The 142,434-nt window shown below is 46.1% G+C and overlaps 3 protein-coding genes and 1 long non-coding RNA gene across 12 annotated transcripts; 2 read left to right on the top strand and 2 right to left on the bottom strand.

Moving 5' to 3' along the window:
• Positions 1-20,134: 20,134 nt before the first annotated feature.
• Positions 20,135-27,026, bottom strand: LOC102962737 (natural cytotoxicity triggering receptor 2). The gene is made up of 5 exons (XM_042987597.1): positions 26,972-27,026; positions 26,484-26,825; positions 21,074-21,203; positions 20,854-20,966; positions 20,135-20,265 (listed from the first exon to the last, which is right to left on the bottom strand). The coding sequence occupies exons 1-5, from the start codon at positions 27,024-27,026 to the stop codon at positions 20,135-20,137; spliced, it is 771 nt and encodes a 256-aa protein (XP_042843531.1).
• Positions 27,027-83,116: 56,090 nt separating this feature from the next.
• LOC102950289 (trem-like transcript 2 protein) lies at positions 83,117-128,378 on the top strand. Of its 5 annotated transcripts, none has more exons than XR_006217632.1 (9): positions 83,117-83,224; positions 86,499-86,852; positions 88,452-88,662; positions 98,292-98,407; positions 110,004-110,105; positions 119,233-119,553; positions 123,465-123,848; positions 124,861-124,967; positions 125,272-125,361. XR_006217632.1 is itself a non-coding variant. In XM_042986317.1 (9 exons), exons 1-9 carry the CDS (start codon positions 83,176-83,178, stop codon positions 125,364-125,366), a joined length of 1,773 nt encoding a protein of 590 aa, XP_042842251.1. In that variant the 5' UTR covers positions 83,117-83,175; the 3' UTR covers positions 125,367-128,378. The 5 variants fall into 5 exon arrangements, 4 of the variants coding, with proteins under 4 accessions (XP_042842251.1, XP_042842252.1, XP_007085272.1 ...); XM_042986317.1 differs by having other exon boundaries at positions 123,465-123,882; positions 125,272-128,378; XM_042986318.1 differs by lacking the exon at positions 124,861-124,967 and having other exon boundaries at positions 123,465-123,882; positions 125,272-128,378.
• On the bottom strand, positions 109,165-119,226 carry LOC102950591. 3 transcript variants are annotated; one of them, XR_006217634.1, is made up of 4 exons: positions 118,216-119,226; positions 117,691-117,802; positions 114,835-114,984; positions 109,165-109,961 (listed from the first exon to the last, which is right to left on the bottom strand). It is a non-coding gene; the product is annotated as an uncharacterized LOC102950591 (long non-coding RNA). The 3 variants fall into 3 exon arrangements; XR_006217633.1 differs by lacking the exon at positions 118,216-119,226 and having other exon boundaries at positions 117,691-117,932; XR_006217635.1 differs by lacking the exons at positions 117,691-117,802; positions 118,216-119,226 and adding an exon at positions 116,401-116,645.
• Positions 128,379-128,465: 87 nt separating the features above from the next.
• On the top strand, positions 128,466-139,210 carry LOC102950785 (trem-like transcript 4 protein). Of its 3 annotated transcripts, none has more exons than XM_007085211.3 (6): positions 128,490-129,205; positions 129,399-129,731; positions 131,322-131,397; positions 132,698-132,816; positions 134,773-134,879; positions 136,010-139,210. In XM_007085211.3, exons 1-6 carry the CDS (start codon positions 129,145-129,147, stop codon positions 136,256-136,258), a joined length of 945 nt encoding a protein of 314 aa, XP_007085273.2. In that variant the 5' UTR covers positions 128,490-129,144; the 3' UTR covers positions 136,259-139,210. The 3 variants fall into 3 exon arrangements, with proteins under 3 accessions (XP_042842254.1, XP_007085273.2, XP_007085274.2); XM_007085212.3 differs by having other exon boundaries at positions 128,493-129,205; positions 134,773-134,870; XM_042986320.1 differs by lacking the exons at positions 131,322-131,397; positions 132,698-132,816 and having other exon boundaries at positions 128,466-129,205.
• The last annotated feature ends 3,224 nt before the right edge of the window (positions 139,211-142,434 follow it).

Below are 142,434 nucleotides of genomic sequence, written 5' to 3'. Positions count from 1 at the left end.
GCTGATTTATTTTTGAGAGAGAGAGAGAGAGAGAGAGAGAGAGAGAGAGAGAATGAACAGGGGAGAAGAAGACAGAGAGAGAGGAAGACAGAGAATCCAAAGTGGGCTCTGCACTGACAGCAGAAAGCCTGATGCGGGGCTCAAACTCGTGAACCATGAGATCATGACCTGAGCTGAAGTTGGAAGGTTAACCGACTGAGCCACCCAGGCGCCCCAAACCTATGGTCCATTTTGACTGAGTTTTTGTAGGTGTGAGGTTAAATCAAATTTCTTGTTTGATTTTTGTTTATAGATAGCCAATTGTTCCAGCATCATTTATTGAATTCTTCCTTCATTGAATTGCCTTTGTATGTTTGTCAAAAATCATTTGGCGAGGGATGCCTCGGTGGCTCAGTTGGTTACGCATGTGACTTCAGCTTGGGTCATGATCTCACAGTTTGTGGGTTCAAGCCTGCTTTGGATTCTGTGTCTCCCTCTCTCTCTGCCCCTCTCTGGCTAGCACTCTGTCTCGAAAATAAACATTAAAAAAAATAAACATTAAAAAATCATTTGGCTATTTACAGGGGCACCTGGGTGGCTCAGTCAGTTGAGCATCTGACTCTTGATTTCAGCTCAGGTCATGATCCTAGGGTCATGGGATCAAGACCTTCATTGGGCTCCACTGAGCATAGAGCCTGCTTAATATTCTCCCTCCCTCCCTCCTCCCCCCTCTGCTCCTCTCCCCTGCTCTTTCTCAAATAAAAAAAAAATCATTTGGATATTTATGACAACATGGATGGGTCTTGAAGACATTATACTAAGTGAGATAAGTCAGGTAAATAAAGATAAGTACTGTATATCACTTATATGTGGAATCTAAAAAAAGCCAAACTCATAAAAGGATAAAATGGTGGTTATAGGGGCTGGGGGGCTGGGGGAATATGTTGTTTAAGGGTACATACCTGCAACTACGTGGAGACCTAATGTATACAGACAACAATACTGCATTATAATCATCAAACTTACGAAGAGACTAGACCTTAATTATTCCTACCATAAAAAGGAAATGATAATTTTGTGATGTGATAGAGGTGCTATCACAACCGTGGCAATCATATTGCAATATACAAATGTATCAAATCAGTATGTTGCACATCTTAAATTTACACAATGTTATATGTCAAATATATTTCAATTAATATTTCAATTAAAAAATCAGCTGGCAATCACATGTGGGTCTATTTCTGGGTTCTCTGTTCTCTTCTATTGATCCCTCCGCCAATACCCCCTCCCCAGTTTTGATTACTACAGCACTATAATTTAAGTTTTGAAACTGGATAGAATGATTCCTCCCACTCGGTTCTTCTTCAGAGTTGTTTTAGCTCTTCTAGTTCCTTTGTCCTCCCACATACGTTTTAGAAGAATCTTGTCTATCTGTCTAGGATTTTAATAGAAATTGCATTAAATCTCTATCAATTTGGGGGGAACTGACATTCTTATTATAGTAAGTCTTGCAATCCATGAAGACTCCATTTATTTAGATGTCCTTTGACTTCTTTCATTTGTAGTTCTTAGTATACAATTGCTGCACGGGTTTTGCTAGATTTGTATCAAAGTGTTTTACCTTTTGTGAGTGACTGTAAATGGGGTTGGATAGTTAATTATGATTTCCATATGTTTATTGCTAATAGATGGAAATACAATTAATTTTTGTATCCTTTGACTTGCTGAATTTGCTTATTAGTTCAAGAATTTTTTTTATTTTTGTAGATTCATTGGGACTTTTTTTTTTTTTTTACATAGATCATCATGTCATCTGCTAATAAGGACATTTTGTTTCTTCCTTTCTGATATGTATGCCTTTTATTTCCTTTTCTTATCTTATTGCATTGTCTAGAACTTTCAATACTATATGAATAGCAGTGGTAAGAATGGACATTCTTGCCTTGTTCCCGAGCTTAGGGAGAAACAGTCTTTTACCATTAAGTATGTCAGCACTAGGGTTTTTTTTTTTTTTAATAGATATTCTTTATCATCTTGAGGAAGCTCCTCTCTATTTCTACCTTTCTAAGAGTATCATAAATGGATGTTGAATTTCAAATGGTTTTGTGCCTCAACTGATATAATCATATGATTTTTTTTTCTTTATTCTGTTAATATGGTGAATTATACTGATTGATTTTCAAATATTGGATTAAATTTGCATCCCTTGAATAAACTCCACTTGGTCCTGGTATATAATTATTTTTACATATTGCTGAATCCTATTTTGTTCATATTTTTGAAAAGATTTTTTGCATCTAAAAAAGAATTTTTTGCACCTATATTTATGAGGTTTCTTTCTTTCTACTGTCTTTGGTTTTTGAGATCAAGGATAATTCTGGCTTCATTCTTCTATTTTACAGAAGAAATTGTGTAGAATTAGTATTAATTCTTTTTTAAAAGTTCAGTACAGTTCTCAAGTAGAAACATCTGAACCTGGAGATTTCTTTTTCAGGGGGGTTAAAATTACATATTCAATTGCCTTAATAAGCTATAGGTTTAATCAGAAGATCAATTTCGTATTGGGTGAGTGGTTATTTGTACTTTTTTTAGGAATTGGTTGATTTCATCTGTCTTGTCAAATTTGTGTGTAGAGTTCTTTATAGTATTCCCTTATTATTGCTTTGGTTTCTGTAGGGAATGAGGTAATATACCTGTTTTGTTCCTGATTTAGCAATTTGTGTCTTTTCTCTTCTTCTCCTGTGTTGGTCCTGCTAGAGGTTTGTCAATTTTATTGATATTTTCAGAGAATCAGCTTCTTGTTTCATTGATTTTCTCCATTATTTTTCTGTTTTCAATTCATTGATTTCTGTTGTTTTATATTTTATTATCATTATTATTTACAATGGAGAAGGGTAAGGTTTCTAGACATGATGGAAAGTGTTAACATGTCAACACAAATTATACATATATAATGTAATACATTGGTAAGCCATATATATAATTTAGTACTTTCGGAAGTCACTAAAAAAACTATGCAAAAATACAAAAAACCTCTATAGATAAATCAAAATGATATTGTAAAACGTCTTCTGGTAACCCACAGGAAACCAGGAAAAAGAAAACAGAGAAGCAAAAAAATTGGGGAACAATGAGAAAACAAAAAGTAAAATGGCCAACTTAAACCTAGCATGTCAATAATTACCTAATTGTTCATGGAAATAGTCTAACATCTATGCATCTCAGTGGTGGTGTCTTGTGATGATCTTCTGTCATTCAGTTTGAGATCTTCCTGGTGTTTGGTGTGATGAATAATTTTTGACTGAAACATGGGCATTTTGGGTGTTATAAGTCGCTGGCTTTTACTTAAATCTTATGTTTTAGCAGTCCTTCTCTGACACTGGGTGAAGGCAGGTGCCCCTTATTACTGCCAAGTGGGGACAGAAGTCTAGGTTCTCCTCTTGGCCTCTGTTTAGAAGGCACTCCCCATAGCTGTTGGGTGGGGGTGGGAGTTAGGCCTTTTCTGATCCCACCCTGCCTGGAAGGGGAAGGGGTGCCTCATCACTGCTACCCACATGGGCTCTACTGCCACTATTGGAGGGTGGCCTTGTTAAAAATGAAAAGAGATGAAATCCTGGGCGCCACTAGTCCTCTGACATCACCCCATGGGGAAGGGGAGGGCCATCTTATCACTGCAAAGTCTGGGGGTGCGTAGTCCAGTCTCCCCATGTGGTTTCCACTGATTCTGCCCCCAGGAGAGGAAGGTCCTGGCTTCCCTCTTGTCCGTTCCTGGCTCCACTGCTGGGTGGTGGGGGGTGGCTTCCTAAAGCCTGGTGATGGCAGGGGCACATCTTGGCTCCTCTCTCAGGCTTTTCTGGGCCAATGAAGTGAGGCTGTAGACTTTTCAGTGATGTTTGGTTGGAGTAGAATGGTTGGTATCTAAACTAGACTGCCTGGGGCACCTGGGTGGCTCAGTCATTTAAGCCACCAACTCTTGATTTCAGCTCAGGTCATGCTCTTGTGGTTTGTGAGATCAAGCCTCACATTGGGCTCTGCACTGATAGCACAGAGCTTGCTTGGGATTCTCTCTCTCTCCTTCTCTCTTTGCTCCTCCCCCACTCACACTTTCTCTCTCTCTCTCTCTCAAAATAAATAAATATAAAAAATAAAAATAAAAGTAGACTGCCTGTTCCTGGTCCTCTGGCCAGAGAATGCAGGCATTTTTTTCTGTGCCCGGTGGTGTTCCTGTGCCCGGTGGTGTTCCTGGGTTGCAGTTTCTTGGGTATCCAGTGTGGGATGCCTGAAGTAAGAAGGAACCCAGGGAAATGGCCATAGTGCTGTTCCTCAGGTCCTGAGGCCTCTCTTCCTCCACCTTCCAGTCATCTTGTCTTTGTTTTATATACACAACGTCCAGGAGTTTACGGGAAGAAGAGAGTGAAATACATCCACTCCATTTTCCCGGACATGGAAGTGTTTCACATTTTTCAAAATTTAATTTGGAAAAACTTCAGTGGTTCAAAAAAATAGATAAAAATGTATCTAAAAAGTGAAAAATCTCTCTCCCACACTGTCCTCCATCACTCTACCCCAAACCTTCTATCCTACCCCAAAACCCACCATGATTGGGTTATTGTTTTCCTCAAGAATTAAAAAGAATGTAAGTATATGTCCTTAATTTCCACATTTTTAAAAACACATACGCTAGCATATTATAGACAGAATTGTGAACCGAACCAAATGCAAAGTGTCTCGCAGAAAAGTCTCTATCAGTACGCAGGGAGCTTCCTCGGTCTGCAAAAATGTAGACAATGCCATTGAATGGATATATAATAGCTTGGATATTGTTGTCAATCTTCTGAAACCACACATGGCGCTGTGGTAAACAGGCATCTGTGCACGTCATTTCACATATGCGTATCTGTGGGACACGTTCCAGAAGTGGGATTTCCGAATCCCTGAAGTCTTGAGAGACACATTCCTCCTGAGATAGTTGCACAAGAGGCTGAAAAATGAAGCTTGTTAAGGCTGTGTCTATATCATGGCAAAGCTCATGGTCAATCTGAAAAACCAGTCTCTCTTCCCGGACTCAGGGCCCCACGGACCTCTTCCGATGAGAAGGTTGGGAGAAGGGCACAGTGGACAGGTTGTTGGAAAGGACAGGTTTTCCCCCTCATGTTTCTGTTTTGTTATCCCATGACCAGACGGCAGTTAGAAGACTCTAGAATGGTTAAGGTAAGCTGTTCATCATGACAGCCCCTTTCAGTGCCTCCTGGAATGGTCTCTGAAAGCCACGTTGTAGGATGGTGGGGAGCACAGACCATGGATGCAATAGGGGGGCCTCAGTTTCTCCATCTGCAGAAGGAAGAATGGGGACAAACTTCTGTTGAGAGAGGCGCTTACCCTTCTTCATCAAGAGCCACACCACTCCGGGGCACCTGGGTGGCTCAGTCAGCTAAGCATCTGACTTCGGCTCGGGTCATGATCTCACATCATGGTCCGTGAGTTTGAGCTGTGCTGACAGCTCAGAGCCTGGAGCCTGCTTCGAATTCTGTGTCTCCCTCTCTCTCTGCCCCTCCCTGGCTTGTGTGCTCTCTCTCTCTCTCTCTCTCTCTCTCTCTCTCTCTCTCTCTCTCTTTCTCAATAATAAATAAATAAATAAACATTCAAAACAAAAAAAAAACCCATATCACTCTAACAGGTGTCTGCCCTGGGGTTCATGTAAAGTTCCATTTGAAGAGAACTTTCCACTGTAAAGGAAAATGAGAGAAGGAAGAGGACAAAAAAGAAGAATAAAGATTGGAGCAGAAGGAAAGAAAGCCCAGGCTTAGATGCGCTCTATGTCCCTGTGCATGGAGCGGGCAGAGGATCCTACAGTGAGCACTCCCTCTGGCCTGAGACAAATGTCTGCATTTTGTTTTGTTTTGTTTTGTTTTGTTTAATTGTGGGTATGGCTAATGTACACAGGGTACAGTTCTGTGAGTTTGACAAATCATAGTCCTGAAACCATCGACACAACCCAGATATAGACACACTTCTCCCTGCCCCCAATTCCCTCGGTCAGTGATTTCTGTCCCAATAGTTTTACCTGTTCAAGGATGTCAGTTGTATGCAATCATGCCATATGTAGCCTTTTAAAAAAAAAAAAAAACATTGAGGCATAATTAGCCTTTTGAACCTGGCCTTTTTCCAAATGCACTTGAGATTTATCAATTTTGTTTGCATGTGCATTGGTAGTTTGTTTCTTTGTACTGCTGAGTTGTGGTCCATTGTATGGAGATACTACAGTTGGTCAGTGGAAGGGCCTTTGGGCTGTCTCCATTTGGGAGAAATTATGAATAAGGGCATTAGGAGCATTTGTGTCTGGGTTTTTGTTTGAACATAAAGTAAACCCACATGCTGGTTGTACGGTAAGTGAGAAGTCAGGGGTGGGGCGCGGAGCCAGGCTTCCGCTGGTCATGTTAAGCGCGCTGGATGTTGGAGGGGATGAAACAAATACACACTTCAAGGGTGAGGCAACCTACGAGAGCACGTCTTGTGGAAGATGAGCCTCCGGAGAGGACACTGAGACCATCCTGTCACCATGGGACATGGTCGGGACAAGATGCACTCATCCCTCCCCTGCATTCCTGGGGGCAGGGGTGGTGGTACCAATCTGCCATGACCTCTGGCTTCCTCGTTGTCCACTGGTTTCAACAGTCAGGAAAAAATTTCCATCTTATCCTACTCAAGTACACTTTACTGTGAAAATATTCAAACAACACCGAATACCCAGTAAAATGTGAAAGTCCCCCTTCATGCCCACACACACCCTACCCAGATTTGACTCCTGTTAGCATGGGATCCTTGCGCGCATTCTCTCCTGGTTTTACACACACACACACACACACACACACACACACACACACACGCACTCTCTCTCTCTCTCTTTCACACACACACACACACACACACTGTATCTATGGATACAGCTTTCTCTTTGTATCTTTTTAACTTTCATTAATGAGGTACCATGACATGTATCATTCAGTAGCTTGATTTTTTTTTTTTGATCCATGCACATCAGTACACATGGACCAGCTTCATTTCTTGTAACCTGCCACACAGTACCTGTCCTAGAGATGAAGCATCGTTTATTCTTCCTTTCCTATTCATGGCCACTTTAATTTATCTCAAAGCTTCACTGTTACGTAGAACGTTGTGACAAACAACCTTTTAAAAAAATTTTTTTAACATTTTTGAGACAGAGAGAGACAAAGCATGAACGGGGAAGGGTCAGAGAGAGGGAGACACAGAATCTCAAACAGGCTCCAGGCTCTGAGCTGTCAGCACAGAGCCCGACGTGGGGCTCGAACTCACGGACCGCGAGATCATGACCTGAGCCGAAGTCGGCCGCTTAACCAACTGAGCCACCCAGACACCCCCAAATAACCTTTTATATACCGCTCTGTGCACGCATGATTCTATTTTGCCACCTAAGCCCCAGAAATGATTAACTTGTTTGTAGGAAAGGGATGTGCATTTAATGTTTTGATAAATCTGGACAAATTGATTTCCTAAAAGGGTGCGCTAATTTATATTCCCATCATTTTTTTCACAAACTTATCACCACTGGAAATGACTAAACTTTAAAATTCTTATTAATTTAATGGGAGAAAAGTGATCCTCCCTCCATTGTTTTTAATTTTTGCCCTTTTAATTTTGTTTTAATTTGCACTTTCCCATGTATTGATAACATTGATCCTGCCACATATGAATTTTCTCTGGGTGTCAACTTTGGATTGCAGTTTCTATCCTTTTCTGTTTCTTCTAGTGAGCTGTGGCCCTTTTCTTATTGATTTTATACATTCTTTATACATTCTGGATATTAATCTTTGTGTAACATATACTATTTTCTCTATCCTGTCACTTCAAAAAATATTATTTGTGGTATCCTTTATTATACATATTGTTAAAAAATGAAATTCAACTGAGTGATTTTGAAGATATTGGCTTTATTCAGCGATTCATGAATTGGGTGGCATCCCCTTTAGCAGCTGGAAAGGAGCTTCCAGAAGCTGTACACAATGTGCAAGATGCTTTTCTAGGCAGAAGGGGGCAGAAATAGGAAGTTTCTGGTAAAGAGAGTTTCAGGCAAGGTCACCTTTCTGTGGAGGAAGGTGTGGTCTATCAAGCAATGCTCGCCAGCCAGTGCTGACCAGGTAACTCCATACTGACTGGTTCCTAGGAGGGATGGAAACTAAACTTCGGTTAGGTATTAAGCCTTGGTTTGCTGATGTGGGGCTTAGCACAAGTGACTCCATTTTGTGCCTGTTGTTTCTGTATTAACAACAAAAATTGGTCCTTCAAGAAATCTATCAGTGTTTTTGTCCCTGGCTTCTGTGGTGGGAGACCTGTTTGGAGAGGGCAGTCCTCTGGGGAAAGGGTGGGTGAGTAGCATTCCTTTCCAAAGACTGAAGCCTGTGGGGACCCATTTCCTCAGAGTAGGTGTTTACCTAGGAACACCCAGAATGACTGTGAAAATACGGACAGCTGCAGGGAGCACTGAGTTTCCCTTAAGTGTGCCTGAGCTTGCCTCTTGGAACCCAGTTAGGGTGTACATGAAGCCAGGCATGCTCTTCTGGGTTCAGTCTTGCTTTGTGCCAGTGACCAAGCGGTCACAGAGATTTGCTGAGACTCCCTGTCCTGAGAAACCTTTCTCATTCCCTCAGGCTCCAATCTCTCTCCCCAGCAGCCTGCAGTAGAAGGCCTCAGGTCAGGGGCCCTGCGGGGCTGGGGGAAAGGAGTGGCCTGCTTTGTGTCCATAATCAGAACATACCTCCTGCCTGGCCCCCTGGCTGCAGGGTTGCTTCTCCTTGCCCCAGCCCCCTCCTATCCCCCACCTTCTCTCCTTTCCTCTTCCCCAAGCCCTCATCTCCTGTCAAGGGCATGGGCAGGCCAAGTGGAGGTGGTTTAGCAGCAATAGTAGGAGCAGAGGTCTTCCCAGACAAGCTGCCCCTCTCCTTGGGCTCTTGGATGGGAGTGGAGGAGCTGGGGAGATGATGTGGTCCCTTGGAAATGGGTCTGAATCATAAGGACTCCCCAGCACCGCTGAGAAGGAAGGATTGAGGAGGACAAAGGCCTCCTTCGGGGAGGAGGGAAGCCTAGGCTGGTGGGAATAGGGGGCCAAGAGAACCTGTCCCCTAAAGTGCATGGATGGTCTCTGGGTCCTGAGGGGCATCAGCATCTCCCCCAACCCCGGTCGCTGCACAGCAGCTGCAGGAAACGTAGATGCTCTTGGCTCCCCTGTGCCCAGCTTTCCCCTCCCCGTTTAGGACAAGCAGGAGAGGTGGGTGGGCAGGGGAGGAGCTGAGAAGTCACCAGAGGAAACTGTGGTCAACTCAGCACTGTCCTACTCTTTCTCTTCTCTCTCTCTGCACATTGTGTCTCTGCAAACTCTCATTTCCTGGGTGTTGGTTTTACCCCTCTCTCCCGGAAGGATGGGCTAGAGACATGACAGGGTCAGAGGGTCATTTGGGTCCTGACTACAGTCCTAAGTCCCATTCGGTCTCATAGGAGTCACATCCAGGTCTAGGTGGTGGGCCAGTGATGTGTTTCCACTGTGGGAGGTTTTGTGGGCACCGGAGGGGGGAAGAGGGGCGGGGTGGAGGATGGGAGGTGCAGGGAGGGGCTGGGGCGAAGGTGGGGAGAGGAGAGCTGAGAGCAAAGGGGGTAGAGCGTGCTGGGCAGTGGTCCCCAGGGGGGCTGGTGGGAGGGGGTGCGGCTGGCTCAGGTGGATGGAAGCAGCCTGGGGCGCTGGGGCCACTGCCAGTACCTCAGTCCCTACTACCCCCAACCTCCCGCGGCTTGTCAAATATCACCTGAGACAACAAGTAGTTGAAAGAATCTAACGTAGTTTCCTTTAATGAACTCCAGGGCTTTGAGAATCAAGAAAATGTTGATGTTTATACATAATCTACAAAGAAAAGAGAAGAAAAAAACAAAGAAACCTGGTGTGGTATGTGCAATTCTAGGCGCAGCCCTTGCAGAGATCCGCTGACCGACGTCAAGCTCAGGGCTTCACAGAGATGTGAGCACATCACCAGGACTGTGGCTTCGATGGTGGCAGCATTTGCTGTCATCTGATGACACCCAGATGGAACCCTTGGGCTCATCGGTCATCGGGGCTGCCCAGGGGCCCCAGCGGGGCTGAGTCAGGCCCCGGAAGTGGGTGCGTTTTTCTAATCAGCGGGCCTAGGAGCATGCTTTTTTGTAATCTCTCCATGGGAAGGGGGTTTGGGGCGGGGGGAACATCTGTCTAACTTCCAGAGAGGAGACAGATGTGCCTACGGCAGACACTCGTTGGAGCTGAGTCCAAGTACTCCACTCCAATTCTTTATTTTTAACTCACTGTATTTTTTATGAGGAAGTATTTTAAAATAAATTGCAGATATCCTGACACTTCACCCTTAAATAATTCAGTATGCAGTTCCGAAGAGAAGAAAGAACTTCTTGCTACATAGCAAATTAACATGATCATAGCCAACGTAATTAAAAATAATTTCTTGCGGCGCCTGGGTGGCTCAGTCGGTTAAGCTTCCGGACTCCTGATTTCGGCTCAGGTCATGATCTCACCGTTTGTGAGTTCGAGCCCCGCATGGGGGGCTGACAGTGGGGACCCTGCTTGGGATCCTCTCTCTCCCTCTCTATCTGCCCCTCCCCTGCTCTCTCATTCTCTCTCTCTCTCTCTCTCTCTCTCTCTCAAAATAAATAAATAAATAAATAAATAAACAAACAAATAAACAAAATAAAAATAAAACACAACCCCCTCTCCCCCATTTCCTAGTAGCTTGTACTACCCAGTCTGTATTCAGATTTCTCCAGTATGTTCAGCATTTCCATTATGAACAGAAATTCAGGTCTGCCCAAGCAAGTCGGCTGACTTCACCAGAATTTCCCACATTGGGCCTGGTATGGATCCTGGTCCTCAGAGGAAGGAGCCCAGAAGGAAGGCTGAGGACTGGGCAACAGAGGTGGATTTCTGAGAAAAAAACAAAAAAAACAAAACAAAAAAACAACAACAACAACAAAAAACAACCCCAAACCTGGGAGCCCGAACAGTCCCTGGGTACCAGCATGCTACCAGACTCTTAGGGGTGAGTAGAGATGAGACAGGGGGCTCCAGCGCCTTCCTGGGACTTTGTGCTCTCTCTAGGGAGCACGTGAGGTAATGGCCACTCCAAAGACCGATGCGACTTCATAGCAAAGTTACTCATTAAGCTGTGAGTTTTTTTCCGTACCACCAAGTAATTCGCACAGTTCTTCATGGACACTGGCTGGGTGTGCCACACGTGACCTTGACTCTGACAGTATTGACCTGGAGTTAGCATCAGATCCCGCAGGTGAAGGGCTCGCCCCCACTTCAGATATCAGTCACAGGTCTTGGACTACAAACTGGGGGTTCCCATAACCCCTCTTCAGGCTCGACTAATTTGTAGAGTGGCTCACAGAACTCAGGAAACTTGTTTACTCACTAGATTACTGGTTTATTACAAAGGATTACCAGTCTGTTCCAAAGGATATTAAAGGGTACGAATCAACAGCCAGATGAAGCAATACATAGGTGAGTTTCCAATCGCAGGAGCTTCTGTCCCCGTGGCTTTTGGGCCCAGGACAGCGGCATGTGGGGGCATTCTGGTTCCCCAAGGTAAGGCTCCAGAAGCCCCCTCCTTTCTTGTTGGAGGCTCCGTTACATAAGCACAATTGATTAAATTATTGGTTGTCGGTGATTGATTCAACTTTCAGCCTCTCTCCCCTCCCGGGAAATCAGGGGATGGGATTAGAAGTTCCGACCCTCTAATCATGGTTGGTTTCCCTAGCAACCAGCCCCCTTCCTTTGGGGATTTCCAAATACCACCCTGTTAGCATAAACTCAGAGGTGGTGGCAAACGGCTTGTTATGACTAACAGGGCACCCATGTCACCCTTATGGCTCTGAAGCCATTTTGGGAACTGAAACCAAGAGACCAGATGTGACAAAAGATACTTCCATTTCAGGAGCAAATGAGGCTTTGATTACTCAGGAAATTCCAAGGATTTTGGCAGTGGTGAACAGGAACCATGAATAAAGATCACAATACACATTTATTATAAATTGCAATATCACACCCATCCTTGCTGGGATCCTTCTGCCACTCTCTGATGCCCACTAGTGTCCTGCTTCTTCCATCCCTCCCCAGCCACCTCCTGTCCAACTTTGCTCCTACACCAGTGCTCCTTCCCTCAGCCACCACTGGAATCTTCTGCAGGGGCCCCTGGACTCGAAGCTGTGTTTAAGAGCTGCTGGCTCCTTTGTGTCCCATGGTGCTCTGTCTTCGGCAGCCCTAGTTGGGCACCAGAAAGTGTCTGTATCATGCTCATCAGCTTAGCCTCCTGTGGAAGGGGCTTCAGAACTGATCTTTATCCCCTTCTTTTTCCAGAGAAAGAGACAGAAGTTCAGAGAGGGATGGTGACTTGCACCAGCTTTTGCGGGGCTGAGCCCAGAAAACTAATCAGGGTCTCGTTTCTAAGCCTTGCTCACCTGTGTCCCTCCATTCACTGGGCTTACGTGCAGCACCTGTCCCTGCTTGGAACAGTACCCACGGGGGCTCCAGGGCATCCAGGGGCCAACTAGAGAACTGAGGATAAAGAAAAGCAATGGTGGAGGGGCACCTGGGTGGCTTAGTCGGTTGAGTGTCCGACTTTGGCTCGGGTCATGATCTCACAGCTCGTGGGTTCGAGCCCTGCGTTGGGCTCTGTGCTGACAGCTCAGAGCCTGGAGCCTGTTTCGGATTCTGTGTCTCCCTCTCTCTCTGCCCCTCCCCTGCTCACGCTCTGTCTCTCTCTGTCTAAAAAATAAATAAACTTAAAAGAAGAAGAAGAAGAAGAAGAAGAAGAAGAAAAGCAACGGTGGAGAAAACAGGGCAAAGCAGAAAAGTTGGTCCCCTGGAGATCAAATGTGCGTATCCAGGACAGTTTTAGAATTGGAAGAAAACTTAGGAAACAATATATATTAACATAATTTTATAATTTGCAAGGCTTGTCCACTTGCACTGTTTATTTAAATCCTCACAGCAGTGTGGTGGTAATATGTATCTTCCTACAGGTGAGGAAATGGGTCTGGAGAAGGTCAATGACCAGCTGAAGAAGCAGGTGTCTTAACTGGCATCTGGGATCCTGAGTTCCAGCAGGGTTTCCAGTGCATTTCCCACTTGCAGCCAGAGCAGGGTGGGGGGGGCAGGAACTGCTACAGAATGGCACCAGATTCAGAGGCAGCCCCTTCTTTGTCCCGTTACACCGGGTTGGTCACCACAGCCTCCTGGCAAGGAGGAAGGCTGCCACTTCTTCTTTTTTTTTTTTTAACATTTATTTATTTTTGAGACAGAGAGAGACAGAGCATGAACGAGGGAGGGTCAGAGAGAGAGGGAGACTCAGAATCTGAAACAGGCTCCAGGCTCTGAGCTGTCAGCACAGAGCCCGATGCAGGGCTCGAACTCACGGACCGCAAGATCATGACCTGAGCCGAAGTCGGATGCTTAACAGACTGAGCCACCCAGGAGCCCCAGAAGGCTGCCACTTCTGGCCACTGTTGGCCAGAAGAGGGGTGGTAGTGAATATGCATGTGTTCTCAGCCCAGGCTGGTCAGTTTCCTCACCCTAATTCTTTCCTGTGTTCCCTTCTCTCCACCAAGAAGACTGGAGTCCATTCCCCGTAGGTTATCTGTCCCTCCAGCCGAGATCAGCTCTGAGTTGCCTCTGCTGTGTAACAGGTGGGTCCTCTTTCTACTCTACCCCACTGCCTCTGAAGCTCGGCCTTTGTTCAGTGTCCTCCGTATGCCTGATGCTTTATGAGTATATCTTCCTACTTAGAAATGTAAATAGCTTGGTAACGTGGATATTATGTTCTCCTTTTTCTACTGATACAGACCTTAAGAATGTTCTCCAAACTCGCTTAGCCAGTAGCAGAGAAGGAAAAAGGATCCTTGCGATGAAGTGGCAGAAGGTTTAGCAGCACTGCCACCTGCAGTAATGTGGCACGTAGAAAAAATACCTAATGAACTGGGTTGGTGTAGCCGAAATTTCCGGTCGAAGTGTTGAGGATGCTGCCTGGTTTCTTCTTGTGGCTTATTGGAAATGTGAGAGCAGGGACATAAACTATAGGCAGGGTTATTCAACACGAAGGAGCCGGAACCTGATGGCTTTGGAAATTCTCGGTATCTTTGGACAGTAATGAGGTTAAAATGAAATTCAGAGTGCTGTCAGGAAAATAGGGTCTAAAGATGAAACCAAAGGTGACTGTGAAATCCCTTGTTGAGATCTTAGGAAGAGAAAGGTAATGCCCTCGAAGGATCTTGACGGTATGTGCCTCACAGATTCTTTCAATGAAACTAGAGGGCTTCTAAAGAGTTAAAAGTCATTTTCCCTCAGCTTCTCAGCAAAAGCCCAAGGTATGGAAGAGACATTATCTTCACAAATGAAGACATTTGTGAGTGTGGCTTTTGTTTAATTGAGTGGATTTCAATAAGATTCACAGGAGACCCACACATTTTTAAAAGAAAATGCTATTCACAAAACACTACCAGTGTGGACTGAAAGGACCAGAGTATAAAACTAAGAAAAAAGACCCTTGTAGACCCTTGTGCCCCCCAGATTCTATTGGAAAGAAGCAGTTGAGAAAACTATGAAGCTGTACATATAGGCTGCCTTCCTGGAAGGTGAAGGATGCTTCAGAGGGCAGAAGCAAGACCCCAGGGGGTGGATCCAAGACCCATGATCAATTATTCCCAGGTACATGTAGGCCAGAGTCCAGATCATGGAATTTCCAACATCTGCCCAGCCGAGCTCCAGTTTTTCTGTGGATCAGTGCTCCCTTTGCCTCCAGTCTCCCCCTCTTTTGACCAGGGATGTCTCTTGGTGCTATCCTAGGCCCGTATCACCATTGTATGTTGGGTTTGGATCTGGCAGATAACTTGTCTCTTCAGCCCACGGGTCCTCATCCTGAAAACTGAGGAGCTGTATGCCAGGGACTGTCCTTGAGGTTCCTTTGCCATACCTGGTCCTGATTTATACGACAGTCTTCTGGACCTAACGCTGATGCCACAATTGGGTGAGATTTGCGGAGGCCTTTGTGGGAGGGGATGTGTGTATCTTTTTCATTTTTACCTTTCAACTCCTTTCACCCATGAGTGTATTTTGAATGTGGGAGAAATGTCAATAATTTGTGGCCAGAGTATATACAGTGTGGTTCTGTATCCCTTCCTTCAAGAGATGGAGTCCAATCTCTCTCCCTTTGAGTGTGGGCTGGCCCCAGTGACCAGCTTCTAACGAATAGAATGGCAGAAGTAACGATGTATGACTTCAGGGACTAGGTTATGAAAGGCACCATGACTTTCCCCTCAGTCTTTCTTGGATCGGTCACTCTGTGATCTCCCACATCATGAAGTAAGACTCACATGGTGGGAAACTGAGGCCTCATCTTGACAACCGCGTGGGTGAGCCATCCCCATTGGGTGAGCCATCTTGGAAGTGGTCCAAGATGTCAAGTGTTCCTATGACTCCAGTTCTCGCCGATGTCCTGACTGCAACTGCATGTGAGATTCTGAATCAGGAGCACCCAGTTAAGATGTTCCCAGATTTCTGACTCCCCCCAGAGCTGTCTTTGAGATCATAAACATGTCATTTGTAGTCTTATTCTACCGAGTTTTTGGGTAACTGATTACACAGCATCAAATGAGTTGGGAGGCAAACATGATTTTGTTGCTGGTTGTTGGAAACCAAGGGAACAAAGCATTTCAAGAAGGGGGTGTGGTGGGTCACATCCAGCACAGTTCATCTTTCCAATATGATGAGTTTTGAGGACTGGCCTCTGGAGTTAGCAATGTGGAAGTCACTGGACACCGTGGCAAGATGTTGCAGGGAGTGGCACAAGGGCCCGATTGGAAGGGGTTCAAGAGACAACAAGAGGAGATATATTGGGGGCTGAGAGTGTTTCCACTCCTTTTATGGTTGGGTTGTAAAGAGCAATAGAATGTGGAGGAGTAGGTAGAGATGCTATGGGGTCAAGAGAGGGTTTTTAAATATGTCATAGCCCATTTGTTTTTATTTATTAAAAAAATTTTAATGTTTATTTTTGAGAGAGAGAGAGAGAGAGAGAGAGAGAGAGAGAATGCACACAGGGGCGGGGCAGAGAGAGAGAGAGAGAGAGAGGCCCACAATCAGAAGCAGGCTCCAGGCTCTGAGCTGTCAGCACAGAGCCCCATGTGGGGCTTGAACCCACAGACCAATAGGTCATGACCTGAGCTGAAGTCGGACGCTTAACAGACTGAGCCACCCAGGCGCCCTTAAGCCCGTTTATATTCTGACTGTTGTGATATGTGAGAGGGCAAAGAACTTCTGGAGTGATTTTCTTGTGTAGACAAGAGAAGATGGGATGGATCTTATGTGGAGAGGTTGGCCTGCATTGGGAACAGGGAGAAGAGAGTGAGCCTGGGGTAAAGAAGGGGGATGATTGACAGGTGCAGCGGGACCGAATAGGCCTCATTGTTTTTAGTGAGTTTGGGTGCAAGGACACCAGCAGAGGGTGAAGAGTGGGCACTGGAGTTTGAGGGACCAGAGGACGGCATGGAATAGAGGTCTAGGGTGGAGACCATGTGGTTACAGGGAGACACTTCAGCACGATAAGTTGCTTTTCTCCGGCCACATTCAGCCTTAGGACAAGCTGCAGGATGGAGAAATGGAAAGCTGGATACAACCAGGGCTGGAGGTGTGCCAGGGGAGTTCAATGACAGCAGAGGGGGAAGAGGAACTGAGACTCTGTGCCAAAGAGTGATTGTGAGTATAGGCCATGGAATCCAAGGGAAAGGAAGGCACGAGTGAGGTAAGGGAGAGGGACGAGCTGGCAGGACTAGAGGGTCAGGGATCCCAGTGGTGTTGAACAGACACCATGATCAGGTTGGCTTGAGCTAGAGAGACAGGTGGGGGCTGGCAGGTGGGTGCTCAGAATTGAAACCAAGGAGGGGTGCTGCTATTCCTGCTGACCATCTGAATGGGAGGCTGAGGCAGAGAAGGGGATGAGATCATTGCAGGAGAGGAGATCAGGAACCAGGTGGCCAGGGATTTGGAAGGATCATCTATGAGTCCAAATGGGCCTCAGCTCACCAAGCATTGTGACAATAGCCATGGGAAGTTACAGTGAGCCAGGGGTTAAGACCGTTGAGAAGCAGGGGGCTCCCGATTATATAGAGATGCCACACTGATGGACGTAGTCTACGGTACAGTCCGGTGGCAGGAAATCAGATTGTGGAGCTGCTTTAGGGAGGATAAAAAGGTAGGAAGCGGCAGTGAGGAGTGAAAAGGACCCCCCTCCCCCGCCCCGGCCTAGTGGTGAAGGAGAGAGAAATGCCACCGTGGGCCAGAATGACAGACAGAGCAGTGTTCTCCTAGCAGACGCAGATTTCCATGAAAGTAGGAAGGTGATGTTCAGAGAGGTTGAGCTCACAAGGGCTCATGTTTCAGAGGGCAGAGCAAAAAGACGTACGAATTTGGGGAAGAGTGGGAAATGGGGCTCATCTGATGAATTCATAAGGTCTTACTGAGATGCCATCCTGGGTGATGAGGGTGGACCAGGGAGCCCCGGGCTTTTGGGACTAGGGTGAGCAGGGAAGGAAGGAATGAAGCCGCAGGTCTGGGGGTCCCAGCACTGGCTGTGATGGAGGGTGGAGAAGAGGCCAGGAGTCTTTACAGGAGCAAGTGGAGATCTGGGATCTCGCTCTTTCCTGCCCAGGGTGGTGGGAGCTGGAAGGGGTGATTGGATGGAAAATTTGAGGCCCCTCTGCTCCTGCTGAGGAGATGGGCAAGCTGTGTGAGGGAAGTGGTGATAAATGAGCAAGAATTGCATAAATCCATCCTCAAGGATGAAGGGAGAGCTCCATGGAAGTCTTAAAGCTGGGTAACATTTGGACGACTTTAATGGACCAGAGAAACGTGGGGGAGGGAGACATAAGAAGCAAGTCTTTTTTACCTTACAAACCCAGGAAGCCTTAGGAATCGGAGGCGGGGGGACCTCAGGACGCAGACTACAAGCTGGGGACTAGGGTTGAGATGCAGTCTGGCTCCTAGCTTCTCTGCCCCCCTGTGAGACAGAGTGAGTGGGTCAGCTGTCCACATCCTTTCTCCCTCCTTGCTCTCTCTCTCTCACCCGACAGAGAACCCACAGGTTAGTCTCTGACGAGGGTCTGTCACAGAGATGCCCTCCCAGGGCACCAGGCACCTTGGAGAAGGACACTGTGTTCCACCTGGGGCCCGAGTGAGTGAAAATGGAAGTTGCTTTGCCACAGCTGGTGCCTAGAACCAGGTTTATATCCCCAGGAGGACGGTTCAAAGCACCTTTTTGGAGACACTGAGCTGTCAGAAAAAAACGAAGCGGTGCTTGTCTTAGTCCGCTTAGTGGCTGAGACAAAAATGCCATGGACTGAGGGGCGTCAGCAGCTCTTATTTCCCACAGTTCTGGAGGCTGGAAAGTCTGAGGCCAAGTTGCTGGCAGATTGTGTGTCTGGTGAGACCTTCCTGGTTCCTATAGGGCTGTCCCCTCACCACGTCGTCACAGAGTAGAAGGAGCCAGGGAGCTTTGCAAGGAGCTTTGTAAGGGCAGAATCCCATTTGTGAGGGCTCCTCCCTCATCACCTTGGGAGTTGGGATTTGAACATATAAATGGAGGGGGGCACATAACAGCCCGTAACAACACCCTTGCCAAATCAACGTAGAGTCCACAAATCTCTGTAACACGCACAGGGCCTCCAAGCTTTTAAATACCGGTGCTCTGCCAAGAAGCAGCAGAGGCTTCCAGAAAGTTCTGAGGAAAGACAGCGGTCAACAAAAGGAGAAAATGAAAGATAGAAAAAGGTATTTGGGGGAAACAGAAAACAGACAAGGCTTAAAAAAATAAACCACCACAACCCTCAAAAAGTTAAAACTTTAACACTGCCTGAGAAAAAATGGCGTCGCCAAAGCAAACACGCATGTTGTAAAGGAACATTCGGAGAACAAATAGACCCTTTAGACATTTTAAGGTGTGAGAGCATAAACGGTAAACCTTTGAATAGAAGGACCGGAATGCAACCTTGAGAAACTTTCCCAGAAAGTAGGAATAAAGAAAAATAGAGGAAGGACAGGAGAGAAAAGATAAATTTAGAGGCTCCATCTGGGAAGTCCGACACCGAGATAGTAAGTGTCAGAGACACAGCAGTCCCACGAGGGGCAGTGCCTCGGGTCAGACCAGGGTGGTCTCCACTGTGGAGCCTCCCACTCAGCTTGTGCAGGACAAGGTGGGGTGACTCCTCTCCAGAGCCTGTGGCCATCTTGGTGGCTGCAAGGGCAGTAAGTGTGGAACATAGTGACGTGGTGATGGTGACCAGGGTGGCTGAACTTGGCAGAGCAGAGGCCCCCACCTCCTGTGCAGTAAAAATGCACAGAGGTGTTGTTGAGAAAGGACGGATAAAGGGGAACAATCTAGGAGGTGGAGACCAAAGGCAGGATGCCAGTTAGGTGACTGAAAGAGTGGCCTGGGTACAGGTGCCAGGTGCTGGGGATTTGCAAAGGGGGAGGAAGAGGAGGAAGAGGCAGAAGCCACAGAGAGAAGCAGAACAGAGGTCTTGGCAGAGTGTGGCTGAGCAAACAGGGATGGAGAGAGAAATGCTGGGGGTGACCTGGGATTCTGGCTGAGCTGTGGGGCCACAGACAGGAGGGGAAGAGGAGGAGGAGGAGGAGGAGGGAGAGGAGGGGGAAGGAGAGGAGGAGGGGAGGAGGAAGAGGGGGAAGGACAAGAGGAGGAGGAGGAGGAGGAGGAGGAGGAGGAGGAGGAGGAGGAAGGGAGCAGGAGGATGAGGGGGAGGGCTAGGGGAGAAGATCGTGGGGGGAAGAGTCAGAGTGGCCCGCTGTGGTGGCTCCAGTTTGGTGGACAGCCACTGCACTGTCTTCGGCTCCCATCCCTGGATGGTGCTGGACCAGATGCCAGCTGTGTGTGAGCAAGCCGTGGGCCTGGACCTTGGGAGGAGGCCAGGCTGAGAAATCCTCAACACTGGAGTGAGGGGTGTAGCCAAGGGTGTTGGATCAAGTTCTGGGGGACTTCCGCCTTTTCTTTGCAAGGAGCGAAGGGTTCAGAGGTCAGGGAGGCGCCCCTGGGGAGCCTGGGGGATACTGGCCATCCTTCTTGGGCCCTGAGGCTTGGAGTCTGGACCGAGCTGGGTGCATCAGAGACCTCCCTCTGTGTTGCGCATGTCGACTCCTTAAGGCCCTAACATGGGAGGGGTGAAGAAATACAGGAAGTGACTCAAACCCACTCTTTGAGCCTGTTGCCCTCTCCCCACAGGCTGTCCCCCCTTCAGCAAGCCTGCGCTCTGCCTGATGGGTCCCTGTCCCCACACCTTTCCCTCAGCCCCACCTACCTTTGCCTTGTGCATCCCCTTCTCCTTGGATGTGACCCTCTCTCCTGTGCATACCCTCCCTCTGTCACCGCTTGGGAAGGGGCTGTGCCCTGGGTTTGGGCAGGCATTCCTGGAAGGGCAGGCAGTGGGAGGGATTTCCTGGTTGGACAGGTCAGTGATACTGAATCAGAGGGGGAGAAGGGTAGGGGAAGGAAAGGAGGAGGAGAAGAGGGGAGGAGAAAACAGGCGGAAACATGTGGACAAAGCATCTGAGTTTTGGAAAGACAAAAGTGATCTTGTGGTGAGCAGGCAGTCAGTGAGGGTCTAATTTGGACAGCCCTGCTGGGGATCATTTTTCTTGCCTCTGTGTTCACTGGCTGATTCCCTGTCTGACCATCTGTCCAGGGACGGAAGCCCCTCCCTGCTTCATTCTCTCCCAAGCCCAACCCAAACCCACTCACCAGACAAGCAGGGCTGACAACACCACGCTCTTGGCCAGAAGGAGTCCACAGAGCACGGAGACCAGAGTGCTGGGGGTTGCAGGGTGACAGTGGAGGGTGCAGTTTTGTTGCCTGGAGAACAGAAAACAGAGGGGAGGGGAGCCGGTTGGGGTGGCAGCTCTCTGCTGTGGGCCCCTGAGCCAGGGCCGTGTGCGTGAGGGTCCCACCCTTGAACTCACTGTGAAGGGGCAGTGATGGCAGAGGAAGCCCTGGGGGCCTCTCTGGCTCTTCCAGTGGAGGACACACAGCTCTGGGTCTGTGATGACATCAGGTCACGGGAAGCCCGGGTGGCCTGCGTGGAGGCGGAAGCTGTCAGGGAAAGAAAAGGAATCTGAGTTAGCTGGAGGGACAGCACATCTGTTCTAGCTGGCAGGAAAGCTGGAATGGGGACCTGGGCTGAACTGGGAACAGAAGCTCAGAGCCTGGGAAAAAACCAATTCTGGGGTCGGGACTGGGCTATGAAGTCCCATGGCTTAAGACTAGACAGATCTGTGGTTTAGGCTCTATTCAGTGCCTGTGGAGGTGTTCTTGGCTCCAGGAAGAGCACTGGAATGGGAGTCAGGAGGCCGGGGCTTCTCTCGAAGCATGCCTACCAGTTTGGAAGGGCACTGTCTAGCTCCGAGCCTCCCCAAGTGGGGAAACAGTCACAGTGGCTCTCATCTCTGACATCCCTTCCCATTCTCATACTTCTGGTGCTATTAGGGGGAAGGGGCCCCTCCCCAGGGAACTTTCAGACTGCTTTCCCACCCCTGTCCTTCCTGGTTCTGCTGCAGAACTCTGGGTCCCTCTGCAGACCCCATTGCCTCAATGACCTGGGTAAGTACATTTTATGGGGCCCCCTCTTGATTCTGAAACTTTTGCAAGCTCCCTGTCCCCTACCTCCACTGCCCTGCCTTCCCAGTAAGACCCCAGACCTACCAGTGCTCAGAGCTTTTGATGGAGGCTGGTGGGAGGCCATCTCTGGAAAGGTGATGGGGGCTATTAAGGATGAAGAGAGAATAATGACTACTGGGGGTGGGTGAGGCCCAGAAGGGAAACGAGTGCTGTCAGCCCCAATGCTGTGACAGGAAGTGGGGACTCTCGGTGTCCTCAGCTAGGTCTATATACCCATCCACCCAGGATCCATGAAGGGAACAGCTGAGGGAAGGGCTGGGAGAGGCATGGGGGAGAGGGTACCTGATGTTGGGACATCCCATGGCCCAGGGGCTTCCCTGGAGAGAGTCCCAGGTCAATGGACATGTGGCCATGACCCTGTCCCACAAGAGCACTCTTTCTGAGGCTGCCCAGAGTGACTACTGGGAGCAACCCATGTGCCCAACCTAGAAGAGGTTCTCATGACACTCAGGGAAAATTCTAGTCCTGAGCTACAGCGTGTGATCTGTGGGTGGATGCTGGTCCACAAATTATTTATAACCTGCCTGCACAAGGTAAATATAGAAATCGGGAGTAAGGATCTTGGAATTTATCAATCTGACATTGCCTCAAGGTCCAAGCATGTGATTAGTAAACCGGTCTGGTGGAACAGGATGTCAATCAGTTTAGGTACTGGCAAACTGTCACGGAGAATCACACATGGGGCAGGCTGCATGACAGGAGCAGAGCAGGATCATGATACCTGAAGGTTCGTTGCTCGACTATAACCCAAAAGTGTATCAAGACCTGAAAAAGTTATTTTTATAAATTTTTATAATCATTGACATTTTCAATCTATCCGTTATGAATTTATTTTTAAAAATATTTACTTATTTTGGGGAGAGCACAATCAGGGGAGGGGCAGAGAGAGAGAGAGACAGAGGATCCAAAGTGGGATCCATTCTGGTGGGCTGGCGAGCCCGATGGGGGGCTCAAACCCACGACCCACGAGATCATGACCTGAGCTGAAGTCAGAAGCTCAACCGACTGAGCCACCCAGGTGCCCCTATCCATTTTTTTTTTTAAATTGGAGTTTAACATGATTAGCTAATGTAGAGTAGTGATTAGTTAATTCGAGTACTAAATTAACAGACAGCAAAACAAAGTCACTGAGCATTGTGTCAAGAAAAGCCCCATCTTTTCGGGATGTAGCAGTAATAATAAACCAAACGGTGATAGCGGAATTAATTCCAAAGATACTTTTCCTTCTGAGATCATTCCAAAGGGTTTGCACTGGTTATGTCTGAACATGCAATCCTTCACTATGGTAAAGCAGAACACTGTCCACTTCCTAATCTCAGGAGCCCGTGAATGTCACCCCACAGGGCCAGAGGGGATTTGCAGATGTGATTAAGGTTAAGGACTTGAGGTGGAGAGATATTCTGGGCGAACCTAAGCTAATGATTAGTATTTAAGAGCAGAGAATGTTTCCCAGCTGTAGTCAGAGAGCAGTGCAGCTTGAAAACGGCTTCTGGCTTTGAAGACAGAGGAAGGGGCCACAAGCCAAGGAATGTGTGGAAGCGGCTAGAAGCTGGGAAAGCTCTTAGTTATGCAGCCTGTGAGAAAACGGGACTCTGGTCTTATAGCTACAAGGAACTGAATTCTGTCCAAGACCTGAATGCGTGAGAGTAGATTCTAAGAGCCTCCAGAAAGGAATACAGCCTGCTGCTGATACCTTGATTTTAGCCCAGTGAGACCCATGCTGGACTCTTGATCTATAGAACTGTGAAGTCATAAATTCGTGTGGTTTTAAGCCACTACATTTGTGGAAATTTGTGATGACAGCAACAGGAAACTATGGCACTCATAAATAGCATGAGGTTTGTAGTTCTAATGAATGGTGAGGCACTCAAACCCATTGAGTTCATTGTTGAGGCTCAGTGAAGAGGCTAAGGAACAAGTACATCATGAAAGCAAGTGACATTTACAAAACATTAAACCACAAGTTCAAAATGAGCTATTTGTTTTTAAAAGAGTCCTGAATTATAACTTTCTTCAAAGCAGTCAGTATTTCACCTAGTAACTCTAGAGTTCTGTGGGCTTCTTGTAAAGTAACGCTTTGTGTTGCTAAGACAAAATGTCTACCTACAGGTGTCAAAACATTATCGAAAGACTGTAACAGAGGTGTCTGCTCTACCTTGTTGAGCTAGTCTGTGGCAAAGAAGGGAAATTAAATATCACTTTATTGACACATTAGCTCAACATACTCGGGAATTGGCTAATGAGGAGGAAGACCAACTCCTGGGACAAATAAAGTTAGCAAGGTGTTTTTCACGGCAACTTGAGCAAAGCACATCGCAAACATAGTTATTCTTTTTAGACTACGTGCAATTTGAACATGATGATAGGAAGGTATTCCTCTGTGTCATTTCGTTTCATTGTCAAAAACACAACTAGCCCTGAGCTGAATAGAACTATGAAGGATTTTATTATCGACCAGTGGTTTGTGGCTCCAGTTTCGCGTCCGAGTATGTTCTGATAGCTGCTATGTGACAGGAAAACACGCGGGAGTAGTCCTTCAGATGAAGGAGCCTTGCACCAGAGTGTAAGCCAGTGCACCGCCTCCTTCAAATTCTTGCTCTGAGAAAATATCAGCTGAGCTGCACGCGTGCCTACCAAAGTGGGAAAAATCGTGAATTACATAAAGATGAACGCGTTGAATTTGAAATCGTTCTCTTTATTATGTGATCATGTGGAAACCCCTCAGAGTTGTTATTGTATGCCAGGTTGCAATGATTCATTACTGAGGGTGACAGTTCTGTTGAGAACGTTTGAGCTACGAAAAGGACTCCCACTATCTTGGCAAGATAGAAACCAGGTCAGTACTAACTTTTTAAAGATGGGAATCACATGGTCAGGCTTGGTTATATCACAGGTTTGAGGCAATTCCATGCCAGGGAAGGACACAACATATTTTTCAACGGCAAATGAGATCTAAGCGCCCAAACAAAAGTTAGAGGCTTAGAAGGATAGTTTCTATAAACTTTCATGACATGTTCTTAATTCAGTAACAATTATCAGCAAAATAGGTGATCTTGTCTGCAAAAGTGCTTGTAGAGAAACCTGGATAGTTTGATGGAATGTTTTGCATTTTATTATCTGTCCAAAGAAGATACATGGTAGGAAATTCACAGAACCAGAGACCATTTTTTCATCAAAAGGTATTTCAAATGTAAACAGAACTCTATAAAATAAAAATTTGGAACTAGCCCCTGATGAAGGATCGAGGATGCATTTTGAGAATATAGCACCGCTCGCTTCCTTTTGTAAAAATTAAAAATAAAAATATTGAGCTTGTAGGAATTGATTTAGAATTCCTTCTTGGATTTCAGCTATAATGTTAACAACAACATCCATCACCCACATGCATACTTTCAATAATCAATGGGAACCGTTTTTATAACTGAACTTTTTTTCCCCTTATGTTTGTTCTGATTGTCTTTGTTGAAAAGTAATTTTATGTCTGTAAAATCAAATCAGCATTTTGGGCTTGTGCTTTGTATGTGTGTGTTTTTCTCTCATTTAATTTTTCTAGTAATTCATTTTTATTGTGTTTTACCAGAAGATAGTCATTGATGGATTGGAGATGTTTTGAAAAGGTCCTCCACCACTGTCTTAGTCTGCTTGGGCTGCCATAACAAAGTGTCACAGCCTGGGTGGTTTGGAAACAACAGAAATTTATTTCTTACCCTGGAAGCTGGGAGTCTGAGGTCAGGGTACCAGTGTGGTGGGGTTCTGGAGAGTTCCCTCTGCAGGCTATCATTTTACATGGCAGAAAGAGGAGGAGAGAGCTTGCTGGAGATCTCTTTGGTAAGGGCACTAATTCCACTCCTAGGGGCCCCACCCTCATGACCTCATCACCTCCCAGAGGCCCCACCTCCAAATACCATCACATTGTAGGTTAGGATTTCAACCCATGACTTTGTGGGTTGAACATTCAGTTCGTTGCAACCACAGATGCTTTGAGAAGCTCTGATTCAGACTCATGTTGGCCAACTTGTTTGTAAAGGGCCAGAGAGTAACCACTTTAGGCTTGTGGGCCATATGGTCTCTGTTGGAACAGCTGCTCCTGTAGCATGAAAATGGCCTTAAATCATATATAAACATATGGGCATGGCTGTATTCCAAAAAACCCTTTATTTGTGGACACTGACATTTGAATTTCCTGTAATTTTTGTGTGACACAAAATATTATTTTTCTTCGACTTTTTCCCCCCGACCATTTAAAAATCACCCTTAGCTTTCAGACCAGAGTTTGCTGACCTCTGATCTGGGCCAGGAAGAATGGACAGACCAACATGATACCAACATGGTGGGGCGGGGGGTGGTTTGTGGCCAGGGCCACACATTTACTGAGCACCTACTCTGTGCCAGGTACAGGTGCCTTCTCTAAGAATGCCAGGCAGTCTCGGGCTGCCCTGTGGCCAGGTCATATGAGCTCAGGGTCAGAATGCTCCCATGATCTGTTTGGGCACCTTTGATGAGGCTTGTAAATCATCAAGACAGTGAGTGAGGGGTGTGTGTGTGTGTGTGTGTACATGTATTCAAGTCCCTGGGACACCTGTTCCCAACAACCTTCCCAGGAGATCTGAATGGGGGGCGGGCAGCCAGGCTTCATGACTAAGAAACTAGAAGGCACCCAAAGGGAGCCAGGGGACCCCCTAGGAAGAGGCTTACCTGGAGACACCGTCAGATAGAACCTTATGGACTTAGAGACAGAGTTGCCGGAAGCATGGTAAATTCTACACCAGTAGTGTCCTGAATCTTCCTCCTTCAGCCCAGTCATGGTGACAATGAAGAGGCCGGTGCTAGGGTTGTCCCAGATTGAGAATCGAGAGGCTTGAGCCAGCCTGCGGGGACCGGAGCTGGTGACTAACCTGGTGCACTTGAACACCGATAGCTCCCTACACCAGCTCTTCCTCTCGTAGGGCCAGCCCTTGGGGGGGTACTGGCATCTCACAGAAAGCGTCTGCCCCGCCACTCGGTGAAGTGGCTGTGCCTCTGGTACAGCCCACGAGCCTGGAGGGGAGGCAGCAGGTCAGGGCCACACCAGGACCTGCTCCTCCAGCAGCCCCAGGCCCAGAGCACTTGCTCTGGAGCCCGCGGTCCTGTAGTCCCTGTACCACCCTCGCCTCTCCTCCCCAGGCTCTCGCCTTCCTCCTCACCTGGGATCAACAGTGACAGGAGCAGCAGGGGTGGGAGCGGGGCTCTCTGGACCATGTGGCCATTTCCTCTCGTGCTGGTGCCAGGGGACATGGGGGACGCTGGGGAGAGGGAACCTGGAGCTGGTCTGATTCTCCTCAGCTTTCCCAGCACCTCCAAGATAGATAAAATGAGAAAGGCCAAGGGCAGCTTGGGGAGTGGGAGACCCGGGGAGCGCCGACCTGGCCGGCAGAGGCAAGCGGAGACCAACGGTGGCAGTTGTAAATCCGGACCAGGAGGGAACAGCCCTGCGTGGCGCACAGCTCCTGGGTGTCCATAGAGACTGCTTCTCTCCTCTGTGCCCCACTGCCCCTTCCCCCTCAGGGCCTGACCTTGGGGGAGGAGCTGGGACAGCCAGGAGGAAGCTGTGGTCACGGGCTGTCCACTCTCCTCCCTCTGTGCACTGCCTCTTCTTTGCAGGACCCTGGCTTTGCCCCTCTCTTCAGGGCGAGCCACGCTGAAGGTGGGTGACCAGCTCAGGGGCACTTGGAGGTCTGTGCAAGACTCCACTAAACCCCACTGACCCTGGGGGTCGTCAGAAACTTCAAGCCCGGTCCTGCCTGGCGGGTCACTGACATGTTTCCTCCCTGGGAGGCTTTGTGGGTGCTGGAGGGGAGAGGGGAGGGGTAAGAAAGTATAGGGAGAGTCCCTGGCAAAGGAAGGGAGAGTGGAGCTGGGGGCAAAGAGAGCCCGGCTGGGTGGAGGGATGGGTCAATGGGGGATGGAACACAGGAGCCTGGACCACCAGTCTCCTATAAATCCTCGACTCCTGCCTGTGGGCACTAGAGCGCTGTTTGTGTCATTGATGTGTAGATAGATGCAGGGCTCCAGCATCTTTAGGGAACCGACTTTTAAAAAATGACGCGGGGCGCCTGGGTGGCTTAGTCAGTTAAGCGTTGGACTCTTGATTTCGGCTCAGGTCACGATCTCACGGTTCGTGAGTCTGAGCCCCTGCCTCAGGGTCTGTGCTGAGAGAGAGGGTTCTCTCTCCCTTCCTTTTTGCCCCTTCCATGCACTCTCGCTCTCTCTCTCTCTCAAAATAAATAAATAAGCTTTAAAAAATGATGCAGTTTACAAAGAGGTTTTATATAAAACATACAAACAAATGTTGGGAGAAAGAAGGGATCGAGAGAGAGAGGGAGAGAGAGAGAGAGAGAGAGAGAGAGAGAGACATCAGGACCCACAGCCCTGTGCTAACATGTAACTCCACATGCAACCACCAGGGAACTCTACTCAGAGCTCATGCCTGAAGAGGGAATTTGAACGTATTGAGGGTGTTAATTCCAAGTCCCCTGCTCCCCTGCACCCCGCCCCCCACTCCTGCCCTCCTTTCTGCCTGGGTGCAGAGCCCTGCTTCTGCAGTGAGAGGGGGCAGAGACTGAGGATAAGGATGTAGGGGCAGAAAGAGGACGGGCATGGGAGGCACCTGACTCTTTCCTAGAAACGACCAGGGAAAAGCAGGATGGGGTTGTGGCACCGAAAGGACTGCTCAAGACGATGCCCACTACCCGTTTGCACCCATCAGTGCACTTAGGGTGTTCGTGTGTGCTTTCTCCTAATTCCACAGTGGGCTTGGCAGGGAGGTGTGCTTTGTTTTCCCCCCACGTGGGGAAACTGAGGCCCAGATGGGTCAGTCGGACCTGCTCAAAGTCACGTGATGATGTAAAGATGTAACCAGACCAGCTTCCTGACTTCTGACGGGGACTTTCTGTTGAAGTCTGGCCCGGGGACAGGGCAGGAAACCAAAGCGTACACCCTTGCAGAGGCAAGCTCCTGGCGGTTCATTTCCTGGCATTCAGCCGGGCTCAGTGTTTCCTCTCTTGACCTAATTACAGACAAAATGCGGGGGTGGAGGGCACCCTTCTGAGGGGGAGGAAGGAGGCTCTGGCCCCGGCGGGCATAGATGTGTGTCAACTTGTGTGAGGGTGTGCAGCCACTGGTTCCCACACCAGTGTCCCCTTTGTCTGGTCGCTGCTGACCCCTGGGAAGGGATGCCTCCTCCTTGCAGTCCCCCAAGATCACTCTTTGCCCACATACCACTATGTCTAGGTGCCTCCAGCTTGGGGTTGGCTCTGAGCTGTTCTCTGCCAAGTCAACATGGGTCCGTGGTGCCCAGGGGAAGTTTTTGAGGAAACTTCTAAAGCTCTAAAAGTCTCAGTTTTTTCCTTTCTTGAATAGATAACAATGGATCACTGATATGATTATTCTGGGAATAAATGATTAAGCCCTTCCATTTATAGAAGTGCCTGTTACATGGTATTAATGAATGTCTGCCATCATTAGTAATCAACATTCACAATATCATGTTTCCTTGACTTTTAATTATATACATATATTTAATATATAATTCGATGCCTATATATATATAGACATCAAATAGCAGTACAGCAAACTTCTAAAAGGAAATAAAAATAAAAGTTATGTCATTTAGAGTAGAACATTCTTCTTTTAAATATATTTTTTTAATTTTATTTATTTATTTATTTATTATTATTTTTTTTACTTTTTTTTTAACGTTTATTTATTTTTGAGACAGAGACAGAGCATGAACGGGGGAGGGGCAGAGAGAGAGGGAGACACAGAATCGGAAGCAGGCTCCAGGTTCTGAGCCATCAGCCCAGAGCCCGACGCAGGGCTCGAAATCACGGACCGTGAGATCGTGACCTGAGCTGAAGTCAGACACGCAACCGACTAAGCCACCCAGGCGCCCCTTTAATTTTATTTTTTGAGAGAGACAGACAGAGAGAGCAAGCAAGGGAGGGGCAGAGAGAGAGGAAGAGAGAGAATCCCAAGCAGGCTCCACGCTGTCAGCATAGAGCCTGGTGCAGGGCTTGAACTCATAAACCGTGAGATCACGACCTGAGCTGAAAGCAAGAGTCGGATGCTTAACCGACTGAGCCAGCCAGGCCCCCCTAGAGTAGAACTTGCTGATCATGGCCCCAATGCCAGAAACGATATAGGGAAAAATGCTGGGTCATCCTATATACAAATTAATACCTGGACATTATAAAAAGATATGGCAAATAACATTTATTTTTATTTTTTTTTTAAAAAATTTTTTTTTCAATGTTTATTTATTTTTGGGACAGAGAGAGACAGAGCATGAACGGGGGAGGCGCAGAGAGAGAGGGAGACACAGAATCGGAAACAGGCTCCAGGCTCCGAGCCATCAGTCCAGAGCCTGACGCGGGGCTCGAACTCACGGACCGTGAGATCGTGACCTGGCTGAAGTCGGACGCTTAACCGACTGCGCCACCCAGGCGCCCCGGCAAATAACATTTAAAGGCAAATCACAACTCTGAGTTAAGGTTTCCTTCCTAATTGGCAGATACAGGGTTATTCGAGTTCATATAAAAAAAGTTTTTTAAATAATAAGAGAAAATGAATATTTCAATAGAAAAAAGGAGTGAGGTTATGAGCAAGTACTTCCCTACAGAAGAAATACAATGAACCACGTTAAGGAAAATCTATTCAAAGTGGACATTGTTAAGACAAGTGCCAAACTACTCTTCTCCTCAGAGTGACAGAAGTTAAGAGAAATGATGACAACCAGGGTTGGGGGAATTTTAGGGAAAAAACAATCACCTATTCTGCTGGGCAAACATACTGATGCCACCTTTCTGAAAGACAGTGTGGACAGATTAATTAAAATCCATTTTGAAAAAGAAGTCATCGTGACTCAGTTCTACATCTAGGCACAGACACCGGGCACAGTGGCTGTCGCGGTATTATTTTGTTTTGAAAATTCGTCAAAAGAATGCACATACATATCTTCCAAACTTGCAGCTCCAAAAATTGTAGGTTTATAAACTCATATTAATAACAATGCGTCAGTTTTATGCCCCAACAGTCTACACCCCAATCCTTTTCTTCCTAGAGAGAACTTTGTTTTTTAATTAATTAATTAATTAAATGTCTTATTTATTTTTGATGGAACGTGGGGGGGGAGGGGCAAAGAGGGGGACAGAGGATCCAAAGCGGGCTCCGTGCTGACAGCAGAGAGCCTGATGTGAGGCTTGAACTCACAAGCCACGAGATCATGACCTGAGCCAAAGTCAGATGCTCAACTGACTGAGCTACCCAGGTGTTCCCTTAGGGAGTCATTTTGAAGTATTTTTCGTATTTACCCTGATACTGATATTTCTCTATTAGACAGGGGTAGGTAGTATACATGAAATGTGCCCTGTGGAAGAATGAGGGATCCTCTCTTTCCCATCATGCTCCTGTCGGTCCCTTCCCTCACCTTTATTCTCCCAGTAGTCAAATAGAGTTACTGATAGAATTAATTTTTAGATTTTATACTTTCTGACCATGTACATATATTTTTCAGAGCCCAGTCATGTAGTTTATAATAATTACATTTCCTTTGTGGTACAGCTTTTTACTTTCTGTGAAGTTATTAGTTACCTTATTTTATTATTTTGTTAAATTTTTTTTTTCATGTTTATTTATTTTTGAGAGAGAGAGAGAGAGAGAGAGAGACAGAGTGCGAGCCGGGGAGAGGCAGAGAGAGAGGGGAGACACAGTATCTGAAGCAGGCTCCAGGCTCTGAGCTGTCAGCACAGAGCCCGATGTGGGGCTCGAACTCACGGATTGAGAGATCATGACCTGAACTGAAGTCAGACGCTTAACCGATGGAGCCACCCAGGTGCCCCAACAGTTAATTTTTTTAATGTTTATTTTTGAGAGAGCGAGCAAGGGAGGTGCAGAGAGAAAGGACAGAGGATCCGAAGCAGGCTCTGTGCTGACAGCAGAGAGTCCGATGTGAGGCTGGAACTCATGAGCCGTGAGATCGTGACCTGAGCTGAAGTTGGACGCTCAATGGACTGAGCCACCCAGGCACTTCTGTTGATTGTTAATTTTTTTTAAAGGACCAACAAATGGTGGTGGTTAGGGGCACCTGGGTGGCTCACTTGATTGAGTGTTCGACTTTGGCTCTGGCCATGGTCTCTCAGTTTGTGAGTTCGAGCCCTGCATTGGGCTCACTGCTGTCACTGCAGAACCCACCTCAGATCATCTGTCCCTCTCTCTCTCTGTCCCTCCACCACTCACAGGCTCTCTCTCTCAAAAATAAGTAAACATTAAAAAAAAAATAAAAAAATAAAAGGACTAATAAATGGTGGTGAGACAAATCCAGAGAAAGAGGAATTTCCCTAATTATGGCATCTTGGTGATAAAGGTGACCACAAACAATGTCACTATAAAATCATATTTTATAATTGCTTATTTTTTGTGAATACATGTGCAATTAATTTTTGTATGTAGATCTTCTGTCTAGCTAAAATAATAATCTATTATTTCTAATAATTTGATTATACATTTATGATTTGTTATGTATTTAGTTGTAACATAAATCAGAAATTTACATCAGTGCAATTAGTGTAAATTTAAAATGCATATAATGTTAAATATTTTATAAGAACATATTTATACTTAAGTATGTATACATATAAAATAGATAACATAAACTTATAGTGAAAAACAAGACTGTCCATCCAGAAAGAAAAAATTTGAACTAAAATGAAATGAATAAATAGGCTGCTGGAAAAAGATTTTTAAAAGGAAATACTTCTATGTTCCCTTAGGAGTGACAAATTGGTTGAAATCACAAATATGAAATGCATTAGAAAACACTGAATGAATGAATGAATGAATGAATGTAATTCTTTAATTGCAAAATTGAAAATGTAAAAATCCTGATTGGATGACCTTTCATTTCCTGGGGCCACGGTAACAAATCACCACAAACTGGGTTACTTAACAGAAATGGAGACCCCAAGTCCAGCATCAAGTTGTTGTTAGGGCCACTCTCTCTCTAGAAGTTCTAGGGAAGATCCTTCCTTGTTTCTTTCAGCTGCTGGTGGCTGTCTGCATTCCTGCGCCTGTGGCCCCATCATTTTGATATCTGCCTCTGTAATCACACTGATTTCTCTGTGTGAGACTCTGTCTAACCCCCTCTGCCTTTCTCCTATAAGGAGGCAAGTGACCGCATTCAGGACCCACAAGAGAATCCAGGATAAAGGCCATTTTCAAGACTCTTAATTTACTCACACCTTTGGCCATAGATAAGGGCAATACTCATAGATTTTGGCTATGAGGAAGTAAATGTATCTTTGGGACCATTTCTTCTGCCTTCCAGAAATGAGTTTTTTAAGATGAAAATATGAGTTATAATTAGGTCAAGATTTAAAATCATCAGCTGACAATTCACCATGGATGATACTTGTATGGGTGTTAAAAAATCCACCTACAAATCAGTCTACGTGCTGATTTAGGGGTAAGTCCCAAGATACTTTCAAGAGACAGACAGTGCTCATCACATCTGAGCTGTTAGAAGCAAAAAGATGAAATGCTTCCTGGCAGATAATGACAAGATAAAAACAAGTTTAAATTCTTACAAAAACTTGACCAAAAAAGAAAAAAGGCCCAAATTTATACACACACACACACACACACACACACACACACACACACATATGGCAAATTAAAAACACGAGTATATGGAAAGAATAATATATCATGACTAAATATCTTGTATTATGTGAATATAAGTGTGTCTGGCTATCAAAGTTAGATCAATGCTTGATTCTTTTTTAGTAAATCAAAGGAGAAAATGATATGAAGATATTGATCAATGGGAGAAAGGCATTTGGTAAAATTCAACATCCATTCTAGACAAATCTTTTTACTATTGTATGCATAGGAAATTGCTTTCTTAACAAATAAATGTTATTGAATTAATCAGCTAAAATCACACTAGTGAGGAGTCACGTTAAAGGTTAGAATCAAGATAAAAATGCTCAATGTCAAAAGTATTGTTTAACATGTTTCTGAAGTACCAGCAACTATAATTACATAGGAAAATAAAATGGAAAATATAAACTTAAACTAAGAGGCCAAGTCACCATTGTTGGCTGGTTGTGTAGTTATCTCCCTGAAAAACTCAAGGATGTTAGCTGAAAACCCATAAGAACACAAGGAGAGTTGTCAAAGAAAAACCAGAGCTGGGCAAGTCAAGTGGTAAAAAAACCGATTTTATTTAGGAACTGTGGCAGTAGGAGAAAAGAGACCTCAGTACAGCCTCAATTCTGAATACAGCCCGGGCTGCTGGGGATTTACAGCCAGGGAGCAGGTGGGGGTCAGTGCATGGAACATTTTTGAGAGAAAACACCAAGAGTAATGGGGGATGGGAGGTTCTGGCTAAACAGACTTGACCTGACAGGATTCTTTGCTGAGGACAGGCTGGGGTGACCAGAGATAACAGCGGTGATGGAGGGGGAGGAACTCTATCAGATGTCAAGGATATCCATGCAGGGTCTTCAACGGCAAGGTGGGCTGCATGTCCTGTACCTGGGCCCTGGAGGACACAGAATCAATGTTGAGCTTTAGAAGGAGTGTAGAACAGTGTGGAAAGAGCAGGATTCTCGCTAAAACTGCACTTTACGGGGAGCCTGGGTGGCTCAGCAGGTTAAGTGTCCGACTCTTGATCTCGGCTCAGGTCATGATCTCACAGTTCATGAGCTTGAGCCCCACGTTGGGCTCTGTGCTGACAGTGCAGAGTCTGCTTGGAATTCTCTCTCTGCCCCTCATCCCCTCCCCCCCTCAAAATAAATAAATAGACATTAAAACAAAACGGGATTTTAAAGGATGGGCCTAGGAGAAGTTTCAGGAGCTTAACGTTTGGTCAGTGAAGACTCTCTCAGTGTTTACTCGTTCATTCACACCTACATTCAACAAATATTTACTGAGAGCCTACCATTTCAGACACAGGGAATAGACTGATACAGCTTGCAGTCATGCAGCCTATATTCAGAGAAGGGTGTTTAGCAGGATGGGGAAGGCAGAAAAGAGAGAAGAAATTAACATACAAGTAAACAAATAATAATAAAGTCATAGTTAAGAGTAAGCACTATGCCAAAAATCATAATACAGTCAATACTGAATTAAACATTTAAAATAAATAATAATCTATTATAACAACAGGAACTATTTCAGACATAGAAAAATTTGATAGAATTTGCCAGTGAGAGCCTCTGGGCCTCTAGCTCCAAAAGAGGCTGAGGAATTAGTTATTTAGCAAGACAAAATGCCACAAATCTTTAAGACACACTATGAAATTTAAACTCTTTAAGCAAATAGACAACACGTCCCAACTTATTTTATAAGGCCAGAATTACGCCGATAAGAGAAAGGAATTAGAGGATGGGGAAATGGCCGACCAATATCTCTCATGATCACGCATATCCTGAGCAAAATATTAGCATACTACATTCGACAATATGTACAAAAGATAACAGACCTGGATCAGAGGGGATTTTTCCTATGCAGCGGCCTGGTGGAGTCCTGTGGCTGGGTGAGGCCAGTGACAGCTGGTGGTGACAGTGCTGGCCCCCGGAGCCCGGACCAGAGGGGACCTCACACCCTAGCAGATGGCAGTATGAGGAGGGAAAAAGAGGAAGAAAAGAGGAGAAAGCCTGACCTGGTACAAAGCTAACCACACCAAAAGACAGGCCCTTATTCTCTCTGCCCCAGACCTGTCTCAACAGTTTCACTGACAAGAAAGTTGTGTGCTTGCTCAGATCAAAGTAAGGGCAGGCTCATTTCTTTAAATGACTGCTCAGGGTGCCTCACACACATGTTTTTTTTTTCTTTTTTCTTTTTTTTTTTTACACACATGTTTTAAGACCATTCTCATGATGGGGCACCTGGGTGGCTCAGTAGGTTAAGCGTCTGACTTCAGCTCAGGTCATGATCTCACGGTTCTTGAGTTCGAGGCTTGAACTCACAGTCAGGCTCTGTGCTGACAGCTCAGACCCTGGAGCCTGCTTCCGATTCTGTGTCTCCTTCTCTCTCTGTCCCTTCTCTGCTCGTGCTCTTGTCTCTCTCAAAAATAAATAAAACCTTAAACAAAATAAAAACAAACCGTTATCATGGTCAAGATGGAAAAAAATGGAAAAATTCTATAATTAAGAAAAACCCCTCAAAGAACTTGTGTTTTCCTCTATTGTATGATATTGTAAAACTTGGATAAATATCACATTTGAATCAATGGTGCTAGAGTTTCATATCTGTCCCAAGTTTGTGTCAAACTGGAAAGTTATAAGGGCTTTCAAATACATGATATCCTTTGTCACCAAACCCACCAGACCTTTTTCAGTGTCTGGAATCCTTGCCTCCTCCTTCTACCTAAAAGATAACAAGAGCCACCCACCAGACTCCCACCATGCAGGGTCTTACCTGCAAGTCCTGTACCTGGCCCTGGAGGACACAGAATTAAAGCTGAGCTTTCGGAAGTATGGGAGGATTGATCAGCCTGACCATGTGTGTGTGTGTGTGTGTGTGTGTGTGTGTGTGTGTGTGTGTTTGGGGGGGCTGGGAGTGGTGGGAGGGGTTGGGAAACAAGAAACTCAGACCCGCTCAACTCAGACATTTGGCCCTGAGCATTCTTCTGGACTGCTAGAAACCTCTGTAGGGACCCCAGACCAGAGGGGCCCCAGGCAGGAAAACCCAGGAAAAAGCACCCAGGGAAAGGCTTTAGAAGTTTACCAGAGCTATTGACCTCATGGACTTGATGGGACAGAAGGTGCAATTTTCTTGTTTTATAGCCAGGGAAACTGAGTCCCTGTAGAGAGACAGGGCCTAAGGGTGCGGTGACGAGAGAATCACAGAGCAGGGGGCTAAGACTCTCCAGGAGTCTCCTGGCTCAAGCCTTTTTTATTTTTGCCATTTGTCTGATAACAGCAAGCACATACAATGTAGTATTTGGCATCTTGACAGGCCGTGCACCTGCAGGGTATTCCATACTGGGTCTTGAGTACGTCTGGCACCAGACAAAACATTCTTATCCCAGGCCTGGTGCCCGTATGATGTCCTTCTGGAGAGAACGAGCAGTCCGGCGGCCTTCTGTCCTGGGAATGAAAGTGCTTTCAGTTCCTTGCTGCTCTGTCCCTTCCCTTCAGGACATTCTTATGGTGCCTCCGGCTTCTTGTTCTCCAACATCTCCTTTTTGTTTGTATACAATGACTGTAGGAGGACATTGTATAACCTGAGCTGTCAGTTGGTCCGTTGACAGGCTCGTTGTCCCCGGCACCAGACTGCACATGCACGGATAAATACACTGCCTATTAATACAAACAGACTAGCAATAGAGACTAAAAATCTTAATATGCTCTACAGGGTTTAATTTTCTCAATCCATCTGATATACTTTCTAAGATCCAAGAATTGGATAACATGTCCAGATTTGTTTTGAAAGTCTCATATATCTCTGCTTGCAGATGTTGAGTGTCCCTGGACACATTAGATTGCCCGAGCAAGTGCCTCGTAACATCATTCCATGGAAATTCAGTGTTATTAAGTGGTAATGGGGTTACACATATTGATGTAATGTCCCAATCACATTTTAATGATTTTTGTGTCTGTAGGCTCACTAATTGATCCCCCAGCAATATCACAGCCTGTTGTAGGCCTGCAATCTCACTGGACAGTCTACTGTCAATATCCCGCTGTGTCTTCTAAAATCGGCGGATTTCTCATGCCATTGTTGTGCAATCGTAACTGTCTGCACAGATTGGTGCAACGAGACAGCCTCAGTAGCTGTGGCGGCAGTCACAGCACTAATGTTTATAATAGCTGCAACAAGCATTCCAGCAAGCCATCGGGATCGATGAAGAGCCGTAGAGCGTGGTCCATCAGATGCATTTCTGGAGAATGTTGCCGTGGTCGAGACATGTGAACCGGCAGCCACAGGCCAGTTTGTACTGTAAGTAAATATAAGCTGTCGGATGACATATTGAAGGGTATAGAATTGTTAAGACAGGTGTATAATGAGCAATTAATATAAGTTATAAGGGACTCAGAATCATTCCAAACTATCTGTTCTGTCAGTAGGGTGAATGGCAAACGGACACAAGCCTATATGTACTGGGTACTATGGACCATGAAGGGCAAAGTAGAAATATTGCTGGAGCTGTTGTTATAATATGTGTCCTTCCAGGGATGTAAAGGGTGGAGGGCAGCAGTTAATTTCCATATATGCTTTTGTAACGGTCCTTGTTGTAAATGAGGACTGGGCGCAGAAAATCCCCCACCGTGCCAAACGATTGAGTCATTGGCAGTGGTGCTGACAGTATGATTATGAATACACCATCGTAGATTTTGTAACGAATTTTTAAGGCGAGCTGAGCCCATAGGGCTCCAATCAATGACTGGGATCCCATCCATCCCATTCTGACAATGTATGAGTAGCACAAGACGGAAGCATTGGAGGAGTGTCATTAATTGTAAGATTGGAGCCAATGAGAGAATGGGCTGATAGCAAGAAAATATGTTTGTGGTGGGTCCCATTTTTAATAATAGATAGCCATACTTGAGGCTTACTTTTGAGGCAGTGTTTCCCATAACCAAAACATATAGGAGGACCTTCAATCCCTATAGGAAAATTATCCATAACAGTACCTTCTTCGTTTGGCCTATGTGGTCCTCTGCTGTCAAATGGCCCAGATGTCCATTCAATGTCATTTGTATATATTGGCATGGAGGAGTCATACCAATTTACACCCTGACTGAGAGGTGGATGAGGGATATAAGCCCAGTAAGCATAGTTAGCAGCACTTACCGTAGTAGTGATGGCCGCGAGTGATGACTTGCGGGCTGCGAGTCTGCATCAATATTTTTTCAGAATCATGCGTCAGCCTCTTAACTTGTCCCCAAGTAGGAGGTTGAGCAGTCCTAGTGCACCTTGGGAGAGGGCGTGGTGCATTGGGCACATCCAATTCTGGATGGACATTCTGCGAAACTCTTCGACTGGTGGGGTCATGTCGAACTGAGGTTGCTTGGATTGGCTCATGCCTGGGTTTCAAGCCATGACTGGGTAACCACTGGTAGCCTTGATTTGTAGAGACATAAGCACACCCTCTGCCCCACACAACAACCTGTCCCTTTTCTCAATGTCCCTTCTCATCTTTCCAATATACCGGCTGATGAACAAGGGTGACATTTTGCCTGTGGCAGTGTACTTCAGCAGCAGAACATGTATGGGGTCCTCGTATGTCCAAGAAATTTAAAGTATATAAGGCACGATGTAATTGTTCCTGTGGTGTAGGTCTAAGCCCTTCTTCTTCTCCCCCTTTTTGTTAACACGTTTCTAAGCACCTGATGAGTCAGTTCTATGATCCCTTGACCTTGAAAGTTATAGGGCCAACTAATCTTTGACAAAGCAGGAAAGAACATCCAATGGAAAAAAGACAGTCTCTTTAACAAATGGTGCTGGGAGAACTGGACAACAACATGCAGAAGGTTGAAACTAGACCACTTTCTCACACCATTCACAAAAATAAATTCAAAATGGATAAAGGACCTGAATGTGAGACAGGAAACCATCAAAACCCTAGAGGAGAAAGCAGGAAAAGACCTCTCTGACCTCAGCCGTAGCAATCTCTTACTTGACACATCCCCAAAGGCAAGGGAATTAAAAGCAAAAATGAATTACTGGGACCTTATGAAGATAAAAAGCTTCTGCACAGCCAAGAAAACAACCAACAAAACTAAAAGACAACCAACGGAATGGGCAAAGATATTTGCAAATGACATATCGGATAAAGGGCTAGTATCCAAAATCTATAAAGAGCTCACCAAACTCCACACCCGAAAAACAAATAACCCAGTGAAGAAATGGGCAGAAAACATGAATAGACACTTCTCTAAAGAAGACATCCGGATGGCCAACAGGCACATGAAAAGATGTTCAACGTCGCTCCTTATCAGGGAAATACAAATCAAAACCACACTCAGATATCACCTCACGCCAGTCAGAGTGGCCAAAATGAACAAATCAGGAGACTATAGATGCTGGAGAGGATGTGGAGAAACGGGAACCCTCTTGCACTGTTGGTGGGAATGCAAATTGGTGCAGCTGCTCTGGAAAGCAGTGTGGAGGTTCCTTAGAAAATTAAAAATAGACCTACCCTATGACCCAGCAGTAGCACTGCTAGGAATTTACCCAAGGGATACAGGAGTGCTGATGCATAGGGGCACTTGTACCCCAATGTTTATAGCAGCACTCTCAACAATAGCCAAATTATGGAAAGAGCCTAAATGTCCATCAACTGATGAATGGATAAAGAAATTGTGGTTTATATACACAATGGAATACTATGTGGCAATGAGAAAGAATGAAATATGGCCTTTTGTAGCAACGTGGATGGAACTGGAGAGTGTGATGCTAAGTGAAATAAGCCATACAGAGAAAGACAGATACCATGTGTTTTCACTCTTATGTGGATCCTGAGAAAGTTAACAGAAACCCATGGGGGAGGGGAAGGAAAAAAAAAAAAAGAGGTTAGAGTGGGAGAGAGCCAAAGCATAAGAGACTGTTAAAAACTGAGAACAAACTGAGGGTTGATGGGGGGTGGGAGGGAGGGGAGGGTGGGTGATGGGTATTGAGGAGGGCACCTTTTGGGATGAGCACTGGGTGTTGTATGGAAACCAATTTGACAATATATTTCATATATTGAAAAAAAAATAAAAAGAAAATCCAGGGGAAAAAAAAAGAAGGTTATAGGGATTGCCAGTAAGATGAGTAATTTGTTGGGCTGCAAAGAAGCGGGGTACCTTATGAGATATATACACAGGGCCATTATCAGTTTTAATGCGTTGTGGGATACCTAGAATTGCAAAGGTTTTAAGGAAATGAGCAATAACGTGTATAACCTTTTCTCTGGTACCTGTTGTGGCCCACATATATCTGGAGAAGGTATCCACAGTAACATGCACTTAAGAGAGCTTACCAAATGCAGGAATATGGGTAACATCAGATTGCCAAAGTTCATTTGCCTGTAGTCCACAAGGATTCAGTCTGGAGGTGTATGGAGCCACAGTGAGGGGCTCTCAAGAAGGACAGGCACTAACGATGTCTTTTGACTGAGCATGTGTTACAGCGTGTCTATGGGCAAGTCCTCGAGCATTAGTATGGTGAAGCATATGCTCCTGTTGTGTCATCTGTAAGGTGCCTTGTAATAAGTCATCCGCAATGGAATTTTCAAAGGCTAATGGGCCAGGAAGGTTAGAATGACTGCAAATATAAGTGATACATAAAGGGTGTGGCCTATGTCATATTAATTCTTGTAAATGCAAAAACAGATGATGTGATTCATTTCGTGGAACAACATGTGCAGTTTCAATATTTAGGACTGTGAGCCACACATATTGTGAATCTGTCACAACATTGAGGGAGGCAGGTACAAGATGCAACGATTCTATAACAGTTGCTAATTCAGCCTTTTGGGTAGATGTATAGGGTGTCTGCCAGGCCTTAGAGATAGGACTGTGTATAGAAGCTCTACCATGACCATTTCCATCTGTAAAATATGTGTCAGCATCTGCTAAAGGCCGGTCTCGAATTATCTTTGGCCAAATCCACGATGTAACCTTGAGAAATGACAAAATTTTGTCCCTTGGATAGTGACTGTCTAATTTCCCTACGTAATCGGATAAAGCTATTTGCCATTGTATATTAGTTTGGTAAGCCATATCAATTTGTTGATACGATAAGGGAATAACTATAGAGGAGGGATCACCACCATTAATCACACGTAATTGGGATTGGCCTCTCCAAATTATATTCCCAATTTTATCCAGCTATATGGTAAGAATTTTAGTGTCCTTATTTGGTAAAAACCGCCATTCGATGATTCCCCCATCCTGCCGTAAGACTGCAGTTGGAGAATGTGGAGCAAGAAAAATCAATAATTGAAGAGGAACATTAAGTCGAATACGAGTGAGCTGTATCTGATTTTCAATCCATTATAATTCAGCTTCTGCCTCTGTGAGGCCCCTAGGGCTGTTAAGGTTGGGATCACTGGCTAATGTTAGGAAAAGATGATAAGGTATAAGTCGAGATTCCCAAAGCAGGTCGCAACCAATTTGTATTTCCTAGTAACGTCTGGAAAGCATTTAAAGTTTTCAAAGTATCTCGGCAAATCTGTACTTTTTGGGGAATGGTGGTTGCCTTATGAATTTTTGCACCAAGATAAAGGAAGGGATCTTGGGGTTGCACCTTTTCCTCTGCTATTATTAGGCCATATTTGGGTAACAATAATCTAGCAGCCTGATAGAGATCTACCTGTGTAGGCATTTCTGCGGCAAAAAGAATATCATCCATGTAATGGATAATCAACACCTGTGGAAACCAAATGTCTAATTGTGAAAGCGGCGGATTAACAAGATCCTGACACATAGTAGGGCTATTAAGCATACCTTGTGGAAGTACTTTCCATTGATGGCGTTTCACAGGAGCCATATGATTGTATGAAGGTATAGAAAAAGCAAATTTTTCCTATCATCTGGCTGTGGTAGAACTGTGAAAAAACAATCTTCTAAATCTACTATAATTAATGACCAGTTCTGAGGAATCATAGTAGGAGATGGGAGCCCAGGTTGCAAAGATCCCATAGGTTGTATGATCTCGTTTACCTTCCTTAAGTCAGTCAACATTCTCCATTTCCCAGATTTTTTCTTTATCACAAACACAGGAGAATTCTGTGGACTGGTCGACATTTCTCTATGGCCTGCATCCAATTGTTCTTGCACTAATTGCTCTAAAGCCTCTAATTTCTCTTTCGGAAAAGGCCACTGTACCACCCACATGGGGGTGGTTGTTAACCATTTTAATGGTGAGACATAACGTAGTTCAGGAACAATGGCCTTTACTCTAAATTTGAATTCTGTACAGGATATCCCAGCCCTATATAAGGAGACTGCATTTCGGCAATAATTGGCTCCATATGCCCATTTTCTTGTTGTCCAAGCCCTTTTAATGGATTATAATTCATTTTGGACATAATATTGGTTGCAGCAGGAGAAACATAAGGTGTAGTAATATATGCTCCCCATTGACTTAAGTCAATGGTCTCTTCCCCACAGATTAGAAGCTATTTCAGTAACATAAGGCTGGATAGTAGCAGCCTGGCCTTCAGGCCCTTTACATAGAAAAATTTCAACATTGTTGGATATCAATAGCTTTTCCTATACCCGTAAAGACTGTGGATACAGGTTGAAGTTGCCAATTCTTAGGCCAAAACTCAAACATCAGCTCCTGAATCTAGCAGGCCAGTAAGTGATTTTCCATTAATTTGTAAGCTCATCTCAGGCCTTCTGTCCTTTAGAAATGTTTGCCAAGATACCTGTTTGCCGGGAGATCCAAACCCTCCCTGCTGTTCTATGGGCATGGAATTTAAAGCAATGTAAGGCAAAAACAATAGTTGAGTAATGCGATCTCCTGCCATGACACAATAAGGAACAGAAGTACAATCATTACTAAAATTTCATCCTTAAAACCAGCATCTATAATTCCGAAGTGGACATGAACTCCCTTGGACGTAAGACTACTTCATCCAATAAGAAGGCCAAGGAACCCTGAAGGAAGAGGGCCATAAATCCCAGTTTTAACCTTGTAAGTTCCCATGGAAGGTTCAAGGACCAGAGAATCTGGGGCTGGGATATCTAATGCAGCGCTCCCTCCTGTGGCCTTGGAGGAGGTCATGGATTTGCCTGATAAGTCCCGATGCTCACAGGATAACAATGTGGAATCTGATTCCCCACATTGTTTACATTTGGGCCCTGGGTGGGGGTGGGGGGGCGTTATCCTGTTTCCCGACCCAGACTGGCTGGGGACCTCCATTCTTATGGAATTTAGATCTACATTGATTTGCAAAATGATAACCTTTATTGCAGGGGCAGGGGGCTTGGGGAGGGGGCACATAACCCAGGAGGTTTAGTATTTTGTTCTGGTGGCCAAGGTGGATCACCGGAATTGTTAAGACTAGGCTGTTGACAATCCCTTTTGTAATGTCCCAATTTGCCACAGCGAAAACACTTGGACTGTTTGTAAGGTCCAGTGCCTTGAATAGCCGCTGCCAGTAGCCCCATTTTATAGACCTCTGAGCTGGTATCTTGACAGGCCTTTAAATCATCAGTTAAATCACCTCCTTGAGCCTTCACTGGGTGTAAAGCTTGTTGGCATTCCTTATTAGCATTATCAAAAGCCAGCAGCTGTTAAGAGATCAGGTAAACCCGTCTGATAACATCCTTTAGTCCAGGGATGAAATCTACATAGGGCTCCTTAGGACTCGGTTTAACTTGAACAAAAAAAGGATGTAGCTTGTCCCAGGGTAGCTATTTTCTCCCAGGCACCAAGGAAGCACAATCTAACTTGTATCACGGCTTGATCATCGTACTGAAGCTGAACCTGTATGCCAAAACCATTGTCCAGCCTGGTAAGTTGTTCCCGGGTAATGGGCACAGGAGCATTGATGGTGGCATCACGCCGGGCCTGTGTCTGTGCTTCTTCATCCCACCAAGTTCTAAATTGCAAAAATTCAGAAGCACGTAGGACAGTGCAACCTAGGACCTCCCAGTCCCGTGGAAAGAGTCGCTTTGAATTCGCTAAACCAGACACCAATCCCAACATATAAGGGGAATTAACACCGAATTGTGTGCAAGCCTGTTTTAAATCCTAGATTACCTTAAAACTTAAAGGAACCTGATCAAATTGTTGCCCTCCGTGCGGATATTGATTAGGAGGAATTTGGGTAATGTTAACGGGATAAAGTGCAGGCATACTAGCCATTAATTCAGTGTCCCCCGCAGCCTTAGCTTGTTGAGGCATCTGCATCATGGGGGAAACAGGAACTGTGATGCTCCAAGCAGAGGTATCAACAAATGGGTTTTCTGAATAAGCAGAACATTTAGTTTCCTCAAAAGGATTGACCTGCTCAGGACCGTGGGGCAGTGTGGGAGGCAGGGGTGCGGAAGCTTGAGCTGCAGCTATCTCTGGGCCATTAACCCGGGACCCCCGAAAGTTTCTGTCCCTCTGGTGGTGGGCCTAGGGGCTGGGCTCCCAGTCCTCATTATCCACAAGCTCATGATCACTTTCAGCCAGTGAGGGGTTGCGAGGACCAACGCCCCCATCTTCCTCTGATTCTGACTGCAAGGGCTGTAAAGTCAGGGAAATTAAATTACATAAAGACCATACGGGAAGAGAGAGAGGGATGGCTTCTCCTTGTTGATAAGTGCAGTGCAAAGCACAGAAAACCAAATTCCATTGTTTCTGATTCAGAGCATTTTTGCCAGAGGGCGTAAACCAATAACAATGATTCTTTACCAAATAAAACAAATCCTCAAACGCAGAACGGTTCATTCTTACCCTTGAGCTCTTTAATAAAGTCTGCAAGAGCTGAATATATGAGTCCTAACTAGGTGAGGTAGAATTCCCCATATTTACCCTGCAGAAATCCCGAAGGATGAGCTTCCCCGCTCCAAAGTTCCCTTCGGTTCCCGTGGCACTTCTTCAGCCGTGTGGCAAACGGCCACCTTCAGGTCCCTGTTCTGGAGCCAGCTGTAGAGAGACAGGGCCTGAAGGTGTGGTGAGGTAATTGCAAAGCAGGGGGCTAAGACTCTTCCAGGAGCCAAAGCCTGGGTCCCCTGGCTCAAGCCTCTTTTATTTTTTGCAAATTGTTTGATAACAGCAAGCACATACAACATAGTATTTGGCATCTTGACAGGCCGTGCACCTGCAGGGTATTCCATACTGGGTCTTGAGTACGTCTGGCACCAGACAAAACATTCTTATCCCAGGCCTGGTGCCCGTATGATGTCCTTCTGGAGAGAACGAGCAGTCCGGCGGCCTTCTGTCCTGGGAATGAAAGTGCTTTCAGTTCCTTGCTGCTCTGTCCCTTCCCTTCAGGACATTCTTATGGTGCCTCCAGCTTCTTGTTCTCGACAAGTCCCTGTGTCCCTACAGCCATGCTGGGAGGGAGGACTAGGCAGGCGGAGTTGCCTTTCCTTACCTCTCCTGGGACTATTGTGGTTCTCCCAGTTTCTTCTCACGTCCTGAATCTTGGGTTTGGAGGAAGAAGGCAGGTTCTTCCTAGATGGTCAACAGAGTGGGATTCCAGAGGTAACAGGGGCCACCCAAGGCTATTTCCTCTACCAGGGCCACCGACAGCACCATTCACTGACAGCGAACCCTAGTCCCACACTTCCTGGCCACCTCCCAGAGCCCAGTTCCCACACAGTCCTGTGGCCCAGGCTCCTCCCGGGAGAGAGAGAGCTGCACCTCTGAAGAGGTGACCTTTCCAGAATTGGGGGCCAGAGATTGATTTGGGGTCCTGTCTCTGCTGTTTTCATCCCTGGGATCCCACTGCGCTCCGGCCGGGCCAGGTCTGAAGGCCCAGATGCTGTGCACTGTCTGCGCCCTTGGGGAATCTAAGACCCCCGACTCAGACACTGGTGCGGAGCCTCCAGCTCAGAGAAATGGTGACGCCACCCTCCAAGTGCCCCCTGTCTGCTGCGAAGGGGGGATCTCCTTGTCTCACAGCAAAGAGCAGGTTAGAAGGGCTGAGGGCCACGGGGAAGGCAGTGTAAGAGGAAGGTGACCTTGGGACAGTGCAGGGAGGGGGAAAGGGAAGACTCTAGAATGTCATATGTGGTAATGGCGCTCTCCAGCCAGCAGGGGGCAGGGCAGCCCATCCGTCTCCGCCAAGCTCTCTCCTGACTTCGGTGGCGCTGCAGGATAGCCCAACTCCTAACGTGCTCCCTGTCTTGGGTTGGGGGGGGGTGGTGAGGGGAGGAGGGGGAAGTGAGGGGGGCCAGGGTAGGTGGCCCTGGCTGCAGAAGGAGCTCCGCGATGCCAATTCACCAGGGAACCTTAAGGAAATCACCAAGATTCCTCGGGACTCAATTTCCCTATGGTGAAATGGGGTAGTGACTGCTTCCCAAGGATTTTGTGGAAATTAAATTAGATCCCTGGTTCCCAGACTTGTCTACACACTGAGGTCACACGGGCAGCCTCACCAACACTGATGCCTGGGCGCATCCCCACTGGGCTAGGTTCCTTGGTCTGGTGGTGGCTTGGACCTTGAGAGTTTTTTCAGGAGCCCCCGGTGATTCTAAGGTGCAGACAAGTTTGGGAACTCCAGAGTTAAATACTCTCGTGACCAGGCTTTGGAAACTCGACGTCGCAAATCTGTTTTTGCTCTTTTTCCTCAAGTCCCTTTTCCCCTTGCTTTGATTCCATAAAACTGAAATCCCATCCCCTCTCTCCTTGTACCTGCTGGGTAACGCCTCAGAATGGAAAACGCAGATTTCCCTCACGATCTGGACTCCCACTACTCAGACATTCCCTCCTAGCACCTGTGCAAAGTTTGTCCAAAGGGCACTGATTAAAAACTCGGATCTGACAAGCCTCCTGCACCAAGGGAGACAGGGTGCTGTGAGTCCAGGAGGGAGTCGGGGGTCCGCCGCCCGGTGTCTCGACTGTTGCCCCCCTGGGATCACGGTCAGAGGTGGATGGTTCAGGTGCCTGGGGGCGCACCCAGCCCAGGTCCAACTTATATAAAATCTTAGTAGCTCTAGCTGATTGCTTCACGCTTATTTCCACCACAGCAGTCACTGTTTGACAGTGTAGAAGGGAAATGTGCTTTGTATCCAATATCATGTGGAGTCCGGTGATCTTCCTACAAACCTGCTCACCAAAGAGACCACTAAACGCGACATCATGTGGGATTTGGCATTTGGGCGTTTAATATGGTGCCATAGTTGTTGGAGCTGACCTTTAGGGTGTGTGAGAAGGGTGCGTGATAGTCGGGGGAGTTGCCTTGGGGTTGGACTGCCTGGGGACCTCTTCCTATGGCTCCTATTTGTCACGATGGATCTCAGGGGCTGTGAAGAGTCTACCTGTAGGTGTGCCTGGGTCTTTTCAACCATGCCCTGCAGGCCAAGCAGGGCCTCTCTGCTCTCCCTGGAGACCACAGTTACTTAAGGGCTGGTTCGGCCTCTAATAGTCCCTACCTGCCTTCGGCCAGTTCTTCCCTGGCTTGTGGGAGGTGGGTGGATAAAGTCAGGTGTTTCAAAGGATGGAGGGAAAGGAACAGAGATTGTAAGAAGTGGGACGGTCTCTTATTTACCTAGCTTCCCCTGTAAGTGCTAGGTGGGGTGTGGGGTGGGCAGGGGGAGCCAGCAACAGCCACAGTGTCTGGGCCATCCGGCTGAGCTGAGCGAGGCTGAAGCAGGGATCCCCCCTCCCTCAGTGGCTGGAGGTTCCCCCACGAGGCCCCCACCTTCTCACTGCCCACAGAACCCACCCTGCAGGCCTCATACTTACCCAATCAAGACCTTTCCTTTCTCAATCTTGTATTCAATATGCTGGGACATCTGGGCACGGTCAGACCTGGCTCCTGGGTCTTTCCATCCCGTAGCTACCATGCACACCCCTTCTTCCATACACCCTAGCACAGGGAGAGGGTGGTATGACCTGGGAGGCCCTACACCTGCGGCTGGTCCTGCTGCTGCTGGCCTCAGGTAAGGGACAGGGGGAGGAGGTGGCTCCAGGGGGACAGGGTGAGGGAGGGAGGGAGGGAGGGAGGAAGGAAGGGAGGTTGGTGAGGAGAGGTGTGCAGTGGACTGTGGGATGGCGGGACAGGGTGGCAGTGTGGTGTTGGGGCTGGAGGGCCATCTGGGCTCTTGCTCTGAGTGTGGCTGTGTCCCATTCCCTAGCCTCACCTGAGGACTTGTTTCCTAGTCTCCTGGGTGCAGAGCCAGAAGGATGAGACCAGGTACTCTCTGTGAAATGCCCATCCACCCCCCTGCTAGGTGAGCATCAGAACAAAACCTGGTCGAAACCCGGTTATTGCTTGAAGTTAGTCACCAGCACCAGTCCCCAGGTAATGGCCCAAAGCCCTCCACATTTCATCTGGGACAACTCTGCTGCTGGCTTTTTCCGTGTCATCGTAACAGGGATCACGAAGAAAAGTTCAGGAGCGTACTGGTGTGGAATAGACAGAGGTCCTATGAAAAGCATCACTATCCTCAAAAACATCAGCCTGGTGGTGACTTCAAGTGAGCTTTTTGCAGAGAGGGGAGGGGCCTGCCTGGGGTGTCTGGTGGGGGAAATGAAACCGTTCACCTCCTTCCCTCACTTCCTTCCCCAGATCCCACCAGCTCCCTCCTCCCTTCCATACTGACTACGGGCAGTTAAGTCCCTAGTCCCCATATTCAGGCCATTGCCTCCATCCTTGGGTGTCCTGTCTCAGCAGGTATAAGATAATTTGGGTCCCACTGGGCACAGAGCCCTTGTCCACACAATGGCTCAGACCCAACCTCAGCCACCGACCCCCAGAACTGGCCACCCTGTATAGGCACGGGTGTCTGTGTGGGGTCCTGTGGCCTAGGTCTCTCCCAGGCCAGACACGCTGGTTGCTCAGGACCTTGGTTCAGACCAGAAGTGTCTTGAGACTCTGATGGTGAAAGGGCCATATCTTTGGGACAAGTGGCTTGTGCCTTTTCCACAGGAGGGCTCCTGACTCTCCCTGCTCTTGGGGGTTTGGGGACCCAGTATTAGGCTTCTCTCTCAGCCCAGGCCTCCCCTAGCCCCTGCTTGTCTCTTTCTACTAGCTCTGGGAAGCTCCCTAGCTTGGACCCCAGTCAGCCCTGGCCTGAGGGACCCTGGGGGCTGGATCTGGCCCCTCCCCCTCTTCCTCTCAGGCTTTGGGGGCTGACCCCTCTCCCTCTGGGGACTCTAGGCTGCTGCTGCCTTCTCTGTGGTCATCAATCACACTTACTTTTCTAGTGACAACCATTTCAACCTTCATCAATGGCTCTGAGGACTGGTAGATCTGGGGTCCCACCTGAAGGGAGGGGGCTGGGAAGCTGGTGACTCGTACGGGCTCTGATTCAGGAGACCAGGGGGACCTAGACGTCTGAAAGGGGTCCCAAGGTCTCAGGTCTCACCCCAAGGGTGAAGGAATGACTCTAAACTTCCCCCATGATGGAGCAGAAATAGCTACATATCAGAATGCAACATTTTCCATTAGTGCTGATTCACAGGCAAGAAGAATGAGGCCTGTCCAGAGTTACTCAGCTACTTCAGGCCCAAAGCAGAACTAAGATCCAGGCCTTCTGTCTCCTGGTCCAGTGCTCCTTTGGGGCTTAGAGATTCTCCATGGGCACCTCTGGGTGCCGGTTATAGTTGTGGGCGCTTTCTCCCTCTGCTTTTCCTTCGGGACCAATGGCCTTCTCCCTGTTCATTGGAGACGTGGCATGCCCTGATAGCATCACCCAGAGAAATGAGAACTTTGATCATTGCTTATTTCCTGGCTAACCTCTCCCTGCACCCAAGGTTCCTGCGTTCTCAGGATTCTGTTCCAGGCAGTCCCTGTGGCTCACCCCAGTGAGCTGGGGGTGGGTCTGGCCCATAAACAGGCTCCAGCCCCATGCTGAGTTCAGGAGCTGCTCTCCCCAGCCTGGATCCTCCCCTCCTCCTTCTCCCTTCTCCCACAGCCTGCCTAACAGCACTTTTGTGGTGCTGTTGTGTGGACTCCTTGTGACTAAGATCATGGCTTTGACAGCCCTCCTCCTGTTTCTGACCTACAGAGCCCAGGTGAGTGGGGCCAGTGGGGCAGGGGGAAGCTTGTCTCCTGGCAGAGAGGTGCTGTAGGACAGAAGTAGCCAGGAGTCACACAGGTGGCATTGTTATCAATTGTAACTTACATCAATTTAAATGTTTCTTTCAAATGTTTCTTTCACCTCGTCTGTCTCTGTGAACTCATTTGGTTGTTATAAGCCACCATCTTCTCTGACATTCAAACTCATGCCCTTGGGGTCATGTCTACCCACAGCAGCTGGGTTGCCCAGTTTTGAGGCTGGTCTCAGGCATCCTCCCCTAACCACGCTGATGTACCAGACACACGCGCATGCGCGCGCACATACACACACACACACACACACACACACACACACACACACACACAGGTATTCATCACCTCCATCAGAGACAAGACCTACACACCCCGAAGTCCCTTCTAAGGGTCGTTCTAACCCTTGAGCCCTTAGCTCATGCTCTAGAACTCCCACCCCAGGACTTTGTATCATTCTGTCCTGAAGGGAAAAGCGTGGGCAGGGAGAAGAAGATGAGGGCCTGGTGACAAGGGGAGACTTCAGGAATGGACAGGGGATGGGGCCGGAAGCAGGACAGATGAAGGAGGCACGGAATAGACGGTGAGTGTGTTTCTGAACCCCCTTCCCTGCTTCTCAGGTCTCCGCCGGCATTGTGGGAGTAGCAGAAGTGGCTGCCCCTGGCCCCACCAAGACCCCAGGGCCCTTGAGCACTCCCCACTGAGCCTACAGTCCCCCCACCTCCTCCTGATCCTCCATGACCACCGAGACTTGGGGCCTCCAAGAAAAGGCCATTCCTGTGTTTCCGGAAGATACCTCCCAGCACCTGAATCTACCACTGCGGCGGCACCTCTCACCCCAGAGCTGAGGACCCCCCCCATTGCCTTCTCCAACACCATGTCCACAAAGCAAGAACCCACCACCTGTGAGACTCTTCCTGGGCATCCAGGCTGCCCTTCTCCCACCCAGTGGACCAAACCCAACTGGTAGGCACCCTCCCCCTAACTTGTACCTCTCCCTCCTCTCCTGGGTTACCTGTTTCTCTGCCAGCTCATGGTTCAGCTGGTCTCCCGGTCACCAATGCCCACTGCAGTCAGCTTCGGTTCCTGTTCTTCCCGATATGGGAAATATCCTTCGTTCATACCACATACAAATGTAATATTTGCTATTTCCAAAAATGACGCAAAATTTAAAAGTATACAACCATGAATGAAAAGTGTTTCCATCCTATATGTCAGATGAAAGGGTCAATAGCTTTCGTGCCCGAACATCTTCTTTCTCTTAAATAAGTAAGAATCAGGCAAATGTTTCCATTTTAAAAGGGCTAAGGCTACGAACACATCATTCATTACAGAATAAGGAACGAATGAATGATATGTATGAACATGTGTCCAAAATGGCTGATAATCAAAGAAATGAGAAATGAAGCAAGACCCCATGCTTTGCCTGTTAGTTCAAAGAAGATTAAAATAAATATAATCATATTCCAGGCTGGAGATGTGTAGGGAAAAGGGAAGGACATAATTGATAGCATCTTCCTGGAGGGGCAGTATGGCAATGAATTAAAAGGCAGAATGAGTAATTTATTCATCCATTCCACTGTTCATGGATATTTGGGTTCTTTCACATTTGGGGCTGTTGTGAATAAAGCTGCTATGAACAATAAAAAAAAAAAAGAGGCACCTGGTTGTGAAGAAACAGTTTTAAACACTTTTCTAAGTAATTTGACATGTGTCATGATTGCTGTTGTTTAAAAAGCAAAATAATGGTATGTCCCCTAGATGTCGGTTTTAAAAAGTATGCCAACTATACTTGAGTAAAAAAAGTAAATAAAAAAATGAAAAGGCAAATAATTGTACAAGACTTGAAAATCCAAAGCAGTCTCACACTGTACCCCTGTGTGCCCAGGTCCCATTCCTCTGAAGGAACATCTCTTATCTGTTTATTCTGATATTTACGTCTCTGCTTGTGGAAGATAAGAAACAAATCTTATACTGTTATTTGCTCATTTTCCAGGTTTTGATATTATCTACTAATTTATTTATTTTGAGAGAGAGAGAGAGAGAGAGCATGCATTGGGAGGGGCAGAGAGAGGAGAGAGAATCCCAAGCAGGCTCTGCACGGTCAGCGCAGAGCCCAACGCGGGGCTCGACCCCATGAACGGTGAGATCATGACCTGAGCTGAAGTCGGACACTTAACCGACTGCGCTATCCAGGCGCCCTTTCAGTATAATTTTTGATTATACCCCAACTTGCCTTATTTTCATTTATTTTATTTTCTGCATATTCACCATGTTTTAATTTCTAAACTCTCTACCAAAAGTGTAAAATTCATTTCGGAGTTTCAAACACATGAAGTCATCCATTGGATCATTCCCTTGAGACACCCCAGAACTGCCAGGCATCTTCCTGCTGTGCTGGTTTCCCTGTAAGCCCGATGCACAACCTTCTGTGATTTCTCCTCGCCATCTTCTTGGGCATGCCCTTGGCTTCCACTTGGTGTTGGATGTGCTCTCTCCTGAATTTCCTTTCTCTTTCTGAGTTTATCCTTTTTATTGGAACATTCCTTCCAACATCTTCCCTTACTTTTGAGAAGCCTGATGCCATTTATATTTCCAATCCACTGATGATGAGTTTTGTTTTTTTCTCTTGCTCTTAGGCTTTTAGGATTGTCCCCCCTCCCCCATTCTCCTCCAGTGCTCTGAAATTCCATGCTGATGTGTATTGATGTGGATTTTTTTTTTTTTTTTTTGCCATTTATTGTGCTGAGTGTCCAGTGGGCCTCTTCAGTCTGGAAAATCATATCCTTAATTCTGAGGTGTATTTTCTTTAATTCTTTTATAATCTTTCTTCCATTTTCTGTTTTTTTCTCTTTCTATGAAATTTCTATTACACAAACGTTAGGCTTTATGGACATATCCTCCAAGTCTCTCATTTTTTCCTTTTCCTTTTCATTGTTTTTGTTTACGATTTTATTGAGGTTGACATTTTTAATTACTATCTTACATACAGTGAAACAAACAGATCTGAAATGTATAATTTGATGAGCTTTGGCAAATGCACAGAACCCGCTCCCATATCAATATATAGAACAGATTCGCTGCCAGAGGCAACCACATTACTCTGATTTCTTCCACATAGATTATTACCTTTGTCTCTTCTAGAACTTCTTAGAAGCACAATAATAGAGTACATGATCTTTTGTGTGGCATTTGCATTCACCACAGTGTTTCTGAGTTTTGTCTCTGTTGCTACATGCATTCATTCCTTTATGTTCCTAAGTCATATTCCACCATATGAATATACCTCATTTGTTTATCCCTTTAGCTGTTGACATTTGAGTGATGTGGCTAAAATGAATCACGTTTCTGTGATCATTCTCAAATAAGTCTTTGTATGGGCATACATTGTAACAGTTTCCCAGGGCTGCCAGAATGAAATGCCACAGACCGGATGGCTTACATGACAGAAATTAATTTTCTCGCAGTTCTGGAAGCTAGGAGTCTGAGGTCAAGGTATGAACAGGACTGGTGTCTTGAGGACTCTCTCCTTGGCTTGTAGATGACAGTCTTCTCCCTGTGTCTTCACGTGGTTATTCCTCTGTACTTATCTGTGTCCTCCTCTCTTCTCATAAAGACACCAGTTTTGTTAAATTTTGGTCCACCCTAATCTACTGACCTCATCTTGGCTTAACTCTTTAAATACCCTAACTCCAAATACAGTCACACTCTGAAGTACAAGGGGTTAGAACTTAAACATATGAATCTGGAGGTATTCAGTTTAGCTCATCACATGCATTTTCTCCCCTTTGGTTAAATACCATGGAGATGGAATTGCTGGGTTGTAGAGTAAGAGTATGTTTAACTTTATGAGAAAGCTGCTAGGGAAATTTCCAAGTTATTGTACTATTTTCATACTCTCTCATCCCCCAACCAAACAATATATGAGAGTTTCTGGTTCCTTTACATCCTTGTCAACTTTTGGTATTGACAGTGTTTTTAATTTTGGCTATTCTGGTAGATGCATAGAGAAATCTCACTGTAGTTTCTCTTTGCATTTCCCTGATGAGTAATGATGATGAACATTTTTCCTGTGCTTACTAGCCACTATCATATCCTCTCTTAGGAAGTTCCTGTTCCAGCTTTTGCCCATTTTTCGTTGGATCTTTTTCTTTCTAGTATTGGGTTCTAGGAATCCTTTAGATATTCTGGATATAAATCTTTTTTCCAATCTTTGAATTGCACATATTTTTTCTTGGCCTGTGACTGACCTATTCATTTTCTTAATAGTGTCTCTGGAGGAACAAACGATTTTAATTTTGATAAAGTCCAATTTCTTTCTTTAATGTTTTCTAAGTCCTAAGAATCTTTGGCCACCCCAAATGTTATAGCAGCATTTTAAAATGTTTTTCTTCTAGAAGCTTTAGAGCTTTAGCTTTTATGTTTACATCTAAAATCAACATCTAGTTAGTTTTTGTGTGTTGACGTTCATTTATTTTCATTTGGATATCCAGTTGTTTCAGATTTTCCTCCTCCATTGAGTTGCTTTGATGCCTTTATAAAGATCAGTTAAATACACAAAATAGATCTGTGTCTGAAATCTCAATTCTTTTCCATAGATATATTTATCTTTTAGCTAATACGACACTCTTTTAATTACTATTGCTTTATAGTAAGTCTTAAAATCAGCTAGTGCAAGTCCTCCAAGTTCTTTTTCCACCACTTCTTGCTGGTTTTTCTAAGCCCTTTGCTTTTCCATAACATTTTAGAATCATCTTATCAATTTCTACAAGAAAATTCTTTATGGGGCATTATGTTGAACTTCTAGAACAATGGGCACCTTAACAGTGTTGAGTCTTCCAATCCGTGAATATAGGATGTCTCTTCATTTATTTGGTTTCTTGGGTTGGTGGTTCATATTTCTCATATTTTCTCTGTTAATTTTAACCTCTTTTTGCTTTATTCTTCCCCAAACATTTTGCCAGTGTTATCTTCCAATTATTCTATTGAATTATCTTATTGTCATTGTATGTTTAACTGCAAAAGGTACTATTTTTATTCTCAGAAGAGCCTCTTTGTCTAGTATTCTGTCCTGGTTTCATGGATGTCTTCTCTTTTCTTTCTAAAGATATGATGTATAAGGCTTTCAAATTGCTTAATTCAGGTCCCTGCATTATTTATTTTCCTCATGTTCCTTTATATATGTTAAAGTCTTTGTGCTATATATTAGAGGCTTTCTTAAGATGTATTGTTACACATATTCATTATTATTTATATTTTGATGTATATTTGTAAATTTTTAAAGATGAAAAGTTAGAGAAGAAAGACTGCAGCATAAAAGTGATAGGGAATTTGCATGTGTGGGTTGCTGAATGTTGCTGCAGAGTTTCTCAGCTTTGGCACTATTGACATTTTGGGACAGATAATTCTTTGCTCTGGAGGCTGTCCTATGCTTTGTAGATGTTTAGGAGCACCCCTGGCTTCTACCCACTAGATGCAAGTAGCACCCACCCCCTCAGTTATGACAACCAAACTTGGCTAAACATAGACAAATTTCCCATTGGAAGGCAAAATCACCCCCAGTGGGAACCACTGATCTAGATTAATCAGGCTAAACCGCTTTTCTTTTTGAAGGACACCCCACTCTCAGTATCTGTAGTACTTTTCTCATGAACTGGCCATTCCCCTTTAAAAATGAATCCCTGTAACATTCCTACGTGGGGTGGGGAGAGTGTGTGAGCCTAGCTGCCAAAATTCTTGAATCACAGTTGCTCCTTTGGTTAAGTCATCATGATATAAAATACAGATATTCGTTGACTTACGGTGGGATTATGCTCCCATAAACACATTGTAAGTAAAAAATGAATTTAATACACCTAATCTGCAGCATATCATAGCTTAGCTTAGCCTATCTTAAAAGTGCTCAGAAGACTAACATTAGCTTATACTTGGACAAAATCACCTAAGATGTTGTAAAAGAAATTTGAAGTGAAGCAAACAAACTGCATGTACTGATCAAAAGGAAAAATCAACTTAAAGAGATCTGTATCTTATGGTTAGGATAGGCTCCTTCATGCTGGAGCAAAAAAAAACAACCGCTAACTTTTAGTGGCTTCCCAATGCCAAAGATTATTTCTCTCCTGTGCAATGTCTCCTGAAGGTCTAGGCACACGATCAGGGTATTATCCTCCAAGGTTAGCTCTGCGTTCCAGGCTGCTTCAATCGTACCATCCCTCCAAGTCAACAAGTGCTTCAACAGCAGGGGAAAACTGCCAGAAAGATCAGCAATTCTGCACTCTCATCTGGAAGTGCATTTCATCTACATTTCTTTGAGTAAAACAAGCAATATCGCCTTGTCCAATTCCACGGAGGCTGAGAAACATGATCCTCCCAAGTGTCTAGAAATAAAAGTAAACTGAATACTGCTGAATACTAGTAGTGCCAACCATATTCTTCTAGGCATATCTAGCAAAAATTTTTTTCTATGATAACTAAGAAAAATCTATGAGCATTAATGTGGGGAGGAGAAGAAAGGGTTACTTCTAAAGGACTTAATAGCAATCTTGGTTTCAGAGTTTTCTGCTGCTGCACTAAATGCTAGAAGACAACAAATTATCCTTTCTTGAGAAGAGGGGAAAATATTGTGAGCCAGTAATTTTATGCCTCATTAAATTGTCCTAATTTTATAAAGACAACCCAAAGAGTTTTCATATGAAAGAACCTAGGGTAACTTTCTTTGAAAGCATAGATTGGAGACTTGCTTCTGTTTACTGAGGTAAAAAGAAAAAAATGAGATGAAAGATGAGGCAGCTGTAGTTAAAAATACGGAATAAATCAGAAGGCAGTCAGACTATAAAGACAAGCTTACATAGCTGCTGTAATTCTGTGTTAAAGATAAACACAACTTACACTGGTAATCGTTACTGGTGAATGGAAACATAATTGAGTTTTGTATTTCTATTTTATATTTGTTGACTTGATACTTTCTCTTATTATTTTGGATGATTTATTGTGTATGTTTTTGGAATTTCTACGTAGATAATCATATCACCTGCAAACAATGTTGAGTTTTAACACCTGCTTCTGATCCCTATGCCTTCTGTTTTTCTTGTCTTAAGTCATTGTCTTGGCTTTTCAGCACAAAGATGGCTGGAGGAAAGGAGAATGAGGATGCTTGTCTGGTCCCTGAATTGAAAAGAATAATCTCACATTTCAGGAAGTACTCCCACTTCCATTCCTCTGTGAATTTCAACCACAAGTTATTTTGAAATGTGGTTTTAATTTTTCAAATATCTACTTTCAGCCATATTTTTGTTACTTATTTTTAATCTAATTTCATCATGGTTGCAAAATGGGGGCAATATTCTGGGGGTGTGCTGTGCCCAGATTCCCTTGTGGGTAGAGGAGGTTATTTTACTGAGGTTCTACCAGGGTGCTAGAGGTCCAAGTGTTCAGTGTGAATTCCAGGCAATCTCAAGAAAAAAATTTGTCTTTCTCTTCATGCACTTTTGTCCCATGCAGTAAGCCATTACTATTTCTTTTTCTGTATGACAATTTGTCTTAACTGGAATTTAAATAATTGCCTATTAAAATTTTTATTTTTTTATGTTATGATATAATTCAGCCCCCCAATTCTTGGCCACGTGTCTGAATCTCCTCTCAAGACATGTCAACTATTCTACTGATTCTCCTCTAAAAAATGTCATTCCATGGGGCGCCTGGGTGGCTCAGTTCTTTGAGCGTCCAACTTCGGCTCAGTCCATGATCTCATGTCTCATGAGTTTGAGCCATGTTGGGCTCTGTGCTGACAGCTCAGAGCCTGGAGCCTGCTTTGGATTCTGTGTCTCCCTCTCTCTTTGTCCTTCCCCTGCTCATACTGTCTCTCTCTGTCTCTCAAAAAACGAACAAATGTTTAAAAAAAACTTTAAAAATGTCATTCCTGCTTCTGTGGCCCCAGTGTGGACACCCTGCCCTCAGCACCTGGTGCACAGCCATCATTCAGGGTCTCTCTCCCTCATGACCCCGGGGGCTTCTCTTTTTCTTTCCTGTGCTATATTTTTTTGTTTCCAGTACCTGTGTTTATTTCTTTGTACTGGTGGGACACAGCTGTTGACAACGGAGAAAGAAGAAATGGAAAATACATTTTGAGACCATTTAGATCTAAAAATGTCCTTTTCCACCCTGACATTAGTAGTTTGACTGACCTAATATTTTGAGTTGGAAATCATTTGTCCTCAGAATTCTGAAGGCTTTGCTCTACTACCTTCTAGTTTCCACCATTGTTAAAAAGGCTGAGGCCATCATGAGAACTCTGACCAGTGATCTATCGTTTCCACTTTGCTATACTTGTCTTTGCTCCCAGCGCCCTCCAGTGCCACAGCAAGGAGACTCAGAGCAGGTCTACTTCCATCCGTTTGTTCCGCACAGCGAGTGGCCTTTGCAATCTAGAAATTTCCTGAGTTTGATGAGGGATGGTTTCCTCCTCTGTTTTCTCTGTCTTTCTAGAACTTTCATCTATCATCTATCTATCTATGTATCCTTTTTACATTTTTTATTAAAAAACACTAGTATAGATAACATACAGCGTCATATATAGTTTCAGGTGTACAACACAGTCTAGAACTTCTTTTATTCAAATAGTAGCCTTTTGGACAAGCTGTCTTCTTTTTTCTCTGCCATTTCTCTGCCTTTCTCATTCCCTCTCCCATTCCCACTCTCCTTATCCCTTACTTCTACTTTCAGGGAGATTTCCTCAACTTACTATTCCAGTCCTTTCGTGGGTATTTTAATTCTTGCTGGCATCTTTATTTTTTAATTTCCAAGGGCTGTTCTGTGATATCACAACCTGTCAGTCTGGTAGTAAAACAAATATGTGCCCTTGTGGTTTTAATTTGCATTTCTTTGATCACTAAGGTATGTTGAACAATTTCACATTGGCTTTTTGTCCGTTTGTATTTCTTCTCCAGTGAATTCCTCACTGATGTCTTAGATCCCTCTTCCATTCATGTTTATATCTTTCTAGTTGATTTCAAAGACATTACATATTACATGTAACAATGCTTTGGATATTACATGTTCACATATAGACTTTTTTCTTAGTTTGTCCTTTTACTTTGTGTTGTAACTTTATTTTATGTTATAACTTCTTTTTAATGTTTATTTCCTGTTTAGAGATAGAGAGAGCACAAGAGGGGGAGGGGCAGAGAGAGAGAGGGAGACACAGAATCTGAAACAGGCTCCAGGCTCTGAGCTGTCAGTGCAGAACCCCATGTGGGGCTCAAACTCATGAAGTTGGAAGCTTAACCGGTTGAGCCGCCCAGGTGCCTCTATGTTATAATTTTTTAAACGTTTATTTCTTTATTTTGAGAGAGAAAATGCGAGAGCAAGCACGCATGAGTAGGGAAGGGGCGGGGAAAGAGAGAGAGAGAGAGAGAGAAAGAGAGAGAGAGAGAGAGAGGCTCCAAGATATCAGCATAGAGCCCAATGCAGGGATCAATCCCACGAACCATGAGATCATGACCTGAGCCGAAATCCAGAGTCAGACGCTTAACCGACTGAGCCATCCAGGTGCCCCTGTTATAACTTTTTCATACCATCAGATTTTCCAATCTTTCTTGTATGGTTTCTGCCATTGGGTCATGCTAAGAAAGTTCTATTACCAGATTCAGCACATGTTTCATGTAATTTTCTTCCAGAACTTTTCTAACTAGTGTCCTTCTAGGAAAGAAGAAAATAGTTAAAAACCAAGCCAATAACTGGGGCTACACTGTACTCCACCCTCTTTCTCTCATGGCCTATATCGAGTCCCTGAGGAAACCTTATTGTTTATCTGGTCACCTGCCACCACCTCTACTGGGCCATCATCATTTCTCACCTAGATTTTTGCAATAGCTTCCCAGCTGATTTCTCTGTTTCTACCCTTATTTCCCTACAGTGCATTGTCCCTACAATAGAAATAATCCTTTTAAACTGTTGATCAGCTCCAAACCATTCAATGGCTTCCCTTTTCAGAGTAAAAGACAAAATTCATAAAATGGCCCACAAGGTCCCCTGGGATCCAGCCCCTCCCTATCCCTGACCCCTCTCCAAACACTCTTCCTTTCCAGTTTGGCTCAGACTACTCACCTCTTTGCTGTTTATTGAACACACTCCCATCCCCGGGTCTTTGTACTTTTCATCCCTCTGCCTGAATGCTCTTCCTCCAGAACAGTAGATGCCTTGTTCCTTCCTTTCTTTCTTTGCTTAGATGTCTCCCTATCAGTGAAGGCCTCTCTGTCCCCTGTATGAAATAGAAGCTTCCCACTTCCAGATGGCACCCTCTGATCAGTCAGGCCATGTTTGGGGAAGTGGAAGCATCTCGAATCATTTGGGATTATGGAAATTATACGGCACAGAACTTACCCAATGGTGAGATCTGGGGAACAAGTCTGTGGGGTGAACTTGGCAGCTGGAGTTTGGCCTAACGTCACTGTGTGTCAGCAGTGCTGACAACTGAAAGAAAAGTTGGACTTGAAGGAAGGGAGAGTGAGGACAGATGGAGACCCAGAAAGACAAAGTAGGGCCGGCCATTGCCTTTCACTGCCTTCCAACCTCAGCGGCGAGGGTGGCCTGCCAGAGGAGCTGTGGCTCCAGGCCCAGGACTCTGGAGGCTGAGTCACAGGAGCTATGGACCAGGAGCTGCCCCACATTGACCAGGTGAGTGTAGCAACACCAGTGCCGGTGTAGCCCCGACACCAGCCTTCAGGGCACCATGTCTGCTGTTTCACTTCTTCCAAATCTCATGCAGGTTGCTCTTGTGACAAACCTTAACCTGGATCCACAGAGGGAACTGAGTTTTGAGAACTGCAATTCCAGCTGATCGGAGTTAATAACAGTATAAAACCAGGACACCTTCCCTTTCCCCACTTTCTCTTTTTTCTCCCTAACACTTGTCAGCACGTTATATTCCATTCCCCTCCACTGGAAAGTAAGCTCTCTGAGGACAGGGACTTTGTTCATCTTGTTTATTCTGGTATCCCCAGCCCAAGAACAGTGCTTGACCTATAGCGGTAGGTAGTAAATATTTACTATTTCCGGATCTGGAATTTATTGAATAGTATGTACCAGACTCTGTTCTAAGTCCTTTCAAATTTTTTTTTTTAATTTTTAGAAAATTTATTTGAGAGAGAGAGAGAGAGAGAGAGAGAGAACATGAGTAGAGGAGGGACAGGAAAGAGAGAGAAGGAGACACAGAATCTGAAGCAGGCTCCAGGCTCTGAGCTGTCAACACAGAGCCCAATGTGGGGCTCAAACTCACAAACCATGAGATCATGACCTGAGCCAAAGTCGGATGCCCAATCAACTGAGCCACCCAGGCACCCCTGCTCTCAGTCCTTTCAGGACATTAATTCATATAATCCTTAGAAACACCAGTGAGGGAACCATCAACTGATGTTAAACATTTTGGAGATGAAAAATCAAACACTTATAGAGGTTTTGCAGCTTAATTCAGATGGCTCATAAAAGGTGGAGTAGTAGAACTATAAACCTAAATGGTGGGGCTCTAGAGGAATAGGGCTTTGTGATTTAAGTGCCATGAGAACTAAAATTCAGCAGAAGTGTATGGGACTCTATATGACTCTTCTCCCATTTCATTCATTTATTTCTAAGACAGACATATCATACAGAAAATAACTTTCTAATCTGGGAAAAGGGGCTAGAGCACTCACAAGGGTTGAGTTTGATAATTTGCATATGATATACTGAAAACTGGATAAATACTCAGTATAAGTAGGAAAATAGTAAAAACTAATGGAACAAAATTTACTTCTGAGCTACTCAAAGTTTTACCCAACAGAGGCAGGACCCAAGCATTTGCAAAAATCTTCAAAAGAGCTACACCCACAATACTTTGAAGGAAACCACTACTCCATTTGATAAACATGTTTCTCAGGAACAGTTCTCAATAAGCAAATTGATCCTCAAGGGAGTAGGAGGTCAACTTTAAACTGCTCTGCTCTTGGGAACCTGTGATGGGGGTGGAGGGCTTTTCTGGAAGTCATGTGACCCCAAGTTTTCACTATACCTTTCTTGGGACTGGAGGCACCTGGGGAAAGCAATGCCCAAGAATATTCAAACATGGCTTGGGACACTGACAGTTCATCCTGTGAGGGTGGCCTGACCCTGTAGGACACTCACCAAACTGGAGGCCAAGCCTGGAAAATGGTGGTGGTCCTCTCAAGGGTTCATCTTCCCAGTGACCAGAGAGCATGGTGCAGATCCCAGGAGAGCTCCTGATCACTGGTAGCTCCTCTGTCAGCTTTCCCTGTCAGTCAGCCAGACTCCTAAGGGTTACCATCCTGACCCAAGACAAAAGGCATGTTCTCCCACAGCTCACATATATCCTGCTTTCATCTGGAATGTTTTCATTTCCTCAGTTTTACCAAAAAAACCCGCACACTCAACCCACTCCCCATGGGCTTCAAACAATGTTATGTTCAAGGCTCTGAGAGTAAGGATATACAAACACCCTCACACATATACCACACACCCACTCATGTATGCACACACACACACACACACACACTTTACACAGATGCACACACATACTTATGGGCTAAACACAAACACACATTCATGTGTACACATCCACATGATTTTTTCCAGGCACATATATCACTGCTATATTCTGTGCTTTTCCTATGTTATATTCTCTTCTATTCCCATTTCTGCATGTGGGGTTGAATCACACAATGGGAAAAACATTCATGGCTGACCTTTGCATGTTGACATTACAAGGCCAGAATGGATGGGGCATTCTCCAAAATCTTTACAGCTTTCTACTCCTTTGTGGATCATATATTAATTTCTTAGAACAAAAGGTGATCAAGTTGAATAGTGGTTGAGTCACTTCACAGATAAAGCCATGCCAAAGAGATAGAAACTTCTTCTAGTAGCAGTGAGGCATTATGAGAACTTATTTACATTAAATGCCCTTAAAAAAATAAGACTTCTGGTATCCAGTCTGGCATATAAGGAGGGTGAAGTTGTCATTCATCTTAACAGCAATCTTGAACAAACTAAAAAAATCAGCAATTCTTTCTAGATCTGTCAGAGAAGCGAGGTCCCAGAGTGAATGCTGTCCCCAAATCAGAGAGGCATACAGGTGGATACAAAATACAAAAAATCACAACTTACAGAGTAAAACCCCAAGGGCAGAAACCTTTGTTGGGACCAGTACTAGGGTAGGAAAATCTGAACAATCATTGATGAATTGCCGGAGGCTCAGTGTGGACAAATCTGTGAGATAAAGGTTCCAGGGGGCCACTACTAGGGAGGTCTCACAATTTAGTGAGTTTTACTTTCAGGATCTATACCAGGTTCTTGCAGGGAATATTGGAGAAAAATTCCCTTGTGCTCTAGTAGGGGGAGGGAAAAAGGAATCATTTTGAAACATACCAGAGCATTCTGTTCTTCCTTGAGATCTATTCTCAAGAGAAACCATTTTACCAGAGCCTAAACTGCTGGGATTTTATCAGAGTCCAATTACGCTGAGGGAAGGAAAATACTCAACTCCAGTGTCAGGATGCTTTAGCCTTCTCAACTGTAGCTGCCTTTAGCTATCCTGTCCCCGTTAAGGAGGGGAGCAAAAACGGAGAACCAGGTGTGAAGTTCACAGTCTAAGGGCATGAGCTCACTAAAAGACTGAGTTCTAATCAGTCTTGCCCTCCTCCTACAATTTACCACCACATTACTAAAGCCCTCTTTACCGGGATACTTTTACTCAGTACATTATATCTATCTATCAGGAAAAAATTACAAGGCATACTAAAAGGCAAAAATGCACAGCTTGAGGAGACTGAGCAAGCACCAGAACCAGACTTACATATGGCAAGAATAGTGGAATTATCAGACCAGGAATTTTAAAAACTGTGATGAATACGCTAAGGGCTGTAATGAAAAAAGCAGAAAACATACGAGAACAGTGGGAAATATAAGGAGAGAAATGGACATCCTATGAGAAAATAAAAAAGAATTGCTAGAAGTAAAAAACATTGTAACAAAAATGAAGAATATTTTCAGGGCGCCTGGGTGGCTCAGTCGGTTGAGCGTCCGACTTCAGCTCAGGTCATGATCTCGTGGTCCGTGAGTTCAAGCCCCGCATCGGGCTCTGTGCTGACAGCTCAGAGCCTGGAGCCTGTTTCAGATTCTGTGTCTCCCTCTGTCTCTGACCCTCCCCCGTTCATGCTCTCTCTCTGTCTCAAAAATAAATAAATGTTAAAAAAAAATGAAGAATATTTTCAATGGACTTCTTGGTAGACTGGACATGGTTGAGGAAAGAATATCTGAGTTTGAGGATATATCAAATAGAAACTTCCTAAACTGAAAAACAAAGAGAAAAAGGAAAGACTGAAGCAAACAAACAAAACCAGAGCCAATATCCCAGAACTGTGGGACAGCTACAAAATGTGTAATGTGTGTAAAAGAAATACCTGAAGAAGAAGAGAGAAAGAAATGAAAAATAGATTTGAAGCAAGCAGGACTACCCATACTAATTTCAGATAACGCAGGCTTCAGAGCAAGGAAAATCATTAGGGATAAAGAAGGAACTTATATTATGATAGAGGGGTCAATTCTCCAAGAAGACACAATAATCCTTACCATCTATGCACCTAACAACAGTGTCAAGTTACGTGAGGCAAAAACTGATAGAACTGCAAGGAGAAATCGATACATCCACTATTATAGTTGGAGAATTCAACACCCCTCTATCAGAAATGGACAGATCCAGTATGGACATAGTTGAACTCAACAACCCCATCTATCAACTGAATATAATTGACATCTATACACTACTTCATCCACCAACAGCAGATACACATCCTTCTCAAGCTTACACGAAACATTTACCAAGATAGACCACATTCTGGGCCATAAAACCTTACCCAATTAAAAGAATGCATAAATTATACAATGTCTATTCTCAGATCACAGTAGAATTAAACTAGAAACCAATAACAGAAAGATAACTGGAAAATCCCAAAATACATGAGCTCAAACAACATACTTCTAAGTAACACATGGGTCAAAGAAGAAATCTCAAGATAATTAAAAAACTATTTTGAACTAAATGAAAACACAACTTATCAAAAGTTGTAGGATACAGTGAAAGCAGTGCTGATAGGGAAATTTATAGCATTTTTTATTTAAAATTTTTTTTTACATTTATTTATTTATTTTTGAGAGACAGAGAGAGACAGAGCACAAGTGGGGGAGGGGCAGAGAGAGAAGGAGACACAGAATCCGAAGCAAGCTCCAGGCTCTGAGCTGTCAGCACAGAGCCTGACACGGGCTCGAACCCACAAACCGTGAGATCATGACCTGAGCTGAAGTCGGACGCTCAGCCGACTGAGCCACCCAGGCACCCTAAGAAATTTATAGCATTAATTGCATATATTAAAAAAGAAGAAAGACCTAAAATCAATAATCTAGGTTTCTACCTTAGGAAGTTAGAAAAAGAAGAGCAAAGGAGAAGCAAATTTTGTCTACGTAAGCAGATGAAAAGAAATAATAAGAACTAGAGCAGAAATGAACGAAATTGAAAAGAAATCAATAGAGAAAAGCAGCAAAACCAAAAGCTGATTCTTTGAAAAGATTAATAAAATTGACTAGCTTTTAGCCAGGCTTACTAAGAAAAAAAGAGAAAACACAAATCACTAATAGCAGATATGAATGATGGGAATCACTACAGATTTCATGGACATCAAAAAGATAATAAAAGAATGCTATGAACAATTCCATGCCTATAAATCTGATAACCTAGATGAAATGGATGAATTACTTAAAAGACCCAATCTGCCAAAACTCACACAAGAAGAAATAGACAATATGGATAAGCCTATATCTATAACAGCAATCAAATCAATAATAACCTTCTAAAACAGAAAGCACCTATTTAAACCATTTGTTTAAACCCCAAATGGGTTTAATGGTGAATTCTACCAAACTTTTAAGGATGAAATTATGCCAATTCTCTACAATCTCTTCTGGAAGACAGACTCGGAGACCCTACTTCCTACTCATTCTATGAGGTTAAAATTACTCTCATCCTCAAACCAGACAAAGAGATCACAAGAAAACTACAGACCAATATCTCTCATGAACATGAACATGAATGAAGATTTTACCTTCAATAAAATCTTACCAAATTATATTCAACAATATATGAAAATAATTCTATACCATAACCAAATAGATTTACTGCAGGAATATAAGGCTGGTTTCAACATTTTAAAATCATTTAATGTAATTTATTACATCAATAGGCTAAAGAAGAAAAATCACATTATCAGATCAATAAATGGAGAAAAAGCATTTGACAAAACTCAACACCCATTTATGAAAACTTTCAGCAAAGTAGGAATAGAAGGTAACTTCTTTAACTTGATTAAAAAAACGTTAAAAACACTGGCTTTCATCATACTTAACAGTGAGGAGTGAATATTTTTCTCACTAATATTAGAAAAGGGCAAAGATGTCCCCTCCAACTACTGCTTTTCAAATTGTACTGGAAGTCTTTGTTTATGCAATAAGAAAAGGAAGCAAAAGGTATATAGATTGAGAGGGAAGAAAAAAACTATTTCCAGATGATATGATCATCTATGTAGAATATCTGAATCAATAACAACAATGAAATTCTCCTGGTACTAGTAAGCAGTTACAACAAGGTTGCAGGTTGTAAAGTTAACATACAAAAGTCAATTGCTTTTCTATGTATCAGTGATGAGTGAGTGGAATTTTAAACTAAAAATACAATACCATTTATATTATCACCACCAAAAACGGATACTTAGATATAATATAACAAAGTTATGTACACAATCCTTATGAGAAATACTACAAAACTCCGATTTAAAAAAAATCAAAGCAGAGCTAAATAAATGGAGAAATATTCCATGTCCGTGTATATATCAAGATTCAATATTGTCAAAATATCAGTTCTTTCCAGCTGGTCTATAGATAGATTCAATGCAGTCTGAATCAAAATCCCAGCAAGTTATTCTGCGGATATTGGCAAAATGATTCTAAAATTTATATGGAGAGGGAAAAGATTCAAAATAGCCGATACATATTGGAGAAGAAGAACAAAATTGGAGAACCGTCACTACCCAACATCAAGACTTGCTATAAAAGGCTACAGTAATGAAGACAGTGTGGTATTGGTGAAAGAACAGACAAGTAGGTCAATGGAGCAGAATAGAGAGTTCAGAAGTAAATCCAGGTGAATATAGTCAACTGATTTTTAACAAAGGAGCAAAGGCAATATAATGAAGGAAAGATACTCTTTTCATCAAATGGTGCTAGACAATCACATGGAAAAGATGAATTGAGAAACAGACATTACACCTTTCACAAAAATGAACTCAAAATGGATCATACACCTACATGTAAAACATAAAATTATAAAACTCTTAGAAGATAGCCTTGGGTATTATGATGACTTTTTAGGTACAATGTTAAAGACATGATCCATGAAAGAATAATTAATAAGCTGGACTTTATTAAAATTAAAAGCTTAGGGGCACCTGTCTGGCCCAGCCAATAGAGCATGAGACTCTTGATCTTGGGGCTGTGAGTTCAAGCCTCACACTGGATATAGAGCCGACTTAAAAAAAAAGAAACCTTATGCTCTGTGAAAGACACTGTCAAGAGAATGAAAAGACAAGTCACAAACTGTAAGAAAGTATCTGCAAAAGATATATCTGATAAAGAACTATCATATAAAACATACAAATAATTCTCAAAAACCAACAATAACAAATAACTCAAAAATGAGCAAACGACCTAGGGGCGCCTGGGTGGCACAGTTGGTTAAGCGTCCGACTTTGGCTCAGGTCATGATCTTGTGGTTTGTGGGTTCAAGCCCCGTGTTGGGCTCTGTGCTGACAGCTCAGGGCCTGGAGCCTGTTTCAGATTCTGTGTCTCCCTCTCTCTCTGCCCCTCCCCCACTCGTGCTCTGTCTCCCTGTATCAAAAATAAACACTGAAAAAAAATTTTTTTTAAAAAATGAGTAAAAGACCTGATGGACATCTTCTCAAAGAATATGTACTGATGGCAAATAAACATACACAAAGATGTTGACATCATATGTCATTAAGGAAATGCAAATTAATAATATTAATAATTACTTAATATTTAATAATATTAAAATTAATAAAATTCACTACACATCTATTAGAATGGCTCAAATCCAAAACACTGCCAATACCAAATGCTGGAAGAAGGTGGAACAGGAACTCTCATTCATTGTTGGTGGGAATGCAAAATGGTACAGCCACTTTAGAAAACTGGTGGCTTCTTACAAAACTAAACATATGTTTACCATAGAATTTAGTAGTCATACTCCTTGGTATTTACCCAAAGGAGTTGAAAACGTATGTCCACACAAAAAGCTGCATATGAATGTTGATAGCAGTTTTATGTATAATTGCCAAAACTTGGAAGCAAACAAGGCATCCTTCAGTAGGTAAACGGATAAACTGTGGTACATCCAGACAATGAAATATTATTCAGCACTAAAAAGAAATGAGCTATGAAGCCATGAAAAGACACGTAGGAAAATACATATTGCTAAGTGAAAGACGCCAATGCGAAAATGCTACATACCGTGTGATTCCAACTACATAATATTCTGGAAAAGGTAAAACTATGGGGACAGCAAAAAAGATCAGAGATTGCCAGGGGTTAGGTGGGGAAAGAGGGATCACAGAGATCCTTCACAGAGATCCCACAGAAGACAGTAAAACTATTCTGTGTGATACTGTAATAGTAGATACATGTCATTACACATTTGTCCAAATCTATAGAATATAAAACCCTAAGAGTGAACCCTAATGTAATGTATGGACTTTGGGTGGTACTGATGTATCAGTGGAGGTTCATTGATTGCAACAAATGTACCACTCTGGTGGGGGATGGTCATAATGGGGGACTCTGTGGGGTGGGCAAGAGGTATATGGGAATTCTCTGTGCCTTCTGCTCAATTTTGTTGTGAACCTAAAGATTAAAGGCTATTAAAAAAATTCATGCACATGGTGACAAAAATTTCCAAACAGTTTAGAAGTGTACAATGAAAAGTAAAGATCTTTCTTGTCCTTCCCTAAAACTTCTAGATTTCCTCCTCAAAGGCAACCTCTGTTAACTGATTTTTATGTACTCTTTCAGAAAATGGCATATCTTTCTAAGAGCATATACTCCTACCTTTTTTCACATTTTTTACACTAAACACACCACGCAATATAGTCCTGCATTTTTATTTTATTTATTTATTTATTTATTTATTTATTTATTTATTTATTATTGGGCCTCGATCTTGGAGATTGCTCTTTATCTACACGTGGCAGTTAGACTCATTCTTTCTATCAGCAGCAGGGCATTTTGTTGCAATTCCATCAAGCACTTCCCTAATGATTGTGCAAGTTTTAAAAGGCTCTTACCAACAGTGATGCAACAAACTTCTTTGCAATTTTGCGGCACGTCTATAGGCAGATTTCTAGCTGGGTTGGTGGGTATGTGCATTTCTTTCGATGTTGCCAGAATTGTTCTCTTCGGGGGTTACACCAGCTTGTACTTCTAACAACCAAAGGTGCACGAGGGTGCCCCCCCCCACCCTTGCTAATGCTAAATGGTATCACCTTTCCAGTTGTTTGCTAATCTAATAGGTCCAGATCATATTGTGGCGTTGTTTTGTTTTGCATCTTTTCAGTCGTAAGGAAGGGTGATCCTCTTTCTGATGTCGACAGACTGTTTACATTGCTTTTTTTCTGTGATCTGCTTGTTCATGTCCTTTGCACATCTTTCAGTAGGCTAGTAGCCTTTTTATTATTGACTTCTTTGAACCGTAGATAGTTTCAAATAACTAGGTAGAGATATGCTTCAGGAACATTGGTCTGAGAACTGTGAGCAGCCTGAATTGAAGCAGACAGAATGTGAAGCAAGACCAGCTTCTGGAGGCTCCAGTGGTGGCCTGGGGAGAGGTGACAAGGGAGTAGATGGGAGATGGGACCAGGGAAGTGGCAGGAGGAGGCAAGAGCATTAGGTTGAGATAGAATTGACTGGCCATGGCAGTCAATGAGGGAGAGAACAGGAACTGTAGGTGACTCCAGCAGTAGCTGTGGTGACTGGCAGATTTATGGAGCCAGAGATAATAGAGGGAAACCCTGCAGGAGGGGGTCCTCCAGCCTAAGGCGGAGGTCTGAGATTCCTTGGTCTGGGGGAGGAATGCATCACAGGTGCTAGAGGCACACAAGGTCTGGGACTTTGCCTTCATGGGAGCTGTGTGGCTTATTGGTCAGGGGCTGCCCAGTAGAAATGCATGGGAGGGGAGCGAGTATGCATCCTGAATGTCCAGGCTTGGCTGGAAATGCTCATGGATCCCGTGGTCCAGACTGAACTAGAGGCAGCGCCACTGATGTTCTCCTTTCATTTCTGCATGACCTGAAGAGAAAGGAGGAGGAAAAGTTCAGAATATGGAATGAATCCATTCCCTGACCTGGTCCCCTGAGCCCCACAAACCTGCCCTTCCTCACCAAGCCTGCACCTTTCCTCGGTCCCTGTCCCTATTTCCTGATTTTTCCTTCCCATTCTGCCTCTGTCCCCTTCTTTTGGCCCAGGGATCCAGGAGCAAAGATGAGAGGAAATCTATCTTTCTATGACCAGCCCCTGCATCACCCTCCCAGTACTCTGGTCTGTGTTCTCAGGGCACTTGCCCATAGTCCAGAGATCCTCCCTAGAATGCCAGTCATGACCATGTCTAAGAGCATTCCTGACCTTTACCTCAGAGTCGGTCTGGTGGTGGGAGGTTCTGGAAAGCCCTGAGCAGCCAGCAGCCAGTGCTAAGAGTAGTAGGTGTCCCTTTGGCCTCTGATTATGACTTGCCTGGGCAACTGTCAAATATAAAGCGGACTAATTAGGAGCATGTAGAGAGGAATGCCCTGTGGATTTTAGAAGGATAGAAATGACTGATGACAGTTCAGATAGTGTCTCCAAGTCTAGGAAGACTAGCAGACAATAATTGCTATACATAATTTTCAGATGCTCTACAGTCTCAAGAGAAAGAGAGGAGAGGACCTGGTCTGATTCTCACCATGGCCAGGATGTAAATTAGGGCTAGATCATTCCTCCAGACTCTGAACCATATGTCCCAGAAGTGTGGATTCCTCAGACCAACAGCACATCATAAAATACGTCACACGCTGACGTAAGGGCAAATTTTTATTTTATAAAAAATCACTTCCATCGTCTTTGATCATCATTTTCTGTAAAGAACAGGCATTTTGAAATGGTGACTGTTGCCTTAGATCATGAACATAAGAACCACATCTGGGGATGGCAGCACACTGAGCTGGAGGAAACACGAGGCCTGAAAAGTTTGGGGAGCACAATCCCCATCCATCTCTGAGACAGCATAGCTGTCTCATTACCTGAGATGGGAATAAATCTCTAAGTTGGGTTAAACACTGTTATTTGGAGGGTTTTTTTTTTTAAGTTTATTTATGTATTTTGAGAGAGAGAGAGAGAGAGAACACATGCACAGGGGAGGGGCAGAGAGAAAGTCCCAAGCAAGCTCTGCACTGTCAGCACAGAGTCCGACACGGGGCTTAATCTCACGAACCGAACCATAAGACCGAACTCAAGACTTGGACGCTTAACCGACTGAGCCACCCAGGTGCCCCGAGTTTCTCTATTCTTATAGCTGAACCCAATCTTAACAAAAACAGCTGTCACTCTTGAGAGTTTTGTTAGGTATACAATTTTAGTTTAAGTTATTTTTCCCAACATTTTGGTGATTTTATTCCATTGCCTTCTGGCTTGCATTATTGCAGCTGAGAAGTCTGCCATTTAATGTTCTTCATAAGTGGTGGCTGCTTCGTCTCTGTTCTGGGCTCTTTAATTTCTCAGCAATATGCTAAGATGTTGGTTTCTTTTTGTTTATGTTGCCTGGTTGATGATAGCCGGTGTCTGTGGCTTACCGACTTTTCATAGCTCTAGAAAATTGTCAGCCAGTACATCTTCACATATTGCCTTTCAAGTTGTTTATGCCTAGGATATGGAGAGCTCAAAGGGGTGGGTAAGAACAATTCAGCTAAGAATTGCTTCCCCTAGTGGTGACTTCAGCTTTATACCAGGCTGTGATCTGAGGGGATTTGTTTTGTTTTTGGATCTCTACCCCAACCTCTGCAAAAAAATCTGAGTTTGGAAATTTTTAACCTAATTTTTAAAACTTTATTCCTTTTGGGGCGCCTGGGTGCCTCAGTCCGTGAAGCGTCCAACTTTGGCTCAGGTCATGACCTCACGGTTCGTGGGTTCGTCCAACTTCGGCTCAGATGGGTTCGTGGGTTCGAGCCCTGTGTTGGGCTCTGTGCTGACGGCTCGGAGCCTGGAGCCTGCTTCGGATTCTGTGTCTCCTTCTCTGTCCCTCCCCCACTCGCATTCTGTCTCAAAAAAAAATTTAAAAAAACCCTTTATTCCTTTAAAACAAGTGAGCTTGTGTTCCTTTTATTTGATAATAGTGTAGTTACTGTGGAATGAATGACATTTTTTTCCCCCACTAAAACTTACACGGCTGAGGGTTTCTGACATATTTTATAAAAAAAGTTTAAAGTTGCCATTGTCAGACTGGCTACTGTATAAATAACTAGTGTCCGTATAAATTGTTTCTTATCATCTATGTAAAATTGAGAATTGTGTAGCACAGTGCTATCATTCTACTTGGACCTTTTAGCAAAGTTTTAAAAACATAGTATTTCTATAATAATTCTTCATATAATTGAATTGTTAATAATCTAGTCATATTTTATGAACTTATTTAAAATTTTTTTTTAATGTTTATTTATTTTTGACAGAGAGAGAGACAGAGCATGAGCGGGGGAGGGGCAGAGGGAGAGGGAGACACAGAATCTGAATGCTGACAGCTCAGAGCCCGACGTGGGGCTCAAACTCACAAACCACGAGATCATGACCTGAGCTGAAGTCAGACGCTTAACCGACTGAGCCACCCAGGCGCCCCCAATTATTAATAAAGTTTGGACTAATGCAATACTGGGAAAGTGAATACTTCTATCTAAAAAATTTTTAAGCTTATTTATTTATTTTGAGGGGTGGGAAAGGGCAGAGAGAGAGGGAGAGAGAATCCCAAGCAGGCTCCACACTTCCAGCACAGAGCTCAATGTGGGACTTGAACCCACGAACTGTGAGATCATTACCTGAGCTGAAATCAAGAGTTGTATGCTCAACCAATTGAGCCACCCAGACACCCCTATCTAAATATTTTTAAGGAAACTAAAGTTCAAAATTAAAATGGATTGTGGTCAAAGAAAATAATACTAGTATATATTAGGGACTGAATCCAAATTAAAGATCTAATATATATTATATATGTAATGCACATATACAAAGACATATACGCATATGTACTTTTGACCAATGGAATAAAGAATAGAGAAGATTTTAATTTTTAAAATTATTATTATTTAATAACGTTTATTTATTTTGAAAGAGAGAGTGCACATACACATGAGTGGGGGAGGGGTAGAGAGAGAGAGGGAGAGAGAGAATCCGAAGCAGGTTCCATGCTCCATGCAGAGCCTGATGCAGGGTTTGATCTCAAGACTGTGAGATCATGACTTGAGCCGAAATCAAGAGTCAGACACTTAACCAACTGAGCCACCCAGGCACACCAAGAACTGAGAAAATTTTAGATAAAGCTTCCAAAACTTGTTCTTGTCTGTTTTTTCTCTTTCATTTATCATATGAAATTATCCCTAAAGTGATTAGATACTCTCCCTAATCCATTCCTGAAGGTAGAATAGAAGTGTTTCTTTACAGTTTACTGGTACTGTGCGAAGGTCATACTAAAAGGGAATATACTCTGGACAAATACCATTGAAGTAAATGTCCAGATATTTGGGCCAAGAATTAGGAAGAATAACTACAGTCTTTGTACCATTCCCACAAGTTCTATACTTATGTATACTTTTCAAAATATAAACATGCTGCTTCTTCCTAAAATGCAAGATGGAAAAGTAAGGAAATAAATCTATAGTGGACATTATCCACAGTAGAGAGTTGGTGGATAGAAGCTTCTACAACCACTTTAGAGGAAAAGGAAATGTGGTGAATTCTGTGCTGACTCTTAAAGCCTCATTCCAACTGAGATGTGTGGTTTTTGCTCATAATTCATTGACCAAAGCAAATCACATGCCATACTTGCTTCAAAGGGCACAGGGCACTGCAATCCCACAATGTGCCAGGAAAGAAGAGAGACCAAGAATTTGTGAAGCATCCTAATGTTACCTTATGTTTGGCACAAGTATAATTCAAACATGGGATGGCAGGACAATATGTGACGTTTTAAGATTAAGAAAATGTTTTTTAAAAGCAAGAAAAAGAGATCATGAAAGACAGAAATCTAATTAATGTGATTTTATATCAAGATTCAATAGAAAATGACAGTCAAGTTCAAGTGGATTTGGATACATCTAAAAGTGCATTTCAGGATTATATATTCTATTTTCTGTTGGGTTTGGCTTGGTCTTTGCCATTAATCTTTTTTTTTAATGTTTTATTTATTTTTGACAGAGAGAGAGAAAGAGAGAGAGAGACAGAGTGCAAGCAGGGGAAGGTCAGAGAGAGAAGGAGACACAGAATCTGAAACAGGCTCCAGGTTCTGAGCTGTCAGCACAGAGCCTGACGCGGGACTCGAACTCACAGACCACAAGATCATGTTCGATCCCATGGACCATGAGATCATGACCTGAGCCAAAATCCAGTCAGATGCTTAACCGACTGAGCCACCCAGGTGCCTCTATTCCTTTGTTTTCTTCGAAAGTTTTATAACTTTAGCTCTCACATTTACATCTTTGATTCATTTTGAGTTAAGTTTTGTATATGGTGTGAAGAAGGGGTTCAAATTTGCACTTTTGCAAACCAACTGAAAGACTACCCTTTTCCTATTGAGTTGTCTTATCACTCTTGTTGAAAATCAACTGATCACAGATGTCTGGGCTTACTGCTACACCATCAATTCTAACCTATTGATTTATGTGTACATATTTATATACTTGCTGTCAATTTCTGCAAAAAGAAAGTTAGAATTTTGACAGGGATTTCATTTAATCTGTAGATAAATTGGGGGAATATTGTCATTTAAATTATGTGAAGTCTTCCAATCTATGAATAAGGATGTCTTTCCATTTATTCTGATGAAAATTTTTTTCAACAGTTTTGAAGTTTTCAGTGTACAAGTCTTGAATTTCTTTTGTTAAATTTATTCCTAAATATTTATACTCCTAGATGCTATCATAAAGGAATTGTTTTCTTAAGTTCAATTTCAGATTGTTCATTGCTAGTGTGTAGAAATACTAGTGAATTTTGTATAATGATCTTGTATCCTGCAGCTTTGCTGAAATTGTTTACTAGTGCTTCTTTCTTTCCTTTTTTTTCTTTTTTTTGATTCCTTGGAATTTTCTATGTAGAAGATCCAGTCATTTGTGAATAGATATAGTTTTACCTCATTTTTTTCTAATATGAATGTCTTTTATTTCATTTTCTTGCTTAATTGCCCTGGCTACAATCTCTAGTACAGTATTGGATAGAATTAGCAAGAGAAGCATCCTTGTCTTATTCCTGATCTTAAGAAGAAAGCTTTAGTCTTTCACCATTAAATATGGTATCTATCAGTCATGGGTTTTTCATAGATGCCCTTTAGTAACTTGAGGAAATATCCTTATTTAAAAAAATTTTTTTAAGTTTATATATGTATTTTGAGAGAGAGAGAGAGAGAGAGAACATGCATCAGCAGAGGAGGGGCAGAGAGAGAATCTCAAGCAGACTTTGTACTGTCATTTCAGAGCCCAATGTGGAGCTCAAACTCACGAACTGTGAGATCATGACTTAGCTGAAACCAAGAGTCAGACACTTAACTGACTGAGCCACCTAGGCACCCCTAGGAAATTCCTTTTTTATTCTAATTTATTGAGGGTTTCTTATTTTATCCTGAAAAGGTGCTTGATTTTATCAAATGCTTTTTCTGCATCTGTTAAGATGACCAAGTGGGTTTTTTTCTCCTTTATTCTATTACATGGTGTATTACATTAGCTGATTTTCATATGTTAAACCAATCTTGCATTCCTGGAATACATTCTGCTTGGTCATGTTGTATAATTCTCTTTTATATGTTGTTGCATTCAATTTGGTTGTGTTTTGTTGAGGATTTTTATGTCTATATTTATAAGAGATATTGGTCTATAGTTTTCTTGTAACGTCTTTGTCTGGTTTTGGTATCAGGGTAGTACTGGCCTCATAGAATTAATTGAGAAGAGGGGTGCCTGGGTGGCTCAGTTGGTTAGGCATCCTACTTTGGCTCAGGTCATGATCTAACGGTTTTGGGTTTGAGTCCTGTGTCCGGCTATGTGCTGACAGCTCAGAGCCTGGAGCCTGCTTCAGATTCTGTGTCTCCCTCTCTCTCTGCCCATTCCCTGCTCATGCTCTGTCTCTCAAAAATAAAGAAATGTGGAAATGCATTTAAAAAAAAAAGATTAGTTGAGAAGTGTTCCCGCTTGTCTATATTTTGGAAGAGTTTGTGAAAGATTGGTGTTAACTCTTCTTTAAATCGTTGGTAGAATTCACCAGGGAAGTCATCTGGTCTTGGGATTTTCTTTATGGGAAGTTTAAAAATTATTAATCCTTTTTTTTTTTTAAAGTATTCTGGCTCTTCCTCTGAAGTGGCTTAAAGCAAGATTGCATCAGGGGCACCTGGGTGGCTCAATCAGTTAATGCCTGACTCTTGGTTTTGGCTCAGGTCATGATCTCATGGTGTGTGAGTTTGAGCCCTTCATTGGGCTTCAAGCTAACAGTGTGGAGCCTGTTTGTGATTCTCTCTCTCCCTCTCTCTTTCTGCCCCTCTCTCGCTCATTCTCTCTGTCTCTCTCTCAAAATAAATAAATAAAAACCTGAAAAAATATTAAAAAATAAATAAAGCAGGATTGCATCAGTAATAATAATACTCATGAGAAACAACTAATAGTTTTTACTTGGTCCCAGACATTGGTTCCTAATATTGTTCTCCTCTTAAAGCCTCTCAGCTTTTTGGAGGGTGGTTGACTCCATGTTTGGGAAGAAAGAACTCCAGATTGGCTTGTGCCACCTTGGTGTTGTCAAGTGAGGACGTATTTGACATCCTGTGTGGTGGTAAAAGGCACAAAAGCCAGCTTAAAGCATCCCCCCCCCACACACACACAAGTGGTCAAACTGTCACTATGTGAGCATCAAAAATGAAATAGCAGTTTATTAAGACAAATTGAGTCTCAAAAAGTTGAGTATCTTATTGTATTCAGGAAGAACTAGAATGGATTTTCTTTACAAAATAATGAGTGCTACCTAGAGGTTGATTTTTTTTCACCCAGAGTTAAAAAAATGTTCACATTTAATTGTATGTGTGTTTTCAGAGCGGGCAGAAGAGTTTTCACGTCCAAGGCTGTTCTCCGCTCAAAGTCACTGTCAGCAAGTCTCATGAAAGATTCCCATGCCATGACCCGGGGGAGGCTTGTTTGTTCATTGTGAGCAAGCTGGCTATTCAACAATCGTCTCCCAGATTAAATCTCTTGCTATTCTGGTCTGAGCTGAGATTCTGAAAGTAGACTTCTTTAGCTGCTGGTTCCCTGTTGTGCTCTGTCAGTAGAGATGCTGGAGGGAGACTGGGGGACTGAAGGAGGGGGACAGGATGTTTGCATCCTACTCCTCTGAGTGTCGCACAGCAATGCATTTCATCAGGGCAAGGGCCGTGGTTCCAGTGGCCACAATTGGTCCCAGTGTGCAGATTTTTCCACTCCCAGTAAAAGACTCATTGAGCCTTAGAGACACCAGCACCAGATCTGAGAGATCTGTGTCCTAGACCCCGTGGAGCCCTCTTTTGAGCCAGAAAAGAAAATAAGCATCATTTCATTGTTTAAAAATGTCACACATACATTCCAGCTAGGTTAGAACAGATATGCACTTAACCAATCCATATGAAGAAAGAAACTGCTACCTTACCCCATCATGACGATTGGGACATATTGACTTTGGCCACTTGGTGAAGAAAAAAAAAAAACCAGAATAATATTTGTACAGGCTTTCATGATAGTGTTGAAAATAATGTTTGACAAGGAAATAGAAAAAGGCTCACGGTACCTTAAAAATAAACCTTCCTGGTGCTCTGGCTGCCAAAGGATTAAGTGTGAAAGCAAACTTTTGACTCAGCTTCAATGAAATGAAAAGAAACCCCAGGTCACAAGTCCCAAGATGATTAAATGAGAAGCCTTAAGAGATAGCAGCCTGATGGGAAAGCTAGTTTGAGAATTAAAAATTCTCCATGTTGGGGCGCCTGGGTGGCTCAGTTGATTGAACATCTGACTTTGGCTCAGATCATGATCTCACAGTCCATGAGTTTGAGCCCAGTGTCAGGTTCTGTGCTGACAGCTCAGAGTCTGGAACCTGCTTCAGATTCTGTGTCTCCCTCTCTCTCTATCCCTCCCCTGCTCATGCTCTGTCTCTTTCTGTCTCTCAAAAATGAATAAATGTTAAAATTTTTTTTAATTGTTTAAAAAATACTTTGGGTCATCCAACCATTCAGAAAACTTGGGGATAGAGGAGTAGAGGATATTTACATTATGTGTACCTCAAATGCACAAAACGAACAGACAGGACAGGCAGAGAAAGATTTTATTCTCATTAAGTGCTCTTGGGTGCTACCTTCAGTTAGGATGGTGTAAAGTAGCAAACTGCTTCTTGTGATAGTCAGGGCTAGTTAGAAATCCTCCTCGGGCTGTTTACAGAGAGGTTCCCCCACGGAAAACAGACGAATGAGAACCAACAGGAAAGAAATAGAAAGCAAGTCCTAAAGCGTAACATATCAATAATTACCTTAAATTTATTTATTTATTTTTTTTGTTTTATTTATTTATTTTGAGAGAGACAGAGACAGCACCAGCGAGGGAGGGACAGAGAGAGGGAGAGAGAATTCCAAGCAGGCTCCACATTGTCAGAGCAGAGCCTGATGTGGGGCTCCAACTCATGAGCCGAGAGACCATGACCTGAGCTGAAACCAAGAGTCAGACGCTCAACAGACTGAGCCACCCAGGTACCCCAATTACCTTAAATTTAAACTGTCGAAATATGCCCATCAAAAGACAGAGATCGACAGAGTGGAGAGATCACAATTACCGGATACTGCTTATAAGAAACTCCCTTCAAAGTCAACAATCAAGTAAGTTGAAAGAGAAAGAATGGAAAAACTATACCATGCCAACATGAAGTTAAAAAAAATTTTTTTAACGTTTATTCATTTTTGAGAGACCCAGTGCGAGCAGGGAAGGTGCAGACAGAGAGGAAGACACAGAAGCCGAAGCAGGCTCCGGGCTCTGAGCACAGAGCCCAACGTGGGGCTCGAACCCACGAACTGTGAGATCATGACCTCAGCCAAAGTCGGATGCCCAATCTACTGAGCCACCCAGGTGCCTCAACATGAAGTTTTTAAAAAGCAGGAGAGGCTATATTTATATCTGATTAAAGCAGACTTCAGAGAAAAGAGAATATCTACAGATAGATGCTGTATAATGATAAAAGCATCAATCCACCCAGAAGATTTAATGATCTGAAATGTACGCACAGCAAATAACAAAGCCTCAAAGTACACGAAGCAAAAACTAATACCACTGAAAAAAAATTCTCTCTTAATCTCGTAGGAAATTGACTCACAAAACAAAGTATGTAAAGACACAAAAAATTAGAAAGTGTTGTGTTATTTATTTAAGTGTGGAATTTGTTGTAAGAAAAGGGATTCGTTAAATGAACTGTACTAATCTGACTCAACCCTGTAAAAAATCACGTAGGCTCCTCTCTGAGTCAGAAAATTTCAAAACCTCCATCCACTTTTCCTCCTTGTGGTCAGAAGGAGTAAAACAAACAGTGGGTCTGGCAGATTTCAATCCAAGCACAGTCTGAAGACTGGATCCTGATATTATTTATAGAACAAGAAATAGAAGGAACTTTAGTAAAACCTTAAGTACAATAATCTTTGCAGGGTGTCATAATGTGATTTCAGTGTCTCTATTACTATGCATATTTTATAAATTGCTACATTAAGCAGTTTTAGTTTAAAAAGTCAAAGTTGGGGCACCTAGGTGGCTCAGTTGGTTAAGCCTCTGACTTCGGCTCAGATCATGGTCTCACAGATTGTGAGTTTGAGCCCCATGTCGGGCTCCATGCTGACAGCTCAGAGCCTGGAGCCTGCTTCAGATTCTGTGTCTCCCTCTCTCTCTGCCCTGCCCCTGCTTGCACTCTCTCTCTCTTTCTTTCTCTGTCTCTCTCAAAAATAAATAAACATTAAAAAAAAGTCAAAGTTAACCTTGGATTTTTTTCTTAATTTGCAGACATAACCGTACCTCTTAGTTGTTTTTATACTCGAATAGCAATCAGTGTGGGCATAAAATTCTAGTCCTAATGTTCTTTATACATCATCCCACTGCCTCTTAGCATTTGTTGCTTAGAAAAGAAGTCTGAGTCCTGTTCATTTCAGTTCTTTTGAAGGAATCAAGGTGTTTTCTCCCCTCTTTGTTTAGCCGCAGGAATCTTTTTATTTGTTTTTCAAGTTTTTATTTAAATTCCAGTTAGTTCACATACAGTGTATTATTAGTTTCAGGTGTACAAGATAGGGATTCCACCCTTCGACACCACACCTGGTGCTCATCACAAGTGTATGCCTTACTCCCCATCACCCATTTAACCCACCCCCCTGCCCACCTCATGTCCAGCAGCACTCTGTTTTCTATAGTTGACAGTCTGTTTTCTGCCTCTCTCTTTCTCCCCCCGCTACGTTCATCCGTTTTGTTTCTTACATTCCATATATGAGTGAAATCATATGGCATTTGTCTTTCTCTGACTGACTTATTTTGCTTAGCATTATACTCTCTAGGTCCATCCATGGAGTTGCAAATGACAAGATTTCGTTCTTTTTGATTGCCAAGTAGTATTCCATCGCGTATGTATACACAATGCACATCTTTATCCATTCATTAGTCGATGGACATCTGGGCTCTTTCTATAGTTTGGCTATTGTCGATAGTGCTGCTAAATATTGGCGTGCATGTGCCCCCTCGAATTTGTATTTTTGTATCCTTTGGGTACAATACCCAAAGGTATTATTTGGGTAAGTACCTAGTAGATATGCAATTGCGGAGTCTTAGGGTAGTTCTATTTTTAACTTTCTGAGGAAGTTCCCTACTGTATTTCAGAGTTCCCAGAGTTCCATGTTGCAAAAAACCTTTTTATTGAAATTAAAAGTTTTCACCTGAAAGCTTCCTTGGTCTCCCTTCATGAATTTTTTCCTTGCCTTTGTTGGACTTTCAATCTCCAATTCCAGATTTCTTTTCAGATCTAGCAAGTGTTTTTTTTTTTAATTGAGGTATCATCGACATATAACATTATATTAGTTTCAAGCATACAATATAATAATTCAATATTTGTATTATTGCAAAATGATCAGCATGGTAAGTCTAGTTAACATATGTCACCATACACAGTTACAGAATCTTTTGTGTGTGATGAGAATTTTCAGATCTCTTTTCTTAGCAACTTCTGAATATGCAATATGGCATCTTGAGTGTGGTTGCTATACTGTGCTGAAGGTATTTATATACATCCTCATTTATGACTCACTGTCCCATATTATAATTCAGGAGCACCTCTTATTTGTAGACAATTTATTGGATTTCTAGGACTCTCCCTGTAACATATTTCTGAGCTCTTCAAAATGTCTATATCCATTTCACATTTGGGTGTATTTCTGAAGTGACTCTTTTCTGTTATTGATTGGATTTTCCACAACATGAAATTTGCCTTTTATTGTTTCTAGTATGACAACTGTTGAATTTTTCCTTCTTCCATCCCTGTCCTGTCCTATATCCTTGTTTCCGTTAAAAAAAAAAAAAATCTGAGTCTATTCTTGTTTAATAGCGGCCATGTCCTCTCCAATCATATCTGGGGTTTCCTACACTTATGTGAGCTCCGAGGCCACGTCTGTGACAGGGGGCTGAGGGCAAGTGCAGGGTGTGGGACAACTAGGAGGAGAGGGGGTGAGCCTCCAGTCAGAAAAAGCCAAGGGAATCAGGGTGGGGGTGAGTAAGGACAGGATATAGAAAAACATGTGCATTAGGTACACTATTGGGCACTTTTCACAGGGACCCCATTTCATCCTCATAATAGCACTAAAAGTGAGGCATTATTATCCCAAACCCACCCCTCCATGTACCTGGTGCACTTATCTACACTGAACTGGATGGAATGGAGACCCGGTCTCGAGAGAGCAAGGTGGCCCTCTAGTTCCCTGATAATAGTGACACATTACTTTTGCTTACAGCAAGTATTGTTCTCACTAAAATTTTGTGAGATTGGCTGAAAAGGTAATTGTCAATATCTCCCGAGAACAGGAAGCTGGGATTCAGAGAAGCCTGAGACTTGAGCCCTGTCTCTGGATTCCTGTGTTGTCCTTGACATTTGGAACCAAGGCAACCAGTGACGGAAACAGAGCATCAACCTCAGTACCTCCCAGTAATGGCTTCATATCCTGTTGTGCAACTTTCTGGAGCCTCTAGGTCAGAATGTCCCAGGCACCACCGTGGCTGTTGGGGTTGGTGCACATGAAGGATGAAGAAGGCTGGGCTCCGGGGGCTGCTGTGGATGGTCTTCATCTCAGGTAAGGTGAAGAACCCAGTAAGGCTTCTGCCCAGAACCTTGGGGATCCCACCACAGGAAAAGCTTCCCTTTTCTTTGGAAGCTCCAGGGGAAGTGGCCACCCAGGATAGAGTCAACCGGTAGACATGCCAGACTGGGTTTCTCTGCCCAAACTTAACAGAATCGGGAGAATATAGAGGGCCTGAGAACAGAAATAAAAGGGGTTGAATTAGGGAAACGGGCTATCTGTGTGTTTTGATGTTGTCAGAGATATGCAAAACCCTGGATGGGAAAATGATAGAGCAAACCTAAATTTGACATGATCCGAGATAATGTTTGAGTTTGAAACTTTTGTTTTTTATAGTCCCTCATGATGCTTTTGATGTTGACCATCTATTTTTTTTAAGTTTTATTTATTTTGAAAGAGAGAGAGAGAGAGACCATGAGCAGGGGAGGGGCAGAGACAGAGGGGGAGAGAGAGTCCCAAGCAGGCTCTGCACTGGCAGAGCTCATGGGGTTCAAGCCCATGAATCGCGAGATCATGACCCAAACTGAAACCAAGAGTTGGTCACTTAACTGACTGAGCCACCCAGGTGCCCCTGATGTTGACCATCTATTAACCCTAAAAGACATAATTAATTAAACAAATATTTCCCAGGGGCCACCTATGGGCTGGGAAATCTGCTATTGCTGAGGCATAGCAGAACAGAAGTGAAGAGAAGGGGCCTGGTGCCCATTTTCATGGGAGCTGTAACCACAGGTGGCTGCTGTCTACTGGTGTTGGAGGGTATTGTTGCCCTAACTTGGTGGGTTTGCCCCATCACCACACCCTCACTTCTCTTGTGGTACAGCTCATGCTTTCACTAAAGATGAAAGCATTTGGGACTTTAGTTGCCCTCCACCCCAATCCTTATGAATAAATTGGGATAAAACCAGAGAGAGGGAAAACGTCAACAGCAAGGAAAAGAAGGCTTTGCCTTGGAAAGATTATAAGGAAAGGGTGTTTTTCGGGAACCAACTACTTTGAGCAAGGTCACAGACACTCACCATGCAGAGCCTGCACACACACGGCATGCTGCATCTGCTCGGAGCTGGGGTGATAACTTAGATGGGCAGACAAGAGCTTGGTTCTCATTCCCTTGTGTCATATTCATGTTTCTCCAAAGGAGAACTGGGAGGAGATGGAGGGTTGACGCTTGTGTATTTGTGTGGGAGAAAACCAGCCCTGTATATGTCATTGTGTCCTATGGGGGTGGGTTGGGGGTGACTTAAAAACTCCATCTAGCTCCAGTATCCTAAAGAACAGAATTGCTAGGTACCTATTCAGGCATTGGCTGAGACTGCTCTCATCCCAACCAGACAGCTTCCTTGGCCAACCTATCTCCGAGGTTTGGACCTAAGTCTAGGGTCAGACTATTCAGGCTTGAATCCTGACTCTACCACTTTCTACTGTGGAACTTTGGGTGAATCACTTAATAACCTCTGGGTTATGAAATCACCTTTCTGTGCCTCAATTTTCTTACCTATGAAATAGGAATAATGACAGGTATCAACCTTATCTGTTTTGAAGCTTCAGTGATGAAGCCAGGGAGATGAAACAAGATAGTACTTTTAAACACTTAGCAATAAAAGGTATCTGTTCTTTGTTATTTGTTCTTTGTTACTAACATCAGGTATTCCTTTCTCACAGTGGTGTAAGACATGGTGCACACATAGCACTCCAGCACTGATTCCTTACTGTCTCCTCTCACAAAGGACAGGCAAATTTGTGCATAATCTCAGACTCCTGTAACTCCCACTCTCTTCGTCTGTTTGAGCTACTCTAACAAAATACCACAGATTGGGTGTCTTATAAGCAACAGGTACTTATTTCTCACAGTCTGAAGGCTGGAAGTTCAAGATCATGCTGCCTGTCTGGTTGGGTTTTGGTGACGACCTTCTTCTGGGTGGTAGACTTTGGACTTCTCACTATGTCCTCACAGGGTGGAGGGGATGAGGGAGCTCTCTGGAGCCTCTTTGATAAGGGCACTAATCCCGTTCATGGGATTAATCATGACCTAATCAGCTTCTAACACCATCACCTTGGGGGCTTGGATTTCAACATATGAATTTGGGGAGGTGGGAGACACACACATTCAGAGCATAGCATCCACCTTGTCCAGGCAGTTGGCAAATAATTTATCTATAACCTCTTACATTAATGTTACAGAGGGTGGACAGAGGAGGTGTGTATCTTCCTCAGAGCCCAGCACAGTGCCTGGCACACAGCAGGCTCTCAGCCACATATTGATGAATGAGTTAACCAGCCCCCTTGCCTGTCTCTTGGAGGAACATTTCTGACCAGAGTTCATGGGACTTTCCAGGGAGCTTGCTTTTGAGGTTTCCTTAGGAACTGCAGTCTGGTCCCAGAAGAATTGGCCTGGTTTCATTTTCAAAATCCCCAGGAGTCTCTGAGTTGAGACTTCTTAAGGTAAGGCGGAGGGCCCGCTGGAACTCTTGGCCCACGCTGGGATGAACATACAGGTGGGCTGTGATGATAGCCCAGGCGCTCCATCAAAGGGGCAGCTGTTGGCATTTTCCAATGGGCATTCTCAGAGCTATTGCCTGAGGATATGAGTGTGTGTGCGTGCGGTAGTATTAATAAAAGCAGTAGTAGTTGTAGGTAGTGGTAGCCTGACCCACAGCGTGACCCAACATTACTGTCCAGCCCATTACTTGGTGTTCTAAAGAAGAAAGGAACCCAGGCTTGAGTGGATAAACCGTAGACCCCCAGTAAAGTTACAGAACCCTGTTGTGTCCAGCCGAAAACATAGATCTGCATCTTCCTACTTCCACTCAACTTGGCCCTCCTGTTGGCAAAGCTTCCTTAGACCAGACCAGAATTGATCTCTGTCCCCTACTTAGATGCAGTTCCCCTAGTTGTTTGGAGGAATCACTCTCGGCTAGTATCATGCCTTCATGTCCACTCATCACTGTGTATGCCCTTCTCTATGATCTTCCCTTCTGTCATACCCCTGTTGTGCATGGTCTTGGCACATGTCTCATGTTCCGTCTCCAATCAGGCATTTTTTTCCTCTCAAAACCAATCATTTATGAAAGTTTGCACAACACCATGCAGTCTATCTCTTGGAGTAAAAGAAAAATTACTCACAGTAAAAAGATCTGGAGTCTAATGTGGCTCGCAGGGAAGGTTGCATGTTCTCTGTAGGCCTTGAGGATCTTATCTGAAAAATGAGTAGTTGAACCCGAAAAAAAAGGATTCCTCAAAGGGTCTAACTCTGCTTCCCTGCTTACAGAACTCCAAGCTGAAAATGAATCAACAGAAGAAAAATTTATAAAAGAGGGAGAGACCCTGAATGTAAATTGTCCCTTCTCCACCGAGAAGTACTCCTACAGCCAGAAAGCTTGGCAGAAGCTGATAGATGGAAGGAAGCCTGTGACACTGGCCTTAACAAAGAGTACTTCAGGCGATCCTAGTCAAGTCCGGGAGGGCAGGTACTTCCTAGAAGACATCCCTAGTGAGGCCATCCTGCACGTCCAAATGACCAATCTTCAAGTGGAGGATTCAGGATTGTATCGGTGTGTGATCTACTACCTTTCCAAAGAGCCGGATGTCCTGTCCCCCCTTTTCCACCTGGTGGTGATCAAGGGTAAGTGACCTGGAGAGCGGTAAGAGGATGGGGAAAGCCAGGGCAGGTGGGGGTATGGGTGGTGGTGGTGGCACCAACAGGGTCGTGGCTTAGGATTTCTAGCATCTTGGTTTCTCCCAGAAGTTCCTCGTCTCTCATCTGAGGTCTCTGAAAGGCATTTGGTCCAATAGTAAGAAGGGCCTTCTATGTATGATTCCTCTTGGGGTAGCAGAGCTTTATTTGGGCTGCTATTGTAGGAAGTGGGGTACAGTGAAAGATGAGTGGTAGACTTGGATAACTTAGTCTCATTCCGTAGGTCCCCATGTGGAAGTAATTTCTTTGGAAAGCCTCTGTGATCTGCTATTTCCTTCCCAAGGGTGCATCTGATGGCCTTCCTGTGTGCTTCCAAAGCAGTGCTTCTCAAACTTTACTGTGTGCACAAACCACCTGGGGATTTTATTTCAAAAGAGTAGTCTCTGACACCATAGGTCTAGGGAAGGACCTAGATTGAGCATTTCTTTTTTTTTTTTAATTTTTTTAAATGTTTTTATTTATTTTTGAGGCAGAGAGAGACAGAGCATGAACGGGGGAGGGTCACAGAGAGAGGGAGACACAGAATCTGAAACAGGCTCCAGGCTCTGAGCTGTCAGCACAGAGCCCGATGCGGGGCTCGAACTCATGGACTGTGAGATCATGACCTGAGCCGAAGTTGGACACTCAACCGACCGAGCCACCCACGCGCCCCTAGATTGAGCATTTCTGATCTGCTCACTGGTGATGCTGCCACTAAGGCTGCCTATGGCTCCCATTTTGGGTAGCAAAGCTCCAGAGCTCACCTTGGGTCCCCTCTCATAGGTGATGCAGTCTCACTGGATAGTAGTGGCCAGTTTACTTATCTGCCTCCCATGCTCATCTCTGAGCACCCTGAGAAAATGGCCTGTGCCTTTCTCAGCTCTGTATCCCTAGCAACTAATGTAGCATCTGGCACACAGTAGGGCCTCGGTAGATGTTAACTGGAGAAATTAAGGAAGGAGAGGAAAGGGAGGAAGGTTCTAGGTCCTAACACCTGGGGAATCCTAAGCCTAAGGAATGCAAAGTTCATATGCAATCTATTAATAAAAGATAATTTGAAAAGCAATATGCTACAGGTTCTGGTGATTGCAAGGCAGAGAATGGTATAAGGTCAAGTAATTGGGGAATTATTCTTGAAGAAGGTGGCGGCAGATGGACTGGTGAAGGCAGACAAGTGCAATTGCAATGGCAGGAGTAGCTTGACAGTTCCCTTTGTTCCCTCTCTCTCCCTCCTTACCCTGCTCCCTCCCTCCTCTCCTCTCCCTCTTTCTTTTCGTCTCTTTCTTCCTTCCTTCTTTCCTTTTTCCTGTCTCTGACCCACGCTGACCTCACACTAATTCTTTAATCTTAGCAAAAGCAAAACTTGCTTCATGAATGGCCATGTTCATTTCCCTCCTCAGTTTCATTTACCCTGCCATCTCTCCCTCCTTCCTTACATCCTTCCTTCCATCCTTCCTTCGTTCCTTCTTTCCTTCCTTCCACCCACCCACTTCCTGACAATTCATTCATCAATTTATCCATCTGTTTATCCAATGTGCCTTCTTGCAGATCCTTTAAGCACCGCTGCCTCGGATAAGAATCATACCTGGAAACTGCAGATTTCCACCTTTCCTCCTACCACCACCAGAGCCCAGGGCACTCTCGTTGACAGACCCAGGACTGTGACCAAACTCCCGCCCAAATCAACTGCTGACCTCTCCTCTCCTGGCTTTGGAGTCAACATCACAAATGTGACAGATGTCACCAGCTATGTTTTCAGGTCTCTGGGCCCCTGGTTTGATTCCGAGTCCGTGTGCTTGAGAAGATGTGGAGAGTGATGGATGGGGGACAGGGGAGGGCAGGCACAGACCTGAGTCCCCTAAGTCTGGTGAAACTTCCTCGAGGAGGAAGCAAGTGGTGCTAGAGTGGGCAGGAGGCTGTTGGAGCGGCTGCCACTCTCCCCAGTTCACCTGTTTCCTTGCACACTAGAGGAGTAAGAAGAGGGAAAGGGCATCTTTGCTCAATTCCCATGGGTCTCAGCCAACTCCATGGGCCTAATGGTGTAGTGGAGAAAGCACTCAGAGTGAGGGCCCCTGGATTCCAGTGCCAGCCAGATTGATTGGCTGTGTGACTTTGGGTGAGTCACAAACCCTCTCTGGCTTGTTTCCTTGTCTAATCAGAAGTAGGGAGGCTAGAAAATGTGGAGCTGGAAGCCAGAATCTAGCCCAACTGCTCTCAGCAGCTGCTATGTGTTAGGATTACCTGGAGTGTTTACTTTTGCTTTGATTTGTGTTTAATACCGATGCATGTGCCCTCCTGTAGGCCGATAGACCAGAATTTCTGGAGATGGGGCTGGTCTCAGTATTTTTATGAGACCTTCAGGAGATTTCTTAATATGCAGGCAAAGCTAAGAACCATTAGCTTTGTATGCATGCCCCTCTTTACAGTTTATTATTCAATGTAGATTTATCTTTGAATGTGTTTATCATTAAGTATTGAATTAACAGAGAAATATTCCTGCTGATCTAACACGTCCGAACTCCACATTCTCTTTCTAGTCTTTCTTCATGTTCATACATATTTAACATGGCAGTAATTCTAATTACAAACTTGCCATTATTTTTCCATGCTAAAACTGTTCTTTGATGTTGCTAAACTTTGTGATTGTCATCTCAACAAATGCATCTTTTTCTATCAGTGGAAAAGCCAGAACTTATGTCGTCACTTGTCTGTCTATAGACACTGAGATTGTTTTTATTTTTTTAACATTTATTTATTTATTTATTTATTTATGTATTTATTTTTGAGAGATAGAAAGAGAGCGTGAGTGAGGGAGGAGCAGAGAGTGAGAGAGACACAGAATCTGAAACAGGCTCCAGGCTCTGAGCTGTCAGCACAGAACCAGGTGTGGGACTTGAACTCACAAACTGCGAGATCATGACCTGAGCTGTAGTCGCATGCTCAACTGACTAAACCACCCAGGCACCCCATCTTTTTTTTTTTTTTTGATGTTTATTTTTAAGAGAGAGAGACACAGTGTGAGCAGGTGAGGGGCAGAGAGAAAGAGACAGAGACAGAGTCCGAAGCAGGCTCCAGGCTCTGAGTGTCAGCACAGAGCCCAACGGGGGGCTCAAACTCACGGACCGTGAGATCGTGACCTGAGCCGAAGTTGGTCGCTTAACTGACTGAGCCACCCAGGTACCTCATCATTTTTGATAGTATTGATAACTCTGAGATAAACATTTTTGCAGACATCCTTTTTCTTCTTTTAAATGATTTATTCAAAAGAAATTCCCTTCAGAGAATGTGAACGTTTATATCACTCTGTATCCATATTGCCAAATGGTCCTCCAAACCATGAGATCATGACCTGAGCTGAAGTCGCTTAATAGACTGAGGCACCCAGGCGCCCCTCCCAGGCCTTTTAGAATCATTATGCAAAAATCTGTAAAAAATCATGGTGGGATTTTGGTGAGGACTGGCTTCTGTTTACAGATGGGGAAACAGAGGCCAGAGCAGTGAGGCCCTCCAAAGAACTAGGCTCTGCTGCTGAGACTAGAAACCAGGTTTCCTTTCTGGAACTTGGCTCTCTGCTGCATCTCAGTGAGGAAGAGGAGCCCAAGCTGGCAGCCCTCCCCTCCCCTCCCCCCATCCCACCCCAAGCCTCTTCTGCACGTGCCCTATGCTCTTTACTAAATATATTTTTAGTCAGCAGTTTTAGGCAATGGGACACACTAAAGGCACAGGGCTGGTCAGTATGGGGACAGGTGCTGGGAGGACCTAAGCAGCTAAGAGAAGGGGCGTGAAGGACTTTTGTAAACACTCAGGTGTGAGGCGTGCATCAGTGGTAGCAGCTTCATTGTCTCTTTTTCCCCCAGGGTCTCTGTGACCAGCATCATCATTATCGTGTTGTGTGGAGTCTTGAGCAAGAGCCTGGTCTTCACGGTCCTGTTGGCTGTGACACAGAGGTCATTTGGACCCTAGGCCTGCGAACCCATGAGAGTAACCTCTGACCTCAATTTTGCCTGAGGAGGGGTGTGAGGAGGAAAGGAAGGAGGGACAGTGACAGGAGTTGAATCTGTGACACAGGTTTTCTCTAAGGCTCAGGTCCCACCTTCCCAGCTCGGTTAATTCACTAATAACCTTGGATGTGTGAGTTCGTCCCCTCAGAAGAGAAGATTCAATTGCAAACATGCCCATTCTACCAGCGGCTCCAGATTTGCCTTAAATAAAGACAGAGTCCAATGCTCTTCAGTGTCGCTGTCTTGTGGGGGTTGTGCGGTGTATGCAGAGGGCACTGCTGCTAATTCTGCCCTTGTTCTTGCCCTGGGCCATAACATTTAGGCCTGACCTGGAAGGAGCTCTCACTACAGAAGCATCCTGTTCTCCCTGCCCCTGGGCCTTTCTCTCCTCTAGAATCAGGTGCATGAATTTCTCTTTTCATCTGTGGCCCTTTCCCATACTTCCAGAGAGGGGGGTTGAAAACCATGGAATGAGGAGAAGACAAGACACCATGGTAAGAATTCCTTATTTGGGATAGAGAAACCAAGTCAACCAAAAGGTTGTATCCTGGGAAGGTATGGGATGAGATAAGATCCAAAGCATAGGACTTATAGAGAATCTCATTTGTCGATTGGGTGCATTGTTAGAGGAACATTTGATCTCTGGATCCTTAGAACATACCCATGAAGGCCAAAACGTAAGTGCGTAGAAACATACCTCAACGTAATAAGGCCTTACATAAACACCCCAGAGCTAACAATATACTCAACGGGGGAAAACTGAGAGCCTTCTCCCTAAGGTCAGGAACAAGAGAAGGATGTCTACTCTCACTGTTTTTATTTGACATAGTACTGGAAGTCCTAGCCACAGCAATTAGACAACAAAAAGAAATAAAAGGCATCCAAGATGGTAAGAAAGAAGTAAAACTTTCACTATATGTAGATGACGTGATACGCTCTATAAAAAGACCCTAAAGAGTCCAACAGCAAAAAACTGTAGGAACTGATAAATGAATCTAGTAAGGTCCCAGGATACAAAATCAATGCACAGAAATCCATTGTCTTCCTATACACTAATAATGAAGCAGTAGAAGGAGAAATTAAGAAAATAATCCTGTTTACAATTGCACCAAAAATAATGATACCTAGGAATAAATGTAACCAGGGGTGAAAAACCTATACTCTAAAAACTATAAAACATTGATGAAAGAATTTGAAGATGGCATAAAGAAATGGAAAGATATTCCATACTTGTGGTTTGGGAGAACAAATATTGTTAAAGTGTCCATATTACTCAAAGCAAGCTACAGATTTAATGTAACCCCTATCTAAACACCAACAGCCTTTTTCATAGAACTAGAACAAACAATCCTAAAATTGTACGGAGACACAAAAGACCCTGAACAGCCAAAGCAATCTTGAAAAAACAAAACAAAACAAAACTGGACACATCACAATTCCTGACTTCTATATTACAAAGCTGTAGTAATCAAAACAGTATGGTACTGGCACAAAAGTAGATACATAGGTTAATGGAACAAAATAGAAAGCCCAGAAATAAACCCATAATTATATGGTAAATTAATCTTTGACAAAAGAGGCAAGAATATGCAATGTGAAAAAGATAGTCTCTTCGACAAATGGTACTGGGAAAACTGGACAGCTCCATGCAAAAGAATGAAACTGGGCCACTCTCTTATACCATCCACAAAAATACAAAATTGATTAAAGACCTGAATGTGAGACCTGAAACCATAAAAACCCTAGAAGAAAACACGGGCAATAATTTCTCTGACATCAGCCGAGGGAGGGGAAATAAAAGCAAAAAATAAACTATTGAGACTATATCACAATAAAAACCTTCTTCACAACAAAGGAAACAACCAACAAAACTAAAAGGCCATCTACTGAATGTCATTATTTGCAAATGACATATCTGATAAAAGGTTAGTATCCAAAATATACAAAGAACTTACATGACTCAACACCAAAAAACCCATAAATAATCCAATGAAAAAATGGGCAGGGGCGCCTGGGTGGCTCAGTTGGTTAAGCGTCTGACTTTGGCTCACGTCATGATCTCACAGTTCATGGTTTCAAGACCCGCGTCGGGCTCTGTGCTGACAGCTCAGAGCCTGGAGCCTGGTTTGGATTCTGTGTCTCCCTCTCTCTCTTTCTGTCCCTCCCCTGCTCACTCTCTGTCTCTCAAAAATAGATAAAAACATAAAAAATTTAAGAAAAAAAATGGGCAGAAGATGTGAACAGATATTTCTCCAAAGAAGACATACAGATGGTCAACAGACACATGAAAAGATGCTCAACATCACTCATCATCAGGGAAATGCAAATCAAAACCAGAATGAGATATTACCTCACACCTGTCAGAATGGCTAAAATCAGCAGCACAAGAAACAACAGGTGTTGGTGAGGATGTAGAAAAAAGGGGAACTCTCTTGCACTGTCAGTGGGAATGCAAACTGGTGCAGCCACTGTGGAAAACAATATGGAGGTTCCTCAAAAAATTAAAAATAGAATTACCCTATGATCCAGGAATCACACTATTAGATATTTGTCCAAAGAATACAGAACACTAATTTGAATGGATACATGCACCCCTAAGTTCATTGCAGCATTATTTACAATAGCCAATCTATGGAAGCAGCCCAAGTGTCCATCCATAGATGAATGGATAAAGAAGATGTGGTGTAGATACACAATAGATATTACTCAGCCATAAAAAAGAATGAAATCTTGCCATTTGCATCAACAAGGATGGACCTAGAGAGTATAATGCTAAGCGAAATAAGCCAGTCAGAGAAAGGCAAATACCATATGATTTCACTCATATGTGGAGTTTAAGAAACAAATGAGCCAAAAAAAAAAAGAAAGAAAGAAAGAAAGAAAGAAAGAAAGAAAGAAAGAAAGAAAAGAGAAAAAGAAAAAGAAAGAGCCAAACCAAAGAATAGACTCTTAACTATAGAGACCAAACTGATGGTTACCAGAAGGGAGGTGGGTGAGGGGATGGAGGAAATAGGTGATGGGGATTAAGAGTACACTTATCTTGATGAACACTGAGTAATGTATGGAACTGTTGAATCATTATGCACCTGGAACTAATATAACACTGTATGTTATCTACATTGGAATTAAAATAGAATAAGCTAAGATAAAATAAAATAAAATGTTAAGTGAAAAAAATAGAAGTATGTGACTAGAATGAGGCCACATGAGCAGTAAGTCACTACTTACTAGCAAGAACAAAGGCTAGAGTTCCTTTGCTGAAGACCAAGGGCCTCGAAGCCATAGAGAATGGACCATGGTGGAATTCTGCCTATGTCTAAATGCCCCTTGTCCTTGTGTCACACGAGGGGCAGGGATGGTGGCCCACAAATAGGCCCCTCTCCCTTTCAGAACAGAAGAAGTAGAAAATCAGAAAATACTGATTTAAATCTGTTAGAGTTTGCAAGACATGGCTGGACCTGAACATCTATTTCATGGGTGAGCATGGGAGCTACAGGGGAGTTATAGAGCAGACAGAGGAGGAAGGCAGAGTGAGAATAAAAGTGCACACAGGGACAGACTGCAGAAGTCTACCTGGGGAAACCAAGAGGCAACGGACTACAGAGGCCACAGTTGAGGTCATAGCATGAGACAGTCTAAGGGTTGGATCACCAATTAGAATTCTGCACCCAATTCCAATGTGTGTGTGTGAGTGTTCCGGGAGGGGGTGGTTTCCCCACATCAACAGGCAATTCTGGGACACCAGCTGGGTGTCCTGGAATTCAACTCAATTCTGATACTATCGACCCAGAGATAGCATCAGATTCCACAGATTGAGGGCTCAGTCCCACAAAACTCTCCCTTCCCATCTTTAGATGCCATTGACAAGCGCAGGCTATCACTTGTGCTTCTGATCTACATGCTCTGGGAGGTTCCGGTGATCCCCTCCTTGGATTCCATCAATTTGTTAGAGCAACTCACAGAACTGAGAAACATTTTACCTACTAGATTACTGGTGTTTTATAAAAGACTATTAAAGGGTATGAATCAACGGCCAGAAAAATAAATAAGGCAAGGTCCTGAACAAAGGGGTTTCTGTCCCCATGGAATTTGGAGCCCAGCACAGTGGCACATGGAAACATTCTGGTTTCCCAGCCTGGAAGCACTCCAAACCCCCTCCTTTTTTTTTTTTTTTTTTTTTTTTTTTTTTCATGGAGGCTCCATTACACAGGAATGATTGATGAACTCATTGGTTATTTGTGAGTGATTCAAGCCCTTCTGCCTTCCCCAGAAATCAGGGGGTGGAACTGAAAGTTTCAACCCTTGTCACAAGGTTAGTTCCCCAGGAAACAGCCCCATTCCTTCCAGGATTTCCAAAAGTCATCACATTGACAAACTCAGAGGTAGCAGCAAGGGGCTTTTTACGAACAACAGGACATCCATGACACCTTTATGGCTCTGAAGTGTTTCCAGGAAGTGAGGACAAGAGACCAAATATGACAAAAGATGCTCCCACTGTTCTAATGGCTCATGAAATTTCAAGGACTTGGGGAGCTATGATCCAGACGATGTGGATGAAGTCCAAATATATATGAGAAATATATTTCGATTATCTGAATGACCAAACACGTATTTCTTATAATTCACAATGTCACACAATCTAGTGATGTTGCCATTGGTGCCCCTGCCCTTGCACTCTTGAAGTCACCCCGTCTTTGGCACCATGTTTTTCCTGGGCCCTCAGTGCTTAAACTTCTTCTGTGACAGCCATCTCCAACTGGCTCTGCATCTTGTATCACACCTTCAGGATCCAGAATCCTGGACAGGATATTGCGTCTGGCCAAACTTAGGTCAAGTCACATGCGTGGCACATAGATGTTAGGGAGAGGGGTGGGAGAAATCTCTGCCTCAACCCTCAATAGTAGAGGAAGTAGAGCTCTGTGCTCTAGTGAGAGTCGTGCACTGAAGCATGTCCCCCAGGTGGAGAAGGTATTGGGTGCTGGAGAACCAAAAGATGACAAATATCTGATCTGTCGTGGTTACTGCTAGCACTGTCATGTTTGTGGGCTTTATGCCTCTGCCTGGGCTGGGAGCTTAGGGATGCGCACAACTTGCACACCTGACAGGAACCTGATGAACGCCTCAGGGCCCGTCTGACCTCAAACGGAGATTTGCAGGCATTGTCTATTTGGACCACTTGCCTCAGAAACCCTTGGGCTGCTGGTTAAAATGCAGATTCCAGGGCTTTCCCAGACCAAGCAAATTGGAATCTCTGGGGGTTGGTGCTCAGGCATGCGTATGTTTGCCAGCCTCCTGAGTGATTTAGCCACGTGCCCATACTTGAGAACCGTGGTGTGGAGTAAGATTAAAGAAGGCAGATCATCAGAAAGGTTTGAGCTCTGTCTTGGAGGACAAGCCAAATTTGGATGCATGCTGTCATTCCAGACAGGGGGAACTGGTAGGGGGGGTGCAAGATGTAGTGGTCAGTGGCCAGGGATGGAATGTCCTGGCAACCTGAGGAAGTGAGTGGAATGGAGGGGTGGGTCCAGACTTGGCATGGACGCTATTGAGTGTTGACTAATGGGCAGTGACGTAATAGCAGCAGGAAGGAAGATGTCACAAGGGCAGTGTTTGCTCTTTTCTCTTCTTCTGCATTTTCCTGAGCTGCTCTCTCTTCACACTTCCCTTCTCAACTGCAAAGTAATAGTCAAGCCTCTCCAGGAACATGGAAGACATCCCTGAGGGGCAACATCCTCCAACAATGGGAAGAGCCCTGGGACAGCCAGTACCCAGTGGATCCTGGGATAGGATGGAGGGGACAGGGCTCTGGGGTGGCCATGGCCACTGCTGCTGCTGCTGCTCTGAGCCTCGGGTAAGGAGATGCAGGGGGAGGGATGGAGACGGCCAAAGGGGTACTGCTAAGAGGGGTTTCTCTCACTTCTTTAGGAGAGACTGAATGGGATTGGGGTGTGGGCTAGACACAGGAAAGGGAAGAGAAGGTAATGGATGCAGACTGTTGGTTAACCCTGTCCCAGCAGAAACTGGGTGATGAAACAGAATCTGGAGCTTTCTACAGTACACCGTGAAGTTAAGAAAACTACATGAAGTGAACTGAACAATCTCTTATCGCTGTGTTGATTCCTGGGAGGTGGAAATTGTAAGATACAGTCTCTCCTTAAAGGAATCAGGCACGGAGGTAGACGAGGCATTAGTAGAAGGCAAAGGTAAATAACAAAAGGGCAAAGCCACAGCATGAACACAAAAATATGGTGGAAGTCCCTCTAGCAAGGCACAGGGAGGCAATGTGGAAAAGAGGGTTCTGGAATCAGACAGAGCTGGGTTCAAATCCTATCTCTGCCACTTTCTACATTTGTGCTCTCAGGAAGTCCTCCAACCCCTCTGAACCTCAGGGTCCTCAATATTTATTTGTAAATGGTACCTAAGTGTTGTCCGAAGGGGGTTGTTCCTAAGAGTTAAACAGCAGACTGATGTACAATTCTAATGATCAGTATTTAGAGCATAGTCAGTGCTTAACAAAAGTTATGGTGGGTGATGATGGTGGTGGGGGTGGTAGTGGAAACAGGGGCAGGGTGATCAAAGGTATTGAGGGTTGAAAAGGGAAGGAGATGAGCGCAGGTGGAACTGTCCAGGTAGACTCCCTCTAGGACCAGAAGGGGTGGATGTGGGTGGAGAAGAGTGGGGGAGAGCACTCAGCTTGGGGACGGCAGGGGCTGGGATGAAGTACTGGGTGCTGGAAAGCCAGGGCCGTGTCTGGGGAAGCACAGGTAGAATAGAACATGGGTTGTAAAACGGGTCAAGTTCTCTTTCACTTTTTTTTTTTTTTACCATTTTATTATTAAAATTTTTCAGTCTACAAAATACGAAAAGAATAGCCACCGTAAACTTGTTACCTAGATCAAAACATTCAACCATAATTGATATTTTGCATTATTTGCTCCATATGTGTGTACATTGCTGAGATACATATTTATCAATATGTTAATTGTAAATATAAATGTGTTTATTAATTCATTACATATATTAACACATATTATGTATATTTATAAATATGTATGTTTATATTATATCATGATATATAACTATACAATTGCATACCATATGTATGTATATATAAAATTGCTGAACCATTTCAAAATAAGTTACAGAAATCCTAAATTATTTATTTAAATAATTTTATTTATTTAATATTTAATATTATATTATTAAATATTAATATTTAATAATATTTATAATATAAAATATTAAATATTAATATTTAAATATTTAAGTGCTTGATGGAGCTGCTAATACTTTTGATCTGCGACCTTGTATCTGTGGTGGGGTCTGTGGATGTAGGGATGGTGGAAGGAACATTTGCTCAGTGCAACACTTTGACTTCTCATTCTAGGATTCCAAGCTGTAGGCGAAGAGGAGAAACAAAAGTGACTGCTAGATGGAGAGACCTTGACCACAGCCTGCTCTTAAAGTGTCATGCTCTACTCCAGCCTGAAGGCCTGGCAGCGGGTGAGGAGCCAGCGCCCCCCGGAGACAGTGGTGTGCTCTTACACTTAGAAACAAAGACCCAGGGGCGCCCGGGTGGCTCAGTCGGTTAAGCTTTGGTCTTGGCTCAGGTCATGATCTCGCAGTTTGTGAGTTGGAGCCTTACATTGGGCTCTGTGCTAACAGCTCAGAGCCTGGAGCCTGCTTCGTCTACCTGTCTGTCTGTCTGTCTCTCTCTCTCCAAAAAAAAAATATTAAAAAAAAAAAAAAAGGAAAGAGAAGAAAAGAAAGAAACAAAGACCTAAACTGGCCCAGACCAGGGATACCTGTTGAAGGTTGTCCCACAGAACCCATATTGAAGGTCACAATGGCAGGGCTCCAGTGGCAAGACTTAGGGCTGCACTGGTGTGTGGTTGACCTCAGAACCCCCATGTCCTGTCCAAATGGATTTGGCTGATACAGTGCAAAGGTGAGAAGCAGCGAGACCCTGGACAGGAAAGGAATGGCTTTTTCGGAGGCTGGCCTCAGCCACAGGCTGAGAGGGTTGCTTTGGATGCCAGGTGGCACAGAGAGAGCAACTGGAAAAGCTCCAGAAAAGCAGTGCACCGGGTTCTTCCACGCCCACTCTGTCAGTTTGCGAAAGTCCTACCTAGCTCCTCTCTCGGCCTCAGCTTTCCCACCTGTCAAGAAAGTTGGGCTAGGTGATCTCAAAAATTCTCTTACTCTACGTCAGAGAACCTGCTAGAGGAACTAGACACCTGAGCATCGACTTTGTGCCAAGTACTTGGTTCATCCATCTCCCTTCTATGAAATAGGTGCTGCTGCCCCCATGGTACAAGGGTGGGAGGCTCCAAGAAGTCAGGTTACTTGCTGTATCTTTCAGCAGGTACTTGGTGCAGCTGGGATCCTACAGAAACCCGCTTTGACTGGATGGTTCTTGGTGAATCCTGGAAATGGGCCCAGTTTGCCAATAGAAAGCTGCCCCCTTTCTCAAGGGATTTAAAAAGTAGTGGATGAGGGATAGATTCTAGAGAGCAAAACGAAGGGCCTTTCACTGACCTTGAGTTGCTTCTTATTGGTGGGGGCACCGCCAGTTTATTGGAAAGCCCATCTCCCCACGTGGGGAGACAGAGCTGGGAAGGTGAGGCCGACAATTTTGCCTCAAGCTTCTTGAGAAACACTGCCCTTTGGAGCCGGTGGGCTGGAGGGGCCTCCACCCCACAGGACACTGCTGGCCCACGCCCTGCTAACCCCAATATGTGACTATCACGAGAGGGCTGGGCTTAAATCAGACTGCAAAGTATCTGGAAATAAAGAGTTGACCATGCAAACTGATGGGGCTGTAGGCAGGATGGAGGGAAGCTACTGAGCCCATGTCATAGAATATAGTCATTCCCCAGGACTTTAGAAACATCTAGTGACACCCAGTAATTAACCGGCTGGTTGCAAAAGGATTTATGTGGTCAGTTAAGGGGTTTCATTGACCTCTACTCAGGGACATTTTATTTCATTATTATTATTTTTTAAAGTTTATTTTTATTTATTTGTTTAGAGAGCTAGAGAGAGAGCAAGCAGGGGAGGGGCAGAGCGAGAGGGAGATAATCCCCAGCAGACTTTGCACTATCAGTGCAGAGCCTGACACAGGGCTTACACTCATGAATCATGAAATCATGACCTGAGCCAAAATCAAGAGTCGGACGCTTAACCGACTGAGCCACCCAGGCACCCCAGGGACATTTTATTAATTTGGTCTTGGTGTCTGGACGCTGGGGAAGCACTAACACCTTGCTCTTCACCCAGGGAGGTGGGGGCTGTAACAGGACGAGGGGAGGTGTGCTGGCACAATTCCCATTCTCCCTGTGCCCTGAACATCCTCAGTGACCTTGAATAAGTCTCTCACCCCTTTCTGGCTTCCTCCACAGTGATACTCAATGGCTCCATTTCTCTGGGTTCTTCTGTATTTATTGAGTTCAGAGAAACAAAGGCCTTATATTTTACACTTGGCAGAATTCACCCACCCCAGATACCAGCAGATGGCATGGGCCCACCAGGTCCGAATCCATCCTTCCGCCTGGTTCCTTTACTCAAATCTTAATAAAGACAACAAGAAAAATAATCAAGAGTGACTGAGCCCAGAATCTTGCATGAGAAGTGTATCAAGTTTAGTACAGGATAAATGTAAACATAATTACTTTCATCAAGCCACAAAAGATGCTGTGGAGGACTAATAAATAGTAGCTTCATCCAGTAATTACAGAGAACTTCAGGCTAATGTGGCGAAGGAAACCGAGTCTAGTACAGATTGCTCCTGCCTGAAGGAATTATTAGTCTCACAAGGGAAACAAAATATAATCTTCTAAAAAGGTTTCTTTCTGGGGAGGGGTTGGTGTGCCCGGAGATAGACTTTCCCTCAGTGGATTGTGGGGGGTCCTTCTTTATTCTTCTTGACTTTTTCTTCAGTTTACCAGGTGAGGGAGGGCATGGCAGTTGCCAACCACAGAAAGAAACTTAATATATTGGGGGGGGAATATTTGGAGGCGATAACATTATCCACCCAATCCCACTGTAGGAAGGGAGGCCTGAAATGGGAATTTGAGAGGACAGAAGGTGGGCCCTGGAGGGCAGGAGGGAGGTTCTTGGTCTCATGGGCAAGTTCCATGTTGGGACAGAAGCTAGGGCGGAAGGACTATTGTGGCAGATGAGCAATCACGTGACTGTGATGGTCTGGGAGGGCGTGGGTGCTGAGAGCTGAAAGACCCTGAAGGCTGAGACCAGCTGTATGTCACAGGATATATAGGAATGGAGTCAGGAAATGAGGGTCCCAGTGCTGATTTTGTCTGTTGAGTGACCTTGGGCACTCCCTGTTACCTTGTTCCTTGGGGGGTTGGAATGGATGCAATTGAACGCCCCTACCTTTGACCTGCTAGGACCTTGTGAATGTTTCCCTCCCAAACAGAGTCTAGTCCCATGGCAACGAACTTGGGAGAAGGCCACTCAGCATGTAGGAGAAGAAGGGCCCTCTCTGGCTCAGATTGAGTCGGCTGGGTTGTGCAGATAGGCTGGCAAACTCAGGATATGTTGACCCATCCTCCTCAAGCATTATCTGGGCGCCCAGTAGGAACCTAGTGTCAGTCAAGGCTCAGAAAGGCTTTTTATCTCTTCTAGAAAATGGCATTAGCCAAGAGAACCAACAAAGGCAATCTGGATCCAGGGTAAGTTGTGTCTGAATGAGGGTTGTTACATGGAGGCCAGAGTAAAGCAGTGTAAGGGCTTAGTTGGGGCCCTCAGCTCAGGCCCCACGTGTGGACACCGGAGAGCCAGGCTGGACCACACAGAGGACTTTCTCCTGCTCCAGGTGGGCCAAGGGAGTCCTGAACCCTAGCAGGAAGAATGACCTTTGCTTCTATTTCTATCCTGAAGCCCCAGTGCAAGCCTTGAATGTCATCACCTCAAGGCAGCAAAAGTCCCATCCACCAGCCCCAGAGGAGAGGAGCTGGGGGTTGGGGAGCTAAGGACATACAGGTGTATTATACCCCTGCTTACAAGGCACCACCTGGAAAAAGTGGCCCAGGTGCAGTGGAATCTGAGTAATCAAGAGCCTCTTCCTTCCTTGGAGTCAAAGGAATGGGATCAACAGAAGTTCATCCTTACCCAGACTTGCTGGGGAGTGGAGGCCAGAGGTGGGGGTCAGAAAACACTACCTGGAGGAGGAGAAACACTGAAGGCACAAAGGGAGTGGTGTTCCATGCCAGGGGCAAGTTGTGGGAACGCATGCACAGAGTGTGCTGCCTACAGAGGTAGACAGTTGGGCTGAGTGGCGAGAAGAGGGTAAGGTTAATGCAGGACCATAAATGCAAATGGTGGAGAGCTTTGAAGGCCATGTAGTTACATGCACTTTGTCCTATAAGCAATGGGGCACACAAAGGGCTTTTCCTAGGTCCCCTGAGGGGAGGAGTGAGGGTCTGGGTGCAGAGTGACCCCGCAGCTATGCAGGAAGTCTGGAGAAGGGAGGTGTTAGGGGCAGGAGACCAGGTAGATTCCTTTGGGGTGAGAGTCAGGGTTAAGATCCTGGGAAAAGTAGAGGCCTCATCTTCAAAGGGTGCAAACCCCTGTGTGGCTGCTCTCATGGCCAGGAGCAGGCAGATCCCCACCCTTTTGGACTCTGGGGGTCAAACCTAGGATTCCAGTGCTCGCCCTTTCCCAGGACCTGCTGGTGTTGGCGACTGTTCTGGCGACATGTGGATTCATCTTGTTCTCAGTCCTGTTTGCCTCTGTCCAGAAAGCCCGGGGCTCGCTCAGGCGAGTGAGGGCCAGGGACAGGCTTGGGTGGAAATGAATGAGATGAATGAATGGACACAGGCAACAGCTGCAGATGTGGGTTTAGAGGTTCCCAGGTGTTCCCCAGAACCCATCCCCTGAATTTCCTCACTTCTGTGCTCAGAAGTCTTTGGAGAGGAGGCAGGGCCCGCCCCTGGGGGTGACGTGAATGGGGTTGGGCTGGCTCCCTGGAAGGGTGGAAGGGGCAGGGTGAGGATTTTTGCTACTGGCAATCCAGCCTTTCCTTCAGAGGAGGGAGGAAGATGCAGGCTGGGGCTGACATGGACACATCATTTTCAAATACTGTTCATTTCTGTCCCTCCTCAGGCAAGGCAGCCTCCTGGAGTGTCCCCAGGACACAGCACACCCAGGGAAGCAGACTTAACCTTCCAGGAGCTGACGGGCATGCCTTCCTCCCCTAGCAAATACCACACTCCACTCTGTTCAGTGGTAAATAAGAGGCTTCCTGAACTTCTGTTGTGAGATCTCTGCCCAGCCCCTCTCTTACCCAGAGGGAGAAAAGCAGTACTAGGTGGGGGAGCGTGGAGGGCTGGGTGCAAAGAAACCCAGGGGGAGTCATCAAGACCAAGGGCATGGCAGTTGATTTCTGTGTTAAGTACAACAACTGGGACTCACAAAGTGTAATTCAGATGACACTTATATTTGTCCTCTTACTGCCGTCCAGCCTTGCTTGGCTAGAGACCTCATTGGCCCCCTGCTAAAGCCTATGGCAAGACCATCACTCTTCTGGGCATTAAAAAAAATAGACTTTATTTTTGAGAGCAGTTTTAGGTTCCCAGAAAAACTGAGTAGACGGTACAGTGTTCTGCTCTAACCCCTGCCCACCCCTCCATACGCCGCTTCCCCTGCCATGGACATCGTGTCCCTGAGTGGTAGAATCAATGAATCTACATGGACACATCAGTGCCACCCAAAGCCCATAGATCACCTTAGGGCTCACGCTTGGCGTTGTCCATGCTATGGGTTTGGACAAACGTGCACTGACATGTACCCACAGCTGGAGTACCACACAGAGTAGTTCCACTCCCTTCAAACCCCTCTGTGCTCTATTCATCCACACCCTTCTGGGCATTTCTAAACAATATAAAGTTTATTCCCAAGCTAGCTTCAGTTCAGTCAACCGACTGACTTACCCAGGCACCCGATACACATTTCATTCTATTATATAATAGAATATAATGTGTACTTTAGTGGAAAACTGCATTGTCTCTAGCACACTCTCCCTTGGGTTCTCTGTTTCTGATTCTGTGGGAGCTATTTTATAGTTATGTAAGTTGTAGGTAAGTGACAGACATGCAGATTCTGTCCTTTTCTTCCTTCCCCTGCTGTGGATGGAGGTGGGGGAGGGGCGGGAATAAACACCAAACTGGTTTGTTTCCCCTTGCAATTCAACATTGCTTTCCTCCATATAAATATATGCTTCTTGACTTCCTTTTCTAACCAGATCTAACATCTGCCTGGTTCACTCACTGAATATGAGTTTAAAAGAATCTTTAATGCATGTTTATTTTTATTTATATTTTAAAATATTTATTTATTTATTTATTTATTTATTTATTTATTTTGAGAGAGAAAGTGCATGTGTGCATATGTGCATGAGCGGGGGAGGGGCAGAGAGAGAGGGAGAGAGGGAATCTGTGATGTCAGCGCAGAGTCCCATGGGCTGAATCTCATGAAGTGTGAGGTCATGACCTGAGCTGATCCAGGTTGGACCCTTAACTGACTGAGCCACCCAGGTGCCCCAACGCATGTTTGTTTTTAACTATAGTTTTGAAAGCTATAACTCTGTTTATAAATTTCACTCAATCTTGCTTCTGACCCTGTCCTTGTTACTCTATGTAAATCTAAATCTTTGATTTTTTTTAATTTTTATTGCTATGTATGATTCCATTGTGTTGAAACACACCCATATATGTTGTCGCCTGATTACCGCACAGGTGCCTCTGATTCAGTGGCAAAGGTTGGTCTTCCCAATAGATGGTGATGGTTTATGGGATAGTCACCTGGGGTGGGCGGTGGGGGGGGAAGGCTTTTACCTTTCTCTCACACCATACACAAAATTAACTAAAATGGATCATAGACATAAAAATGAAAGGTATAAACAACAAAGCTTCTAAAAGAAAACAGAAAATAGACCTTAGAGTGGGCAAATATTTCCTAAACAGGACACAAACAATAGTAACCACGATAGAGTATGCATTCAGGAGTTGGACACTGAATGTAGGATAGTCACACATTTATTCCACGTGGAAGTTCCAGAACTTTCTCACATTTTCATCAATACTGAATCTTACTAGTTCCTGCCAGTCTGCTGAGTACAAAGTGAAAGCTCAGTGTTTTCACTTGAGTGTTTCTCTGATAACTCTGATAACTAATGAGGTCAAACATCTATCCGTGGGCTTCTTAGGCATTTGGATTTTTACTGTTTTACAACACTTTCTTCTGATCATTTTGCTGTTGAACTTCCTTTCTCCTGCTTGCTGATTCTTTAAAAAAATTTTTTTTAATGTTTATTTATTTTTGAGACAGCACGAGCAGGGAAGGGGCAGAGAAGGAGGCACAGAATCCAAAGCAGGTGCCAGGCTCCGGGCTGTCAGCACAGAACCCGATGCCTGGCTCGAACTCAACAGACCGCGAGATCATGACCTGAGTTGAAGCTCAACCGACTGAGCCACCCAGATGCCCCATGTTCTGCTTGCTGAGTCTTAATAACCTCTTGGCTCATTTACATATTCATTCATAGTCAGTTGTAGACACTGCAAATAGCTTCCCTCAGGCTCTCATCTGTTACCTGGCAACACACATCAAGCCAAGCCCAGGCCCAAGCCTCAGTGATTTGGTGCAGAAGATACAATGAGCCGTGGGGTGCCTGGGTAGCTCAGTTGGTTAGCCATCTGACTTTGGCTCAGATCATGATCTTGCAGTCTGTGAGTGTGAGTCCCGCGTCGGGTTCTGTGCTGACAGCCCCGGAGTCTGGAGCCTGCTTCAGATTCTGGGTCTCCTCCTTTCTCTGCCCCTCCCATGCTCATGCTCTGTCTCTCCATAATAAAGAAATGTTAAAAAAAATTAAAAAAAAAAAGAAGATAGATACAATGAGTTGTGGGGTCCTTGTCCCATACACCGAAACAAAAGGGGTAAGAGAACTGCCTCGAGCCGTGTGATACCCCGCTGCTGAGGAACCCATTGGCGACTGCCACTCATGGGTGTTATGGCCTGCAGCTCTGTTCTGAGGGGTCAGCAGAATGCCTCTTCCCTTATCACATTACGGGAGGTGATGAGAAACTGTCTCCCAGGGGCATCAGGCGGTGGTGAGTGGCCTGTGTTCACCGACATTCTCTCTCATTCTAGGAAGAGACAAGTGCGTCCGTCCCGACTCTGAGTAGCTGTAGACCTTTACCCGCATGGCTCCTGTGGCTGCAGGCAGGAGGCCAGGGTCCACATGGAGCTGTTCGCCGACATTGCTTTTGTCCACGATAGCCTTCGCTTGGAAAATGAATGTTTATGCTGTGAGCGTAAAGTGCTTGTAACTACAAGCCACATCTTCGCCACATTTCACCGTCTATATTAACGCGCCTTTGCTATTCCACTGTTCTGGTTAGTATTACTTTACTTTTCCAGTCATTTTCTCGCCCAGGCAAATGGTTTCATTGTTCATTATAGAAACTTCCTGGAAGATCCAGTGACTCTTCAATGTGGCGAGCATCAAGAGGTCGTTTGCAACCAATCCTGGAGTGTTGTATTGCCATCTGTCCCCAGTCCTGGTGCAGCCCCTGCTATGCAAAGCCTGCCTTGAACTGAACTTCTCAATAAATTCTGACCTTGCCTTCCTCTAAGATGCTGCCTGCAGCTCTGCCGAGGCGATGTTCTCCCTGACCGCCACCAGCAATAAACTCAGCTTTCTCTTCTCTGAAGGTCATGTTGCTGATATTTGGGAAGCCAGCGGGTGACCATGTAATTAAATCCACCTGTTTTCCCTTTATGACTTGGGTTTGATGATCTTATTTAAGATGTACTTCCCAATCTGCAGCACGATAATATTTTGAATATAGTCTCTTAGAAAATGTGCAAAGAGGGGCGCCAGGGTGGCTCAGTTGGTTGAGTGTCAGATCTTGGTGTCAGCTCAGGTCATGATCTCCAGTTTGTGAGTTTAAGCCCCACAATGGGCTTTGCGCTGACAGCTCGAATCCTGCTTGGGATTCTTTCTCTGTCTCTCTGTCTCTGTCTCTCTGTCTCTGTCTCTCTCTCTCTTGGAAATAAACAACAACAAAATTTAAAAAAAAGAAAATGTGCAAAGATATTCTCATATGTGATCTTCTATTAGCTTTATAGTTTCAACGTTCACAAACAGCACACGACAAAGAAGTCTGCCCCTCATTAGCAGGGCAGAGTGTTGTTAAAATTGACCTCAGTTATCAAAAGCTGTGCTAACACTCTAGCCACCAACCACACGTGGCTATTTCACATTTAAGTCAATTAAATTAAATGAAAAATAAAAATTCAGTTCCTCAGTGGCACCTGCTACATGTCAGACGCTCAATTGCTCAATGACCACATGTGGCTATTGGCTATGGGGCTGTGCCGGAAGATTCGGGACATTTCCACCGCAGCAGGAAATTCTGTCAGACAACCCTGCTTTTAAGCTTTTTCCTTCAACAGAACCAGTGGGTCAACAAAGCTTTCAGTTCCTTGTTATAAATTTAGCTTCTTATTAACATGGATTAAAACTTTTATAGCATGTGGTACTTTTACACCTGGGTAGTTTGGTTTATAGTTTCCATTCAATTAAAGCAGTAAAAAGAGACTCACACTTTTTCTCAAAGAAAGGGCGCATAAGCTCATATTATTTTGGTGCCTCGATCCTTTCCCCTCTTTCCCCACCGAGTGTTCCCCAATGCTGCCTTGTCCTTGGGTCTGCAAGGGCAAATAGAGCCCATTTGGAGGAGGGATGACAGGGACACGCTGCCAGAAGCCAGGGTGGATGAGGGCCGCTTATCAGTGAGCAAAGCACTGGGTGTGTGTTGGGGGCTAGGGTTCAAATGCACCCTAGCTCAGCTGGGACATCTCCATGAGACCTTGGACAAGTCACTGACCTGCTTTGCAGCTCAGTCTCCGCAAGAGGCTGGAGATGTGCTCCATGGTCCCTTCCCCATCAGATCAAGGGGCATGTCTGGACGATGCCACAGCATTGAGCAAATCAAGGCTCATGCAGTAAATGAAAAAAGCTGCCTGGCCTTCAGGGGACTCACAGTCTGCCTGGAGAGGAACGAAGAGTGTCCACAGTAGGGCAGTGACAGAACACAGCACAGGGTCAGGTACCATTGCAAGCAGCCAGACACTGCATACAGGGAGTGGGGTGGTGGCTGCAGGCCAGAGTCCTCTGAACCAACTTCTTGCAAGAGGACCCCCTTGGGGCCTGACGCCTGTGAGGCTAGTTAGGGAGCAGCTTTGGGAGGCATTCAGCACGGTTTTAGGCAGGACCAGCATGGCGGTCAGGACTAGGGCTATGGGGGGACCAGACACACTGGGGGCTAGAGACACGGGTGGGCACAGACTGTGGGGTCTTAATGCAAGCTGAGGCCTCTAACAGAGTCTAGAAGTCCAATTAATGAAGGGTAGCTGAGCGCTCACATTAGCTCCGTGGTGAGAGCATGTGGTCACAGACAGGAAGTGGCTGTAGACATCTCCTCCATCTTGTCCCCTCTGATCTGGGCCAGTGAGAGCTTGGGCTCCAGGCCTCCTTCTCATTTTCTTCAGAGATTCCAACTTCCCACCTCCTGCCTCTGCTGTTACTCTTTTCCTGGGGGCTCTCTGGGGCCTAGTTCCACAGCAGGACCAGGGCAGAGAGGTCCAGGAACATGTGCGGTCTTGAGCAGACCAGGGTGTCCACTCGTTTCAGGGAGGTGAGACAATCCTGTTTTACCAGAACAGGACTCTCTGAAGACTGAACATACCTAGGAAGAGCTAGGTTATAACCAACTGGGAAAGCCAGCCATGTGAGTTCAGCACACCCTGGGCCCCACACATGGTCGGTGTGCTGACCTTAGATAAACTCGTCCCTTACATGGCTGCGTTTGCTGTCCTTTGTGCCTCAATCAAACCAAGTTCTTAAGAAATACCTGTTGTTCATTTGAGACTTGTTTGATATTTTCTCTCATGGGGCTAGGGGTTTGGGAGGATACCACAGAGGGAAATGCCATTCTCATCAGATCATGGTGGCAGTACCTATGACCCACGTGATTATCACGGTTGGTCTTAATCTCGATCATGGGGCTGAGATGGTGCTTGCCAGGTTTGTCCACTGTGAAGTTATTCTTTCCCTCTTTCCACGCTGTTCTTTTTGGAAGGAAGGCACCACAGCCCACACTCAAAGGGTGGGGGTTACGCCCTCGCCCCCCCACCCCCCCCCCCACCAGCTTTGAGGACAGAGTATCTATATAAATTATTTGGAAGTCTTCTTTGGAATTCACTTATCTGTAAATTTATTCAGTCATTCATTTATATCAATATGGACTCACGGATAGTTATTTTACACTTTACCACTTTATTTATCTCGTTGCTCAGTTCATTCCAACGTTGGCTGTCTTTTCTTCTGCATGTTTTACACACACATTTTTCATCTTTCACCCACTCAAGTTTTGTTCCAAACAATGTTGGTGGAGCACCTAGAGGGAATGAGAAGTGATGGAGCTGGTGCTGAGCTCCCCTCCTTGGATCCATCCCTTCCGCCTTCCCCTCTGATACCCATGCTCAGTGCTTCTCCTGCCCTGGCCCCCACCTTTCCCAGGGACCATCCTAATGATGAAACCCCAGGATGAAAACACATCATTGACTCCATGCCTGGGTATGGAGTCCCTGTCTTGCTCTGGGTACCAGGGGGATGCCATGGCCCCCTGACCACCTACAAGCAGTGCATGGAGAGAAAGAATAGAGGAATGGCCTCTTCATTCACTATGGTTCTCTTCTTGGGCATTCTCAGAGCGTTTTGCAGCAACAGTGGAGGAATGTGATGGGGTGGAAGGTGTGGCATGACAGACATGGGGAGAAGCTGGGCAAAAGACAGCCACTGAGACAGGACTGAGGTCTCTAGGCCCAGAGACAGACCCTGTAGGTGGTGGCCCCCTACTCAGGCCTGGTTGCTCCTCCCTCCCCTTTCCCCGCAAAGCCTACCTGTCAGGGTACTCACTTCTCCAATCAAGGTGTTGGTCTTTCTCGGTTCTTCTGGCTCAGAGATGCTGGGAAGCTGGGGCAGAATCAGGCTTATGTTATGCTTCCTTCTCCCCAGAGGCGCCCCTTCTCTCATCTTCAGAAACAGACTGGAGTAGCATGGCTTGGGGAGCCCTACACCTGCTCCTGCCCACCTGTCCTGTTGTACTCCTGGCCTCAGGTGAGATGCAGGGCGTGAAGGTCAGGGTTGGGGCCAGGAGCAGGGTGGCTCTGTGACCAGAGGGCTGGCTGGGTGTCCTAGGAGGCAAGTCTATCCAGGAAGACCCTATACCGTCGTGTCCTAGCCCTATCCCCTGTTTCCCACCAGCTCAGGGGAGAAACTGCTCCCTTTTGAGCCCAGTGCCAGTCTGGACTTCAGCTGATTACAAAGATCCTAGGCATCAGTTACCCTTGGCCTGAGGGACCCTAAAGAGCTAGCTGTGTCCCCTTTCCATTTCCTCTCAAGGTTTTTGAAGGCCAATAGTATTCTCTATTCTGGTTCCCTGAGCATTAATTACCTTCTTTGTGTCCTCCTGAGTTCTGATCACTTCTCCAGAGGGAACCTCTTACTCACCCTCTCTCAATGGCTCTGAGCTCAGATAGGCAAGGGTCTCACCAACACCAGAAGGGAGGGTCCTGGGAAGGGATGGCTAGATAGCTCATGCACATGTGTCAGAGTCAGGAAAAGGGGACCCAAGTATTCTTTCCAAGGTGGTTGAAGCACAGGGTGCTACAGAGGAGTCCCCAAAGCTCAGATTCAAAATTGGGGAGAGAGGAATAAGGAGGAGGATACAGGTCATTAACTCTGAAAGCACTGTAGAAAATTCAGTTAGACATGGGATTTTTGGAATGAGATCAGTGGAACCCACATAATGTGGAAGCCAGAGGCTGTACTGGCATGCAAATGGTAGGTGTAGAAAGTGACCACAGATGGGCAGATGGTAGCCAGAAACATAGCAAAAAAACAGGTGAGAAGAAATTTTTGATTTCTGCTCTTGACTCTTGCAGTCATGAGCTTTGAGACCATCATAACCTCCCCTTCATTGTAGAAGCAGGCTGAAAAAGCCTAGGTCACAGGTGCTCTAGGGGATCAAGTGGCCAGCAAAAGCAGTGGAGTATTGATGAAGATAGATGATCAACTGCCTATGGGCATTTGATCCCTAACCCCTTCATTCTCCAAACTCCAAGACAGGTGGGTTAGAAACTAAAGAGGATCTCCCAAAGTGTTTGAAGGTGAAACCCTGGACAGAGGATGGGAATGGCAGCAATGTGGGTATATAAGGGGTACCCTTGTGCTCTAGGGCTTACCTATCTCACCTTTTTAAAATGTTTATTTTTGAGAGAATGAGAGAGAGAGAGAAAGAGAGAGAGAGAGAGAGAGAGAGCACAAGCAGCAGAGGGGCAAAGAGAAAGAGGGAAAGAGGATCCAAAGCAGGCTCTGTGCTGACAGCACAAAGCCCGACTCGGGGCTCCAACTCACGAACCGTGAGATCATGACCTGAGCTGAAGTCAGAGGCTCAACTGACTGAGCCACCCAGGCCCCCCCTCCCACTTTTAAAGTTTACTAGGTAGAAGGATTTAGCCTTCCATTCTTCTACTATCACCAGACTGGGCATATGATCACCCCAGAGGAATCTGAATTCAAAAGTCAAAACAACTTGGTGTCTTAGGAGAACTACTACCTTGAAGAGTGACACCATACTAAACAAGAGAGACCATCTGAAGGAGAACTATGACAATTGACAGCACAATAATTCTAGGTAAATATTAGTGGTATGCCTAAAAGGGTAAGGGAAGACATAAATTACATGAATCAAGAGCAAGAACTATTAACACTGCTAAATTAAAATAATAGTTGTGAAAAATATTATGATTGAAATAAAGACCACAATATATGTGATATATAAAGAGCAGGAGCACCTGGGTGGCTGAGTCAGTTGAGCATCTGACTCTTGATTTGGGCTCAGGACATGATCCCAGGGTCGTGGGAGCGATCCTGTGTCAGGCTCTGTCCTGAGCATGGAGTCTGCTTAAGAGTCTATCTTTCTTGGGGCGCCTGGGTGGCTCAGTCAGTTAAGCATCCGACTTTAGCTCAGGTCATGATCTGACAGTCTGTGACTTCAAGCCCCGCGTCAGGCTCTGTGCTGACAGCTCAGTACCTGGAGCCTGCTTCCAATTCTGTGTCTCTCTCTCTCTGTCCCTCTCCTGCTCATGCTCTGTCTCTCTCTGTCTCAAAAATAAATAAAAAATATTAAAACAAAAAGAATCTATCTTTTTCTTCCTTTGCCCTTTTCCCCTGCTTGTGCTCTTTCTCTCTCTCTAAAATAAAAAATTTTTAAAAAATTAAAAATTAAAAAAAAAAGCAGATGTGGCTGGAGCATGAGCTGGAAGAAAAGTCGAGGAATTCTCCCAGAAAGCTCCTGTAAAGCATTAAGAGATTAAAGAATCAAAGAGAATCAAAGAGGAGTGAAGAGACATGAAACATCCAACATATGGTTACTAATAATCCCTGCGAAAGAAAAAGGATGGAAAGGAAGAAATATTTGAAGAAAAAGTCAATATAGATCTCTCAGAATTATAGAAAAAAGAAAGATCTCAGACCAAAAGGACTCAAAATTTGCCAAGAGGGGCAAATAGGAAACACATGCACACACACACAGCCCTAAACCCATCAAAGAACATCCCATCTTGTGTAAGAACATCAAAGACAAAGAGTAAATTATAAAGAATTTCAGATCACTGACAAAAGAGTGAGAATTAGATCTACATTAGACTTCTTAAGAGGAGCACTGGATGCCAGAAGACAGTTGAGTAAAATTATTAAAGGACTGAAGAAAAGAAGTTTATACCTAGAATTTTATATCAAGCCAAACTGTCACTCAAATATGTGACCATAATACTTTGGGACTTTGACAGTATAATACTTTGGGCCTCAGAAAGTTTGCCACATGTGGGGAGCCTGGCTGGCTCAGTTGGTTGAGTGTCTGATTCTTTTTTTTTTTATGTTTATTTATTTGGGGGGTGGGAAGGGCAGAGAGAGGATCCGAAGCAGGCTCCAAGCTGTCAGCACAAAGCCTGACATGGGGTTCAAACCCACGAACTGTGAGATTGTGACTTGAGCTGAAGTCAGATGCTCAACCGACTGAGCCATGCAGGTGCCCCGAGTGTATGATTCTTGATTTCAGCTCAGGTCATGATCCCAGGGTTGTGGGATTGAGCCCTGTGTTGGGCTCTGCACTGAGCGTGGAGCCTGCTTCAGATCCTCTCTCCCTCTCTCTGCCCTTCCCTCTCTCTCTCTCTTTATCAAAAACAAATTAATAAACATTTACAAAAAAAGAAAGAACTTTTAAAAAAAGAAACATTTGATTCATATTTTATACAAGATGCTTGCAAAAAATAAAAAAGCAGCAAAAGCTACCCCATTCATTTCAAGAAGCTAATGTCATCTTATCTTGAAACCAGTAAAAGGTAAAACAAGAAAATCAAATTATAGGCTTATATCTCTGATGAACATAGAGTAAAAACCAAAATAAATATTAGCTAACTGAAGTCAACAGTGTGGTAAAAAAAAAAAAAAATGAATGCTATGATCATGTGGGGTTTATCTCAGAACCAAAAGGACTGTTTAACTTCAGGAAATCCAAATGAACTAAATCAATAAACTACAAGAAGAAAGCAAACTGATGCAGAAAAAGCATTCGGAATAGTTCAACACATTTGTTATTATTAAAAAAAACCTTAATAAACTAGAAATAGGAAGAAATAATTTGGTCAAGACTGTATAGCAATGACTACAGTAAATATAACTAGGTAAAGAAAGTATACATTCAAATCAAGGATTTCCACAGCTACCACCAATGCCTCATGTAGTATTAGAGGTCTTGGCCAAAGCCATAAGGAAGGCTGAAGCCAGGAAGAGGGACACCTGTCATGATTTGAGATGCTGGCATCATCTACTTAGAAAAAATAAGTAGAATCCAAAAGCTATTCAATCTCATGAGCGAGCTTAGCAAGGTTTCCCGGATATAGGATCAACTGACAAAAATCAAAAGTGTTTATCTACACTAGAAATAATCAGCTAGAACACCTAATCAAAATAAGATACAATTCATTGTAGCAACAGAATCTATGACGTATTAAGGAAGAAGAATTAATTTAACTTTGATCTGAATAAATACAAATGATCTATGATCTTGAAAGAGACAATAATATTATAAGATGTCAAATTCCCCCAAATTATAAGTCTCTAACTGTAATCTGAAACACACTTTCAGTTTAATATTTTATTTTATTTTATTTTATTTTATTTTATTTTATTTTATTTTATTTTTTATTTTTTCAAAGAAAGGCAGACTGACACATGCACCTCATTTGGATGTGTCTGGAGTCTTGGAAGCTTGACCACCCTACATTCTCCTTCAAATAGACCTTGAGAGTTTGTTTGGAGCCTCTAGCAGGGGAGCATAGCTACTCTATGCCCTTGAGGGAAGAACGGGCCTCCGTCCTCCTCTTTTGGTGAAAGTCATCCTCTTTGACCAAGCAAGCAGCTTCAGGAGGGACTGCTCACAGAGCAGTCAGGGAGGAAGGGAACACCCGCCTAGCCAGCCAGATCAACCGAATCAAACCTGGTGATCGGTGGGGTGACATATCGCAGCCAGATCGCCCCACATCCCAGTTTAATTTTTAGAGAACTTGATAAACTTACTGTAAAATTATATGGAAAAATAAAGACGCATAAATAGCTATGTCCATTGTGGAAAAAAAAAAAAGATAGGACTCATCCTACCAAATATTAAGACCTACTACTAAGTAATACAATTGACATTAGGTGCTGGAACAGCAAGAAATGACAAATGGACAATGGCACAGGCTAGACTTCCAGACAGCTCCATATATACACGGGAACATACCTTATAAGGAAGCACCATGAATCGATGGGGCGAAGGGCCCATTATTTGGTAGACATCCTTGAGAAAACTGGCCGAGTCCATGCAGCCCAAAGCACTGGATCCCTGCTTAACACTAAATACAAAGATGGACTCCAGGCAGATTCAAGACATCTATGTGAAAAAATAAAATCACTAAGTTAATGGATTCTGTGATTAACCACTGTGATTAAGTTAATAGAAAAAAAAAAACCCTGCAGATGAATATCACTGTGATTCCAGGCAACACGTCCCCGCGAGAGATAACTAGGACCCCCCTACTCCTGAAACCACTTCGTGCTGAGCTGGAGGGAAGGAAGGAAGGAAGACACCATGTGCTGGAAGGGCAGATAGCCTTTGAACGCCGGGATCTGAGGACTGAGAAGAAGTATTAAAAAGGAAGGGCGAATAAGGAAAGTGTAACACGTCTAGTGCGAGCTGAGAGGTCTGGAGTGACAAGTGTACTCATTCCTATACCCCAAATGCCAGGCGCCTTGCGTGGCGTGTAAGATTGTAGAGACGAACGAACGAATGAATGAACGGAGAGTAAGTGAAGAGACTTAAAGTTTGGAGTCAGCAAAAATCAAACGTCCTTGGTCTGGGATTTGGGAGTTCAAGCTCAGTTTAAGACGTGTTACTGAGTCCCGTCCAAGGAGAAGAAAGTTGGCATGGGTGAGTAGGGGGAGCACACACTATCGTGTAGGTCCCCTCACCCCCAAAGCAGCGGATGACACAGCTCCTGGATGTCAGAAGGCTGTCCTCCTGATTCTTAGCGCTCGGGACTGAGTGAAGGGTGGGGTCCTGGGCCAAATGCTGGGTCATTTCGGCTGCAGCCTGGCGGCTGTCTGGGCCAGATAGGGTTGAGGGAGAGGAAGTCGAGTGGGCATGCGCGTGCCTGCGGGGGGCCCGGGCAGAACCCAGGGTCTGGGGGCGTGGTTTCTGGAGAGGCGGGGGAGGGGAGCCTGCGGGAGGGAGGGGGCGTCGGGAAAGCTGGTGGGCGGTTAGACCGGATGGTAGGAGAGCTGGAGAAAGGGATAAAGGTTAGGAGACGTGCGTGTAGTCAAAAGGAGAGACAGCTTGTGTTTGTGTGTGTGTGTGTGTGTGTGTGTGTGTGCGCGCGCGCCCCCACCTGTGACAGCACAGAAGCGCCTCCCTGAGTCCAAACTGCACTGTACAATTTGCATCTTTTCCCCGTCACTCTAACCGTGACAGAAGTAAGATCGCCTGTGAGCACGTAAGGGGTTCTTCACAAGTGTGAGCGAGAAGGACTGTTCTGACCAGCCAGGAACCTGGAAGAGAGGGGGAGGGGCAGGGCACCGCCAGAAACGCTTTATGAGAGGGCTTGCGTGAATGAGTGTGAGTTTACACGAATCTCCTTGTGAATGTGTTTTGGAGAAAACTGTGTGTGTGTGTGTGTGTGTGTGTGTGTGTGTGTGTGTGTGTGTGTGTTTAGGAACCAAGGTGCCCTGCCCTAGCCCCAAGCCCCTGCCCCTGGGTCTCTAAGCCCAGGGAATCCCAGGGAGTCTGTAGCTCAGGGTCCAGAAAACTCACCCCAGCCCCCTCGACGGATCCCCTGCTTCAGACTAGGGGGCACCCCCGTCAGCCAGTTTCCGGGAGGGGGTTGGAGACGGTGGGGAGCCTTCTGACCCCGAGAGCCGTCCCGGGCTGGGGGGATGGGGTGGGCCCAGACTGGGTGGAGCAGCCACACCTGCCCGAAGTTTCGGAGAAGAGGGCGTAAACAGCAACCAGCGCCGCCCTCGCCCTCAGTAGACTCTGCGGGGCCCCACGGTCTGCCGATCACAGTGGGTCCTACAACTTCCTCACTTCCCTAAATGGGCAACTGCGCTTTCAGAACGCCAGGTCCTTCCCTGGCAGACCTAAGTGGCACGTCCTGCAGCGGCCTGGGGCCCTAACCCTGGAGCGGGGGGGGGGGGGGGGGTGTCCCTGGCCCCCTATTGGCCTGTGACTGTCCCCAACTGGATGGAGCCATGGCTCCCGCATTCCTGCTGCTGCTGCTGCTGCTACTGTGGCTCCAGGGCCCTGTCTCAGGTGAGAGAACCAGAGGGCAGGAGAGCTGGCTTGGGGGTGGGGGTGGGGGTGGGGGCGGGGCGGGGAGAGAGTGGCCTTTTCCTAGACCCTCCCTGCTTTCATGCTTTGTAGGGTTGGAGGAGGAGAAGGATGGGGCTGGCCTAGAGGCTCCTGACCAGAGAACAGTGAGAAGGTTGCATCCCTATATTTGGCCCCAGGCAAAGCTACCACAGGCCTCACAAACTAAGATAAAGCTCCAGACCCTCTCTGGTTGGGCCCCTTCATCTGCCAGGCCTGCTCAGGACCTCTGACTGTGGACACTCAGTTTCCTCACACAGAAAGCCTCCCTCCCTTGTTGGGAAAGGGCTGTTTGGTTCTTACAAGAATCATTGCACCACGTGTGTGTGCTTTAACTCCCTCAGTTGTTTGTGCCACTACCCCCTGTCCCCATCCCCCTGTCCTGAGCGGAAGCGATTTCTGAAGGCCTCGCCCACCCCACAAAATGCTCCTTGAGGGGGCCTCACCCATTCCTGCCTCCCTTATTGCCATGGCAACCAAGTTACCATTTCCTGTTCAGTTCTGGTGACTGCCTGTGGGAGGGGTGGAAGGTGGGCTCAAATGGGCTCCAGCACCTTGGAGACCCGTTCCAAGGGCACCCCACCCATGCACCTCCCCTAGGGAGCCTCCTCCTTCTGCTCCTGTGCGGAGCAATCTTGGGGTCCCCCAAACCTCCCTCTCCCCAAATAATTTAGTTTGGTCCTTCCTTTCACTTTGTGCAGGGCAAAGTGATGCTTAGAGAGGGTGTTACCTTACCCTGAGCCTCAGCTCTCCTGTAGCTGGGTTGGAAACAGGCAGATGTCTCAAATCCTGTGCCGGGTCCTTGGCTATCACAGCTCTGGGCTCTACTGGAGAAGTCTGGAGAGACCTGCATTTTAGAAACGGAAGCACGTGATGCACTGGCTATGTTCCAGGCACTATCAATGGTAGAACCAGGGTTTTAACCCATATTTTTTTATTCTTATATTTTATTATTATTATTTTATTTTAAGAGAGAGAGAGAGAGAGGGAAGGGGCAGAGAGAGAGGGAGAGAGAGGATCCCAAGCAGGCTCCACGCTGTCCGCACAGAGCCCCACAAGGGGTTCGATCCCACGAACCCTGAGATCATGACCTGAGCCGAAATCTAGAGTCGGACGCTTAACCTACTGAGCCGCCCAAGCGCCCACCCATATATTTTTAGACTCTAAAATGTGTGCTCTCTACTCTGTCCTGCTGGGGAGAGACGTGTGTATGTGTGCAAAAGGCTCTGGGGGTGTGAAAGGAGTAAGTACTGAGCTTACCTTAGGCAGAGGGTTGGAGGGAGCGCACCACAGCTTTCTCTCTCTCCCTGTCCCCTGATTGCCCACCCCCACTTCTAGTTCCACTCTCTTCCTGCCAGGCTGTGGATTGTGAAATGCACGGACCACATCTTGTTTCTAGGCCGAGACTGTAACATGCTGTAGACGAACAGTGAATTCTTTGGTTTACACCCCACTGAGAATTGAGATGCATGTTTGGGCATTTGTAATCTATGGATTTTATGCAACTAGAACGTTTTAAAATGAAATACCACGTGAAAGGAACTAAGACAACTTGCTATTTAGAGGATAACTAAAACAAACTTCTTGGTGAATCATTTTTACTCTGAGTTTTTTCAAATGCAGGACTTTCTTATCTACTTGAGTTGCTTGTGTTCTGGAATTTTATAACTTAGTGACTTCTGTTTGCATCTGTGCATCTGTCTCGCTGTGCACCTGTGTCAGTGCCTCTGTCTCAAAGACGTGGGTCTTTCCCACAAGACCCTGCAAATGGGGTTGTTACCTTCCCTTTGGGCTAGAAAATACCATGAAGAAAGGGGCTGTGTCAGTTGGAGCTCCCTGAGTGTAAGGGCTGAGTTTCTTCCATTAGTCTGGGGCTCCCTGAGGGCTTTGCCTGTGTCCCCACCATCAGACTGGGACTTCCCTGAGGGCTAGTCCTATATCTTTTGCACCATTCTAGGACTCCCCAGGGGCCCACGACTATTGTCTTCCTCCTCAGTTTGGGAACTCCCAGAGGGCAGGGCTAATGTCTACTCCAACTGACTGGAAGCTCCGTGAGGGAGTGGCTTGTGTCTCCCCTCTCAGACTGGGAGCTAGCTGTTGGCCATACCCGTGCATCTCCCCTTTCTGACTGGGGGAGCTCTTTCAGCGTAGGACTGTGTCTCTCCCCACAACTGTGAGTTCCAGGCAATATCCACCTCCTCTCCCTTCACCTCGACCTTCAAGAGGCCTCCTTCCCCGCCTCTGGCCAGACCTCGCTCACCAGTAGTGTTTCCCCAGGTGTCCCCGCCGAGAACGTGTACACTAAAGTGCAGCACCTTGAAGGGGAGACTCTGTCTGTGCAGTGCTCCTACAAGAGCCGCAAAAACCACGTGGAGGGCAAGGTATGGTGCAAAATCAGGAGGAAGAAGTGCGAGCCTGGATTCACCAGGGTCTGGACGCAGGGGCCACGCTACCTGCTGCAGGATGACACGAAGGCCAAGGTAGTCAAGATCACCATGGCGGCCCTCAAGCGCCAGGACTCGGGCCGGTACTGGTGCATGCGCAACAGCTCAGGGACCCTGTACCCTCTGACGGGCTTCCTTCTGGAGGTGTCTCCAGGTGAGCTGGCCTGCCAGGGCATGGGAGGGGAGAGGGTGTCCTCCCTCCCCCAGTCTCCATTCGCAGCAGATATAGTAAGAATAATAATCCATCCGTGGGCCTGGGGTGCCGCAGGGTTTTCGCAATTTTTACTGACATCTTCATGGGCGTTATTGTCCCCATTTTACCGATGAAGAAAATGAGATCTAAAAAGCCCTCTGTGGGGGCGCCTGGGTGGCTCAGTCGGTTGAGTGTCCGACTTCAGCTCAGGTCACGATCTCACAGTCCATGAGTTCGAGCCCCGTGTCGGGCTCTGGGCTGATGGCCCAGAGCCTGGAGCCTGCTTCCGATTCTGTGTCTCCCTCTCTCTCTGCTCCTCCCCCGTTCATGCTCTGTCTCTCTCTGTCTCAAAAATAAATAAACGTTAAAAAAAAATTAAAAAAAAATAAATAAAAAGCCCTCTGTGGATCTCACCTTGTCCAGGGTCACAGAGCTAGCAGGTGGCAGAGACAGGATTCATACTTAGGGTGCTGTGTGCTTTGTTTTTATTCCATCTTCTGTTAAATATATATTCACTGCATCCCTAGCTATGTGCCAGGGACTGTTCTAGGCTCTGAGGATAGAGGGGTGAGCAAAAGCAGACACAGCCCTGCCCTAGGAGAGATGATAGGCAGTCGCACATCATCAGACAAATAATTGTAGGTAACCATAAACGTTCTTAAGAAAATAAAGCAGGTCAGTGTTTTATTCAGTAATTCAGTGGCGGAGGGAGCCATCGAGGTGCTGGAGACCAGAGAGGACTCTCCTGAGCAGATGACATCAAGCAGAGCCCAGCGTGATGAGAGCTTTTTAGCCCTGTTGAAATATGGGTCCTTCAGAGGGTATTCTAGGTGCATGTGCAAAGGCCCTGAGGTGACAAGGAGCTGGGCCTGTATAAGGCAGGCCTGTGTGGCTGGTCCATATTGAGTGTGGGGCAGAGTGGCAGGAGATGAGGCTGGAGAGTCAAACAGCAGCTCTAAAGTCTCTGATGTGGAGTTTGAGTTTTATTCCAAGTACAATAGGAAGCTATTGGAGAATTTAGAGGGGTGTGTTGTGGCCTGTCTTTAAGAGCCTAATGGGTGTTTTGTGGAGGATGGATTGTGGAAGAGGGTAAGAGATGGGCACAGAGACCCCTGTTGGGTGTTCTGGCTGAGAATGACAGTGTCTTAGAGTAGGACGTGGGCCCTGGAGGCGGGGAGAAGTGGAGGGGCTCAAATCTATGATGTTCAGACCTCCTGCCCCCCGCCCTGTACACTCTGGAGGCAAGACGGGATCTGCTCGTGTGGGAGGTGAGCGAAAGGGACGAATCAGGAGTGACCCTAAGGCTTTCTGTTCCATCAGCGAGGTGCATGACGGTACCATTTATTGAGTAGGGCGAATCTGGAGAGGAGCTGGTTTGGAGGAGAAATACCAAGAGCTGTATTTTGTCCTGTTAAGTTTGAGATGCCTCCTGGAGCCCCAAGTGGGCAGTAGATGTGCAGCCTGGAGCTCAGGTGAGAGGTCAGAGCTGGTGATATACTCAGAAGTATCTCCGTGAAGATAGTTTAAAGTCTAGGGGATTCGAGAAATCCATACAGACAGAAAGCAGATTGGTGGTTGTCTAGGGCGGGTGGGGGGGGGTGGACAAAAGGAGGAGGTAGAGGAGTCACAGCTAAAGGGTGAGGAGATGATGCAAATATTCTAACACTGGCTGTGGTGGTGGTTGCGGGACTCTGAATATACTAAAGACCATTGAATTTGGTGCTGTAAATGGGCACAGTATGTGGGATGTGACTGGTGTCACAATGAAGCTGTAAAAAAAATCAAGGGAATGTAGGGGCCCCCCGGGTGGCTCGGTCAGTTGAGCGTCCAACTTCGTCTCAGGTCATGATTTTGCAGTTCGTGAGTTTGAGCCCCATGTCGGGCTCTGTGCTGACAGCTCGGAGCCTGAAGGCTGCTTCGGATTCTGTGTCTCCCTCTCTCTCTGCCCCTTCCCCACTCATGCCCTGTCTCTGTCTCTCAAAAATGAATAAACGTTAAAAAAAATTAAAAAAAAATCAAGGGAATGTAAAAGCTCTCCCTTGAGTGTCGAAAAGGAGAGTTAGGGCCAAGCCCCAAGGTACCCCCCCCCCCTGAAATTTATACGATAGGAAACGGCGAGGAACCAGCAAGAAAATCTGAAAAAAAAGCAGCCAGTGATGATGAAATTTGTTATCCACCCTTCCGCATTCTCCTGATCCCTCTGTATCTCCCTTTTCTGTGGGACTGAGCCCGGGCAACTACTGTCTCTGAGATGTGGAGCCAAATCTCGATCCCCCCTCTCCAGTTCTGCTTCAGACCCAGGGAAGAGTGGAAACCAGTGTAGTGAAGTCTGCCTTTGCAGGGATACAAACACGGAATGGTTTCGCTTTTCTCTTTGCGCGCCCCCTCCCCTTGTCAGATCTCACGTTCCACCTCTTAAAGGCCGTTTGGGGAGATTCTGACTTTGCAGACCTTTTCAGTTATCAGGAAAACAGAAAAATCCACAGCCCATTTAAAAACTCTAATCTTCTAGCAATATATGCCCCTCCACTCCTTCCTGAAGACCAAGCCACCTGGAGTGGGGAAGGGGGTAGCCTGCTGCCTAACTCCCTCTCCTTCGTCTCGGCAGGTAGGGAAGGTGGGGTTCTTGGCAGTCCGCTCTCCCTGCCATCCCCTGCCAACCCCCTGGTGCACCGAGGCAGGGGCAGAGGCAGGGGAGTGGTAGTGTGTCTTCACTGCCTGCTGTAGGAGTTCTCTCTCCGTGTCGGATGTCACTCTTTTGTACCCAGCCCTTTGGGATCCTCTGTGAGGTGGGTGTCCAGATGCTGGCCCTCCCAAGGCACCTATGCATAAGTTCTCTGGAGGGTCTTTGGGGGTGTCCCCACTGCTGCGTAGGGTGATGGTGGAGATCTGGCTCCAGGTCAGCCTCTTCCCCTATCCCCACTCTCACCAATGTTGCTTGTTCGGGGGTCCCTTGCCCAGAAAGATGGGCACCTTCCATGGTGGCCATTTGGCCCTTTGGAATGTGTCCGTGTGATGCACAGTCATGTCATGTGACAGCCCATGGCAGCTCTCTCTCTCCCCCACTGTTTCTCTCCAGTTCCCTTGTTCTCTGAGGATATAGTTTCCACATTGCCCCAGATGGAACCTGGAGCCTCCTGCAACCCCCTCCTCTTCCACCATCCAAACGCCACCCTTCTCGAAAATGGGATGTAAAAGGCTAAGGTGATGGGTGAGGGTAGCAGGTGTCTCTTCGTAAGCCCCTGAGAAGGGCATCTGACTCTGCTGCTTGAGGTGTTCTGTGGAATTTGGGCCTTTAGTGCTTCCCTGTGTTTTGTTTTTTAAGTTTGTTTGCTTATTTTGAGAGAGACAGAGACTGTGCCAGTGGGGGAGGGGCAGAGAGAGAGAGAGAGAGAGAGAGAGGGAGAGAGAGAATTCCAAGTAGGTTCCACTTTGCCAGCGCAGAGCCTGACACGGGGCTTGAACTCACAAATCTGTGAAATCATGACCTGAGCCAAAATCAAGAATCTGACGCCGAACTGATGCCCAGTTGCTTCCCTGTCTTCAGTCCCTGGGCCCTACTTGTCAACTATGGAGCACCTGGAAAAGTCCCTGTTCAACATCATAGTGAAGAAGTCTCTTTGGCCCACAGGAATGAGGAGGGTCTGGAAGTGACTGGAGAGATGGGGGCGGGGAGGAGAGTGTCCTCTGGGCCCAGGTGGCCCGACAGGGCAGGCTAAAGAAACAGAAAGTCTCTTCCTTCTCCCTGACCAACAGCTGGTCACTCAGCAGAGCAGAGCCCTGGGTACAAGACCCAGGAGGGGAGACGGGGATCCGCTCCCATCAGCGAGACCCACTCCTGATCTAACGTTCCTCCCTCTCTGTCCCCTTAGCCTCCGCCATCAAGAGAAGCACTCCTCTTCCACAGCTGGCCAGTATCCTCCAGAGTGGAATTGTCGTCACCGAGGGCCCAGCCCCCACCTCAGGCCCCAATGCCCCTTTCACCACCAGTGTGACAGTGCTCACACCTGGTCTCTTCACCATGACCAGACTCGTGCCCTCCGCTGCCTCAGGGTCCATCAGACTGCCCTCCATGACAGGCTACAGCTTCACCAGCGCTGGCTCCTCTACCATGGGGCCCGGGAGGACCGTGGGGTCCCAGACCGTGACTGTGCCCCCCAGCGATGCCAGAGCCTCCTCTGCCGGCCCAGTGTCTGTGTCTACCAGGGCTGGGCCCCCGCGTGCCAGATCACCCACCACGGGAATGTGCCATACCAGTGGGTCTCTCATCAACAAATTATCCCCTGACAGGTACCCGGGGGTCGTGGGGCTGAATGACATTTGACCGGATATGGCGGCCATTCTTGGGGCCTCCACTTAGAGCCAACCTTCCCTTTCAGGAGGCCAGAAGCTGGGAAGGAGTGGTGCCATCCATACGGGCTGGCAGTGGGAAGTGAGGGCTGAGGAGGGGTCAGCCTAAGAGTCTGTGGTTGAAGAGGAGAAGGTAGGGGCAGGACAAGGATGGGCCTCGGGAGTAGGAAGTGGGAAATGGGGGATGCTTTAAATTGGGTTCCCCCGGAAGCCACCTCTGGGACCAGGAATGCTGGAAAGAGCGCGGGGAAATGAGACAGGGAGCCAGTAGAGAACCTAATCAAGCCACCACCACTGTGGGCAGCGGAGCTCAGCCCATGGGGTGGGCTCTGGGGCCCTGTGTCAGACGCCCACCTGAAGGGCAAGAGAGCTGTGGTATTAATACACCTACTCCCACTGGCCATTGGTAGAGGGCTGCCTGTCCTGGGTGGCAGAGAGGGCTCCAGTAACAAGAGAAAGTCCTCAGGCCAAAAAATATTTGAATGGAGGTGCCGAGGGCTGGTGCACACGGAGTGATACAGGCAAGGGGTTACAGGCTGTGCCCCTCCCGCATCAGCTGCAGAGGACAGAAGAAGGAAGGGCCACCACGAGAGGCTCCCACTGTGAGGACAGCAGGACTCTCAGTCTCCTCTGTCACAAATGGGGGTCCCTTAAGAGTCCTCGTCCTCAGCAGTGAGCAGGTTTGGGGAAACAGTGGAGGAGATGCTCCCCTCCACCTGGGACTCTTCCCCTGACCCCCAAGCTCCTCACTTCCTCCTGCCACAGCTGGGTTCCCAAGGAAGGGAGGCCATCACCCCGGCCAAGACCTGTCAGGATTTCTCCAGGTCTGGCTCCTCTCCTGCTGCAAGCAGGAAGACATGGGTCTGGGAGGAGGGAGCCGGGTGCTCACCTCCTCCCCGCTCCGTCCTGTCCCTTCAGGCACCAGGATTCGTATCCCATTGTGCTCCTGGGGGTGCTGACCTTCCTCCCAGTGCCTGTGATGTTGATCGTGGTCTATGGGTTCTGGAAGAAGAGACACATGGGGAGTGAGTACAGCCCACCCTCCCAGCCTCCTGAGGGCAGAGCACTGGGGCTTGACACGCTTTCCAAAGCGCCCGCCTGCACTCCATTCCCAGGCGGTGTGTCCTCACCTTTGTCGGCCAGAAGGACTGCTTGGCGCCCAGGGGAGGGAGGAGGGTGGGTGAACAGGAAGGGTGCCGCATGACCCTCCCGGGGCCGACCCAGCAGAAAGTGGAGGGCAGAGCCAGAAGGAGGGATGGACTGGCCCAGGAGGGTGGGGGGAGGGGAGCACCGGAGCCCTGCCCTTCATCTCTGTCCTTGTCCTCCCAGGCTACAGGGTGTGCAACAATCCTGCTAGAGCCTGGAGGGACCCACTTGGAAGCCCGGAGCCTCCGTGGAAGCCTGCTTGGTCCGAGGCCACTTAACTGTGGAGTAGGAAAGCTGTTCCTGGAGGGGTCCTAGGAGGCCAGGGGAGGATTAAGATGGGGACCTGTGTGGGCTGGAGCCAGACCAATGCTGGACTCAGGCCCCCCACCCTGCCCCCCGCAGAACCAGAGGCTGCTCTTGGCCCGCTCAGACCCCTTGGGCTGCCAAGAACCTGAGAACGCTCAGAATGGAGGACACCAGGCCGAAAACCGCAGGGCAAGCCACCGAGGGGACCCTGAGTCCCAGGCCCCCGCTGGGTGGCAGAGAAGCCTTGTAGAGAGCTCAGGAGCCCCTTGTATGCAGCAGAGGGGAGCAGACGGGTGGGCCGCTGCTCTCTCCCCATCCCGAACCCTGTGCCTTCAGCTGCCTTCTGCTCCCCTCAAGCTTCCCCACGTGCTTGGGGAGGAGAGAGTCTCAGAGGCAGCCGGTGTCTCAGGGGCCCCGCCCTGGAGGAGAAGAAGGAACAGTGACCAAGAGTTGGAGATCCACACGGGTTTGGCAGCAGGGGACCCCAGAGCGGCCTAAGCCCCCCGCCCTTGGGGCCCCGCGCCCTCTGATGGGCCTCTGGATGTGCCCTGCCTTGACCGCAGTGCCTGTCCCTGAAGTCCTGGGAGCCAGCCAGCAGAGGCCACCAACCCACTGCGGCCTGTCACCCATTGGCAGGCCCTCTAGGGACAGTTGTGACCAGGCCGCCCAGAGCCCCTTGGCTGCAGGACCAGCCTGTCCCCGGACGGGGGCTGTACTCAGGACTCTTCCCCTCGGTTCCCAGCTGCGTGCCTGAGCTCTCACAGAAGGCAGAGGGCCCTCCAAAGTCCACCGCAGGGGAGGCCACGGCTCAGAAAAGGGTGGATCGCCCACCCGCCCCCAAGAACTCATTGTCCCCTGGGAAGAGAGGAGCCACGTGGGACCCAGCAAGGACAGCTCTGAGCTGAGCACAGCCTGGAGGAACGCCTGGGGCTGGAGGAGGGCAGGGAGTCTGGCCTCTGCTTCACTGGCCTCCGCTCAGACTTGGCCTCGCCTGCCGTGAAGGCTGGAGAGTATGGGCTGGATTCCTCCCCTGGAGCAGGGGCCCTACTAGTCTGGAGCAACTGGAATAAGCACCTAGGGATCAATGTGGCATTTCCACTCTCCCCCTGGAGCAGGGCCCTCCCAGGAGGGACAGCAGATGTCATTGTCAGGAGAGTGACACAGCCAGGGCCTCGATGGGTGGCTGGGGGGCCACTCCAGAATGGAAGTGGGGAGACAGGAAGGGACAGAAGGTAATCCTGGAGGACCGCAGGGAAGAGGCATCTCTTTCCTGCGTCCAGAAGGGGGCACTAGAGGAGGGACTCAGATTGACGAACCCACAAGCCCGGTGTCAGGACATACACACACGCGCGCACCCAGAGTGATATCGGTCCTCTCTACCAGGAGGGCGTGCCCATGACCTTGGTGTGCAACTAGGAGGGGGTTCATTTCCCTGGGGAACACAGCTCCCCCAGAGCCCCACTCCATTCAAGATCCTGCAACAGCACACTTACAGCCCCGCCTGTGGGAGAGCCGCAGAGGGCTCAGGACGGGGACTGAGGGATGCTCCCTGTCACTGTGTGACCCTGTGCAAGTAACTAACCCTATCGGACCTCATTGTCCTCTGTTGTGAAAGAGGACACTAACTCTACCTCCCAAGACTGCTTTCGAGGATCAAGTAGAGTGACAGGAACCTCTTACCACCGAGTAAATGCCTCCTGATTGCTCGTCCCCAAGCTCTTCTCCAGCTCTAGCGTATGGTTTGTCCACACGAAAGCCCTCTGGGCCCTATTTCTCTGTTGTGCCCTAAATTGAAAGGGGCTAGGGAGGGCAGAGGGACACACAGGCAGGCCTCAGGCGGTGGGTGCTGGACCTAGGCAGAGGCCTTTGGCTGTGCCCTGATGTCAGGGTAGCTGTTAGGGGACCCCCCCCATCCCTGTTTGCCGAGGATGAGGGGCTCCCGGAATTGGGTGAGCCTGTACCAGGTGCCCACCCTTGGAGCCTGCTCCCACGTGAACTCCCCAGGAAGGATACAAGGTACTGGGAAAGGAATACAGAGCCCCTGCCCCGGGTCTCCAGCCCCGCTGGGGCCTGGGTGGCCTCTTTGGACCTTCAGTGCTCTGGGACATTTTCCTGAAAGCCCCAGCCTTTCATTTTTCTCCTTGTCCTTCCCCTTTTTCCCCTGGAGCTGCAGGAGGATCCAGATCCTCAGGACATCCTGGGCAGGGGGTGCATGGTGGGGGAGTGGGGTGGGGGTGGGTATCACACAGGCTGCTGCTGCTGTTAGTGGCTAAGGCAACAAAGCTTCCTGAGCAATCGACTGTGATGACAGGACACGCCCGTGGAGGGCTTCTTGCCGTGACCAAGGGCCGGGACACGTAAAGAAAACCCAGCTCGGGGGGATGTCTGCTCTGCGGAACATAGAAGACACATCTGTCACTGTGGGACACACGCTCTCCCGCTGGAAGTCCAGCAAGCAAGCCTCAAGTTCACGGTCCTCCCAGATGGCTGCAAAAGGTTTCTCAGTCTGCATCAAACTGAGTCGGTGTATCGTCCTCCTTCAGGCTGATGGACTTGTTACCCCAGGGCTGGGAATAGGGAGAGCGGAAGTCCTCCTCTGCCCGCCCCTCCCTCCAGGGGGCTGCCTCAGCTGCAGAGAGAGGCCTCACCAAGGGCAGTCCCCCTCCCAGGGTGGCCCGTCACCCCTGACCGGCTGTCGCAGGCTCCAAAGCCCCGGCATCTCCTTGCCACCCTGGAGAGCATCCCGTCTTCAGATCTCTGCAGGCCTGAGCTTCCTGTTGACCTGTCCTTCTCTTCCCGGCTTGGTCCCCGGGCATGTTAGGCCTCCCGTGCTAACCTCCACCTCAGAATCTGTGCCCCCACAAACCCGACCTGCCACACTGCATTTTTACAAGGTGTCCTCCTTTCTTCGTTGTTTATTAACTATACACAGCCTGTGGTGATTGTTTTTCTGTGGCTCTTCTAATGACAATTATTCTTAAAAACGTGCTTGATTACTGTGGTCTTTGGACAAATGCTTGGGGAGTGATTATGGCAGGCTGGGAGCTGGGGACATGGGGTGACTGGGGTGGGGAGACTCCCCTCCAACCTCCCCGATCCTCTTCCCCCCGCCTGCCAGTTATGCTCCCCCGCTTCATTCTTTCCCACCCTTGCCAGAATATTCCCTGATTCCCTGCACCTCTTCCTGGAAATGACTCTCCCTCTCTCTTCTCCTCTGCCCCTCCAGTCCCCACACAACCCCCCCAGCTCCCAGGCAGGCCTGGAGAAGAAGGCTCAGACCACTGGGCACCTCCAAAGTGTCCCCTAACTGGGTCACTCCCCGTCAGCCACTGCTTTACTGGGTGGGGAGGAGGTAGCTGAGGGCTGGGAGGAAGTGGTCAGCTAGAGGAGAGAAAGAAAGGAGAAATAGGTTCTGCTTTCACCAGAGTTTCTTCCTGGGCTTCCACAGCTTTCTACATCCCAACCCCAGTGCGACAAGGAGGAAGAGGCTGAGCACGAGACAGCCACAGCAGTAGCCGCAGAGTCCCCTGGAGCCTCAGTCCAGTCTCGGGGTTGACGCCTTTCAGGGCTCACGTGTAGCACCTGCAGCGGGAAGGTCCCCTCCTCCCAGGCCTCCTACTGCCCCGTTGGAGCACGCTTCTTCCCCCGGACCAGCGAGGGTGGCTGTGCTGAATCCCCACCCCTGTCCCCCAGCCAGAAGCTCCCTGTCCTCGGGACTTCCTCTCCCACCCCGGCTCAAGAAGAGGGCCCATGGCCGGGGGGGGCACACACCTGCTGCTATCTGTCCTTCTGATGCTCCTGGCATCACCAGGTGATGAGGACCGAGGGAGGGAACAGGGCAAGAGGAGGGGGAGGTGGCCAGGTGAGGCAGGCCAGAAGGGGACAGGGGCGGGGTGGGGCTGTGGCCTGAGGCTGCCTCTGGGGCCCTTTCTGCGGAGGAAGACACCTATCACCTGGCCCCGCAGTGGCAGATGAACTGCTCCCTGACCCGAGTTTCTTTTCAGGCTCCTGGGAACAGAAGTCACTGTTGCTGCGCAAACTGGAAGGGGAGACGGTCTCCGTGAAGTGCCTGTACCCGCCCTGGACAGGTTCAAACATGATGAGAGTCTTGTGCAGGGACATTTCAGCAGATACTTGTATCGTGTTAGCCTCCAACACCAGGCTCCCGAGAGTGTCCGGGGAACCTCGAAACTCTATTCAGGATTATTCCAGTTTAGGCTACTTCATCGTCACCATGACTGAGCTCAGGGTGAAGGACTCCGGATTTTATTCATGTGGATTCTACAAATCCTCAGAGATCTCTGTTCTCAGAAAATTCCATCTGGTGGTATCTCGGGGTGAGTTCTTGCCCTTCTTCGTGTGGTCCTCAGCCTTCCTAAACCACAGGTGTTAGAGCTAGAGAAGACTCTAAAAGCATTTTCTTCTTGGCTCTCACAACCGAAAACCAGTGCCCTTTGCCCAAGGTCACTGTGAATTAAAGGCAGAACCAGCAGAACTCAGACCTGCTGGCTCACTTGGTTCTTCCTTTCCCATCACATGTGTCTCTGAACAGTTTTGTTGCTACTAACAAGACTCGTCCGTTGATTTCTAATGACTGTAAGGCTCCCTCAAGTTTGACGAGACTGGCTGGTGACTGGGCCGCTCCTGGGCATCCCCACCCCTGACCCTAACCCCTAACCTTCTCTCAAAGGGTTGTGCTTGAGTCCCAGGAAGCCAGTTGGGTTAAAAATGGCAGACAGGCAGGAGGCAGCCAGTCAGTGAGGCAGACGTGGGGCTTCGAGGGTGAGGTTGGGAGGTGCAGCGGCCGAGGGCTCAGAAGACATGGGTCCTCATCCTGGCCCTGCCCCTTATAGTCGAGAGACCATAAGCCTCAGATGGGGAGCTTGGCGGTGCTCCCCATCTGAGGCCCCAGGTGTATTTCTTGAAAACCTCCAAGTGGTTGGGGCACCTGGGTGGCTCATTCGGTTGAGCGTCCGACTTCGGCTCAGGTCATGATCTCACGGTTTGTGGGTTCGAGCCCCGCGTCGGGCTCTGTGCTGTCGGCTCGGAGCCTGGAGCCTGCTTCATTTCTGTGTCTCCCTCTCTCTCTGCCCCTTCCCCGCTCATGATCTGTCTCTCTCTGTCTCTCAAAAATGAATAAACGTTTAAAAAATTAAAAAAAAAACAACCTCCAAGTGGCAAACCTGCCCCCCACCCACCGAGTTTCTCTGTGATGGTTGGAGCCTGAATGGCATCTTCCCAGACCCCTGCCCTCCTTCCAAGACTGCTCAGCCATCCCGTGAGCTGGGCACCCAGAGGACGCAGGTCAGCTGCTTGGCCGGTCACCACCTAAGCCGTGGCTCACCGCCCTCCCCCATGTAGGGCAGGGGCTGTGCTCTAGAAGGGGAATCAGAAACCTTGAGACCCACTCCTGTGCTGGAGGAGCCCACAGCGCCCTCCCACCCCAGGAAGGCAGATACATAGGTAAAGGGTTAGGAGGGTGGGTGGTGGGCGGCATAATGGAAGCATGTTGGGTGGCGGCCCAGTGGAAGGGAGAGACCAGGTTGGTGGAGAAAGCAGTGGTGTGGATTCTCCTGGAGGACTCCCCAGAGGAGGTGATACCGTCTGGGCCTTACTGAAGGAGCAGGACCCCCAGACAAAAGTGGGGGCAGGTGGGAGGGACGCATTATGGGTGGAAAGTACATGATATGTTCAAAGAACACAGAAAAGACTGTGGAATATAGCCAAGTGATGGTGTGGTCCTAATAAAGCCACTTGCACGGTGGCACTTCACTGTGAGGGAAACCCAACATCACTCAGAGTAACACCCCCACTTGGCCCAGGGCCCTGTGTGGGCCCATCCTCCCCAGGGCCACGGGCTAGAAGTGGGGAGCCCGCAATGCGGAGCAAACACATGGGAGTGCTCCTCTCGTGGTCGTGTCTTTCAGCTACAACCACGCCCTCCACCACGAGCACCAGGAGCACTACAGCCTGGACCTCCGCCGCCAGCTCTGTCACCGACAGGTACTGTCACCTGCCTCCCGGTCCTCTCCGTCCTCCACTTCCTCCCCCCCGCCATGGCCGACTGTGCCAAATGCCTCCAGCTACCACATGCCCACAGACGCTTGGCTCTCAGGGGGGCAGAATGCTTCCGGTCACTTGCCTCAGGCCTCTTGGAGCCTCAGTTTTGTCATCTGCAAAATGGGGCCAGTGGACATTCTCACCTTACAGCAGGGTTGCTTACCTTGGGCAAGGCTGACATTTGTTGCAAGGGGTGTCCCGGGCGGCAGCGTCCCTGGCCTCTGCCCATGGGACAGCAACTGCACAAACCTCCCTGAGACCACCCAGGTGTGGCAACCAAACCAAAATGTCTCCGGACACTGCCAAGTTTGCCTCGGGGCAGAACCACCGTCTTACGGAGTTGCTGTGAGGATTAAGTGGGATTGTGTCTGGCCCAGCGCCAGGCATGTGCCCAGAGCTTCTTCCTTGGCCTCTCCCCTCTTCCAGCCACAGGCGTCCGGGGGAAGGGGGCACTCTGTCGTTACTACAACCCGCGGCCTGATTTCTTCTCTACCCCTGCCTCATGGGTTCTAGGCCCCGACCCCCCGGGACTGACCTGATAGCCACTCTTATTCCAGACTCCATCCTCCCTGCCGTCTCTCCACCCACCATCACTGCGATGGGAACCCGGGGCTCTCACAAACCGTGGTTCCTTGCTTCAAGGCAATATGTCCAGAAACCAGGTGGAGATGGTCATGGAGCTGAGAGGTGTCCCTAAAGTGGCTGCCTCCGGGGCTTAGGGCTTCGACGCTTGCCGCCCTGGCGAGCCTGCTGTGGTATGAGAAAGCCTGTCTTTGTGTTCTGCCTTCGACTTAAGACAGGCCCTATCCAGATGTGTTTATCATGTGGCAGAACTGTGGGTCACAGGAAACCAGTGTTCTCTGAGAGCTGGGCGCCTCTCACAGGCAGGCTGAGGTGACAGAGCCGGGACCAAGAATGGTTTAGGGGAGCAGGTTGGAGGGGTGAGTGCAGACCCTGCAACAGGGGCCCGGGGGCAAGTCAGGGGACAGCAGCCAGAAAAGGGAAAAGGAGCAAAGACAGCAGGCATTGGTACCATTCCCCTTTCACAGAGGAGGAAACATAGCCCAGACGTGGCTAGACGTGCATGGCTTACGGGGCAGAGGCCTTGACCATGGGACTGCCTCCTGGCCAGCTCAGCGGGAGGGGCTGTCATGATCACCACACTCGTGGGGAGAGGGATGGCTTCCCCGCAGAAGTTTGGCTCCCACTTTCCTCACCCTGCTGGCTGTTCCTTATTCCCAAGCTCCGAAAGCAATTGGCATCTCATCATTCCCACCTCGACGGTGGCCGTCCTGCTGCTGCTGGTGCTCATGGTCCTCATGATCCTGTACTTCAAGAAAGCCCGAGGAAGTGCCGGAAAAGGTAAAGCCCAGAGCTGGTTCAGAGCAGACCACTGAGGGCGTGGCCATGATGTCCTCGTGCCCACGAGCCGTGAGGACCAGGCTTATTGTGCCCATTCTACCACCAAGGAAATTGAGGCCCGCAAGACAAGGTGGCCAGGATCCCCTGGGTGCTCTTGCTTTGCAGAACAGCAGGCAGGATCATTCTCTTCAGAGGCTCAAGGTCAGCTTCCTCTAAGCCTAATTTGCCTAAAATTGGGCATTCTGCTATCATTTTGGGATCGTATAATTTGCCATATTTTTATAGGTAAGGATTTACTTTTTTTATTTTTTAAAAAAGCTCTATTTCTGTTGAGAGAGGGAAAGTGCAAGCAGGGGAAGGGGCAGAGACAGAGAGGGAGACAGAGAGAATCTGCACTGACAGTGTGCAGCCTGACACAGGGCTCCGTCCCACAAACCGTGAGATTAAGACTTGAGCCAAAGTCAAGGGTTGAATGTTTGACTGACTGAGCCACCTATCGTTAAAGATTTTTAAGCAAATTTATCTAAAAACCTTTCTGGTCAACGGTATTGGTTTTTAATTGTCACTATTGTTTGTATTTATGTTTTCTTAATTTTCTTAATGTTTTATTTATTTTTGAGAGAGAGAGAAGGGGGAGGGGCAGAGAGAGAGAGAGACACAGAATCCGAAGCAGGATCCAGGCTCTGAGCTGCCAGCACAGAGCCCGATTCAGGGCTCGAATCCGCGAGCCAGGAGATATGACCTGAGCCGAAGTCGGATGCTTAACCGACTGAGACACCCAGGCGCCCCTGGTTGCCACAGTTGTTTTTAAATTTTGTCTCCCTAAAAGCACAAGAAGGACTTTTTAATCTTCTGAGTTGTAAGTTTTTAGCATTAACATTTGCACAAGGCTTATCAGTTTAGTGCCTTTCAATGATTCCTGCCTTAGTTTTTGTTGTTTGGTTTGTTTAGCATGTATGTGCTGTGTATTTATTAACCATATAATCCAGTGTTGTGTCTGTTGACAAGATTGAAATGTGGAAGCAAGTCAGGGTTATGCTGGGCCGTATTGATTTTAATTTTTCAAGCTATAAAAATCCTAACGTAGTAATGGATTGTAAAATTTAAAAAAAGTTTTTTTATGTTTGTTTTATTTTTGACAGAGAGAGAGAGACAGAGGGGGGCAGGGGCAGAGAGAGAGGGAAACACAGGATCCGAAGCAGGTTCCAGGCTCTGAGCTGTCAGCACAGAGCCCGACACGGGGCTCAAACTCACAGACTGTGAGATCATGACCTGAGCTGAAGTCGGACGCTTAACCGACTGAGCCACCCAGGTGCCCGGGATTGTAAAATTTTCTATCCGTACTTTTCAAACTGTGCAAAGCCAATTTAGTGGGTCGCAATACTATTTCCATAAAACAAAATAAAAAGGTAAAATGTCACAGTGGTTTGTACACTCTGGAAGGACAAATATTTTTTCATTGGACTTTTAGGGGTGTGTGGGGGGGCGCACGTATGTGTAGGAGTGTGAGTGTGTGAGTGTGTGTATTTGTATGTGCCGGAATAAGATAAAATGTTTCTCATTGTGGCTCCTGGTCCCAAAATTTGAAAGACGTTATAGATAACTTCCCCAGCAAATAGATTATACTTAAATTGATGTTTCAGTTTGGAACTTTCAGTGACTTGAGTTGATTAAGCTTACCAGTTTTATGCAAATGAGCCACAGGCCGCCAGCTTGATTTGCTCCTTATCACTAACCTCTGCTCTCTGGACACTCCTCTGCACTGGCCAAGGCCTGCGACCCTACTGTGACCTCCCTGCAATGTCCTGGGCAGGGTGGGATTTCTGGGCCGGGGCCCCAGCCCCTCCCCTGCCAGGGTCCCCTCTGCCCAGAGGGGGCCTCCATCACCTCTGCCTTCGCAGGAGACTGGAGCCTAGGGAGCGGTCCCTGCCCCAAACTGGACTCTTTTCTTCACAGGTGAGGACAAACTCCACGTCTATGACAACATTTCAGTCCAGAGGGAAAAGACCACTGAACACCGGAAAGACTCCTCGTCAGGGCAGAGGCGATCTCAGGTTTCCTGGGTATCTGTGTTGTCAGTGTTTACTGTCTTTTTTAGCTCCCCAGCTTGTGTTTACTTGTAGTTTCTGTTCAGTCTGGACCTGGAATCACATGTGACTCCTCATGTTGCCTCATCTGCACGTACCCATTGCCCCATATTTCCCAATTCAAACCTCTTCAAGAGAGAGAAGTTGACTGCTTCAGCTTTTGACCTTCACCCCCACAGGAGACAGCTATTAATGGGGGTCCATCCCATGGGTCCAGAGCCAGCCTATGGCGCGGCTTCCATCAGTCCAGTTGGCTAGGGGGAAGAGGGCCTCACAGCACAAGCTTGGCTCCCTAAGTGCTCTCTTTTCGGGAGCTGAGGGCCGAGCTGTTGCCCTTGGGTAGGTGTGTCTTGTCTAAAGATCTGAGACTCTTAAAACCACAGAATCGCAGGATTGGGAGGATCTAAAGCCATCTGGTTCAGCCCTCTGTAATGCTGGAATCAACTCTACAAATGGCACCCCTACCAAGTGCTGTTCTAGCTCAGCACTACTCAAACTTGAGTGTGCATAAAAGTCACCTGGAAAACGTGTTCAAACAGAATTTCTTGGGCCCCTCCCCCAGAGACCGATTTAATAGATCTTGGGTGGAACCTGAGATTTTAACAAGCTGCCAGGCAATGCCGGTCCATGGATCATACCCAACGTAGCCTTCCTTAGCCTATTCTTTTTTTTTTTTTTTTTTTTTTTAATTTTTTTTTTCAACGTTTTTTATTTATTTTTGGGACAGAGAGAGACAGAGCATGAACAGGGGAGGGGCAGAGAGAGAGGGAGACACAGAATCGGAAGCAGGCTCCAGGCTCTGAGCTGTCAGCACAGAGCCCGACGCGGGGCTCGAACTCACGGACCGCGAGATCGTGACCTGGCTGAAGTCGGACGCCTAACCGACTGCGCCACCCAGGCGCCCCATTCCTTAGCCTATTCTTAAACATCGTCAGTGATGGCAACTCTGCTGGCTTCAGCTATTCCCAGAGGCTCTGCAAGGTCCATACTCTGTCCCACACCTTATCCCTGTCTCTGTTCTCTACCCAGCTCTGGGCAGCCTGGGGGCCACTGACCATTCCCAGCTATGATCTGTACAATGAACATCTATCTTCTTTGATTCCCAGGGCTCCAATCAACAGATGGGCTCTGACGAGGACTCTGGGGCCATTTGCTATGCTTCACTTACCCACCTGAACAACTTTGACCTTGAGGACTCCATCTATGTCAACACCCACCCCAACCTGAGGCCCACGCCTGACCCCCTTCTGACTGTGGAATATGCCAGCATCTCTGGAAGCAGACCCCAGCCCTCCAACTTGACTGCCCTGGAGGGGGAAACTCAGGAGCTGAAGGCAGACTTCACTGGGCAGTGAGCACTTAACAAGTACCTGTGAGGCGTGGGGTTGCCCTACCAGTGATACGGGGACTTTGGTGGGACAAAGATGGTCCCAAACCAGCAAAAGGTCATCCCTTCCTACAAAGGAGGTGAGGAAGGGGGAGGAGAAGAAAGTCCTTATCACTCCAGAGGAGAGAAGCTTTGAGTCTAAAGGCTGTGCTGGACAGGCTCTGGGGCCCATAGAAGGGGTTTCTAGACACCTGCCTGCTCCCTTCCCCAGGGTCTAGGAGGAAGGCTATTAGAGCAAAGTCCAATTAAATAGGGTCTGGATCCCAGTGCCTCTGAGTGACCCAATGTTCGCCCCGCTCTGTGACCCTCACTTCCTTCCTGACCAGGGGCTGTGAAACCCTGACACACTGTGCAAGTTCCTCTTTGGTGACTCTCCTCATGAAACCCCCCCCATCCACCCCCAACTACCTCTCAGGGCTGCTAAGCCAGGCTGGAAAGTTCTTTTCCTCCACCAGAGCTCCTTCCTGACCTCCTGATTTTGATTCTCACAAATGACCCTGCCAGTATGTGGGCAGTGTCCTCCACTCAAGAGTCCCTCCTAACACTTGGCCTTGCTGGGCAGGGGTGGGAGGCATGGGAGCTTCCTTCCCTATAGTGGCCCCCGCAGCCACTGTAGGGAACTGACCTGGGCTCCCTCCCCTTCCATGGAAACCATCAACTACCTTGCTAGCTTCATCTCCAACAGAGCAGGCTGAGGGCCACCTCCTGCTTTGCCCAAGTACACTTCCACAGGGCTCTTACGGAGACATGGGCCCTCTTTTATTCTGCACCTCCAAGGAGTGACTCTGGATCGTGGGAATTCTAAGCCATGGGGACAGAGGGTGCTGTCCTACCATGTCATGGGAAAGATTGCTTGAATTGCTGATTCATTACTTCTTAAGGGTGACATTTAAAGATCATCAAATCCAACTGCCAGTGGGAGGCCAGATCCCTTCTGCAAAATTCCAGTGAGTCATACAGTGTCTGTCCCAGTCTCTTGGAGGACAGGGGATTCACCGCTTATTGGTCAGTGTGAATGGTTTTGTCAGACAGGAACTTGTTTGCCATCAGTCACAGTGAGACATCAGCTTTGCTTCCAGGATGGGACCTGAGGGTGTGGCTGCTTCAGGGCCAGGAAGGGAGAGGGGTTGGAGAGGAAAAGGGTGGGTGGTCTGAGGTCTGGCAGGCTGGGGTGTGATGATGAGGTCTTCTTCAGGGAGGAAGGCAAAGTAATTCCTTGTCACTTGTGACATCCCAGGTTCCCAGTGTTAAGGATGTGGTTCTGTCCCGAGTCTGTGGCTGTTGGGGACATCTAGGAACAACCCCGAGTTGAAAGAGGTGGAGAACAGGATGCTCTGAGCATCACCTTGGCTCCTCAGGTCTCTTCCCTGCCCCTCCAGTGCTCCAGATTTGACTACCAGAGGCTGGGCACCTGCTGTATCCTGACCTCTCACCCTACCCGGCCTTGCTCTGAGAGGGCCATCAGCACTAACCTATGGCCTCATTAGACCTCTGGTCCTCTGTTGTGCTAGGCTCCTGACAGTGCCTCTTGGTCTATATTTTAGTCTACATACCCACTGGGGGAGCCCATCTTCACCATGGTCTTCTCAACTCGGGTTTCCTGGCTATAACACCACGAGCCATCCCAGGGGTCAGGTTCCTCCCGCCACTGTCCAAAACCAAAGGATTTACTCAGACTAGAACCCCTGGAGTTATAGGCATTACACATTATTTATAGGGGCCTGCTGACCTCCAGCCACTGCTCAGGGGCGGTGATTAAGTCTAGTAAGCCAACAGTTATGGAGTGTTTCTTATAGCCACATTCCTCTACATATCTTAATGGCTTAAACAACCTCATAAGGTAAGTGCTTTCCCTTCATTTTAAAGGTGGGGAAATTGAGACGCAGACAGTTTAGTAATTTCCCAAAGTCTTATAGCTAATAAATGGTGGATCCTAGACCTGAAATTTTAGCCACAGTGCTTTTGGGTCCCTGTTCCCATTGCATGTACGCATGCGTGCACATGCACAGGGGGTAGACGTATGACAAAATAGTAACACCAAGCAATCATGGCAAGAGCTGAAGAATGCTAATGGTGCTAGGAGAGGATGGGAAGTGTGACCTTTTCTGATAGAACTCCAGGAGCCAAGAGGGGATGGTAGGGCTGTGGCTGATGTAGCTGGGGAGTTTGAGGAGAGGGATTCTTGATTAACCAGTGTCCCCAGATAAAAAGGCCTGGGTCCCTCCTGCCCACAGTGCCCCAGGGAGGGGACCACCCCTTCTGCCACCCAAGGCTCAGGCCCCACAGGAGAGAGATGCTCTTCGACCTTTGGGACACCAGCAGGCTTTAGGCACCATCCTCAGAGGGCCTGCCACCCACTGCCAGTTGGACCCTCCCTTCACCTTGCCCCCCACTATGCTCTTTATGCACGCCCCACAGTATGTCAACGTTTTGTTCATCGACTTGTCTGTTTTCTGTTTTGGTCAGTGTTTCAAGCCACTAAGGTTTGGGATAGTTTGTTACCAATAAACAATAAATAATCAAACTGAAGAACCAAGACAAAGTTGAAGAACAAATGGAAAAGGAGATGGTCTTACCTGACCGGAAACCAAGACTTAGTGTGATGTTCTCACAACCACAGTGTGATCCTAGACTAGAAAATCGACCAGGGCAACAGAATTGGGGGGTGAGAAGTGGGAACCTGATTTTCTGCCAGAGCAGGCATATGAAACAGGGGCAGAGGAGAGGAATATGCCATGGTCCAGGAGCAACCATCTATCCATATGGGGAAAATAGAAAATTAGATTCCCGCCTATGTCTTACACAAGAATGAATTCCAGGTGGGTTACAAATCTCCATGTCAATAGCTGAGCAATAAAATGTTTAGACAAAAATGTAAGCGTTTTCATGACTTCAGGGTACAGGAATATTTCTTGAGCAAGATATCAAAAGCGCAAACCATAAAGGGGAAATGTGGTGTTTGACTATATTAAAATGAAAAACTCGAGTACAAAAAGAAGACACCAGAAATAAAGTGGGAGGAGAAGCCGCCGACAGGGAAATGGAATTTGCAATGCATATAACTGATAAAAGATTAGCATCCAGGATTTATAAATCAGTAAAAGGACACACCGTTTTTAGTGGACAAATTATAGGTGAGAAGAAAATCACACCCAAGAAAATGAAAAACATAAGTAATGGTTAACCTCATGAGCAATCAAATAAATTCAAATCTCAACTAAAAACATTTCTACCCAGTATATTGGTTGGGGACTTCAAATATGTCTGTAATGCTTCATATGTAGATACAGAAATATAGGAACAGATATAGGTATAGATTTAGATATAGATACAGATATAGACATAGATATATAGATACATACCTCATATTTTTTAATTCTGAGAGTTCATGATAATCACAGTCAAAAATCTAGTTCTGTGAATGAATTTAGGCACCCCAAATGGCATTTTCTCTGTAACAATAAAACCACCAGGCAGGTGCTGTTATCAGGTTCCTATTACATCAGGAGGTTATGCAACATACAACAACAGAAAAAAATGTAAGCATGGCAGGATATGTAAATTTTGGTGCTAAGTAAGTCTACTGTAAATTTTTTTTGATGTTTATTTTTGAGTGAGAGAGACAGAGTGTGAGCAGGGGGAGGGGCAGACACAGAATCAGAAGCAGGCTCCAGGCTCTGAACTGTCAGCACAGAGCCCCACGTGGGGCTCGAACTCACGAACCGCGAGATCACGACCTGAGCTGAAGTGGGATGCTTAACTGAGCCACCCAGGTGCCCCAGTGAAATAAGTTCTTAATGTAAATTCTAAATCCCAGCACAGCTTCCCGAAGGTCAGAAACTTGGCTGGCCTTTTTCTTAACCACTACTATCTCTTCTGCCTGAGATTCTTTCTCCCTGGAATCTTTACAGATTTCTCAAAACAAGCCCCTTCTCCCACCCACTGCGGCGGTCATGCATGTAACAAATCCACAAGCTAGATTTGGTGAGGGTCCTTTCAAGGAGCTTCATTCAAGGAACCCCAGGCTAACACCAACAAAAAGTCATCACAATCTGAAGCTTTTCTCTGTCCTTCAAGGAAATGCACGAGTCCTTACCTTGCTGTCAATGGCTGGCAGCTACAGGCTGGCTCACCCCCAAACCCTCAGCCAATCTCTCCTCAACCTAGTTTTCCTGGCCCTCCCCCTGGTGGTCATTAGTGTCTTCACTGAAGGAGTATGTCTCCTCAGCCAAAGACTCAGAAGTCGAGAAGCCGAGCCTGAGTCGGAGGAAAGAATGGATCCTCCAAATCTCTCTGGTCCCTGCTGTTTTAGGTCTTGTCTTCCAGGCTGAGATATTTGAGTTTGTGGGGAGGGTCTGGCGATGTGGGGTGGAAGGGTGACTAATGGCGGGTTCTGCTACATGACTTGGAACGCAGAAGGAGTGGATCGCAACCCGAAGCTTCCTGCAGCTATAGAAGTGTTGAGATTCACCTCCCAATGCACCACAAAACATTAGCGTTTTAAGAAACATTAATAAGTGTCATGTGAAAATAACCCATGCTAGGAACAGATTTTCTTCAAACATTTTAACGTAAGGAAAAGGAAGTTGCGCTTATCACAATTTGCAAAAGTTGGCTCTTAGAAACTCTTTTAATATCCATTAATGGGAGGTTGATTAAGAAGTTATGATACATTCATACCAAGGAATATTATGTAGACATCCGTTGATATGGAGAGATATTCCAGATAGATTAAGTGAAAATGCCACAAAATAATATGTCTAGCCTGAACTCCTTTGTGTTTGTGTCTCTGTATGACCATAGCAAAAAGGCTAGATGAACAAACACTAAAATATCAGTAGAAATTATCTCCAGGGAGTGGTATTAGAGTGGAGGAAAATTCCACTCAGTAAGATTAGGCGGACTGGCTCTGGAGCCAGACTGCTCGGATCTAAACCTAACTTCCACCTGTATGAGCTGTGTGGCCTCAGGAAAGTTATTTAACTTCTCTGGATCTTGGTTACCTGGAACAATAATATTACCTACCTCACAGGTAATGGCGAAACACATGTAAGGTGTTTAGAACAATGCCCCGCACATAGTAAGCACTCAATACATTCTTGTCTGTTTTTTCTTCTTTTTTTTCTATTCTTTAGTTTTTGTTTTGAGAGAGAGAGAGAGAGAAAGAGACTGCAAGTGGGGGAGAGGAGCAGAGGAAGAGGGAGAGAATCCCACGCAGCTCCATGCTGTCAGCACAGAGCCCCAGGCCAGGCTTGAACTCACGAACCGTGAGATCATGACCTGAGCTGAAATCAAGATCAGACTCTTAACCAACTGAGCCACCCAGGTGCCCCAACTCATGTATTTTGAGTGTGGAATTATGGACAACTTTTACCTTTTTAAAGTTAATTTTTATATTTTTTCATATAAAAATTAATTGACTACAGTTTTCAAAAGATTTTTAAAACGCTAAGCACATTTTATATAGTTACTATGATAGAAATAAGCTCCCTCTGAATCTGCGCGCTACATGACTGTGGCAGGTGATCCTGGGGCAAATTGCCTGTGGCTTGTGGGTACGATATTTCAACTGCACAAGGAGTATTTACCAAGGAATCATGGACATCACCGATGTATTTAACAACCCTATTTAATAAGCGTTTTATCTTGCTGTGATTTCAGTACTAGGTCTTTAAAAATTACCTGATTTTTCTAAATTGTGATTTTAAAAATTCTGCTTAAAAGTTGTTTTGAAAATTATCAAATTTTGCAGCAACGAATTTATCTTTAGGACTGTCATTGCTTTCTACTCTAATCCAGGCATAAATGTAACTCTGGCGCTCCTGTGGATTGTCTGAAAATTTAGAGTACTTTTAGAAGGGTTTTGTGGTCAGATACTGTTAGGAAGGGCTGGTCTAGATGCACATTGGTCTCAGGATTTACTTCCTTGTTGATCCCAGACTGCCCAACGTGCTCCGGGTGTAGAGGGAAGGACTTGTGGACTGACTCAGTCCGGGGCATTACAAGGACACAGCACCACCAGGTGGGGTCCACTCAGTGCTGGGGGTGGGAATCTGCCCCACTCGGGAGGAACTGTTTTCTTTCTTTTAAGAAAGGCTGCAATTCTTGGGGCGCCTGGGTGGCTCAGTCGGTTAAGCGTCTGAC

Source organism: Panthera tigris, chromosome B2 (assembly GCF_018350195.1).
Source record: "Panthera tigris isolate Pti1 chromosome B2, P.tigris_Pti1_mat1.1, whole genome shotgun sequence".
NCBI lineage: Eukaryota > Metazoa > Chordata > Mammalia > Carnivora > Felidae > Panthera > Panthera tigris.
The sequence above is the reverse complement of the archived record's forward strand: the minus strand, read 5'-3'. Positions and strand labels throughout refer to the sequence as shown.

Bases quoted from the DNA above. Each gene is read 5' to 3' on its own strand.
- LOC102962737 (XM_042987597.1), bottom strand. From the start codon at position 27,026: ATGGTCCAGAGAGCCCCGCTCCCACCCCTGCTGCTCCTGTCACTGTTG. The intron at 26,826-26,971 runs GTGAGGAGGAAG...CCTCCCCTCCAG, and splicing joins CCTGTCACTGTTGATCCCAG to GCTCGTGGGCTGTACCAGAG. The intron at 20,967-21,073 runs GTGAGTTCAAGG...TCTGTTCTCCAG, and splicing joins GCCATCACTGCCCCTTCACA to GCAACAAAACTGCACCCTCC.
- LOC102950289 (XM_042986317.1), top strand. From the start codon at position 83,176: ATGAAGAAGGCTGGGCTCCGGGGGCTGCTGTGGATGGTCTTCATCTCA. The intron at 98,408-110,003 runs GTGAGGAGCCAG...CCTTCTCCCCAG, and splicing joins GCCTGAAGGCCTGGCAGCGG to AGGCGCCCCTTCTCTCATCT. The intron at 124,968-125,271 runs GTGAGTACAGCC...TTGTCCTCCCAG, and splicing joins GAAGAAGAGACACATGGGGA to GCTACAGGGTGTGCAACAAT.
- LOC102950785 (XM_007085211.3), top strand. From the start codon at position 129,145: ATGGCCGGGGGGGGCACACACCTGCTGCTATCTGTCCTTCTGATGCTC. The intron at 131,398-132,697 runs GTACTGTCACCT...CTTATTCCCAAG, and splicing joins GCCAGCTCTGTCACCGACAG to CTCCGAAAGCAATTGGCATC. The intron at 134,880-136,009 runs GTATCTGTGTTG...TTTGATTCCCAG, and splicing joins GGCGATCTCAGGTTTCCTGG to GGCTCCAATCAACAGATGGG.